The 144,179-nt window shown below is 39.1% G+C and overlaps 2 protein-coding genes across 2 annotated transcripts in view; both read right to left on the bottom strand.

The window, feature by feature from the left end:
- Positions 1-27,561: 27,561 nt before the first annotated feature.
- On the bottom strand, positions 27,562-118,226 carry LOC139741899 (chondroitin sulfate synthase 1-like). Its single transcript, XM_071652472.1, has 2 exons — positions 117,353-118,226; positions 27,562-29,160 (listed from the first exon to the last, which is right to left on the bottom strand). Exons 1-2 carry the CDS (start codon positions 118,118-118,120, stop codon positions 27,562-27,564), a joined length of 2,367 nt encoding a protein of 788 aa, XP_071508573.1. The 5' UTR covers positions 118,121-118,226.
- Positions 118,227-136,115: 17,889 nt separating this feature from the next.
- The window catches only part of LOC139741919 (uncharacterized), an 18,930-nt gene continuing 10,866 nt past the window's right edge, over positions 136,116-144,179 (bottom strand). The window contains exons 8-11 of the mRNA XM_071652491.1: positions 143,231-143,354; positions 142,479-142,577; positions 140,695-140,760; positions 136,116-140,065 (exon numbers count right to left, since the gene is read on the bottom strand). Of these exons, the coding sequence (XP_071508592.1) occupies positions 136,116-140,065; positions 140,695-140,760; positions 142,479-142,577; positions 143,231-143,354 (4,239 nt within the window). The remainder of the gene's footprint in view (positions 140,066-140,694; positions 140,761-142,478; positions 142,578-143,230; positions 143,355-144,179) is intronic.

Below are 144,179 nucleotides of genomic sequence, written 5' to 3'. Positions count from 1 at the left end.
ATTATGGAACAACATATGTATACAATAATTAGGAAAAACACTGTACAAATGCTTCGTGGGCGAGCGGAAAATAAATTCGATTATGGAAATTAGTGATTCACTGAAAAGCATAGCTTGTCGGACGTGGATCGCTAGTTAAATAATGAGTAAATGATATGCTATTCTATAACATTATACATGTAGTTATTTTGAGATACACCGGTCGGGAAAAAAATAGAATACCAATGCTAGTGCCCCGACACTGTTCACTGAACCACGTGTACCGGGAAAATATGACAAGGACAACACGTTCGTACACACATTCAACACACATCATGTTGTACATCATTCGTACACACATCATGTTGCACTATAGGCTGGAAATTTCAGCATTCAAACCCTTCTGGAACAACTGGCGTTTTGAGGTTACTATTCTCGTCTTTTGTATTTTCACGTAAATTTTTCAAACGATTAGCTGTATCATTAATCATTAATGATGATTAATGATTCCAGGTTTGCTTTTGAGTATTGCTCCTTTATTGCACTTCCCGATATACTTATTGTGTTTCGAAGTCAAGGTTTAGTCAAAGCTAAATATTTGATTCGTTGTCTGTTTGTGTTGTTTTCTCTGCTTCTTTTTGAAATTCACATTGCTCTCCTTGCTATCAAATGTCAGTCAGTTACAGAGTAGATAGTTGCAGTGCCACCAATAGAGCAAGAGCAAATCGTGTTTAGGTTGCTAAATCCTAACGTAAACCTCAACTCCACTTCAACGTAAACTTCTGACGTGTTCTGTCGAGATGAGTATGTGTTTACCTGTGTGTGTGTGTGTGTGTGTGTGTGTGTTTGTGTGTGTATTAATGTGTATGTGCTTTAAAGGGGCATTCCGGACGATTTTCATAATTTCACATCATGAAGTACATAAATCAACAGCTCCATGTATAGATTCGTGGAATTTATTGTGGTCCTTGAACAGAGAAACCAATAAATTGAAAATCTTAAACAAATTACACTGAACAGTGTTGATGACATCAGAGCCTCATATATTTCATAAATTAGCAGTGTAATTCCATTACAATACCACTTGCTCAACAAGTTCACCTGTGAAAAATCTATGCATGCCTTCTTCTTTTGTTCTGCTTCCTTGAGCACCAACTCATGCATTCTTATCATGCTTATGGTGAGGCTGGCATGTCATCATCCTTGTTCATTGCAATTTGTTATAAATTTTGAAAACATTCTCATTCCTTGTCCCAATCACTATAAATTCTGAAATTCTGTACTCAGTTTAACTGATTTATAGCTGTTCAAATGTAAAAGTCTGAAAATCATCCGGAGGTCCCCTTTAAGCAGATATATATTTTTTCGTGTATGCATGAATGCATAATGCATGTAAATGCAAGTGCATACTGTAGAGGACCTACATTTTAACATGGTGGGTGCATAGTATTATAATAGTACTTCATCTGCCTAACAATAAATCCTTGTACTTATCTTATTGTTCTCAATAACAAACAAAACAAAATAAAGCTTGAAAACACCTCTCATCATCTTTCATACCCAAGAAACATGTTTGATTAGGCCTACTTACTAATTACTACCAGTTATATCAACACTTTATCAATTTAGATTGGAATTTTTTAAGGTTAGTTTGTATATATCTATAATTATATTCATTCATTCATTCATTCATTCGTTCGTTCGTTCGTTCATTCATTCATTCATTCATTCATTCATTCACTCATTCATTCATCATTCATTCATTACATCTTGCCATAGAAATCTGTCATCAGCGGTCACAAAAAAAAAACCCGTCACTTAATGGTTTTCTCTAATGCATGTATGCTGTAACTTATGTCCAGCACATCAAACAATTTTTGTAGTTCAAATTACTCAGGAACAATGGCTTTACAAAGGAGGAAGATAATCGCTAGATAATGGACAAATGCAATTAGGCCTATTTCAAAGCATCAGTATTGGAGTAAACTGATGGCAGAGTAAAGTGCATTACACATGTGATGTTATCGTTGCTTTATCCAATTAGCACGGGGAATTAGCAGAGCTGACTGTTTGCGCGGGTGATGTTCGTTATTACCAAAGGTTCGATGTTCCTGAGATTCCTTATTCCAAAGAACTGTTATTTCGAACACGCAAACTTTTTGGATTAACGAACCTTCGGAATAGTGAACCTTCGGAAGAACGTTTTGTAGCTGTTTGCACTATCAATCTTCTTGGAAACATACAAGAGCTGTATAATGGCACACCCGTCAGATTTTAGTCTGATTGTATTGAGGCTTGCACCATTTTGTTCGTTTTATGTCATTCTCTATAATATACTGAAGCCAACCTGAGCATTTGAATGTACTTATTCGTGAACAAAGCAGAAATGATCAAATAGATATATTGCACGATTTGTTTCCATTGCACAACCCACAAGGTGATATCAATATTAATTTTATTTTCCAATCATATCAAGAAGTATCGTGACTACTTCTTTTTACTCCGTAAGTTTTGATGACGATTGTGGATGGTTTAGAAATCTACAAAGTGAATCGGATCTCGAACGAAAACACACAGACTGTAGACACGCCGTATATAAGCTGTTATACACCACATGTCATGTCAACATGGCAATATATGATGAGATGACATTTCTTTGTAACAGGCAATTCGTCATCGTGGTGTTTTCATTTGATGGTGTCAGAAATGAATACAAACAACCCACATGCGATCTGCAAGATGATACCAGTTCACCGTGAGAACCATGCTATGCACGCACAATTCTTATTTATTATTGGTTGTCATCATGACGGACGCGTTTGTGGATGACAAGTCACTCCCCGGTATAATGCACATAAATTACTACACCATTTGTCTCTCCCAGACCTCTTTTTCAAATGAAAGCTTTAGCATTAGATGTAAGTCGTCATCGAGAGCCAGTTGGAAATGTCTTTGCGAGCTTGTATAGGAACGTCTGTCTTAGAACAGTAATCATATACGAAATTTCAGCGTACCGATCACGTGATGTGAATGCATTCTCAGGTCCGGAGCATCTTGAATATAGCATCCAGTCAGTCATCGAAATGAAGTGCCTCGAAAGAATCGATTGTTTTTACCGGAATGAGAACCTTCGGGTCGGATAAGAGAGGATATCAGCGGCAACAAGAACCACAGAGGAAGAAAAGACCACTCAACCAACAGACCGATCTCTCTTGTCCCTCGAGAGAGTTTAGAGAGCTAGGAACGGAGTATTTGTTTTACAATTGAGTGAAGTACGCTCTCATGGTCAAGTATGAAGAGCATGACGAGAGATACTGTATATAATGTACTCTTAAATGAATCCCACAAGGATTGGAACAATCATCCCCCAGAATTCCCACTGATTCCCACTGATCAGTTACTAGCCATCCCCTTTAACGAATGTTTTCAAATGGCTGAGATATCCAAAAAAGTGATAATAAAAGGCGACAGGCCACGACTTTTATTATATGATCATTCTCTTTGTTTCACCTTGGGTTTTTTTTGATATCTCGGCCATTTCAAAACCGATTTTCATCAAATAAAATTTTGATTAGAATTGCATGCTCTTTGACATCTCTTAGAGTGGTTTCTGAATATCTTGCAAAACGTTAAAAGCTAAATCCTCACCTCAACCAGAACTGTATAGTCCCTTTAATTTACGAATAATTTTCCATTAGAATCAAAAGAAGCGAGTTGGGTACCAATACAAATCAGTTATGAATAATCATCTATATTTTACGTTTGCTCCTTTTGCTTGTCAGCAGTCGTGTTGTCATTGTTATTATCATGAACAATGCGAGTTTTCCTTATTCAGTGAAAGTAAAGAAAAACAAACACACAACTTTGACTCCAGAAGCCCTTAAAACGTGCATGCATACATTACTATTCAGTGTAATAAGACATTCTAAAGAGAGTGGGATGGAAAGAAAAGGGGCGGAGGCGGGGAGCAGACCCAAATGTAACGAACATGCATTTATACCACTCTAACTTGTGCTAATGGCGTCACAATTAATTTCCTGTAATTCACAGCATTACAATTTTCTCACTCCCTTTGATATAAGCATACCGCCTCCCCCCCCCCCCCCCCCCACCCCATCCCGTCCCGGACGGTCCATCGTACCAACGGTAATCAATAATCACGACAAAGGCGGGAATTCAATGACGTCTGTCCTTTGAACTAGAACGTTGATTCTCCTTCTCAAGACTTCACACCTTCACGCCGCGATGAAGCACGTCCAATCTAGTTTTTTGATTGACTGTGGTAATTGATTCTTGTGTCATGATAGCAGGTCTAATTTATTTTCTGTTCTGCAGCTTTTCACAGGCTCGGCGAGGAGAGTTTGGTTCGAGATCTTTAGCCAGCTGGTGATTTCTGCCTTCAAAAAAGAAAATGAAAGAGATAGGTACTTAAAAACTAAAAAGGAAATGATGATTACCTTCCGGTGAAATATATCGATATCATCGAACCTTCAAAGAAAGGATGGATGTAGTGATTTCTATAGGTACAGCGCGTGCAACACCAGTTCATTGTTCTCGAGGATAATATTATTCCCCGATTTGTTGTGTCACATACAATTAATAAACAAGCAAAGTGAATAGCTAGAATGTTATTACCAACAATCTAATAACAACACAAACACAACTCAGTGTAATTGTTATCATCCTACAAGAACAAGGCAGCACCAGATGGCTCATAGTGCAACATTATGCATAAAGTTCCGCTGTTTTCGATAATGTCACTCTTACCCGAATACACACTTCTGTAATAGTAATTCTGGCTCTTTGTAGACAAGAGCCACTGAAAAGCCTACTTAATGGTGTCGTGATCGTAAGGCAACAGCTGGGGGAAAATGGCGCCTGCCTTGAAGTAGAAATATGGTGTTTCACATCACTACTTTCACTCTACAAACGTAAGAATCTTGAAAAATACACATGGATGCAAGCACACAGAGTTTACATTCACACTTACAGGCAAACACACGCACACTTACACACACCTGGTAAGTCACCTACACACCAGACACATTAGTAATTGTGATTAAAAACAAATTTACACACACACACACACGCACACACACACGCACATACACACACAAACACACAAGCACATACTCTTACTTAGTACAATCTTCTTATAGACTGTCACATTAATTAGACCATGTATGCTAGATGGGTATCATCCAAGTTACGAAACACGAAGGACAGCAGACAGTCGATCTAGTAAGCAGAATCATGCCATTGATGGACGCACGACTCCAATCTTCGGATGTCATTACGTAAATTGCACTCATAATTCATTAAAGGAAACCATTAAATACAAATGTGGGCAAACTGCACAACACTGCTGGAAACTACGTCTACCTTCTTCATGTTCTCGTCCTCACATTATACTGTCTCAGATAATCTATAGAAGGCAGAAATATTGCAACAATGATAAATCGAGGAGCGCATGAAAACCTGTGGCGGATCCAGGAATTCCGTAAAGGGGAGGCGCCTTTACAAAATTAAAAGGGGGTGCACGCCATCCCCCATTTTATCTTGTTATTTCTTTTGTTTTAACAAAAGATAAAGAGGGGGCGCGCGCCCGGTGCGCCCCCTGGATCCGCCACTGTGTTGTAAGAACAAACTCAACAGGTAAGACACGCATGGGAGCGCAAAAACGATTAGCTATGATTTTAACATGACGAGAAAGGGAACAACCACATTGGGCGCCATCCGCTGTTCGGATGAGAGCGTGACGCCACAACCTTTCTGGATCGCGAACAATCGATTTGAGATACTCGGTTATCGACTGACATCGCTCGTGTGTGCCATCAAAATGATTACAACCGTGATATCCATTACCAAAGCGGTATACGTGCAGTTTTTTTTTAGTTTGTTATTCACATGACAACGAAGAAAAATGAGGCTTCCATTCTCCTTGAAATGACTATCACACATAATTATTATACGAGCATTGCCACTCAATACCATATATTATTGTGTATACACACACACACACACACACACACACACACACACACACACAGTCACACACAAGCACACGGACTCATCATCTATAGTATAGGTGATGGGTGTATGCATCATTATTTATCACGGTTACTCTTGATAACTGACGTAAATATGAACGTTTTTGATTAGTGCCTGACAGATAGAGTTGCATAGATTTGGACAAACTTTGTCAGGTGTATAATGCTGGCTATTAAGGGTTGGCCTATTTATCGCCCTGACGCATGCGTAGAGGCAAGTGACTGTGACAGTTGTTACAAGATCTGTGACGTTATCACGCTTTGATTCTCCTTGAAAGGCGTAAGCGGCGTGGCATCACGTGCGTGTGTAATTGGTTGATGGTATCCACGAATCATCCCGGGAATACAGCGCATCCAATTACCGATAGGAAGTAACAAGAATGTTTGCTCTATAAACAATTAAATAATCGCGGCTACGCAATCAATATGTCTCTCAGCATCCTCAACTGATAGAGTTTCTTTTCCCTTTCAAAGTAATCTGCTTTTTTTTCCTTCTATAGTTTCTTTGTAACCACATCCTTGACACTGCGGTGTCGTCCCTTATGAATGATACCAAGATTGGACTGTTGATGTCTCAATGGACTTAAGGTCGAGGAGAGGGGGTAACTTTGCTCCCCCTTGGGCCATGAACGATCGATACAATCTGGAGGTTGGAACGTTAAAGGCAGGCAACACTATCTAAAATGCTTATTGTTATTGATGCCCGGCTTTAGATCTGTTAGATATCTGATCTCTTTTTCAAGCGATGATGCCTCCGGGTTTACTTCCTTTCAATGCGAACAGTGATTTCCACAAGCATTTTATACCAGATGGATCTCGGCAAGAGAGTGAAATTTACTTTCGGTGTGCACTGATTTATTAGATAAGAACTGTCGTATAATGATCTCATGTCTTCTTGATGTATAGACGATCTTAGTGAAAGAAATACGAGGACAATTCGTGCTCCTTGTGTCTCTTCTTCGTGATTTCAAAGAACATGAACAAATCACTTAAAGATGAGTGGGATGAGCCGTCTGTGATTACAGCGAAAGAAAACTTTGAATTGGAGGCCGACCAAAATTGTGGCTATCTTTCTTGACACTGTTAAGGGAAATAGACTCGACAGCACGTAGTATTGTGGGCGACATTTTGGGAAGGAAGTTCGAAGGTCAGCCTACGCACTGATGCTCATTAAAACTGTGCAATGCCGTTACCATGACAACCAAGACTGAGACTGGTATTGTCATGAAGAGAGTCGCTCCGCGGGTGAAACCACACTCTGGAGGGACTTGAAAGCTTTATGCTTTTGTTTTGTTTTTTCTTTTATTCGCTGTCTCCCAAAGTAGGAGGTCTTTTGGGATGATGTTATCTCGACTAATTGACAATCAGTAGGACATTCTCTTTTTTATCGCGCATTTAAGGAAAAATCAATCTTGTCAGAAAAGGATAGAGATAGAAAGAAAATGAAGCATTGAAAGAAGAGCTCCGTAGGTAACTTTTTCATAGTTCGAAATTTTTTGTTTACAAAACGTATTGAGTGTATAACAGAAAAAGAAGTCAGTGTAACATTTCCCATTATTAGGAGAGCGGAGTAGCCCTAAGATGACGTCACAACCACATGTGCGATGACGACATTCTATTCGTTTAATACGAACCCTGGTACACAGATACTCCAGCTCTCCCGCTTTCGACGGGAGATCTCCCGCCGAAAGCCCATTTTTGCAAAACCTCCGGCCCTTTCTCCCGCTTGAGATCAGAAGGTGCTTGGGGTTGGAGTCTCTGGGTATACACGGTTATCACGAAATAATTATGAGCTGTTCTAACTTTTTCTCATGGATAAAAAGTCCTCCTGTGTCTTTATTTTGTTTCTTGGTTGTTTTTTGTGCATGCGTTGCCGCATCTATCAAATATATTCTTTTTGAAGGTGTATATACCTGTACAGTATTTACCCAAGGAACCTGACCATTCTTCGTCGACACATACCACGCAGAATCTGCGCATTGTGACTTTCACAGGGCCTCAGTATAAGGCATATTGCTCGAAAAACTTGTTTCGAACATGACTCTGTCATGTTTATAATCATATTGGCGACAGCAATAACTGCTACTTACTGCTATCTTGTCATATCTAGTAAAATCCTTAGAAAAAAATAAGTTAATTTCTGTCTGTAACGTTTGTAAAAATGTTTCGATCTGTGAAAGGTTTCAATGGAGGAGTTAACGAGAGCAATATACGCATGTAATTCAACGTGCGGGTTGTCCTCTCCTTTATAATTCATTCCCTTTGAAACTGAGTTATAAATGTATACACAGAATGCCCAGAGAGCTTCAAGGAGAATGATGAATGGTGGCTAGATGAGACGGTCTTATGATTTCATCGATCATACACACAATTTTCCAGTGGGCCTTCGGGCTTTTTTATTCCGAGAGCTGCGCTCGCCGTCAATGCGCCTTCCGCACACCTGCGCCTTGACCTTATAGAGGGTCTCACTAGAGGAAAGCTCTCACCTGTCAAAACTTGTCTCAGAATAAAGTCATGGACAGCCAAAGACCTCGACACTGTGATTGACTTGCGCTCTGTTATAATCAGTCATGGCAGAACATGTCAACATCTACCCTGGATCGCTCCGCCGGCTTATTCATCTCCATGGTTGCCCTTTTACCTGGCCTTGTTTCCCTAATTTACACTCCTTCAGTTCAGTATATCTTGCTATAGTATCGACGTCATGTTAGCTGAGAGTTACGTTAAGATGGACAATCTGATATAGTTATTCTCGTCGTTTGATCTGTAACCCTTTCTGTGTCAGGGACTTTGAACAGTGCAGGGGCGGATCCAGGAATTCCATAAAGAGGGGGCGCCTTTACAAAATTAAAGGGGGAGCGCATGCGTCCCCATTTTTCTTTTTATTTCTTTTGTTTTAACAAAAATTAAAGGGGGGGGGGGCGCCCGGTGCGCTCCCCCCGGATCCGACACTGCAGTGTGTACAAGACTATGGGGTATTCTGTGCCTATATTGTTACTCAAAACACAGAAAGGGCTAGATAAGATTTTTTTTCCTTGTCTACAAGCGTTTGTACGTACTGGACTCCAATCGACATAATTGATAAAGAATACCGGAGATTAGTAATAAAACAAAAATATCACATCCCCGGATATATACCAATGGTATAAACCATTGTATTAATGATTCGAATGCTTTGTTCTCTGGTTTTCGTTTTGAAAGAATTGTGTCAGTTGAACCACACTGTATAATCACCGTCTCGCAATACGCCTACGATCTCGTGGATAACATATTACTATACTGCATAGCCAAAACAACATCGAGGCTGGATTCACACTGTGGCCTAAATCGGATCCCTCCGAATGAGACGCCACCTGTAAGATTACCCCTCCCCCGTCGCTGCATCTGGTGAAAAAAAAATAGAGAAGAAGAAGAAAGAAAGAAAGAAAGAAAGAAAGAAAGAAAGAAAAGGAAGAGAGAGAAAGAGAGAGAGAGAGAGAGAGAGAGAGAGAGAGAGAGGCGGGGGGAGGCTCGTAAAATTGATTTTGCATCGGGTAAAACAGAGTAAACTGGGAAGCGCCCCAAGTGCTGTTGGAAGACGGCGGAAACAAACGCAGATTGCTTCTAAATTGGTTTAAATTAAACCTGAGCAGCTTCTTGCTCCGCATAAAACCCTCGCATGTCTTCCAGGCAAGGGGGTGCAAGTCTGGCCATGTGACGAGAGTGAGAAGAGCGGAGGAGAGAGAAAAAGTTAGTGAGAAATGGTTCAGATGCAGGAGAGAAAGACTACCTATACACACACACACACACACAATCCACATGCATGGTCTATATCTATGCATATTCTAAGACATGTGTTAAGCATTGCACGAAAAGATTGATACTTACACACGGTATATAATTATGCCTATTACCAGAATTAAAACGGACTGATCATATAACAGGAAATGAGCTACTACTAAGCTTACAGTTGCATCAGTTTTACTGTAGATGGTTGCTTCACAACATTTCATCTAACAGCTTGAATTTCTGTATTCTTTGCTTTTTGTTTTGTTTTGTTTTAATTTGTTTGTTTATTTGTTTCAAGTCTAAGTGGACTGAGGAAAGTATGAACTATCATTTCCTGGTACTCTATCTGTTTACGCACTTGTGGCTCAACAAATCATGTCCTGGGGAATTTGTTGCAAAAATGTTTATCTCGTCATCAGTTAGCACCTCCAAATGTTACTGCTTATCTTTAAATTGAAGTTTCGATGAAACTGATTGAAATCATCAAAATTAGAAAGAACTTTTACAAGAAAAGGTCAAAGTGGGAGAAACAGCAACTTCATCTTCTCGCTGCTAATTTATAAATCATTTATACATTTTACGAATGAGAAAAGGCAGAAATGAAGGGGGTCTTCCATCTTTACCCGAAACAATAACAGTCAATGAAATACCGGACGAACGGAAAAAACAGAAACACAACAAAAGCAAAACAGAGCAAAACAAAAACACATACGTAAAAAAATAACAAAAACAAAAACAAAAACTTCCTGGGACTTGACGTATCAGATTTCTTCCGGTATTTTTTTCTCTCAGTTGAAAGGTTACGAAGATAATAGCAACGAACCTTTTACACGCATTTCAATTCAACCAATCATTCGTCACTCCGTCATTACGCATTATGCTCTATCCCACCCCCCCCCCCCCCTTCCAGCCATTCATCCCTCGACACGAATGCGTAAACGCGCGGTGATCCACGTATGGATCGACGACAATGACAATGGACTTGTTCACGCTCATGGGACATGATACACGTGGGTGACCGAAGTGATAGAGAGAATACCTCTACACATGTCCACGCATTGAGCTGTGAAAAGTATGCTACAGATGTTGGGAGCATAGAATTTACAATTCCGATTCCCACATGATTTCGATTTCTTATGTTGGTTGCATTAAGTGACATCAAACATACAATACAGACTGTATATATACTAGTATAGATCTTACAGTTTCGGATATTATAGAGTAGGTGCGTACTATTTCGTCATAGTGTAAGTATTGCAATCACTGATTAAGATCCAAACAACGCACGGTTTAATTGTAAAGAGCATCAACTGACCAAAGTGTAGTGTCATATTCATTCATTGTCATGGAAACTGATTCTAAACAACCTCTCCTAGCCCGGTTTGTGATTATGAACACTATCTATTGTTGATAACCATGCTCGCACCTGGTTCCAACCCAAGCCATAACGAATTCGAAATACCGTGACATCGTCACTTCTGTACTCTATAATCCATCAACCGATGTCGGCCGATTCCAGTTAGGACCTATACAGAATAAAATAGTTACCATAGTAATTTCTTGATAAGTACTGAAAACAGCAATTTTGGGGTTTTTTTTGACCAAAGCAAACCAATTTTCGACCAAACTAAAATCAACTTTACAGAATACATACTATGTACTCACCTAGCAGGATCATCCTTGCTGCAACACGGGTACTGTTAAATCAGATTTCCAATTATATGGTTGCAACTCTTATTGATAAAAAGTAAGGATGTGATAAAGATGATGTGTGTGCACGTATGTGTTTGTGTATGTGTATATTATGGATGTGTGTACAGTGGCGTATCTAGGGAAAACGGCGCCCGGGGCAAGCTCGAAAATTGCGCCCCTAATTTCTGAAAAAGTGTTCAACCCCAACTCCATCCCGGTAGGGTCTTTAAAAAAAGTCCACACGATACGCTTTTTCAAGCACTTAAAAGGGGTCTATTTGAGGGTGATATAAATGTAATAAATTTGGATAAATTTTGGCGAGCGAGCGCAGCGAGCGAGCCGAAAATTTTTGTACGTCAGCTTACAAAACATGGAATACTTGTCATTTTTTGGTTATTAAATCTTATAATCCTAATCAAGATATAGTGACGGCCTTATAGATAACGATTTATACCAACAAACTGAGGACTTGAAAAAATACTCTAAATTAGTACGAGCGAGTGAGCCGAAATTTGTATATTTCTGTGTAGGAAACATTGCACTTATCTCATAGTTCGTTGTGCTTGTAAATCATACGATGCTGGCACACTGTCAAATGGTGGCTTGCCCTGTATATAAAACAACAGATCATGCGAAAATTGCGTGATGTTCGATGCATCGTAACTTGAAGTATATAGCAGTCCTATATTGAAGTATACTATAGTAGTCTCGAGCGGGAGAAATCTCTCTACTAACATCTCGGAAAAACAAACAAACAAACAAACAAACAAAACGCCGCAGTGGGGGAAAACGTAACGGGTTTAACAATTGCATGAGCACAAATATTAGTGTTTGTTACATACACCTTTTCTTCTGTTCTTACCGATCTTTTGCGCAGACGGCTCCGACGTTAAGATGATTGGAATGTTCACTAACCTTTTAATCTCATTCGAGGAGTCACATGGGCCCAAATTCAGAATTTTGTCGTTATTGTCGTTAGAGCTGCACTTGGAACTTCATTATCACATGATATACAATAAACTGGTAAAATGTCACTTTCATATACTATAAGATACTATAAGTTTTTTTTTTCCTTTTTATCATTGAGAGATAGATTACATATAAGGGACTTTGACTGGCACAAATTTTACCTGAAGATAATTTATTCTACTTGAGAAGTTGAGATGTAGAAAACAAGGCAAACGCCAAAAGATGTCTTGCTCCCATATTGCAAATTGCGATTACAGTGTTTTCAATTTAAGTTCATTGACCTTTTAACCAGTATTTGAACTTAATATGCATCTTGAAGTGATTTACCTGTGGTGTGCGTTTTGTGGTCCAAGCTCAAAGCTGAAGTGCAAAGTTGTTAGTTGTTGAGAGCACACAATTATATGGTGTAAAAATCAGGGGAATTTAACTGACCTTTTGACCTTTCACCTTGTCAGAATTCACCAATATTCAAACTTGACTGGCATCTTCAAGTGATGTATCTGTTTTGTGAATTTGGTGGTCATAGCTCAAAGGCACGGAAAGTTATTGACACTACACCACAATACTATGTGTACAGTGCTTTTAAGGTAAAAATCATTGACCACTTGACCTTTGACCTTGTTGGAATTCACCTAATATTCACACCTGATCAGCATCTTTAGGTGATGTACTTGTGGTATGAATTTAGTGGTCAGAGCTCAAAGCTATTGAAAGTTATTGACAGTAAACCACAATAACATGAGTACAGTGCTCATCGGGACAAGTTATTGACCTTTTGACCTTTGATATTGTCAGACTGCACCAATGCTCGATCTTGAATGGAACTTTTAGGTAATAATCATGTGGTGAGAGTTTGTTGGTCATATGCCAAAGCTGTGGAAAGTTAAAGAGAGTACATCAAATTGTTGACATTGACGATGATGATGCCGAAGATGAAAAAGAGACGTCTGTGTTTTACTTCCGCTACGCGGGCAAGACACAAAAGTGAGCCATATGGATGTGCAAACAACATTATTTATCATGCATCTCATCAACTTCTTCATGTTCTTCAGAAATAACCTTTTTTTTAAAATACATTGTATAAAAGGCGGTTTACTCATGATTCCAGATGAAAGGAAGGGGATCATTTGCTTCACGTTTTTCGTACACACAGTATACACTGGAGTTTCCACTGGAGAATATGGCATATATGGTGCAAGAACTGACTGGATGCAAAAACATTACACTCTCCAACTTCTTTCTTCCTTAGTATGTATTTCTTTTCTCTCTTTTTTTAAAAATATCGAACATGAATCATAACTCAGCATTTAACACGTTCAGTGAGATTACCTTGTCCATCAGCAGTCAGATTTCCAAAAGTAATTTCCTCTGCAGACAGACATAATAGAGGCACATCATGTGATTCTGGGAATGGATTTCCCTTGTATTTGTTAAAGAGACTAAAAAGACCAGAATTTTGGAATAACATACACTTATGCCAATTATTGTCAACTTTGGAGTATTATCCAAAGGGCTTGTTGGATCCATGTGAACACAGTACAAGTGTGTTTATTTGAGTTTGCTTTTGAGGAGCTCCCATTCAAGCTCTTTCGTGCAATGGTCTTGACCACTTTTAATTCCTCCGGTTATTTGGATTGATGTACATTGTATTTCTATATCTCTATCAATCTATTTCCAGGGGCGGATCCAGGAATTCTGTAAAGGGGAGGCACCTTTGCAAATTTAAGAGGGGGGGGGGGGGGGGGAGTGCACGCACCCCTTATTTTTTCTTTCTATTTCTATTGTTTTGATGAAAACTTAGAGGAGGCGCGCTGTGCCCGGTGCACCCCCCTCTGGATCCACCACTGATCTCTCTCTCTCTCTCTCTCTCTATCTATCTATCTATCTATCTATCTACCTACTATCTATCTATCTATCTATCTCTCTATCTCTCTATCTATCTATCTATCTCTCTATCTATCTATCTATCTATTTATTTATCTATCTATCTATCTATCTATCTACCTACTATCTATCTTTCTATCTATCTATCTATCTATCTATCTATCCATCTATCTTTCTATCTATCTATCTATCTATCTATCTATCTATCTATCTATCTATTTATCCATCTATTTATCTATCTATCTATCTATCCATCTATCTATCTATCTACCTGTATGTCTGTCTGTCTCTCTATTATATATACAGTATCAGGGTTCAACACTATTTTTTTTTTCTCTCAGGTGGCCCATTTTGGTGGCCTGAAAAAGAAATGCAATGTCCAGAGATTAAAGCAAACATAACAATCCATTTCTAATCTCATTTGCCTGATCGGGACACTAAGAAATATCCGTGTTGGAAATTTGCTGGCCTGACATCAATTTCTAATGGCCCTTGGCCATCGAGTAACCGCTAATGTTGAGCCCTGTATATATACACATACTTATATACACACATATACATGTATATGCATTAGTAATGGTTCGAGTGGAAGTGAATTGGGCGTTCATGAGGCAAGACCATCGCCTCAGCTAATTTCCACACATTATCGTCAGCCGATGTTACTGTCCTGTGAAAGTGTGTGCAACTTTAAACTATCCTGCATTTGTCTGATTGCTATGAAACCACAACTGTTCTATTCAACAATTTCCATAGGGGTCAAATTGATGTGGATTTTTATGTCAAAGCATGCACATGAACCTAATATTTCTTGCGAATCCATCTTTAGCCATGGCAAGTGACATGGTGTACTAGTATGTATTTCTGAATACACTTCAACATCAAAGGTATTGTTTACCACTGGGAACAGTGATATAAAAATGTTCGAGTTATCACATTTGATGCATATGTGTAGGACAGTTGTATCACAAAACATCCTACCATACGAGGGGCAACTGAAAAGTTTTGAGCCTAACACAGAGAGGATTAAGATATGAAGGCCAAATTTGGTCCATGAAGTCTTCATTATATCTTGATCCTACCAGCCAAATTTCTTGGTCATAACAATTTTTATCCTTATTTTACAGGTTCTTGAACTTTCTGTATCAGGTGATTCAGAAAAAATGGACAAAATCAAGAAAAAGAGGCCTGGAATGATCACAAAAGGTGTCTTGTTTCACCAGGAAAATGCTCCAGCGCATTCATCAGCGGTTGCAATGGCAACAATTCATGACTGTGGGTTCCAACTAGTTCTGCACCCACCGTATTCACCAGATCTAGCCCCATCAGACTTCCACCTCTTTCCAAACCTCAAAAAAGATTTGGCTGGACAACGCTTCACCACTGATGAGGTCATTGATGCTGTTGACTCCTACCTGGAGGACCAACCAAAGAACTTGTACTGCAGCAGCATAGAGGCATTACGTCACCGCTGGAGGAAGTGTGTGGACTCACAAGGGGACTATGTAGAAAAATAGAGCAATAAAGTACTTCTGCCTCTTACCATCTCTTGAAGGCTCAAAACTTTTCAGTCGCCCCTCGTATATATAAAAAATTTGCAATAAAGCCTGAAGTTTAAGGAGATATCACTATTTTTCTCAATAAACCATAACTGTAGATGGTTTATTCTAGAAGCAATTTTATTATAACTCTCGTTCACAATTTGTATACATGTATTAACAATACATAACATTGATTATACTGATAAACATTTTTACATTGGTTGTTTCTATCTCGAACTCATATTTTAGAACTATTTTGAAGCACTAAAGCTGGGTTTTTGTTTCATCTACAAATGGTAAATAATGCCCTTCAATGATAGGTTTCAATAATGTATAGGACCTGTAAGCGATTCTCTCTGAATCTCCCAGTGACTGTAATAGTGATTTGTGGATAGTCATTTATCATTATATACAATTTTGTTGTCAGAAATATGCACTGTCCATTAATATCATTGTCAGTGAAGGGGTACTAGTCACCTTGAAATTAACCCTATCCCCCATACACAATGTCCTGTTGACTTAATACTAATCAAACACCCTTGATGAGTAATGGTGTTGGGATACTGTACTGCAAGGGAATTCCATGCATCATGACAAATGATTTGTGTGGTGTCAATTTGGCATTGGCATATAATATTATTGGATATTAATTGCGCTTCAGTGTGCTTGTGTAATGAGAACAATGATACCTAACCATTACACGCTGGAATGCCATGATCATCTGTTCAGCACAATTGCATTTCAGGGAGGTCATCTTTCTCCAACTCCTCCCCGTCAGCCCCCCCCCCCCCCCTTCCCCCTGAAAAGTAGTGTATACATTAAATCTTTTTTTTTTAATTGGTAAAACTGTCCTCTGATACTTCTCAACTACCACCTCCTAACAACATTCTCCATTGTTCAAAGTTTGCAGAAGTCATCAATATTTTACTCCGTAGAATGCATGTTTGATCTAACACTATTTCTCCCACAAAAACTTGGGTTTCAAACCTGTCTTCAATACAAGGCAGTCAAAAGTACATCAATATTCGGTTTTTTTTTTCAATACAGTTGACTGAACACATACATATTACAACTCCCTATCAAAAGCCCTTGAAAACGAATGTAGAGATCATTTCCAGTGAAGAAATGGATACTTCAAGATGGCTGTATGATCAAGTTACCAAAATAATATCCTAAGACATCAGACCGAAAAAAAATACTCACATTGCATGAATGAATGTATGTCACTTTGCATCCCCCCCCCCCTGAGTTCATCCACATCAGCTTCTTTTTGACACCACATTATAACCCTGCCCCCTCCCACTCTAACACTACACCTTGAAGGCATTATTTACCAATTGCAAATGAAACAAAACCCAAGCTTTAGTGCTTCAAAATAGTTCTAAAATGTGAGTCAATTTAGGATAGAAGCAACCAATGTAAAAATGTCAATCAGTGTAATAAATGTTAAGTATTGTTAAATAAACAAAATATGAACAATAGTTAAAATAAAATTGTTTATAGAATAAACCATCTACAGTTTTGGTCTATTGAGAAAAATAATGATATCTACTTGTATTTTAGGCTTTACTGCATTTTTTTTTTTTTTTGTGTAAGATGTTTTGAGATACAACTGCCCAACACATATGCATCATATGTAATACCTTGAACATTTTTTAAACACTGCTCCCAATGGTAAACAGTATCTTAAAACAACTTTTGGATGTGGAAACTGTCTCAATTTTTGATGCTCTTGCACCCAAAAAGTACATGACAACACCCCGACAAGTGAAGACATCATGACAAGCGAGGACACCACACGGACAAAATGTATAGAACATATACACAGAATGGTACATTTATTCATATCTCAAATTATTAAGTATGGTCAGTATCATCAATGTCATCATCATTATGATCAGAGTGACAAAACTAAACATCATCAGCATACTCATCATCACCTTCACCAGATCATCATCATCATCATCATCATCATCATCATCATCATTACCATCACCATCATCATCATAGTTGATGCCATCAGCATCACGCTAAAAATATTTCTATACACAACAAAATATTATATAAAAATATCATCAGAGATCAACTTTTTTTTTGCAATTGACCACTTCAAGGTGCCATCTTAACGTAAGCTGTCTGCTGAGCTAAGCGACGTGTGTCAAAATAATATCAATTCCAACACCTTCGTTTCCATTTCACAGGGGATGACTACTATACATTTTCAGACCCTTACACATATAGGTAACGTATTTGAATATCTTGGAACCTTGTTTACAGGGGTTAGGGCTGACATTAAATGTGAAGAAAACCGAAAAACAAAGCTAGTGCATTACATGTAATCCAAAAATAAGTTTGGTTGACCAATAAAAATTGGTCAAATTCTGCATTGCAAACTGAATAGCCTGAACTGTTACCAGAAAATAAGAAGAAGAAGAGAAAAAAAAGGAGAGTGGTACTCAAAACATGAAATAGCAAATTTGAATGGGCGAATAATCAACACATAAAACATAACATAGAGTTTACACATCAAACACATTGTGCAAAAAAAAAAGCAAAACAAAACAAAACCCAGAAGTAATGAATTTCGTACAAAGACCAAAAATCCCAGATAGGAATACGGACATTAGAATTCTTGCTACATTCAATTATTCCATTGCTAACAACGGATGTCTAAGCATCAAGATATTGAAAGGAAGTATAGGAATGAAGCTGGCTCTATGTGAAAGCACATGCTGACACACTGTTGCACTGCCAGCCTGCATCAATCTAATTCACATAGATAGAAGATACTGAAATTAGCATCCAGACATGGTTACACATCTTTTCATATACCTCAAGATCCCTGTAAATCTTCACTTTTCTTATGTGTGTGCATGTGAACATCCTTTCCTTTTATTCTGACAACACGACATAATCTCTCCTTTTGCTGCCTAGAAACCGGGATTTGATTGTCTGGAGGGGATTTGTGTACCTTTGTAAAGTCTTTGAACAACAACAACAACAACAACAGCAGAAAAGGAAAAAAAAAAGAAGTCAGACAAGGGTGGGACACATCCAACGCAAATGACTGTAGACTTTCAGTTTTGGTATTTGCAGAAGGCCTGTCCAGAGTCCTTTAAGGGGCAAACCTTCCCCCGAGTTCAAAAGCAAACATGCCATTGACATGTCTCCTAGGACCGGGTGAACTGATGATTGTTTTTAATCTAAAAACCACACAGCGGATGCGCATTGGTTTGTCCAAGAAATGTGCATTCTCCCCGCTTTCTTCAGAAGAAAAAGAATAGAGAGAGAGAAAAAAAAAATGAAGGTAAGTTTATCAAGTCAACTTGCCCCCCTGGCCCCAGTGCTTTTCCTGTAAGATTGGCTGAATATGATTCAGCGTCATCTTTGGCAAGGAGGTTCAATCCACTCCTATAGTAATAATTTCTCTCAATTGAACCAAATCACACGGGACCCATCAACAATCTATCCTGGATAAGTCATTGACATTAAAGCTGAGAAAACTACAAAAGGAGTTAAATTGGCTTAAAAATTATAGATGAGAAAATATCAACAGTCTGCTAATGATTCTGATCATAACAAAACTTCTTGGTTCTAATGAACCACTTTACTACTGTGATTGAAATGAACTACTGTGATCAAAGCTATTTAACAAAAAAAAAACTCTGTTTATCTGATTGTCAGCTTTCATAGTTAACTTACGAGGCAGATTCTTCGTAAATAAAGTGGATCAGAACAAATGTCACAGTGAAAAAACAGAGTTTGGAGAATTTATAGACAAAGTTTATACATCAATCTTTAAATAGTTTATAAAGCATTCACTGTAATTGGTCACCTCTTAAGTAGATTAGGAAAACAATACCCACAATAAACAAGTAAAACAAATGCCATCAATTCTGGGATACTAAAAAACAATTGGGTCATTGTCAACTGTCAAGGCCTGTTTGAAGGATTGGGGTGAGTCCATTATTGTACATAATGCATGTACTCTATCCCAGCTATCTGTGTGGAGACATGATGAAGATGATGTATCTGTACTGCTTCATAGATTTGCTCATCTAACAGCCAAAGTACATTTTTTTCTTTGGAGAAAATTACTAAATAGCCCCAAAAAGTTTGTTTCTTCCCCCTTCCACTTTCACACAACTTTTGTCCACACTAAAGGTGTCTGCATGTCAAGTATTCACAAGGTAACTGCTTGTGGGACCACTGAAACATAAATGTATACTAAACTTTACAAGCATAAATTGACAATAGTCCCAGATACCTACAGCTGCGCTGGAACTGTTCTGTGGACAAGATTGTGAGCTCATGCTTATAATTTTGCCAACTGGCTGCTTTAGGTAAGTGTTGGGAATTCACTTCTTCAAGCTTTCACAACAAATTTTTGCCTATTTCTCTTCCACATGAATTTGCCAACAACGTGGTTATGCAGCTTTAACAAGTATGTGTCAGCCATGTTTTTTTTTTTTTTTCTTCTTCTTCTTCTTCTTTTTTTTTTTTGAACAGCCAATTTTGTCAAGCTTCTTCTTCCTGTTGCAACTTCCTTGATTCCTTTCAAAACCTCTCTCGGGAACTGGGAATGGTACTTTATGTCTCCTGAACACTCAGGAATTACAGAGTGCGAAATTGAGACTGAAAACCAAAAAGGTGATTTGCCCGATAGTTGTTCACGGGTCAGATATGGTCACATGGTTTCTTTATGTCCTTTTTTTTTCTGTGTTAGATTAGATAGGAACACTGAAATCTCGCAGGACAACTCGACTGCCCCTTCCCCCAACGCATCAAAGTGCATGAGGAAAGGATTCTACATAGGCAACAAAAGAATCAGTCTAGCTGCTGGCAGTGAATTTCAGTTGTACAATATTCAATGACAAGTGCAGTTTTGGTCAGTACCCCTACAAGAGGCATAGAGTGTTATGTCATCACATCCAACTGACAAGTTTCCTATTTCCCGATTCTCAACAGATAGCAACTGGGCACATCATCACCTCAGCTTGTCTAAATGACTCCTTAAAGAGATGATGCCAGATATATATGCCCCCTTGGAACATCCACATTCAATCTATTGGACGACACACTGGTGCTTCTCTACTGCACCTGTCAATCCTCCTTGATTAACCCATTGAGGATGGACTGAATTTGCTACAACACACATTTCTCATAGACACCTGCCCGAGTATACTCGGGACTCTCCCTCAATGGGTTAACTCCAACGGCACTCAATGACAGCCAATAATTGTACATCCCTCCTCTATTATGTAAGAGGAGGGGGTATGCTGACCCAAAGTGAATCACTTTATCCGGAAGCTATCCGGCCTTGTGGAATTGTGCCAGAGATAGGCTTACATAATGGACATGATTTATGGGTGCATTCACACACAAGAGCTATGTGGTGTTAGATTGTGATGCAAAATAATAGTTATTATTTGCCATCGCTCACAGAGGGAACAAAAAAACAAAAACAACAAAAACAAACAAACAAACAAACAAATTATGATGCGAGTGAAGCATCACAAATTATGAAACTGCACATTGCCTTGACAATGACCGCAGCGCGATACCAGGCATCCGAGTGCAAAGACCTACTGTGATGAGTTGCATTATGGGATTAAAAATGGGATTTCCTGTGCGGTTCACACACTGCACAGGACAAAATATCGCGAAGTTTTTTTTTTTTTTTTTTTTGCAAACCATGTATTTTGGGTGTGTGTGAATGGGCTTGTAAACGGATGAGGGGGAGAAAGTTCACATGGTCAAGAAGTCATGGAAAAAAGGAGAAGGGGGGGGGGGGAATTCGGACATCAGTCCAATAGCACTGAAAGCCGCTATCCCAGCTATTTCAAGAAGCTCGCATCCATTGCAATTTATCCCTCCTTTCACTGGCTATTGCGTAGTGATGAGATTTTTAAGGGATAGCTACACCAGGGAGGTGTCTCTCACACCTCCCTGGCTACACCTTACAGAAAGGAAAGAGTCATAAGTAAGTGTCCATCTCACTATTATAATAGCTCTGTCCCATCCTCCCAGTGACTTTAAACGTTTCGTGGGTGACTGTTACAACTGTAGCTGCACACTGGTCAATGCCACAAGGATGGCAAGGGGTTTTCTTCACGGGTCGAAACACATGGCCACTATATCCAGTAAAACCCATAGTACTTTTTTGTTAAGATCAATATTTGATTTTCATGCAAGTAGCTCAATGGCCCTGCAGTTTGAGCAATAGACAAGATCACTTTATATTCCTTTAAAAAAAATAATCAAACAAGGAAAATCCCACCAAGGTTTTTCTATACTCATCTTATACACAAGTCAAGCCACCATCTTTGCTCAAGCTCAGTAACAGATATCTTCATAATTCCCCTACATCAATGGCTCAGTACAAAAATAAATTTACAGAGCCACAATTCTCTTCATCTCTTTTATATCATCCATACAATAAAAGATACAACTTTAAAAAAGATCAATTCTTCAATGTGACAAGCATTTGTCACACATACATGCAAAGTAGCAACACGTACATGTATATTGCAAAAAAAAATAGATTCGACTTTTGTACAAATACATAAATCCTGCCATAATAAATAGGACTACAGGCACTAAATGCAAGTGGAAAAAAAATCTATCCTAGTTAATTAACGTGTATAGCTGCATTGATAACAGTCATTTAAAGCTTTGCCCCTTACTTAAAATGTATGACCATCAGCCTCGGCAGAGGCAAAATATCTCTTGGTCATACCCCAGCCAGCACTTTGCTCTCTTTATGCAAATTCAGTGTAGCGTAGGGGCTGAATGACTTACATCATACCATGTCTCCTTCCATCACACACACATACACACACACACACACTCACACACACACATAAAATGGCAGTTTTTAGCCACTAGATTTTGGATATTAGCCTGCGGAAATATGCACTGCTAATGAGCAAAGCACAAGTTCCCAATTCAACAAACATTCCCTACAACATGTACAATACTGAACTTCTTCTTGTGAGTCACATGCTACAATATATCTTTTAAACTTCATGGAAAAATAACAACAACATTGCAGCATGAGTTATATCTCTAGAAAACTGAAATAGACATATAATGAAGAAACATTCAGAAATACACACACAAATGCAAACCAAGGTCTTAAGCAATTTGCTTGGTATCCACTTAACATCTTGAAGTTTATATTGCTGGCTACGTCTAGAAAAATACTAACAATTTTCTAAGCGGGAAAATGTGAGATTCCTGTCTGAAACATAAACAAGTAAACAGTTACTACCTTAAACAATTTACAAAATTAAACTGGAAAATGAATGCTTTGGTAATTTCTGCTACTTTACCATATTTCTGGATCTTTTCATATTTGTTTTTCTGTGCAAGGTATCACTGTAGAATACCAAAGGGAAACTAGGTCCAACCAACCCACCTACGTTGTACCAGTATCTGACAAGAGTATGAGAGGAATGTGTTCATGTTGGAGAAACCACATGGGGTCACATTTTCATCCACCTTAATCACGGATCTAGCCTGCTGGGAGGTTTTCTGTCATGCAGCAAATGCCAAGTGTTCCAATAGAGTGTTGACAGTGCGCGGTTCCAACATGTCGGTACACTCCGCCCTAATCTTGGGCACTTTGGGTAATTGAAAACAGCCAGAAACTCTTCTCACAATAATGCCGGATGAGCATGCAACTAGGCCGACATCTTGCAGCACCATCGGCACTGGCACTGGTTGCTTACTTCCATTTAGAGCGGAGCAAATAAATTGGGCAAACAATGGCGACGAAATGTTCACACAGGCGACAAAATGTTCACGCAGGCGATCCACTAGGTATATTAACATCATTTTACAAAAGGTGACTATTAGCTTAAAAGCATCATTTGTGTTTTCAAAATTGTAGCATCTGAAATTAGAATTCTGCACAGTAGCATTCTGAGAGTGTTTAGTTTAATTTGTACTTTTTTTTTTTGGGGGGGGGGGGGGACTCCACTGCTAACACATGAACTGTAACAGGTTTCCATACTGAATTAATATCTGCAAGTGGATTCCATGCATATCTCATTAACTGGGAACGACATAGATACTGGTCATTTCTGAATACCGTATCTCTCCATGTATGATCATTTCAATCATTAGCCTTTCTGTCTGCATACAGGAATTAAAAAAAAAAAATCTGTATGTGCTGTAGCATTCTATAGTAACAAACTAAAGAAAACTAATACATGAAAAAAAAGTGTTCCTCATTCTATCAAAAAAAGAAAGAAAGAAAAAAGATAGAGTGGTCACATTATCATCCCATCAAACAGCTTTGGATGTCCATTGACCTAAGACATTTGATAATGTGTAACATCTGCCAAATTACAAGGCATGATTATGCTGTTAAATACAAATTTTCAAATTTTCTACAAAAAGCTCAACTTCCTTGGCTGAAGAGGCATTGCGGGCATTGTCATGGTACTGAAAGTTTTCATCTACACCATAACTTCTTCTACACAAGGAGATAAGTCTTCACATTTAAAAACATAAAACATAAAACATAAAACAACATAAGATCAAGCACAGAAAGTGCCTCTGTCAAAGAAATTTACCATTAATATAGAATGCTATGCACTAATTCTCTCATTCTACAATCCTCTTCCAAGTTCCAAAAAACACATTTGATTTGAAGTCATAACTGTTGACCGTACATGAATACCTCATTGACAAAATACATTCCAAAGTTAACAAGGGAAAAACCAAGCTTGGTCAACTTGCAAAGACTTGCAGTTAGCAATCATACATATTTAACTGGCATACACTGAAATGACAAGTGAAAGTAATGTTGCGAAACTATTACACTCACGAAGGAAAAGAACAAACAAACAATTTCTGGTAAGAGCACATATCACATATTGACTTGTTTAAACATTCTATCAACATTTACAAAGACAAAGATATAACATACTGGCTTTTTGGTAGTTTATTAGCAAGATTGATCATATTATACCCCTTCTTGAATCAGACACACATAACAGCCTGCTTCTTACACTGGAGCAGCTGTAAATGCACAGAAGGTTAGGTGCGCTCCCTCGTGCACAGAAGTACAACTAACGAGGGTGATCCTACCGCCTTGGTACGACTCATATTTGAAATACATTGTACATACGATGGCAGTTTGGTGAAGGGGCCACACACCTTCTTGATAACATCAATGACCATTGCAACAGACTGCACTGATTTCATTTAGCACACACAATAGAGTTACACAGGTATTTGGGGGTAATAATATTCAAATTCTTTTAAGGAGATGCCAGTGTCAAACTCCTGTCTAGTATACACTGCAGCCAAGTACGAGTCATTCAAGGTAATGTCTACCTCTCTAAAGTAGGATTTCCAAATAAATGTATCTCCCCCACAAAAGAAATAAATGCAATAAAAAACTTCAGAATTGAATGTCCTTAGATATTCATGAAACACTAATAACTACAACCCTTCATCAACAACATGGACCCTAAACATGCACAATAGTTAAAATTAATGGGTAATGTAATTTGTCCCCCTAACGCCTGCAAGTCAAACTGTCCACGTCACGCATCGATACCCATCTCCATGGAAATGAACGCTGATGCGTAACATGCCACTGAGAACTCCTGCATGTTTGCGGGGATTTTATTTAGCCTTTTCAAATTATCACTTTCATAAATAATTCAGACGCGAAAAGAGACAACATTCACATTGCAAAGATCTCATGCAGGACCACCACGGTACGAGGTTTGCATCACTGCTTGCAATCAGTGAAAGTAATGGTTTGGAAATTAATTACTCCCAAGCGGCTCACCCTATCAACACATTGCCTACTGGAAAAACAGAAAAGGCGCATCTCGATCAATGCCTACTTCTGCACTGAGCGATATAGCAAGCTTGGTTATTCTGGAACATCAAGAGCACCCACTTCACATTAAAAAGAAAAACAGGAACAGAAAATCAACTATGCAATGGCTTGGAACAAGTGCTACTTGGACCCAGACATGTATGGGAAGAGAAGTGAAAGCAAATACAGGGTGCAATTTTCTTTTGGGACCCATTTCAACAACTGCAATTATTAAGAATTGCGTTAATTGCAGTTAATGTAGTAGCAGCTGAAAGATAGAAAGGAAAAAAAGAAGGCTGTGGGTATTCAAACTGTTCTTGTGGTAAGTATGAATATTGCGACTGACATTTGAAAAACCCTAGAAACCCCACCCCTCAAAAAAAAAAAAATGTTTGACAGATGTATTCTTAGTCTTATTATTATCTGTAACTTCAACACCTGCAACTCCAATACCATTGGTAAAGTTCATGCCATGTGCCACTTTAAAAATGTCACATTAAGATACTAGAAAAAAAAATCTATGCTTTCCTTCAAAATGAAAAATGGCAAATTTCCAGGTTCTTAAAACTGACACAAACTTGCAATGAATGTTTTGAAACTATTAACAATTCATGGCACAATATGTTCGGTCAACATCACCCCCACCCCCCCCCCCCCCCCCCGAAAAAAAAAAAGTGTTTCATATACAGCTAAAATAAAACAATGATTGGCTGAAAGTGGTACTACCAGCCACTTCTTTTCTGACACTTAGGACAACTGCTCTATAATTTACTGATGTTTTGCTGAGATAGAGCGCAGTTGTGATTTAGTCGATGAGTTGTCAAATTATTTACAAATAAGTAAACCAACTGCACCAAGGATGTGCGAAATGTGTCTGCAATGAAACAACCAAAAAATTAATCACAATAAATCATAATTTTCTGCAGATATGGCAGTGAAAATGTCAGAGCATGATGAAAAATGAGGTCCAATCTTACTTTCCATACTATAACCAATCCCTCTCACAACCAGTGATGAATCAGAACTGAATTTCATGATGTTTATACTTGCACAAAAACACCAAGGCTCAGTTTAATCAGCAAGCCACTGAAAACTTATGAGTAGAGCGGATCCATTGCTGTAACACTTGGCTGCAGTGTATTGAGACTGATAACCCATGCTGACTGAATGAATGACAGGAGACATTGACAATAAAATTAACAAAATTCACCAATACAACATTGATTTTGACTGCTTAAAACATTACAAAAAAAAAGTAAAGAATACTATCAATGACTGCTCAAGCTGTCTACAACTGCTTAATAGTGGTCAACAAGAAATTTCATCACCTTGTTTTGCAGTTCATCATTTGTGAGAAAAACCACAGATTTCATTCTTTCTTTTCTCTAGTCAAGTTCATTCTGGAGATAAAGATGTTCTTTTGGATAAAATCTGTTCTGAACTGGTAAAGACATTTGATCCATCAAAAAAAAGAAAGAAAGATGTGCTTGGATACATACACACGTCGCTCCCTATTTGGCCATAAAACACGAGTTCGAGCACCAATTTGCACATTTCTTTTGACGAATAACTGCAAACTTCAAGCAACCCCTCATACACATCGCACTGATTGTGATGTCGATCAGCATTGCAGAAATGTGGGCTACCACAGTATCTCACAGTCTTTATAGAAGGTGATGTAAAACACACACATGTTTTGGTTTAGAATGTGCTAAGAGGATAGCTCCTACAAAGCAAATTGCGAAGCTCACATTGAGGTCCAATATGGCTAATTACTTGCTATCGCTGGGGGGGGGGGGGGGGGGAAGAGGATACAATCAACATGTTTCAGTTGATGCTATCTACCATTGTAGTCATCTTCATGGCTGTCTATCACTTTTCCGGACTTTGTATCCTGCGACATTTCTTGTAAAAGTCTCGCTAGCTGCATGTTGCTCCCATATGTACTGGAACGCGATCCTATGCACATTTGATATTGCTTGGCCTCTAGCCTTGGGTCACATATAACGGGGTGGTATATGTGCACGAGTCCAGCATCGGGCCCACGGAATATTGTCAGGTTGCTGCGCACAAACTTCTCATAGAGGTCCACATCCTCCATACCCCACCCCACGATGGCATTGTTCATCCCCCCAACCTCCTTTAGGTCACTGTGGTACAGGCACACCAGGCCAAAGCCAAAGTGGCGGAAGTAGCCGGCATCGTTGTTGATCACCAGCTGGCTGCCCTGCCGCGCTTCTGACCCGAACACAATGTCCGGGCTGTACTGGCTGAAGACCACTGGAAAGTAGACCATCTTGGTGCGGTAGGTGTTCATGCGGCACCGGTTGAGGAACCCCTGGGAGAGGTACATATCTACATCTACAAAGAACATGAGGGCCTCTGGGCCACACTGCGAGGCACCCAGCTCCAGGGCTAGACCACGGCTGAAATCCCCCTGAGCCTGGATGACCTTGAGCTCCTTGTGTGGATACATCTTTTGGTAGTCACTCAAGGTCTTGATGATGTCTGCCGAGGGGTCGTCTGTTGCCTTCTTGAACAGTATAACTAATAATTTGGCATTCTCATTGGTTTTTAAGCACACACGTTCATAGTTTCTCATGAAACGCTGGAAGATTTCTAGCCGTCCAGCCAATGGCATCACAAAATTGATGGTCTCCTTGATTCTCTGTGGACTCCTTCCAAGTTGTACAGCAGTGTCTGAATTTGTCTTGTGTCCAAACAGATTCAGCGAACTCTGGAAGCCTCCAGTGGCAGGCACATGATTCTCCTCACCATCATCCTCCTCCTGAAATTCTATCTTCCCAAAGGCCTGTTGGAGGTAGGCATGTCGCCTCACTGAAAGTGTCCTACTTGTTCCCCTGTGCTTTTTGTAGATCAACAGCAAGTCCAGGATGTAGTCAGCCCCGTGGTTCGGGGTGACTCGGGAGTAGCCGTAGAGGATTTCCTTGTACTCTATCGTCCTACCCACCTTCTGTGAGTTGGCATTGATCAGTGTCATCACCTGCATGACAATGTCCTTGAGACCGGTCCGAATGGACTGCGTCAGCCCCTGCCTTGGGCTGTCGTGACGACTCTGGTAAACATACCGCGAGAAAAACGTCCAGGGTATGACCTCTTTGTGGCTATCCGGTATGTATTTGTTGAGGCTTATCGGTGTGCCAAAGCGCTGAGCGTCCTGGTCCAGCGCTGTCACCGACTCCTCCCCATCCTCATGGAGCAGTTCCTTCAGCTCCTGGATCTCCCGATACTGCTTGGCGATCTTCATGTGCAGGTCATTGACCTTCACCGACTGGAGGTAGTTGTGGAGGCGATAAATGTAGGGCGTGCGCTTTACAGGGTGCATCGTGATGGCGTTGTGCACTTCCAGGCGCTGCAGATCACCAGTGAATGCAGTGTCCCCAACGCTGTAGTTGTTGTAGAACAGTGTCTGCATCTGCAAAGAGAAGAGAAAGGTAACATGATGATTAATTTCTTCATAGAGTGCATCAACATTAATGGCACAGGTGTACTGACAGTTACTGGGGATGGACCTATTGTATGTAACAATTGACTGTGGCAAATGTAAAATGTGTTGATATGTGGAAAAAACTAGTCATGGTCCCCCCCCCCCCTCCCCCCCTCCCCCCCCTCCCCCCCCCCCCACAACAAACTTTCTTGCACATAGAAGTTGTCAATTTTACTACATGAAACTTACTCACACCTCTGTAATCACTTCCTTGCAGTCATAACAATGCACACTATCCTACATTCCCAATCTTGCCCATCGTTCCATAATTCAACAAGTCTGAACAGGCCTGAAAAAAAGTCAAATCAGGTAAAAAAAGATATCAAAAAATCAAACAGAACAACAGATCCCCTCCCCCCCCCCCCAAAAAAAAAAAAAAGTGAATGAGAGTCACTTAAATAGCTATCGCTTGCACTGCCTTATCCGATAAAAATGAAACAAAACAAAACAAAAAAGCTGCAGCTTCCTTATTTCTTGTCCTGGATTGCCTAAATCCATACACAAGTCAGACTGTGAGACATTACAGGAGTTAGGTTACAAACTGTCTGTACTTATGACACTCTTCCACTATCCCAGGGGGTAGGGGCACGAGGAGGGCAAGATAGGTAGGGGGTGAGAGATTGGGGAGTTGGGGGGGGGGGGTGATGAGGGAATGTTCAGTTCATGGAAAAAGGTGGGCTGCCAGCCTTTAACTAATCAAAAACTGGCCTGCAAGACTCATGGCAAGAGAGAGTATGTTCTCTTTTTCCAGGAGGGAATCCTGTTCACAGGTTTCAGAAATGGTGAGAATTTATCCTTTTGATTTGGAAATTTCATCTTATACCCTCTCCCTCCCCCCCCCCCCCACACACCCAACATCCCTCTTCTAACAAATAAAGAAATGTATGGCAAGAATCTTCTTATAAGTCTTACTATATAGTGAAACCGACATTTTCCTTTATCTGAAATATTGCTAAATTGTTACATCGTATTTTCTTCTGATATTGTATACCACCTTGTCAAACTTCTGAAACAAACTAACAGCTTTGCACTCAGCTGACATACACTGCACAAAGACAAAACTTTTGAAATAATCTTTCTTCAAGAAAAGAAGAAAGAGAAAGTTTGCCGTCAGTGACACAGAAGGATGATAATGTCAGTACAAATTTTCAGTAGTAAACAGCTCTTATGGGTGGATGCTATGACGAAAATTTCTGATTTCCTTCAAAGTTTGGGAAAACTTCAGTCAGCCAATTCTACCCTTTTCTGAATGATGAAGTCAAGTTTCTGGAAGTTCTGGGCGAAGGAAAGCTCTGTCTCCTCTTCAGAACATCCGCTACCTTAGCTGTGCTCCTTAACCCATTGAGGACGGACTGATTTTGCTACAACACCCATTTGCAACAGACACCTGCCTGAGTATACTCGGGACTCGTAGTCAATGGGTTAAAGTACGTAATGAGTTTGAGAAAACTGGCATGATCAATTACTTTGAGCCCTGCATCCCACCAGTGGGCGAAAGTCTCCCGTTCCAGAAGACTGCAAAAATTCAGCCTTGAGCACTTCCTGCAAAGGAGGAGGAGTTCATCCCAGGACAAGGGCCTGTGATTGTCTTCACCAACATTTTTCTTGTGGTGCTATCATCAATGTACATTCTGAGGCAGTTTGACATGTGTGATGAATGGAAAGTGTGTACGTGTGTGTGTGTGTGTGTGTGGGGGGGGGGGGTGAAGGTCCTTCAGATGGCCCATACAATAAGCATAAAGGATTACGAAAGTCAGCTCGTGGACGAAATTTGAGTCTGTTTGTAACATAACGGCACATTCCCTTCACTGCCATACAACTACTCTGTATCACTGAGGTGTGCAGTTTAGCAAGCTCTATGTATGGCTTATGAAGAGTCTTCACAAGAGCGTCATTTCTTAGAGAGATCTCGCACTGTTTTTTGATCCCTTGTGGGATATGGCTGGAATTTGGAAATTTAGTTCTTTACCCTCAGTTAACCCCCCCCCCCCCCCAAAAAAAAAAAAGGGGGGGGGGGAATCAAGCTGGAACATTCATTTTTTTGGGGGAAAACTGAGATGTACATTGCGAGAATTTATAATCCCTTACATCCACACATAGGTAACATATTGTCATGCGCATGGCAGATTGTTGTTAGCGCACTGTTGTTAACCCTATGTGCACTCCCACACCCTAACGACAATCTGCCATGCGCACTCCCACACTGTAACGACAATCCGCCATGCGCACGACGATATATCATGTCAGAAAAATAAATTTTCAAAAACCTTCTATTTTGTGTACGGAGGTGTGTGTGTATGTGTGAACAGGCCTTCCAATTAAAAATCATACAGGCATCAACTCATAGGATTGGTTGCTGGAAACCAGCTGTTCAATAACTATCTTTTGAGTTTACCAAATTAGGGTTAGGTATCTGTTAAGGAAAACCCCCCTAAGGCAATTGTGCGCTAGTATTTTTTCTGAATGACAACCGCAGACATCAGCTCCCCCTTCCCTTCTCTACCCCCCCCCCCCCCCCCCCATCCCTCCCCCACCCCCTCTGGTGAAGAGGTCAATAGTCTAGCCATTCCATCTCAAGGTGTGAGGAAACAAAGAAGTCCATGTTCTCCCTTTTTGATGAGGAAAACAGACAGGAAACTCTAAAGTTATACCATGGTAATATGTATCACATATCCACTTGAACCCTCCTCGAACCCCCTAGACTCTGTTGTCGCTGTGTTGTTGTTATTTTTGTGAAAATTGTGAGGGTAGTTACAGTTGAGGAAATCACATGGCATTCCATGCATGAATTTGTCTAATGCGCTCATGTAACAACAACAACAACATCATCATCATCTTGTCATCATCATCATCATCATCATCATCATCTTGTCGTCGTCATCATCATCCACATCATCATCTTGTCGTCGTCATCATCATCATCATCATCTTGTCGTCATCATCGTCATCATCATCATCTTGTTGTCATCATCATCATCATTGTCATCATCTTGTCGTCATTGTCATCATCGTCCTCATCACAACCACAAGAAGTGCAACAGGCCTTCATGAGTGGAAAAAGAAAAATTATCACTTGTTTGGTCCAGGAATGCAAAGACACATCGCCTCAGTTTATCAAGCTCTAGCAATCTGAGAAACCATGGATACATGTAGCTACACATGTTGTACAGGGACCATTTATCCATGATTGTAGAAAGTGAAATTTGTAGTCAATCACAACAGGGAAAACTCCACAAAACAATTTTCCACGACTCAAAATATGCAATAACTGCCAGACAAGTTTTCCATGCATTTAAATAAATGATAAATGAATATGAACATTAATCTTCCAAGGCAGGAATCACTTTCAATATGTCCTACAGGAGGTCAGCAGCAAAAGGTAGGCTTCTGATGGCATTGACTTATGACTATGAAAGTGGTTAGAGGATAACATTCTATAGTCACTTACAACAATTGCGAAATACTTTCACATTAAACGATTAGATGATAAATGAATTCTTCACCTTGTACCTGTCAAGAGTTTATAAATCTTCCATGAATCCTGACTTTTTCCTTTCTGTGCCAGGGACTTTGGACAGTGTGTACAATGCTATGGGGCTTACTGTGCCAATCAGCACTCAAAGCACTTAAAGGGTTAACTTGAGGAAACACCGACAATAGATCCATTATACAACACACTACTAGTTGTGTTGATTTATTAGTTGATTTATCATATACAGACAGAACTAAACTAAACAGTACATGGTTCATGAGTGCTATGGTAGGACATCTTTCACTGAATGTGAGATCTTGTTATACTGCACAGATACCATTCCTTTTATTTTTAATACCACACATATTCTATGAATGGCTATCATGGTCCAGGACAAGGCCTACAATGTACATTACAAAAACAACAATTTTTTGGGGCAAGGTAGATGGGGTGGGGTGGGGGGGGGGGGGGGTGGGGGTAATATACAGTTACTAACATTACAGTGCACTATCCAAACTGTCAAATGGCATTTGCATGCCAGACAAGAAATGCTGTAAACTGACCAATCAGGTGGCTAAAATCTTTTCAGGTATTGTATAGTGTATTCTACTGCAGCACTTCCCTCTTCTAATATAGCTGCCACATTTATTGCTAAATTTTGAGTGAAAAAAAGAGGACAAAAGCCTTCTTTTGAGGATGTAAGGAAATGAGGAAAAAGGTTAGGGGGGGAGGGGGAGATCCTTTCACATACTTGTACATGAAGTACTGCCTAAATTGGAAAGTGCCAAATGATGGCCACCTTGCACAGTGAGAATTCTTGCCCTTTAAAAGATCCATAAATAGAGGTGATTCCTGACAAAGACCTTCAAAGGCCAAAGTCAAACCGCTATTCTGAGTAATGGATTTGATATACAATATAGGCCATAACGGACTCATGGTCACTAATGGACAGGGTGAGAAGATAGAAAAATGTACCATTATCTCGTTTTGAAAACTTATTGCTAATGGATGTACCACACACAAGGAGTCCATAAGGTCTGAAAGTACACATGAAATCTGTTCTATGGCAAAATAATGATACGCTATACTCATATAGTCCTACATATGGACAAGAAAGAAGACATACAGCCTGGACATGAGAAACCTTGAAATATAAATCATAGCTCCTCCAGAATGCTAACTCATTGTCACAACAACACATCACAGTCATGGAGACACATAATTCAATCTCATTGCAACTGAAAGACATGTCACACACTGACACAGAAAATGACGAGAAAAGGAAAAAGAAAAGGTTTTTCTTTGCTGGATCTGCATGTAAGTTAATAATTGCTTCTGTGAAGAAGAATAAAAAGCATAACATCTGCAAGAAAAAGATTTGGATGATAGATGATGATAAAACTCACAAAGTGAAAATCTGAATGAAGAAAACGGAACAGTTGAGACAAAAAAAAAAACAACAACAACCAAACACACCTATGATTCCTATATAGCTTGTGTATAGCAGTTGACTCGAGGAACAGAAAAAAATCTTATAATTGATGTCATATTGATATTGATGAGATATCCAACATTATTCCAATTCTCAGTCCACTAGAACAAAATAGGGACTGTTTTTCTCATTAGATGTACATGCAGATTTGAAGCTCTAATTTTCTTGATTGTGCCTTGAAAATCATAAATGAAAGCCTTCCTGTTTTTGACTTTGGGACCTTGGAATGAGGTGCAGCAACACACGACATGGAAACATTAATGATACTTCCAAATATGTCCTAAAAAAGACAAAAAAACACTTTTCTAAAAATGAAAAGGATGTGTCACAACTCCCAACTTCCACCCTCAATAGTGTCTTTGACGCAGCTATACATTAACCTTTTGCAGCAGGCGCATCCACGCCAAACATGAGTTATTCAGTATGACACCACCTCCTCTTCTAAAAAAAGGGAAAAAAGAAGAAACTTTGAAAAAAGAAAAAATCTAATAAAAAACCCAAAACAGTCCAAATAGACATTTTTGATGAAGTAGCGATGCTTAGATGTATCACTGTCATCTCTGAAAACCACAGACATCTTTTCCTGTCAAGAATATTCCCTATGATCAACTGATCCATTTCATCAAACACACGTGAAGAATCACTGTAATTAATCTGACTGAACAGGTGCACCCATAACCTGTAACTCATCACACGCAGGTCTACCTCAATTACTCCGATGTCATAATCTTTACCCTGTGCCAAGTTTGAATAAATATTATCATACTTTGTTTCCATCGGCTTACAAGGATTATAAATTTTCAAAGATGTGATCTTTACCAAAGAAAAACATTCCATACATTGATTATTGAGAGCATTAGAATCATTCATAGGAACAACTTTTGTTTTATTCTTTTATTTTCTTAAAGGGACTGTACAGTACTGGTTGAGGTGAGGATTCAGCATGTAACATTTTGCGAGATATTTAGAAACCACTCTATGAAATGTTAAAGAGCATACAATTCTAAGGGGAATCAAAAATTTATTTGATCAAAATCGGTTTTGAAATGACTGAGGTATCTAAAAGCAAGGTAAAACAAAGAGATCCTAATAAAAGTCATGGCCTGCCAATTCTATTAGGATCGCTTTTTTTGATATCTCAGCCATTTCAAGGCCTATTTTCATCAAATAAACTTCGAATCCTTCTTGAAATTACATGCTCTTTCATATTTCATAAAAGGTTTCTCATTATCTCACCAAAAAAATGTTATAAACCTGAATCCTCACCACAACCAGTACTGTACAATCCCTTTTAAACTTTGTTTGAGGCATTTCAACATCTTTCTCCACTGCAAGGTTTCACATGGTCATATTTCTACACAATATCAGAGACATGTGCATCACGTAGAACCATTCAATTAATATTTTGATCCTTTAAACGTCTAGAACCACTGCCTGACAATGCCCTTAAGTGCTGATAGGTCTTAATCATGTAGTAGGCTCCGTCGTCACACGATTGCTGGGAGCGTGCAGGAACCAACCTCGTCCCCTGCCAGCCTCAGAGTCAGACGCCCTGACCTGCCCAAGACACACACACATACACACACTCATCACAACCACAAGAAGTGCAACAGGCCTTCATGAGTGGAAAAAGAAAAATTATCACTTGTTTGGTCCAGGAATGCAAAGACACATCGCCTCAGTTTATCAAGCTCTAGCAATCTGAGAAACCATGGATACATGTAGCTACACATGTTGTACAGGGACCATTTATCCATGATTGTAGAAAGTGAAATTTGTAGTCAATCACAACAGGGAAAACTCCACAAAACAATTTTCCACGACTCAAAATATGCAATAACTGCCAGACAAGTTTTCCATGCATTTAAATAAATGATAAATGAATATGAACATTAATCTTCCAAGGCAGGAATCACTTTCAATATGTCCTACAGGAGGTCAGCAGCAAAAGGTAGGCTTCTGATGGCATTGACTTATGACTATGAAAGTGGTTAGAGGATAACATTCTATAGTCACTTACAACAATTGCGAAATACTTTCACATTAAACGATTAGATGATAAATGAATTCTTCACCTTGTACCTGTCAAGAGTTTATAAATCTTCCATGAATTCTGACTTTTTCCTTTCTGTGCCAGGGACTTTGGACAGTGTGTACAATGCTATGGGGCTTACTGTGCCAATCAGCACTCAAAGCACTTAAAGGGTTAACTTGAGGAAACACCGACAATAGATCCATTATACAACACACTACTAGTTGTGTTGATTTATTAGTTGATTTATCATATACAGACAGAACTAAACTAAACAGTACATGGTTCATGAGTGCTATGGTAGGACATCTTTCACTGAATGTGAGATCTTGTTATACTGCACAGATACCATTCCTTTTATTTTTAATACCACACATATTCTATGAATGGCTATCATGGTCCAGGACAAGGCCTACAATGTACATTACAAAAACAACAATTTTTTGGGGCAAGGTAGATGGGGTGGGGTGGGGGGGGGGGGGGGTGGGGGTAATATACAGTTACTAACATTACAGTGCACTATCCAAACTGTCAAATGGCATTTGCATGCCAGACAAGAAATGCTGTAAACTGACCAATCAGGTGGCTAAAATCTTTTCAGGTATTGTATAGTGTATTCTACTGCAGCACTTCCCTCTTCTAATATAGCTGCCACATTTATTGCTAAATTTTGAGTGAAAAAAAGAGGACAAAAGCCTTCTTTTGAGGATGTAAGGAAATGAGGAAAAAGGTTAGGGGGGGGGGGGGAGATCCTTTCACATACTTGTACATGAAGTACTGCCTAAATTGGAAAGTGCCAAATGATGGCCACCTTGCACAGTGAGAATTCTTGCCCTTTAAAAGATCCATAAATAGAGGTGATTCCTGACAAAGACCTTCAAAGGCCAAAGTCAAACCGCTATTCTGAGTAATGGATTTGATATACAATATAGGCCATAACGGACTCATGGTCACTAATGGACAGGGTGAGAAGATAGAAAAATGTACCATTATCTCGTTTTGAAAACTTATTGCTAATGGATGTACCACACACAAGGAGTCCATAAGGTCTGAAAGTACACATGAAATCTGTTCTATGGCAAAATAATGATACGCTATACTCATATAGTCCTACATATGGACAAGAAAGAAGACATACAGCCTGGACATGAGAAACCTTGAAATATAAATCATAGCTCCTCCAGAATGCTAACTCATTGTCACAACAACACATCACAGTCATGGAGACACATAATTCAATCTCATTGCAACTGAAAGACATGTCACACACTGACACAGAAAATGACGAGAAAAGGAAAAAGAAAAGGTTTTTCTTTGCTGGATCTGCATGTAAGTTAATAATTGCTTCTGTGAAGAAGAATAAAAAGCATAACATCTGCAAGAAAAAGATTTGGATGATAGATGATGATAAAACTCACAAAGTGAAAATCTGAATGAAGAAAACGGAACAGTTGAGACAAAAAAAAAAACAACAACAACCAAACACACCTATGATTCCTATATAGCTTGTGTATAGCAGTTGACTCGAGGAACAGAAAAAAATCTTATAATTGATGTCATATTGATATTGATGAGATATCCAACATTATTCCAATTCTCAGTCCACTAGAACAAAATAGGGACTGTTTTTCTCATTAGATGTACATGCAGATTTGAAGCTCTAATTTTCTTGATTGTGCCTTGAAAATCATAAATGAAAGCCTTCCTGTTTTTGACTTTGGGACCTTGGAATGAGGTGCAGCAACACACGACATGGAAACATTAATGATACTTCCAAATATGTCCTAAAAAAGACAAAAAAACACTTTTCTAAAAATGAAAAGGATGTGTCACAACTCCCAACTTCCACCCTCAATAGTGTCTTTGACGCAGCTATACATTAACCTTTTGCAGCAGGCGCATCCACGCCAAACATGAGTTATTCAGTATGACACCACCTCCTCTTCTAAAAAAAGGGAAAAAAGAAGAAACTTTGAAAAAAGAAAAAATCTAATAAAAAACCCAAAACAGTCCAAATAGACATTTTTGATGAAGTAGCGATGCTTAGATGTATCACTGTCATCTCTGAAAACCACAGACATCTTTTCCTGTCAAGAATATTCCCTATGATCAACTGATCCATTTCATCAAACACACGTGAAGAATCACTGTAATTAATCTGACTGAACAGGTGCACCCATAACCTGTAACTCATCACACGCAGGTCTACCTCAATTACTCCGATGTCATAATCTTTACCCTGTGCCAAGTTTGAATAAATATTATCATACTTTGTTTCCATCGGCTTACAAGGATTATAAATTTTCAAAGATGTGATCTTTACCAAAGAAAAACATTCCATACATTGATTATTGAGAGCATTAGAATCATTCATAGGAACAACTTTTGTTTTATTCTTTTATTTTCTTAAAGGGACTGTACAGTACTGGTTGAGGTGAGGATTCAGCATGTAACATTTTGCGAGATATTTAGAAACCACTCTATGAAATGTTAAAGAGCATACAATTCTAAGGGGAATCAAAAATTTATTTGATCAAAATCGGTTTTGAAATGACTGAGGTATCTAAAAGCAAGGTAAAACAAAGAGATCCTAATAAAAGTCATGGCCTGCCAATTCTATTAGGATCGCTTTTTTTGATATCTCAGCCATTTCAAGGCCTATTTTCATCAAATAAACTTCGAATCCTTCTTGAAATTACATGCTCTTTCATATTTCATAAAAGGTTTCTCATTATCTCACCAAAAAAATGTTATAAACCTGAATCCTCACCACAACCAGTACTGTACAATCCCTTTTAAACTTTGTTTGAGGCATTTCAACATCTTTCTCCACTGCAAGGTTTCACATGGTCATATTTCTACACAATATCAGAGACATGTGCATCACGTAGAACCATTCAATTAATATTTTGATCCTTTAAACGTCTAGAACCACTGCCTGACAATGCCCTTAAGTGCTGATAGGTCTTAATCATGTAGTAGGCTCCGTCGTCACACGATTGCTGGGAGCGTGCAGGAACCAACCTCGTCCCCTGCCAGCCTCAGAGTCAGACGCCCTGACCTGCCCAAGACACACACACATACACACACACACACACGCAGCTCGCAGCTATACCGTACCCACGTACACACGCACGCTTGCTAGAAATTAGATTTGCCAGCGAGCAACTCTGACCTCATTGCAACTTTGGCAGGCAATAACGAGAAAGAGAAGACTGATGTCATATTTATGGCTCTCTCCCCCTTTCTTTCTATCTCTCTCACTCCCCTGTCTGGCTACAATCCAGAAAAGTGCATGTCTAGCCAACGGTCATGCACGAGATTGGCTCGTGTTTTTATTTATTCATTTCTTTTTTCAATTACGCAATAAAACAGTGCTCATGTACTACTTGCAGTGGATCCTGTAAAGACCACACACAGACTGTCGTTTCGTCACCAAGAAAGTAACTTTTAATACTATCATTAGTTCCATACAGTGGACTAACGTGATTAACTAAATCCTCGGGACCGACAGTTTTCCTTTGTTATATCAATATTTCGTTATAAACCAAACACATAAATAATAAAAAACATAGAGCAGGAAATCTTGTTGCATGAAATTTTACTTTGTTGCAACCGGAATTTCGTTCTAACTGGAATTTCGTTATAACCGTTTTCGTAATAATGGGAGTGCACTGTATTTGTGTTACAGTGTTATTCACCAAAGCATCATCATCCATGTAGTTTCTTTAGAAATCCTTTCTTCTGTGGTTCTCGTCCAACTATAAAATACACAAATTACTCTACTTTATCCCTTCATTAATGTCATATTTAACCCATGCTCTAAAGTAGCAACACCTATCGAGGAATTTTAAACTAGAAATGTCGCTATGGCGACTGTTATGCCTCCGCCATAATGCATGATTCTCCTAATAGGTCTAGATAGTACATGTGGACAATGTGTGATTACATTTTCACAAAACTGGCAAAATATTGAAATGACAAGTTTGTCACAAATGTGTTGAATGTTCACCTTCCTTGACCTTGGTTTAATTGGATGAATAGGAGAGCATGTATTTGGGGATTTAAGGACTTTAACTTGACTTTGACCCATTCATACATTTATGCATTGAGTAATTTTCATGGTACTGGTATGGAGAAAAAGTGCAATTTCTGTACTGAATAGTAAATTGTTACCATGTTCATCTGGCCTTTGACCCTAAAATTCATACGATAATCACTTTCAGGTAGAACATGCATAGATATGCAGTAAGTTTCACAATAAATTGAGCCACTTCCGAGATATGGAGGAAAAAGTTAGTTCAGCACTTTCACTTGATCTTTGACCTTTTGACCTTTGAGGCAATAAAAAAGAAAAAGAAAAAAAAACTCTCCAGAGAATTTCTGTTAGGTTACACACGCATACACCAAGTGTAAAAAAAAAAATACTAATCCTGCTGGCATTGCATGAACATGAGGGAAATAGTAAAATTTTGAAGTGTTGCACTTGACCTTTGACCCCTGACCTTTGACCCCATGAACCCTACATTCTCTAGATAATCACTGCCAGTCAGTACATGTATATATACCATGTTCCATGAAGATACCTTGAACAATTTTCCAATTTACAGAGAAAAAAAAGAAGTTTTAATACTTTTACTCGACCTTTTGACCTCTGACCTTTGACCTCATGACCCAAACTTTCACCAGAGAATCTAAATTGGGTAATACATGCATACACTAAGTTTCAAGAAACAGGCATTGCATAGATATGGTGGAAATAGTGAAATTTTATGTATTTGACCTTGACCTTTTGACCTTTGACCTTGAGCACGTGCACCCAAAAGTTGATAGGCACAACTTCACCCCCTAATACACATACATGCCAAGTTTCATCAGGATACCTCAACAGCTTTTGATAGTTACCTTGTCCACAAAATTCATTACGGACGGACGGAAAGACGGACGGACGGACGGAAGGACGGACGGACGGACGGAAGGACGGACGGACGGACGGACGGACGGACGGACGGACGGACAACCCGAAAACATAATGCCTCCGGCACCACTTCGTGGCGGAGGCATAAAAAAAGGTTGTAAACCGAGAATATGCCTTTGAATCTGCATGAATATTTGACTACTATAGTAGTCATTTGGGAGCTTCTGTTTTGCCATCTTTCATGTTAAAAAAAAAGAATCTCTAAAAAATCCATTATTCTGTCACCTTCTTGATAACTTTTCCCTTAACAAGTTTACATTCCTCGATAGAACAAGAACCCTTCTTGCCTTCCAGGCCAGTTTTGGCCCGTATCTATCATTGTGCACTGAATTGATGCTCTGACAGTCAGTCTAACCCTGCTCAAAGGCTGAAAATCAGATCAAAGAATCACAACCCATAATATTAAATACACTTATACTCATTGTCTAACAACAGCTTCTTTTTTTTTTCTTTCTTTCAGGCAACAACTTCACCGAAAATAGTTGGTGCGGAAATGGTTGGTGCGAAATTTGGCTCTAGCCTTCGCTTTCAGCTGTTCCATACATAGCCTAACGAGGGCAGCACATGCTCTCAGCAGCACCACAGGGTAGACAAGAAATGCAAGAGTATTGAGGCAAGGCTAACTCCTCCTCCTCTTCCCATCCCAACAAACAACAAAAACAGTAAAAGAGAGAGAGGGGAAAAAAGGAGAGATCTCCTCCTGGGTTGATCATCAGAGCTTTAAAGTCATTGTGAAGCAAATTCACACAAAATTTGTCGTAATGGAACTTTATTACCGAAATTCGATTGGCAGATGAGGTGCAAAAACAACATAGATGCACAGGAATGCCAATCTCTGCCTCTGACTTGAGTGGATAAGCAAATAAACACACACGACTTTACACAAAAAGGAATGCAAACAGAAAGAAAGAAAAAAAGAACAGCATTAAAGTTAACCTTGTGACATTGAACTCGGTCGGCAAAGTGACTCTGAGTGACATCATTCTTGCCTGGCAGTTATTAATCAAGGAAGGGGCACAAGACGGGTAAACATTTTGAAAGAGGAGTAAAATCTAACAGGTATGCTTCCTGTGAGTGGGGAAGATTGGCACAAAAAGAAAAAAAAAAAGGAATGAAACAGATTTTTACAAACAAATGAAAAAAAAAAACTATGTAAAGATGATGAACACATGACTTCAATTCAACAACTCTGAGCAGGTAGCCTTTGTCACAGACCTTCTTGCTGTGAAATAGTTGCATGTGAAGTGATTATACCACGTTCAAGATTGACCCAGTCAAGCCACCGGCCTGAGTGCACTGAAGACCTGTCCCAATTCCAGAATTTTCACATTTGAGTTACTGAATTCAGCTACCAGTGATTGGTGGCAAAAATATACGGATCAGTAGAGCTCTATTCAAAGAAACTGATGCATCTTCACAGGAGCGAGTTCATGATGTCATACCCTCACAATTTCAGAAAACTTTGGAAAAATTGTTATTTTTAGCAAATACAAGTGAAAGCACACTGCAAAAAATGCGGTGTTAAAAGTGTAACACCAACCGGGTGTCAAACTGTGGGTGTTAAATTTGGTGTTAAATTGACACAATTTGACACCCTTCGGTGTTAATTTAACACCAACATTCTCTCATTCATTGGGTGTTAGATTCTCGGTGTTAAAATGACACCCAAGTGGTGTTACAGTTTTGTCATGAAAAGGGGGTTTTCACTAATAACACCGTATCGGTGTTAGTTGTCCACCAGAGAAAGTCACGTGTTCGCAGTCCGATGATCTCATTGGTTACACATGCCAATGCCTGAAATTTGTTGCTGTGGCGCGGAGTCGTCAACGTCTGTCATCGCGATAGTCAGGTTTTCGATGTCGTCTGGGGCTAAAAATGACATTGAATCTATGATGGTGACTTTGCTAAGTCTGTCAGCGGGGATAAGTATCTTTTAAGGTAATTATTTCCTGTACCAGTTATTTTCTATCATAAACGATGTGCATGATTTTCGTGGATTTCATCGCATATTATAGACAACTTTGTCTTTGCACGCACATAATACTATAGTATACTATGTAGCGCAGTATACTAAGTACATGTAGCCTATAGTGTTTGCCATACATAATAGGCCATAACACCAACGCGCTGCAGTGGTGCATTGAGTCCGAATTTCGCTGAGGGTTCCTTTGTCCAATAATTGCATTTTAAAAATATCATCAAATTTTAAATATAAAAGGTTCCGTGGCATTTTGTATTGTTATTGATGTAGTTTTCTTACCTCTGAGGCTCTGGTGCGGATCTTTGTTAGCGCGCAAATCATTACCCGCTACTGACGTGCACGAAGACGAAGTTCGAACAATGTTTGTGTGTACATGTTCGTAGGTTTGTACATGTTCGTAGGTATACTGGTAGGCCCCTAGGCCTACTATATTTTTTGTAGGGCCTACTGTAACTGTTCTAGGTCCAAACTGTTAGGTTTAATTTAGTACTAGGTACTAGTAGCAAATATCGCTCTAAAAAGAGCGTAAATACCCGATTAAAGGGGCTGGGTGGGGGGTTCTCCCGACCCGATTTTTGTTTATCACAACAGGTTACGTGATGTTTTCAGTAGCTACACGTAGGAACGTAGGGGCCTATATAGGACGCTAGTGTTTGCGCGTGGATGTTACGTTAGAATCTACTAACTAGTTTCTAATATGAGTACTACTATTTATGAGTTTGCTAACCGCTTACAAATTTACATTATATAAGAATATGCTCTTATAAAGTTGATGACGTCACATGCATGTAAAACCGGTATTTCCTCTAGACTCTAGACTCTAGATCTAATTGTAAGGTGCGAGTTCAAGGGTAGCGAGAGACAGAATCACAGCCCATATTAATAACTGGCAGTTGTTCTCTGTCTGAGAACTGATCCTAAATTTCACAAATGAGTCAAAATGGAATACATGAAGCATCATCGCTTTTTTCATGATTCAGGTGAGGGAATATACGTCTACTTTGATGGTAGTATTTGTTGAAATAATCTCTTGAAAAAAAAAATCCATTCTGGAATATGCCTCTTCCCCATACTTATGTTATTGCCACACTTAATGATATTGGCAATAGTGCACTTGAGAATCTTGAAAATGACAGAATTGCAAAAATACCTTTTATTATATATCTAAAAAACCTTGAAAATGAGAGTAGATCAATTGCAAAATGGCATTTGATTTTTCCATTTCTCCTCAAATAATATTTGCATAAATGTACACTGCATAAAGATGATGAATACCTGGAAGAAGGATATTATTGCCCCCCCCCCCCCCCTTTGGTGGCTAATTAAAACGAACTTGAAATTATGAGCATATCTCAAGTAGGTATATATAATAGAATCACCGACTGAATTCATCTGAAGCCACCTGAACAAAACCCTTTGTTTTCTGCAGTTCTGATCAAATCTTTCATGCACACAAGATAAATCTGTTTCATGCACTTGTATACAGTAAATACACTAGTGCAGTTATGTGGATGTTCAGTACTTTGAATCCTAAGCCAGTGCATCACACCTTGCGCACCAGTTTGACAGTTTGCGGACTTGTAGCCACTTGATAATTATGTATGTTCATGGTCCTTACACTTGCAGGTTGAACAGTACTTCTCACTCCTTCTCCCAGGCAACGATGCCAAGCTTTTTTGAGCAGTGGCCAGTTTTTGGTGGAAGGTCTTGTCAAGCTAGCAAGAGGAAAGCCTTCAGAAACCACAGTCAAGCTGTTGAGTTTGCTGGGAGAACACATGCGGAAAACTGATGTGGATTCATGAGACTTGGAGCAATCATCAAATAGTGTACCACCAGACCTGGTAGCAGTCAGGGTATGCACAATACTAAAGGTTTTGAAAGCCCCTTTTTTATGTTCCAGATGTCTATCCATCCAATATCGTTTCTTGTGTATCATGCCGCAAGTTGAAAACAATCATCTGTGAATGAAACTTGGTAAGGCTATGTAAATCCAGGGGGCGTTCCACAAAACTTGTCATTGGTGACAACTGTTATAAGTAGCTGAAATCTTTGCATCTGACAATACATTTTATCAAAAGTTTCCCTGGAATCGATGAGGGTCATGAGGTCAATAATCAAGGGTCAGGAGCCCTTCATTATGCAAAAAAAAAAAAATGCAGGAAATATCTTGTGACTTTGATTTTTCAAAGGCAGATGAATGGATTTCACCAAACTCAATTGTAATATAAAAGTTCACAGTCACAAATTTTGTAATTTTGTTATTTTGGAGATGCTGATGAAATAAAGAAGAGGGTTTTTTTCTTGTTTTTTTTAAAGAAGTCACAACAACCCATGGGTTCATCCTACATGAAGGATCATATGTTTTACTTAATGCTCCCTGATTATGCAGTGCAATTCACTGATAATTTCTGTTGATACCTGGATACTTTGTTAATGAGTCGTAGAATATATTGTATATAGCATGCATTTCTTACAACACAGCATAGAATGTAAGTAACCTGCAAATCCTTCTTGTACTCTATCTGCTTCCACCTGTGAACCAGGGCGCAAGGATTGTGCAAGATTGCTGTGGCTTTGGCTATAGACTACAATTGTACCTTATCCGATTTCAAAAGGTAAGTCTACATGACTATAAGGTTTGTTCAAATATGACGCGACAAACCCCCTGACATTTTTAGTGTTCAGATATGGTGCGCCGAACCACGCCACTTTCATTACGTTAATGAATGCACATGACTAAAAAAAAAAAAAATAAGATAAAGATAAACTCATGACATTGTATCTTCACTTACTTTTGAGCTTGATTGCACCATAACTTCTTGCCACTGTGTGGCAAAATATATTCCTCTTGCCTCAGTGTTTTTGTTTTGTTTTGTTGCATTTTGATCTGTTTATTTGTTTGTTTTTTACCATCTCATATCGCATTGATTTGTGCACTAAAATGTTGCCGGAGTTTGACTCATCATATCTGAACAAGCCTTTATGAGTCATTTTGGACAGGCAATTAGAACTCACAGTACTTTGGTATTCTGAAAATGAAATTGATTTTTACGAGTTTAATTGATTTTGCATTTTCTACTTTCTATGATCTGTTTTTGTATTAGAAAAGAAATTAGAGGTCAAGGGAAATTTTCTGATTTTTTTTTTTTTGTGTTGTTGGACTATGTAATTTATTAAGATCACTTGCTTTTCAATGTTTCACAGGTTAACTTTTTTTGGGGGGATGTTGTGAATATTTTTGCGCACTGTCAGGGTTATGTCCTGATGTCGACGAGAACTTTACTCGTGAATGCTTCAAAGTCGATCCTTGAACTTTAAAGATTGTCTTCCCCATATGTAGGCTAAAATTTTGAAGTTGCTTTTTGATCAGTCACGAATAAGAGAAAAGTGATAACTTTCAAAGCTTCTTTAAGAAAAAATAGGTATAAGTGAGTTTTAATTGTGAAATTATAGTGATCTTTAAGTAAAATGGAATAAGATCCATTTATTATCCTCTGCCAAGAAGTGGTGCCTGAATTGTTATGGTTTGAGTAGTCCATCCCTCCGTGTGTGTGATAGCTTGAAATCTGTTAAAATAATCATAAATGTGACTACATGTAAAATGTGTTAAGCCTATGTATGACTGAGTCTATCAAATTGCATTATGGAATCGAAATAAAGGTCACAGTCAAATTTGTCTAGTTTTTATTTGTAATAGATTCATACAATGTCTGTTTGTTTTTCATTGTTTCCTTACATTTTCAGCCTGATGCTAGTTTTGATCACCACTTGAAGAGGGAAAGCAGAAGAAGATGCAGCTCTTGATGCAGCTTGCTTGCTTGAAGATCAGAAGATGCAGCTTGCTTGACAGAGGACGTCAGAAGGATAACATACATGTGTACCAATATTACTTCATTGTTGACCACTTGGTACTACCCTGCCCTGGTGATATCATTCAGAGTGCCTTCGACACATTGTTCAAAGCACATTAAATATGTGTTTTGTCTACGGTATGCAAAACCTCTCATCAACCTTTGGACATTTGGAATTACCCCGAGTTCGTGAACCGAGATCTAAACTTTAAAATAGATAATGAAGTGATGCATTCTTTAGGAGTTCCCACTGAAACTGCTTTTTTTTCACTGTTTGCCATACGAACATGGACTGAGTGATGGACAAACAATAAATTGCGCCCAGGGGGCCTGTGTACGGACATAATTTGATTCGTTCAATGGTTTTAGAAGACACTTGAAGAATCATCATTGTGACAATGAAACTGTGAAGATACTCCAAGTCCAGTTCTATGGAGGAACCGAGATAGAGACTGATGATATACAGTTGATGAAGCAGTACTCTCCATTAGTCGATGACAGTTTTTGATGAGGAGGTGATTACCTTTAGTCCAGGGGACATTGAACAACGACCTTGTAATTTTTACATGTCCTAGTTTACATGTGTCAGTATGGAGTAATGCATTACCATGGTAACATCAAATTTTCATAAAGATTACAAATACAGAATGTGGATCAAGATACTCAGTTTTAAATCAATTCTGTTGAAATTCGATTGTCCAGAAATCTGTTGCCATGGCAATTGCAGTTTTTAAACAAATCATACAAAATTGTGTGGATCACGCTGCTTACTTAGTTTCTTTTCTTTTAGCATTTAAATTTGAATTTGATACATATGGTCACTATGATAATATGTTATCGTGCAAGACACTTTGTGGGGGTCATAAATCCGTTTCCATGGCAACAGCATCTTCATACAAATCATCCACAAGTACGATGTGGATTCAGCTAACTTCCTCAGATTTTGAGCATTTGACTTTAAATTTGGCACATGTGACCACTGTATTATGTACCTGTGGAAATTTTATTTTTCGTCATTGTCAATTAATAGTATGTTGTCAAGTTAATGGTATTTTGTAATGAGAATCGTATAAACTACAAGTGGATTGAGCTTACTCTCTCAATTTTTAGCAATAACCTTGAGATATGACCCCTATATATTGTGACAAGATAAATTCTAGATGTGCAAAACACTTTCTCGTCAATGTTAAACAATGCGTTGCCATGCTAACTTATTTTTTTATTTTTAATACAAAGCAATCGAAGTTATTGTGATTGACTCATAACTCCCTCATGTTTTAGGCATTTGACTTGAAATTTGGCACGTGACCACTGTAGTGCGCTAATGTGCAAATGTCATCTTTTGTATCGGTCAAAGAAAGTGTTATCATGGCAGTGACATTTTCAAATATAAAAACTTACACAACAGTTGATTATGCAATCTCCCTCAGTTTCTGAGCATCTGGCCTGAAATATTGCACAAAGTGCTAATGTAATGGCAACCATCTTTTAAAATAAAAATTAAACAAAAAATACTGTGAATTGGGTGAGCTCCCTCAGTTTTCTAGCATTTGACTTGAGGTTTCACTCATGTAACCAGTGTAATCTTAAAATGAGTCGCACACTGATCTCACTGTTGAGTAATCTTGCTATGGTAACAACTTTTGTTACATTGTACTTTTTTTTTCAACAAAAGGCATACAAGAATATCATAAATTGAGCTAACTCTCTAAGTTTTAGGTGGGGGTATCAATTACATCCAGTTCGAGTTGAAAATATTGGCCCAAGAAGGCCTTATGTGTGTCATTTGAATATTTAAATGATCCGAATTTCACATGCTTGTATCGTCACTTGCAATAGCATTGATCAAAACAAAGAGTATAATTTTTTTTATGTTAACATTTTACAACCAGACTGGATGATCTATGTTGAATATTTGAATTATACAGCTGAGTAGGCAATTCAATTTGAATGATAGAGCCAAGAAGATATAATACTAGTATCAATTTCGTTTGAAAATTCAACTTGATAGTGCCAAGAAGGCCAAAGGTATTCAGAGTGAGTATTTAAATTTGACATTTTAGCCTACAATAGCCATAATGTATCTCATTTGCATAGATAATCAAAGAACCAACTGACAGGGTCAAAGGTATTCCATTTTGATACTTATATTGTAGAGATGAGGCTTTCATTACATGTAATAGAATTATTGTGTTTTGTTGTGACAGACAGAATTTATTAAATATTTTGATCAACCTAGTAGCACGTGACCGTCTTTCACCTACTTACATTACTGTGTTATTTTGTGCGATTGAATGTGGAGAGTGTGAAATGATGTCGAGGTATCGACACTTCAAATTGTTAATAAGTTGGCATCACTTGGAATTTATTTCTCACTCTGAAGCGTTGAATCAACACTTCTGTGGTGTCAAATAAACACCAAATAATGCAAACTTATAACACTTTGAAGTGTTAGAATAACACCATGACAGGTGTTGGGGTATAGATTCTAACAACAAATAGTGTTGAAGTTACACCGTCATTGGTGTTAAAGGGTGTCAAAAGAACACCAAAGTGGTGTCAACTTATCAATAATCTAAGCAACACCAAAGCTGGTGTTGGTATATTTTAACACCACGGGTGTTGAACTTACACCATAACTGGTGTTGGGATGTCAAATGAACACCATTATGGTGTCAACTTCTTAACACTCTCTTAAGTGTTGAAAAAACACCGAGGCTGGTGTTGGTATATTTTTACACCCTTTAACACCCATGGGTGTTGGATATTTTAACACCAGAGACGGTGTTACTTCAACACCAGGTGGTGTGGTCCTTTATTGAAGTTCGGCCGGTGTTAGATTCAACACCAGTGGTGTTAAATCTAACACCACTGTTTTTGCAGTGCATGTTCTCATACCAAGATATATCATATATTTGTTCTTTTTCATTTTGGATGATATTAAATCAAGTTTCATATTTACACAGCTGTAATATGAGATTTTTGTCACTTCTGTATATGAAATGAATAAGAAATTGTGAGAGCATGACATTGTCAACTTGCTCATTTGAATATTCAAAAGGACTGGACAAGAAATGTTTTCTCAAAAAATATGAAATTTCAAAATGTCAGATCTTCCTTATTTCTTATCCGATTTTTGTCATTTATTGTATCGTTCTGTAGGGAATATTTTTCTCTTTCTTTTTTGACGTCTATTCGTTTTTGGGGTGGATTTTTTTCTTTAATAACGGACCATTACATAATCAAGCTTGGCTTTCAGCATGCTTCATTCGCTAAATTTTGTCGTAGCTGATAAAAGTAAGAGTGCCTTTGAAGGAGGCTACTGGGTCGGAAGCTGGCGTGTCAAAGAGAGTTCGGAGAGCGTCGTCGATGCATCAATGAAGATGACACATTCTAGGGACAGTGATGACTGGAATGGGGACAACTGCTCACGCACTAACTGTACACTGGTGCACTGCAGTGGTTTTATTCTTCTGGGCCGACAACACACGGATGCAAATCTCATGTCATATTTCATACAACTTTCAAAGACTGACTTGCATTCTCAGTGCTGTCAAATGAAAGCAGACACTTCAGGTTTTTAAATATATATGTTATCCTTCTTGAGGAACAGACAATAAATGTGTTAGTATTCAACAACTTTCCTCTGGCTCTTCAAAGTGGTCCTTTTGATTATATATTTTTTTTTTGATTATTCCTGGTCAAATGTAATCAATGACTATAAAGCATACAACAACAAAAAAAAAAGCACAAAACAAAAACAAAAACGAAAACAACCACAGAACAAAAATGGATTTCTAACCAGAATGAAATAAAGCACAACATTCTGTCGTCTTCAGAGCATTTGTTGTAGAACTAGAATAGTTTCTCCACTGGGGAAACTGCAGTTGTCCAGTCTAGAGTAGTTCCATCATGACATACATTGTTTCCCAGCTGTGCCATACACAATGTGATCCAACTTACACTGAATGAAAGAAAAAAACCAAACAAAACAATTGTGGACAGTGCCTACAAGCTTTTGTGTACACTGAATTTATTTGTATCTCCACCTCTTGGATTCTTCCAATGGCAGTGAAGCGTGAGTAAAAATTGAGGCAAACAGGCTCACCCATATTGACGCTCATTCATCCGATATTAAAAAAAATGCCAGAAGCTGGTAGAAAAAAAAAACAGGCAGATCTGTCAGATGACTTTTATGAAATGGATTGCTCGCAAGGGTCTACAAGAACGAGACTAACCTCATCCCTGGAGTCAAGTGGAGAAAACCAGATTGCAAGTTTTTAACAAGGGTGTAAAAGAGGAGAAGATGATTAGGGGAGACAGGACTAGATAACCATTTGATGGGCTGACCTTCTCCCATTCCTCTTCTCAGGGAGGCGGGCAGCAATATGTGCCATGGTCAGTTTATTGCTGGGCCAGGAAAAATAAACTCTGCGGTCCTGGCTAAGAGCTTATTATGGTGCAGTGCTAGAGTCTGGTGTACAGGGAAGACCACTCAGTGCCTACCAAATAGCAAGGAGCATCAGGCAAATAACCATGTCTGGTGTCCATTCACCCAGGCTGCCTGACAGATTTGTACAATTACAGGGTCAAAACGGGATTCACTCAAAGTTTAAAACGGGTCTTGATGTGATGGCCATCACGACAGCAGAGTAGTCCGTGAAAATCTGTGCAAAATCACACAAAATGACTTGACATTGCTAAAGCCTTCACTAATTAATACACATTATCATCAACACTATCGTATTATCATCTTTACTACTTATTTGAAATTCCTCCTTTAAATCGCGTCAACTTGCTAATTTAGACCCCTGAGTCACAAGACTATGCCAATACTTTCCACATATACTAAATCCACTTTGCTTACATTGTACAAAAGGATACTTTTTTGGGAGAAGACCTTTTTTTTCTATAGTTCAATGTACACAAGTACCCAAATAAGCCACACTCACACAGAGGAGTTATGGCCAGAGTTTACTTTAAAAAAAAAATCAAGTGGGATTGATTTTCTGAAAAAGAAATGAAAACAGCGAAATACAATAATGCTGTGTTGTATGTGAATGTTTCGAAGATATGTCACATATGTGACTACAGAGGAAATGTCCATGAGTCCATAGGATGCCATGTTGGTGGATGTATTTCCAAAAAAAGTACATTTACACATAGACTATTTTGACTGAAGAAAGGCATACATAGGAAGTACATGAAGGACAACATGTATCAGGAAACTTAACCAAGACCACTAACCTTGAGCAATCAGCCATACATGTATCTATACAAATCAATAACTATGAATGCCCTAATACATTGCTCCATGTGAATATAGAGATGCCATGGACTGCTTTTGATAAATCAACATTCACCATTTTTACCAGTTCATGTGGTTGCAGCCCACATTTACTGTATACTACCACAATTTTGCCAACTATGAGCATTTTCAGACCTACCAAGTTATTGTATAGGCTTCTTTAGTACAGTTGTACATACTGATATAAGACCATTCAAACACATCCATGTAAATATGATAATCGTGTGGCAGCAATCAGACTTCCTGCACTGTCATATTTAATGGACAGCGCATGAATATGTGGGCCTACTACAAGTTTTTCCCTTGTGCAGTACGAACTTTGTGCAGGCTTTACACATTGTGTTTGTATGTTGCATGGGATTCACCCAGTAGCATTGGAACGAAGTTCTGCGTATTTATCTTAAATTCCGATGTAGGAGCATTCAGACACCAATATACATTGTACGAATATATGACAACGATACGAATTGATGCTATTCATATGATGTATAGATTCACACGCCATATCATTCATATACGGCCGTTCAGACACATAAAAATATTCCATATATCCACATATATGAAAGCTTTCTATTCTGAAAGGGGGTATGTCATGATCAGCAAGATACAACTCCATGAAATTCATGAAGTTTCTCTGGACACCCCCCCCCAAAAAAAACAAACAAACAAACAAACAAAAACAAAACAAAGCAGGTGTAGAGGTACTATCCCACCCTAAAATGTGAAATTGTGATAATATCTTTTACTGCTTATCATGGGTGGTCACTGCAAGCCTGGTCTCTCCTAGCCTTTCTCTCTATAGCCCTTTTTACACTTGTGTTTCTTAACCCCGTACTTTCTCTGACCCAGGACTATCGTTAGTCCCATACCAATTTTTTTCAGCTTTTTACACTCGCCAATAAGTCCCGTACTAAGCTCTTGTCCAGGGCTAAGGAGAAAATTGACCTTTTTACACTCATATTTCTTAGTCCGGTACTTTCCAAACCACATAAATATTCATGATTACGCTGTGCACTGTACACGTGCACGCACCCACCGGCAGCACTTGATTATCTCGTTTCTGATTGGTCAGTGGGGGTCGGACTTCGTCTCCGTCGCTTAGCCCAGGATTATTTTTTTCATTCTGTTTACACTCGCTTGCTTGGCACCGCAATTGTGGGGTCAGAACCCTGCTATTTTGCAGGGCCAGATAGTACAGGGCTATCAGTGGGGCTAGCCCACTTTGGCAAAAAACAAGTGTAAACAGAAAGTGGGCTAAGGAAAGTCCAGTACCAACGGTGGGGCTAAGCCCCCCCCCCCCCCCCCCCCCCCCCCCTCCTTAGCCCCACCGTTGGTACGGGACTAAGCAAAAATTTGCAAGTGTAAAAAGCCCTTATGTCTCTCTGGGCATCCAAGGGTTAATGGCTCATAATGGAGGGGGGGGGGGGGTGGGGGGGAGTGGGTCATAAATAAAGGATGACTTTTGAGGTGGTGTTGCCTAAACATGCCCTGAACTTGGGATCCAGAATGACAGACTGAGTCGTAAATCAAATGATATTGGCAAGCCCACTCAAAGGAAGTCCAATGGTTTTGACAGAAAGCAACCATCTTGATGGGTTGTTGATTGAGAAAAGGGATAGGCAGGCTACTTTTTGTCAGAGCGTATGTGTGTGTGTGTGTGTGTGGGGTGGGGGTGGGAGAGGAACTATTTCATCCAATAGGGTTAACTTTAAAAGTTGGATAAAGGCTACATTTTTAGAGATGCCACTTGATGTGAAATAAAATTACAGTCTGTGATAATGACTTCTTTGTCCACCTTCATGTTCCAAAAAGAATGGAACACTATCGAAAGCCAAAGTGGCAATGTGAGAATATACAACAGCATGACTATCAAATGGCAGTCAATGTCACTGGAACAAGTTATCGAAGAGAGCTGGAATGCATTTGAAATTTAAGAATATAAAAGAACAGCTCAAAGCAAATTTTGGTGAAATCACACTTGCTAATGAAATATAATGGTATGCATTACGTAATGTTTTGAACCTTGAAGAGAGCTTTCTCAGTATTCAAAGCATCACATTGTACTTTACTAATCGCATAGTGCCTGTACATTTTAATTGGATATGTCTCTTATTTCACGCTACTAAAGCGAAACAATACAAAAATGCCATGATGGCAGTTATGACAGTAACATTGCAATATTTTCCTTTTAACGATGTACCTAGGCATGCAAGAAATATTCAAATGCATGATTTTATTTTTCCTGCATAAACAGAGTTCTTCTCAAGTTGCAAAGTTACTTTTCAGCCGTCAAAATGAAAAAAAAAAAAATATTACGCCTACACTTAAAGGAACAAGTGACATTGACATGTGGTAGAATGTCAGAATTATAACTTTTTTTACTTTAAACACTACCTTGAACCATTGAAAATATAACATCCCATCAATTTCTAAATGTAAGTCTATGCCAAAATAAACAAATTTCTCTGTAAGGCCTCCTCCAACGATCTGCAAAGATCGGCTTCTGCCTTCAACTAGCACACTGAAGAGTAATGCTGCACACGAGGGTGCATGTACATGATGATGAAACAGCTAATAGAAATTTCCAAAATTTGATTACCATTAATTTATGTAAACATTTTGCCAGAAGAAAACTATCTAATTGGGTTCCCGGAAAGTTCAGACACATCTGACCTACATGTGTATGTATGTGATGTAATTTTCATCCAACAACTCCACATGGGATAAACTGAAGTCAATTGGTATACCATACACACAGTAAACGTGTATTTCTAATTCATACAAATACATACTTTGATATAACATCAACGTCACAGAAAATTCAGCATCTTTTTCCTCTGCATTGCCGTTACATCATTGCGCACTGCATAATTTTCATATTACATTCACAATGTGATCTATATGTACACTTGTACACTGTCTTTGTGAAGGTAGAGTAAATTCTATGAAGTTGCATGTACATGATCATGTAGTTACAAAATGTGTTTACTGTTCATATCTTTGAAAAGATTAATTTAAATGTGGGCACCTAAGGACAAGTGTATAAAAAGCAGACAGAGTGAAAGAGAAGAAAAAATAACTTTTTCCTACATTTCAATTTTTTTGTTTCGAAATTTCATGACTGTATTATTCCGATTCCTTTACACAGGATAAATGTCCCTCTGGCGAAATCGTCCCCCTCATGTTTTCTAATTCTTCGACTGTTACACTGAATCACTTTGGTACTGATAAACTGTGCATTGGATACACCTTTAGAACAATGACAGTTATGCATGAACGCGGAGCAAACGCTACTCTCAAAAAGAGAAAATCTTGCCTTGGCCCAGGAAGATGACACCTCAAACAAAACGATGAGTTTGCAGAGAACAGCAAATAATGCACACAATAAATCACATATAGATCAATGCTAACACAAACACAGATAGCACACACTACACAACAAAAATCAATTTTCTGTCAACTCCACAGATTACCAGCTGTCTCTAATGGGATGCTGTGTGAGAATTATGATCTCGATGAATAAACACCAACGCTCTTCCTAATGCACTCTATACTCCTGAAGATGAGGAGTATCAGGCAAAAGAAGTGTAGCCTCTGCATGCACTGCTGCTTCTGTGCAGTAGCTGGGCACTGTTTGGAGACTTTGAAGGACACCATGGCAATGAACTTTTCCTTTCAATGGTTTCATTTTTGGTTCTACTTCACCTTATCTTGTCATTGTTGTTGTTTTCTCTGAGCTGATGGGCAAGGTGGGGGGGGGGGGGGTGTTAGGAGGGACTTCGAGATCGATTGGACTCATTTTGGGCCTGGCAGAGAGAGAGAGAGAGAGAGAGAGAGAGGAGTGCAAGATAGCGAGGATGGGTTGAGGCTGAGGGTTGAGGACACAAGAAACACCTGCTCATCTATCCAAATAGCTGGGAGAAAATTGCATTACACTAGTCACACTATAGTTATGTTCAGACGGCAGGCCCTAACCTCGAGGTTAGGTAACCTCGAGGTTTAGCTCTTGCCCCCTAACTACGACGTGTGTCCACACGACGAATCTTAACCTCGAGGTTACGAAACCTCGAGGTTAAGCTTCTGCCCCCGTAACTACGAGTGGGTCCCACTCGATGTTAAAACCACAAAACCGGAAGTTTCAGCCCACACTGCTAACAAGGCGTCTATTTATTCATTTCATTTCATTTCATTTCATTTATTTCATTTCCAACAACATTTTCATACACAAAATAACACAACATCAATACAATGTCGTAACAAAGAAAAATACGTGAAGTTAACAATACTATGCATGAAAAAAAGCAAGAGAATATTGAATTAAAACTAAAGTTGCAGGAAATGGAGGAGACATGCTAAAAAGCTAAGCTTGTATTTTGCAGTCTCCTCGTGGACAAAAAGACTAAATAACATCAAAAGGCCATTAGCTAGACAATAAACGGTGCACAACACATACAGTCCTATACAAATAAATAAACAAACAAACAGACGGACAAACAAACACAAGCAACATCTCTTGTAAAGAGAAAGATAGAGAGAGAAAAACAAAGCACAGTGAAGGAAAAAGAGGAAAGAGGAAATTATTTTGAAAGAAGAAACAGAAAGAGACAAGAGGACAGGAAAAAGGCGAGAAAGGAGAAGAGACGAAGGGTCTATACCAGCACACGCGAGGCACATGGTGCGATGGATCACCGAGCTATGTGTACATAATGTAGGAAAGTAATAGATAAAAGAACAGAATGAGTTTAACGAATAAAAAAGGTGGCTCAAAATTAAGGGTAACTAAAATATAACTCATTCAACTATATAGGAATTTATGAACAACTTCTCCAGTTTAGTCCAACCCTGTCGGACTCGCTTACAGGTACTTTTTTCTCTGTCATGGTATGCAGAGATAGCACTGCACTGATGACTTTATGCCTTTATGAAGATATTTGAAGAATATAGAATACAATAGCGAGTTCGATGTGTTCAGTTTCAGAGATCAAGCGCATGGGAAGAAAAGATGATGTTGTTGTGTCGTGCGTCATAGGTTTTTCACGTGTAGTGTATTTGTGGTGTACGTTTGGGAGGTTGACCCGGAAGCAGAGGGAAATTGTGGGGGCTGGAGTTTACGGCGAGGTCACTCTTAACTTCGAGTTCGTTGTTTTTTGTGTCCACACGGTGCTTAACTACGAGTGGGGACCCCCCGCGGCTCGTGGTTAGAGCGCTAACCATAAGATTTCTCGTGGCTCAAAACATCGAGCAAACCTCGAGGTTTGCTAACTACGAGTGCGTCTTCACGGTCCCTAACTACAAGCTCTAACCTCGAAGTTTCCTAACTTCGAGGTTAAGGGCTCCCGTCTGAACGTAACTTATGATTTCATTACATTGCTGTCCCCTTCTTCCATCAATCAAGCTCTATTTCTCCTAACACACTTTTTTTTTCATATTTTGCTAGCTTTTTTTTTTTGGGGGGGGGGGGATCCAGTTTTTGTTTTTCCTTCTTTGTTATTGCAACACATTAATTTCTCCCTACCTTTATATTACCAAGCAAGTGCTCAGATGCAGGAATCTTACTCAATTCTGTAGCTGGTGTCCAGCTTGCTAAGCGATGAAGGATTTAGAGTATTAATTCACAGATTTACATTTCAGAAAACTGAGAAGTGTAGATAGGAAGAACGGAATTCAAAATAATGTTTCATCCAATGGGAGAAGTGACCTTCTTGTACAAAATCCAAGCAGGGCTGGCCAGGAGAATCATCAAGCACTGCAGCAACTGAGTGGGAAATATGTAGATCCTATGTATGAGTTTCTTCTGCTGGTGCTCTACCCTTCAGCATACTTTGCTCACAATTACTTATGGAAACAGCAAGAGGGACTCCATCTTTATTTGTATACTAAATAAGGGGGCATTCAATGCTCCATCTGCACAGACAGAATCAGTGTTGTGAAACGCTGATCCAAGATGGGGGGGGGGGGGGGGCGGAGTAGTGTTTATGCTCAATTTTCTCGAGATTAAGAAAGAGAGCTGATTTCACGAACATGTGCTGCGCATTGGTTCTACAAGCCCCTATTGTAGAGAGTTGCTCGGCGTACGTGATTTTGTGTCTAGGCTTCCCACGTAAACATGATTTAGACAGAATCGGCAAAGGGTGATTCATGTTTATTTCCCCCCAGTAAACATGATTAGAGAGAAACGCTGCTTATGGTGTGCTCTGAATCGTCTTTTTGAATTGGCATTCAATATCAAAGTGAGTTGGAACGAATCAGCGCTTTGCACAAATCACGTTTCAAAATGCTGCTTATGGTCCAAAAAAGTTAAGGATAGAAGCAACCTGATGTGTGAAGTACCCCCTATTCAGATGCATGTCACTTAATACCAAAACTCGATAATGAAACGACGTATAAAGAATCATCGTATAGCCGACAGACCGTTCAGACACTAATTTCGACCGTTCTGGGAAACGTCGTATAGATGTGAAGTTTCCCACTGCGCATGCTGTTATAGTCATGAGTGACAGCTGTGGGATCACCTTTCGTGCGCGCTGCCATTAAGCCCAGCCCAGTTATACCATTCTATGGTCGCCATACATTCAGACGCACACTGAATGCTGATTCGTTATCGAGTTCTAGTTCGAAACGATGCTCTGACCGTTGCTTCTCTATACGTGGTTTCATTATACGTCCTTTCATTAGTCAGCGTTCAGACGTGTAAATTCATCGTATAGCTATACCGTTTTGGTATAGCTATACTGTTCTAGTATAATTTTTTTTTGCGTCTGAATGCCCTGGTATACTAGCTGGGTAGGATTCAGTGAAAAAGTCCATAAACACCAACAACAACATGATTTATTCCTTGCAGACCAAGACAGCAAAAGAAGAGATCCCAGCTGCTGCACTTATCTCTCCCTTTATCTTTCTGTCTTGTCTGCAGAGGTCAAATCTGGTATCAAAAGGTCAGTCTCAGGAACCAGTTCAGTTTGGGTGGTTCTTTTTTTTTTTCTTTTTGGTTTTGTTCTGTTTTTCTGCAGGGAGGGGGGGGGGATGAGAGGGAGACTAGTGTAAGCTAGTACCCATTGCGTGCAGCAGAACATAATAGCTTATTGCAGTGTGAGGAAGCTCAGGTGTGGTACCAAAAGTTGTAGTTTTCCCAAACTGTATTTCCCTTTCCCACTTGAGCTTGATTTCCGCTATCTTCCACACACTACTTCCTGTCATTTCATGTGGACCAAAACTTTTAACCTAGGGGGAAAAAAAAAATCATGCAAGGTCGTCAGGTGTTTTGCTTCTGAATATTCTATCAATTAAAACTATGATCTCAGCATGCTGACAGAGCTGCCATCGTAACAAGCCCTGAGGAACACACAACTGGACTTCTGACAGGAAAACACCCATTGGCTACATCTAGCCAAGGGCACGTTAATAGCATCAGTTCTCTGATGTCAACTACCAGTGGCACATGTCAATTACAACATGTACATTGCACAGAATGTGAATTGAATTTTACTCTCGAAACAGAAAAAGAAAATTGATCTTGAAAGTGGAAATAAACAGTGGCTCTTCAGTCATCTTTGGCCTAAAACGAACACTAGCTATTGAAAAAACAAAACAAAATCTTGTACAATGCACACCACAGTTGGAAGCAATATACCTAGTGTATGTATGTGTTGAACGTTATGTGTTGAATGTTATGTAATTCAAAAGCTGCCCACCATGGCGGAAGTCAAAGGTCAGAGTTTTGATGCAAGTTGTCTGCACTGGTGAGGCATTATGGGTAAAGCTGACACAGGGAGAGTCTCCCAGCAGGAGTGATATAACCTGTATTTATAAACCACACTGTACAATCACTAGGATGTGTTTACATGGCATTTTTCTTGATGCGTTTACATGGCATTTTTCTTGATGCGCTCATCATTCCTCTACTACAATGTTGCTCTATGCACTGCAAAATGTAATTTTGATGATGGTGAGGAAAGAAAAGAGTAAAAACAGTGAAACTGTGAACATGATTCATTGGTTAAGAAACGATATGTCGATGCTACACTCAATGAAAGAATGCATGGCTGCAAATTCCACTTACACAAAATGTTACTTACTTAGACACCAGAATGACTGACTTTTTATTTCATAATTCAAAAGAAAATGGACCAAGCATTCATGAGGGCGCAGTAGGCGTTTTTACATCAGCCCGATAAAAATCCAAGCTCGAGATATTTTTCGCGATTGCGAATTAGCGCGCTATTTCATTTCTTATTCACATCAGCCCGAAGAGAATTAGCCCGAATTTTTTTCGAGCTAATTCGACAGCTGAGTATGTGCAAACAACATCAGTAATGGGTCACACATGCTAGGCATGATGGGATGCATCCCGCTAATTTCTCGAGTCGTTTTCACATTATCAAATAGTGCGCTACTATCCCGCCATTTCAGAAATTTCCCGAGTTGGACTCGAGAAATTTTCTCGATCAGAGCGATACAATTAGCGCGATAATTTGTGCTCACATTATCAAATAGCGCGCTATTTCGCTATCGGGATAATTTCCCAAGTCAGAAAATAGCGCGCTATTTCGTAACATCGGGCTGATGTGAAAACCCCTATTGACATAGTCCCACAGTGGTTTCATATAGGAATTTTGAAATGTATTTGTGGCAATTGCCACCTTTGTGATTTGATAAATTTATCTGATGTTTATGCATCTGCCACATTCCAAATGTCAAAACATAATTGGTTCTTTAAGGTATGTCAGGGCCCCGTCTTATAAAGCCTTCAAATCAATAGCAAGTCCCCAAATCAATCGCAACTTGCATTGAAGCTCACATGAAACTTGTGATTGATTTCTATCACAAGTCTTTATAAGACAGGCCCCAGATATGGTCAAAATGTTGATCTCAGTTTATTTCTTGACTCAGGATATGAATGAATGTGAATACACGTTGAACCACTATTGAACCTGTATACTAGAGAGTGCATGCAGAGTATACACCCATGATCTACTTTGCTTGTCAGTTAAATGGCTTTACATCGTCGATCTTCATAATGAAAATGTTTGGGATCATTGCGCTATCTAACAGCGTCCTCTTGATTCTCAGTCTATGTGCCTTTAACTTAACCAATACAGTTGAACCTCTCGTATCCGGACAAGTCGGGACCGGGGCTCATCCGGATAATGGATTTGGCCGGATACGGGAGACTCAATGCTTTATACATGTACATGTACTGATGTAGCCCATTGTAGTGCCACATGTAGTAATGTGTATACTGCAACCTTTTCATTGTTACATTTGGGGATGTTTGATGGGGATGTTGAAATGTCTGAAGGTAAGCAATTTGGAAGGAAATTTGATGTAATGTATATCAATCATGTTGGAAGTAATATGTAATTCATGTGTGTTTGGGTAGGAGTTCTCAATGAGTTGGGAATCCCCCTTTCCTCCCGTAATTATTAAAAAAAAAAAAAAAAATCACGGCGAGATTGCGTCCGTATAATAGAGAGATCCGGATAAAGGGAGGCTGGATAAGAGAGGTTTAACTGTATCTTTAAAAAAAAGGTGTGGGGGGGTGGATAGAAGAGTAGGGAATTTTGTGCTAAATTTGGTGATTCAGACCCTGGAGGGGACTGATAGGTCAGACTGAGATATCTGGCACTGTTTGAAGTAAAGGTTTTTCCTGAATGATAACTCTGCTGTTTCAATTCCCTGTGCTCCGAAACAGCATATCACAGACAGGTACTGTTATCTAACAACCACAAGGTTATAAAGTTATCTTTACAGGTCCTCTCCACTATTCTCCACAACTTTGACTACTAATTCATTTTCAACTGGGCTATCTCAGCAGTTCTTTACATTGATACTAAAAAGTGCAGTTTCTGTTGGAAAGATATGGATTTCCTCTCCTAGTTATATAATGCAATACCCTGCTGAGTCAAAGCAACAATCTGAAAAGGATATGAGCAGGTACATTATAATCAAGGAGCTTCAAGCTCCATGATATAATCAGCATGCGACCCTTTGATTTGCACTTGGCATCTCAAACCAATAATTCAGCGAAGCAGAGGCTGGTTACATCATACGAAAGCTATACTTATAAATTCTTCTGCCCCAAGAACATGTCAATGACATATTCCAACAATCTTACATCTGCCCTACACAAACTACAATGTATTAAAGTACTTTACATGACGGTGAGCGACGAAAACCCAGGCAGTATTGGCAACACAGTTTCAAATTTGTTTTCAAATGCACATACTCTGGAGTTGTGGGCAGGTATCTTTGCAATTTGTGCAATGCTCAAGTTGGACCCAGCTAATTCTCTGTGGCTTAGGAGAGGGATCAAGGAAAGGGAATAAGCAGAGAATGGCAATGCATTGTGATGAAAGTAGTACACCTGTGACCTAGAACGAACGCTGACGTCCAACCGTATATGACATCTGTTGAAGCGATCACATGAATCCACCCTACAGCGATAAGATGTTGGCACAAATTCCATCAGAACCGGAGCAATGTGCATCATGCATACAGAACATTTCATGTTCATGTGCTTTTCTTTTTTTTTTGTGTGTGATTCATGTCTCCCCTTTAGCTTGAACGTGTAAGACCCTCTGTTCTCTGGAGAACGAAAAGATTTCAGGAAATTGCAAATTACCACAGTCACACCATGATATGGCATTCTCTGCTCAGGCAAGGATGTTTCACACTGACATCAGCAAATATATTTTGTTTTTAGCCACATACCAGGGTCAAAGGTCACACAAAGTTAAAGACAGTGAGTATTGGAGATCATACTTGAAGTATGAATGGTCCTACGATATGTGGAAAAGCCTCACAGGGTTACTTTGTATGTGCAGTGAAGGCAAAACTGAAAATTATCTGACTGAAAAAAAATACAAGAAGATACCCCTCCCCACCCCTCGAGGAAAAAATGGAAGTGGTTAAATTTCATTGTAAGACATTTCAGGATGCAAAGAGAAAGAGTCTGATGAATACTGCCAGTAGAAAATTGTAGTACATTGTAGAATACTTTAAAACGGGATAAAACTGTATCACTTTTAATCAACAGGAGGCTGCTCATGTTTACACCCAAAGAATATTATCAAATTCACTAGTCAACAGATAATCATATCATCAAGATACAGTTGTATCTGTCCACAATAATTTGCTCCTTTCACACGAAAGGTAGTACTGACAAAATGATGACTGATGTACTGTACACAATGTGAATGGCGACGAACAACAATGGCATCAAAATACATCACCCAGATAGCATCTAGAGAGATTGATGTCACTGAGTGCTTGTTCAGTTGAAACTACTGTGGAGTTGATGGTATCTGATAAATAATTTGTTCCATTTCAGAGCACAACGGAGAGGGAAAATTGCAAAGGCCATTGGACATTTACAAGCATCCTTTCAACATAACAAAAGAAAGAAATGAAAGGAAGACCACATTACAAAACCAGGTCATCCTCTGGTAAAATATGAAAAGGATGATGTGCTAAGCCTCATCAAATTGATCCTTTCAAGCTGTGCTCAGTGCAATGAATGGGACCAGAAATAACAAAAACAAAAACAGAATGTGAAACTAAATAGCAATAACAATGAAGGGATTACCAGATTGAGCTGAAAATAGGCATATTCTATCAACACATTCTCTCCCTGACAAATACCAAATTTCAAAGCAGTAGCATTCTTCTTTTAAAAGGGGAAGAGGGTGCCCAGGGTTTTAAGAAATGAAAATGGGCCATTAAGATGTACCTTATCACACTATTCCACAAAAAGTGTTTTATAAATGCTGATAAAAACACAATTTCCTATCTGTTTCATGATCCCACACTTTAGAAAATGTAATTGTAAAGACAACTTGCTCTTTCAGAAAATATGAAGAACTATAGATTGACAAGGTTGACCTTTTTCATCTACATTGTATTTTCAGTCCTCATGTAAAATCAAGGTCTGTGACTTTTTGTTGGTTTTGTGATGCAAAGTCACAATTATACTGACAAGAGACAATACCTAATAGGTGTGTCCTCATCAGTGTGAAGTTGAAACTAGTGGGATATTTTGCGGTCTGGGAAAATAGTCCGATATTGCGAATGTGTGTCTTCATCAGTTTGAAACAGCCCGCTTGAGGAAATTAGCCCGAAATTTGACGTACATGTATGCGCATTGCATCACTCTTTAGTTCGAACAGGGAGGTGGATTCCACCTCCCTGGTTCGAAAGTGGATTTCCCTGTGCAAATCTCCCGTATCACCGTATGCACGATACACAACAGACTGGTACGGACATGTGTTTCGGTACAGTAGATACCAGAATAACTAGTACTTCAGTAACAAGCTTGATCGACTCATGCTCGTCGCGTCGATCTCGATCATGTACACAATACATATGATGAGCTTTCAGGTCTATTTTCTACCGTTCTGTTGGTACATTAGTGTGCAAATCGTATCAACATTGACAGTTTACGGAACACCGTATCCGTGATAAGTAGACGGGGCCATCGCCGGGAAGCAAAATGAAGGGTACAGTTCGTAGAATTGTAATCTTTTTGCTTGCATCAGGCAGTGCTCTCCCGTAATGTATGGTGGGATCGAGAAATTTTCGGGCAGATGGAGACGCGAACAAATTAGCACGCTATTAATTTTCCCGATCAAATAGTGCGCTATTTGCGTCTTCACCACACAATTAGCGCGCAATTTTGACATTGGGCTAGTTTCGTAACCGCAACATAGCATGCTATTTCGAAACTTTGGGCTGATGAAGACAGGCCTAATGATCACCATTTTCTGTTTCTCTGTTGGCTTCCCAGAATAAAGTCATGCTTATCAGTTGACAGGGGATTTCTTTTTTTCTTTTTTTCTTTTTTTTTTTTTGGGGGGGGGGGGGGTCATTACCAAGTGCATGGGGGGGGGGGGGTAAAACCAATCACACTTGTATACTACATTTAGTCACTCACGGGAATTGCGTGCCAAAGCAAACAGTTTTATAACACTTGTTGGCTATCTTTTGGATGCGTATACTGTAAAGGTGGATATTTTCGTGTGACTGATTTTTTCGCACTTGGCCGAGTTAGACGAGTTTTGCCTGTTTTTAATCCCGCGGAATCGAGACATCAACTACTGGATCATATGGCATGCAAAAATATTCACGTGCTTTTATTTTTGTGCTAACTTCTGGTTGCGCGAAATGCGCGAAAATTTCAACATCGCGAAAAATTTCCACTTTTACAGTAATGTTCATTCTGATTCGAAACAGACTGACGTTTGGGCCAGAATCCACATCCTGCTGGACTATTTGAATACGTCTAAACTTGAATACTTATTTTCAGCTACCAGACTTACATTGGTTTGATTTGGACCTCAAGTCGTACTGTGTGGAGAGAGGTTATTTTTTTTGTCTCTTTGTTTTTGTTTTTTTTATAAGAGTACTATGTGAGAACAATGGTCCAAAGTGAGCATTACTTTGGCTGTCTTTCGAGCTGCATACCGCACATGAGCAGAGGATCAGAAGTGGGTGGTCACTCTTAGGTCAACGAAATTGTGATCTTGTGACAGCCATGTATTTGTAAACTAGAGAGTTTTTGTCTTGTCTGAAGGCATGCATAAACCAATTGACTTACACCATGGTTACAGCTCCACTATCAATGAGGTCTTCTGTCCATTTTTACATAGCAGAGCTCGTTCAGACCACAAAGTTTCAAAAGACCTTCTTTTTTTCACGTCTGAAAACCCCCTAATGCCTAAATACGGTGTGTGGGCGACACAGAGGTGTAATCTTCTGCACATCCCAGCAGATTTTTGTTGACGTAGATTGCCTCTTCTTGCAGATTAGGGCCAAGCCTTACCACCTGAGTACACAGGCATATACGACACATGCACAGCTGTACATGAAACGCACAAGTGTGCATCTGTGTAAAAATGGGCCACCTTCATAGACTGGTCCTTTATGACACAATTTGTGGTTTGTTTGAAATTGGTTTCAGATTTATACTACCCATGATATAGAGAAAATCAGAATGCAAAAAAAGGGTTGAATATCATGCAGCTGTAATACCTCATGACAGAATATCCATCTTACAATTCTGGTTACATTTTGGTTGATCATGGTTGATATGAAAATTTAATACACTTGTATGCCACACAATTTCCTGCACAACACCAAAGCATTTTTAACTATCAATATATCGAGATATAAAAGAAAACTTCAATCTGGAACCTGTCAATACAAGTGGAAAACAGGACATAAAAAGTTTCACATGATTTATATTTAGAAACATTTGAATACATTGATGAGTAAGATCTCAGTCTTACAGCGATTTTTGTCCCAATTCATATCAATATTTGATTTTGTTATCATTTCTTGGAATAATGTTACAAAATATGAGTTAGCCAGAAATTCTGAAGCAGTAAACAGTTAGCATCAGAACTTCAGCTTCATAAGAATTAAAAATATAGGCTACTCTTTTAAAGAAGCAGACGAAATGAATGGACAAGAACAAACAAGCAAAATGTCTGTCACCATACAGTATTTACTGAGTATATTGACTAACAATGCAATCAATGTCCTTACAGTCCTTACTAGTGAACGATTGATAGAACTTAGACATCAACCAATATACATGATGCATAAGAAAGTATATTTCCATCACCAGCACACATACATTTGTGAGGGTAAGTATAAAATGTTACTGTAACAGTAAGAGATGTAGGTATGAGTTTCTCTAATTTGTCTCCTTCTGAATAATATCATTCTTTCAGTAACAGATGTAATAAGGGCATGCATGCTAAGAACATACATCATCACATCAACACAAACAAAGCAAACTAAAATATCGTGACAGATTTAGGGAGCCCTCTATATTGCCAGCAAAGTGAGTTACAATAGACCATGGAGGTGTTGCTATCAAATTTCAGAGTGATCCAAGTGATATGGGCTAGAGATGTTTACCGCATACTCCAGAGATTTCTTGAGAGTAGTTTTGAGTGTTTGCCTCTTTCTTCAAATAGTGGGGGGATGAAATCAAGCCATATTGGATGCATATTTCATAAACTTGTCCACCAGGCAAATCCACATCTCCATCGTCATTTCTTGCGTGGGGAAAAGATCTAAGAAGCGGTTATATCTTCTTCCTTTCCATCTCACCTGGATCTCCTTCGGTGCTCGTCAAGGGGCCATTTCAAAAGACCCCTTCACACACAAATGTGCAAAAAAAAAATCAATTCTATTCGCCCCTGTTCACACATGGCCAAAAATCCACTCATCCAGTGATGAGCAAAGCACTTTAAATCTCTGAACTGTGCATGCCCGGAAATGGAATTCACCCCCATATTTTTCGATTGTCTACACCTATGCATTGCCTCAGGCATTAAGTTTTATCTGTTTCCAACATGCACTAAAAAAAAGACATCATTGAGGGTTTCAAATTGATAGAAAACAATAACAAAACCAAGAGCTTATACGAACATTTTACTGTCCATTGCTCACGGCAAACAGATTACTGTGCATCAAATAAATGAGGATTCATTACATCTTGAAGGTAACAGGTTCGTTGTTTTTGCGATAATAATACAAAATAGTTTTTCCACCAGTACTGGTACTATCATTCAGTAGAAAGTGTGGCAGCTTTTTCCGCCTGGCAATTTCAGACAAAATCTATTGGGTCTCAAAATGGCACGAGCTGACCTACATTTCCCCCACGATAACATCATTAATTACACATCTAGATTGCAGCTATGATAGTGTCACTCAACTATTTCACAAATACTCTCTGCTCCCAGAGTCATAGAATGCAGACAAAGCAAAGCAAAGCAAAACAAAAACAAGAAAAGGATCTACTTCTGTATGTCTGTTGTTTTGCTTATAATGTTTTTTTCAAGTTGGATGATATATTGACATTCACAAATACTTCAACTCAAATGTCCAAAAATCCTTAAACATCTTATGGGTACTTAAAAACTTATTTAGGATCGAGGCACTATCTCCTTTGCATCAAATTGTTCTAAAGATTAAAAAAATTAGCAATTGATTTACTGTGACCAGTATCACTGCCCTGCAAAAGTATGAAAAACCTAAAACTTCTGTTACTCTAACATTTCCTGTATGATTTCATTGAATCTTTGACTGATCGCTTTACTCTCCTTTATTGCAGTCAATCTACTCAATGTGAAAATGAGGTAGAAGTTCAGTACACAAATAATGAATGTTTATGAGTGCAATGGACAGAATATTTCATGAGGTGAAAGATGAAATGTTCTATTCAACGAGGCTGCGCCTCGTTGAATGCAGCAAAGATTTCATCTTTCACCAAATGAAATATTCTGTCCGTTGCACGAATGAAAAACATTTATCATTTGTTTTATAAAACGTTTACAATAAATAGATCCTTGTCATTTGATGTTCTATCAATTTAGAAACAAGAGAGAATCTGAGATCGATAGAGTGCTCGCCGAGCGCTTTACGCTAGCGTGCTGTTGCATACACACACTGCAAACACAAGCATTTTACATGTGTAGTGTGCCAGGCTCTCGGCGTGCATGCAATGGAGCAAATTGTATGGATCCCAAATTGTACGGTAAATGTGAGTCATATTTTGCACGGATGATGACGTCATAGTGAAATGGACTAAATGATCAATGTCAAACAACCAATCAAATGACAAGGATCTATTTAGGCATTATATAATCTGAAATGATACAACACTCTCTCAAAAGCACAGACAAATACATGTAGTTTTCTTGAAAAGCATTACTATGATTTTCCACGAGGACATTAGCTGTGCCATCATAGTTATAAATACTACCACAATCCTTTCGCTGATTTAGTCAGGATTTCCTCTAGAAGTGAAAAACACACATCTTTCTCAAGGGGTACAGCTCTCACACTCAACCCTTCCTTAAAGGACAAGTTCACCTTCATAAACATAAGGATTGAGAAAATGCAACAATATTAGTAGAACACATCAGTGAAAGTTTGAGGAAAATTGGACAATCGATGCAAAAGTTATGAATTTTTTACATTTTTGTGTTGGAACCGCTGGATGAGGAGACTACTACAGCTTGTGAGTCATATGCGTACAACAGTATAAAGAAAATGTAAAAGAAAATTCAACATATTTTCACTTTTTTCGCATAATAAAAGAGCACTTGACTTGCCTCTTTCTAAAGGCAGGGGGGATAATATTACCCATAACATTTGTCGGTAACGAGTCAGGGGAATGTGTACTTTTTTCAAAAGATGGAATTTTGTGAAATTCTCTTTATATTTTCCTTATATTGTTGTACGCATGTGACATCTAAGTTATTCACACACTGCAGTAGTCTTCTCATTCAGCGGGTACTGCACAAAAACTTCAAAAATTCATAACTTTTGAACGGATTGTCTGATTTTCCTCAAACTTTCAATGGTGTGTTCTACCAATATTGCTACATTCTCTCAATCCTTATGTTTATGAAGGTGAACTTGTCCTTTAAAGGCATCGATTTTCCATTTGCAGATAAAACAAACAGCTTTAGTGCTTCAAAATAGTTCTAAAATACCGTATGAGTTACGGATAGAAACAACCAATGTAACAATGTTAATCAGTATAATCAGTGTTAAGTATCGTTAAATATACAAAATGTGAACAATAGTTATAATAAAATTGTTTCTAGAATAAACCATGTACAGTCATGGTTTCTTGAGAAAAATAGTAATATCTCCTAGTATTTTAGGCTTTATTGTGAAATTTTTATATGGTAGGATGTTTTGTGATACAACTGATGTACACATTTGTATGCATCAAGTGTGATAACTCGAACATTTTTTAAATCACTGCTCCCAATGATAAACAGTACCTTTAAAGTTATTCTGAAATAATAACATCAGGATGTTTTCATTGCTAGCATTTGAAATTGTTTAAATGACACATTCATCCCCTCCAGTTTGAAAATGAAATTACTGTAGGTCCAAATATATGAAAAAGATTGCAATCTGATCTGTTTCTGGTTTATTCAGCCTTCCGCTCCAGTGCGACATTTTGTGTTCTTTGCGACATTTCCTACTGACCTATAACCTTTTCTGTGTTACTTCCTTTCATATTCATAACTTCCAATTCCTTTTAAAAGTTTTACAACATACACAATTGTACGCCTACCAGTAATCCTTCTGCACAGCTGTCAAACGTGATCAATCACAATTTTTTGTTGTGAAATGACTTTCCCCTCATTCAGATGCAAGCAAGTTTATACCAAAACTCGATAAAGAAACGACGTATAAGGAATCATTGTATAGCTGACAGACCGTTCAGACACTAATCTTGACCGTTCTGGAAAATGTCGTACAGATGTGCAGTTCCCCACTACACATGCTGTTATGGTCATGAGTGATAGCTATGGGGTCACCTTTCATGCACGCTGCCATTAAGCCCCACCCAGTTACACCATTGTATGGTCGCTACACGTTCAGACGCACAATGGACACCATGGAATGCTGATTCGAGTTCTAGTTTGAAATGGTGCTCTGACCATTTGTTTCGTTATACATCGTTTCATTAGTCAGTGTTCAGACCCATAAATTCATCGTATACAATTTGTAGCTATACCGTTTTGGTAGAGCTATACTATTCTGGTATAAATTCTTTGCATCCGAACACCCTGATATACAATTGCAGGCCTACTCGTAATCCTTCCGCACAGCTGTCAAGCGCGATCAATCACAATTTTATATTGTGAAGCGACTTTATTTCAATCAGATCTCATTTCTTCATGTCATCGAACACCATAAAATGGAAATAACACTCACAGTTGGGGAGGGGAAGAGGTGCATTCACATTCATGGCGAAATACCGCAGAATTTTGTGCAGTAATTTGTATTAATGTGAATGTAAATACACTACAAAATATAAGATGAAATACAGGGAATAATTTTCCAACTCAAATTTGATTAGCAGTTTCAGGTAATGAACAATATTTCAAATGGTATCCTGTACACTTCTATGGAAGAAAACTGCTATACAAAAGTTACTTTGTGTAGCAGTAATGTAAAAATGCATTGCAAATTGCAATGCGATACCAGGGAGATTATTCTCTGAAATATCATGGTATTTAGAGTGGTATAAAGTCAAACTTAGATTAGAAGATTAGTATGTGAGTCCTGTCAACAAACACCAATGATTATAGAGCGGTGTATTTTTCATGTGACTTCACATACTTCCTGGCTTTTCCACAGAGGATATTATTGATGTTTAATATTCGATATTTATTTATTTCTGCAATTTCATGACAAACGTAATATACATATACATTTTTCTTTTGTACAAATCATGGAATTTTTGAAGAATTAATAATCTTGATGAATACAAAATATAGACAATTATTTAATACAAATATAATGCGCATGCGCAGTGCTAATCTTGGCGAGGTAGTTTTGGACCAGAAATTACATGGAGAATGAGAATGATACCATTGTTATCAGTAACAACTGCCACATTTCTATGACAAATTTGCTCTCAGCCAATCAGATGCAATGATTTCAGCAGCTTTCATATAACAACTATTGTAACTTGTTATTGATTAGGCCTACAAGTTTTATGAAACAGGCCCTGGTGAAGGACCACAGTATCTGCTACCATAGAATTTTATAAATGAGAATGGTGACATGGTAGCCACTGCTCTGGTTTACTTAATTCAAAGGAGAATGCACCTGTGGATTATTTGCTTTGCTTTTTTTATGACATAATCAAGTCAGGTGTGGGCAACCCCTACTCTTCCCCCATCTCCCTTTTCGGCTACATTCGTTTACATTCAGTCACTGCAAAATGAACAACATTTACTACGAGGGCCTCCTACCTGTAGGTCACATGTTGGAATGTGACCTTGAGACACCAGGGACACTAGCAAACAGTGCCGCTAATATACCAGGCATTCCACATCACTTAGATCTAAATGCTGTCATGACATATGCAATATTGTTTTGTCAAAAGAATGTTGCCTACAAAATAACCCCCCCCCCCATAAAAGCCTCATTCACATGTACAAAATGACGGGATAACGACCGCGATCTATTACCCTTTTCATAAACTCATCCTCAAATTGTCCGCCTAAGAATTATGCTGACATTTCAATAAAAAATGCGTTCACAATCTCTGAAAATTATCCGCATTATTTTTACGAGCGCCCGTCCTGAAAAAGGTGGATAATCGTCATGGTGACTGCACACGGCAATTATCTGCATAATTTGGGTTTGCGTTCACAAACTCCAAATCTGGTCCCGATGCTGCTATTATGCGGATAATAGAAGGGTCGAAAAAAACCCCGGATAATACTTCCCCCGCTCCGATTTCACGACCAAATGATGCAGATATTATCCGCATAATTGAGTTTATGAAAGGGGTATATATCTCATGATTTTTTGCAAGCATTCACATGGAAAAAAAAATATGGTGGGACAACAATCTCAATCCAAATCTCAAGATTTTTGCAAGTGTTCACACAAGAGAGAAATATTCCACTGATTGGCACACAACTGCCAACTGCCACAGTACTACAATCTGTAGCTACTTTGACGACAAGTCTGATCTCGTCAAGTCAATCTAATCTCGTTAAGTTGAGCCAAATCAGGTCAAATAAAGTCCCATCAAGTCATTGGAAATCTCATCAAGTGAAATCAAGTCATATCAACTTGATTAAAATCAAATATCAGCTCATATCAAACTGAGCTATCGATGCCAATATAAGCATCAATTCTCCCAGACGGACGCTGGCTGGCTATGGAGGAAACGGGCCAGTGTTACCTTGGACCTACAAAGGGTCCTCGAAAGTTCAGTAACCTCCCGGATGAATTAATCACAGGTTTCCCCTGCTGGAGGTGACAGGTTACAAAAATCAACCATTTACAGGAGGGGGCAGAAAAAAAAAATTAAAATTCCCAGTCGGTGAAACCATCAACACCGAAATGCAGGCTACCTGAAACGAAGAATGGGTGCCCTGTAGGGAAAGGGTGTTGACTCTTCACAGAGGCAAGTGTTGACTTAACACTCATGTTGCAAGCTGTATTATCGTTTAACTTCAATGATATCCCAGCATCTGGTCCGAGTGGGATTTATTACTAGACAAATATGCACAGAACTCCAGGATATTTTTTTTTCTTCTGCCCCCAATGACAAATCATTCAGATGGTGAGTGCTCTTTAAAAAGGGAATTTAGCTCAATAATATCACATGTACACGTATTTAATGTATCAATATGCAGTGAATGCAGTCCAAGGAGTAGACCCTACACATCAGTAAAATTTGAGGGGAATTGAACTGTTCACTCAAAACTTTATCAATCTTTTAGGTTTTGGTTAAATCCTTAAGTGCTGTCATTGCCGATGTTGAGAGAAAAAGAATTGTCACTTTTTATGAAAAGAACACATTCCATTCACTTTCACTGAATTTTCTCATAAGAATCAATGCTACAATTTGTATAATGCTGTGAATGTCAGTATATAACATATGAATGCCCTGAACCTCGTTTTATTCTTTAAATAATTTCTTGGGTAATGAGGGGTGCATTTATGTTGAATTTTTTTGTTCCTGTTCATGCAAAGTAGACACATAATGCTGAACAGCTTGTTACAACAGGGGTTTTGTAGTTTTTCAACAATACACAATGCATGACTGCAAAATTGGCTCTTCTTCGAGCGGGAAAAAGAAAATAGAATGTGAACAGTACCCAAGTGAAATGTGTTCAAAACACAGATTCCACCTTTGCAAATTGAGAATAAACACACTGAAGATGTGAGTCAAAGCTTTTTGTGTCTTTTTACATAATGCATAGCATATATAGTTCACACAAGCCAAGGTACTGTGAAATTAATCAATAAAGATAAAATTACAGTACACATGCAATCACACACAAACACACTAAAATGTTCTATGACACAACAACTACGGGAAATTTTATACCAAATCTTGCTTATTGATCACAAAAAGGCACATCCTGATACCGGATATGCAGAAGTTATCAAAGAAAATGTGAGGTCATCCCCCGAGGGCCAACTCCAGGAATTGATGACAGGCATGTTACCACTAATTGGCAGTTCTTCCTTCTGAAGGAGAAGAGATGGGGGGGGGGGGGGTGGAGATGGGGGGGGGGGGTGGAGATGGAGGGGGGGGAGAAGCATCTACAGGAAAACAACAAAAAATGAGGTTATGTTGCATCAAATTCTTCACCTGTAGCCACTGAAAATATGTCCTGCAATATATTTAAGTTAAATTGGAGAAATTTTGGGTTAACTATAGGCCTATGTGATATAATATGACATCATCATCTCAAAACTTGCAACATAGTTTGGACATAACATCTTGAAGTTCCCCGTTTTTTGTTGTTCAAACACAATTATGCCCCAGCTCAAATCTGTATAAATTATTATTTTGAAGTCATTCAGCCATGTATAATGTTTTGCTTATATTTTTATAGCAGAATTGAGCTTTTTTCATTGTTTTGTACATGATCAATGGTAAATTTTGAGGTGATGACATCATCAGCTCATCATTGCATAATCATATCCACTGCTTGAGAAGCATTTAGCAAAACTTAGCAAGCAAATCTTCAAATTTCATCGCTTCATAACTTTTTATGTTGCAGCTTTGATACATACAGGTTTTGAGATGGTGTCTCATTGTTGTTTTCCTTCAAAGGAAACTGTCTTTTTTTTTTGTTTCATATGACTGATGCTCCTTATCTAATCTTTGTATGAAAGCCATGGACCATTGGTAAACACTATGAAAATTAGATACCTTGGAACTAAGAGGCTTTACTGCCTGACCCTGTTTTTGTTCCGAGTTCAACAACTCCAAAACCCCTCACACACTGTATGAGAGCCTTCAGTATGCAGAACCTTTCTCATACACTTGTGTAGTCGAGTGCTGATGTGCTTTAAATTGATGCAGGAAAGTTCAGTTCAAGAAAATCAACCCGGCAATAGGGCACAAAATAAAAGAGCGACACAATCTCCTCTCGCAGACGTACCCTGATAGAAGACATTAAAGAGGACATAAAATTGGGGAGAGCTGGGGAGAGAGTCTCGCGTATCCTTCCTTTGATCTCCATGGTACCGCAAGCACAATTTTCCCACCCTGAAGGAAGCTAACTCGCAGTGGCAATGCACTTTTCAAAAGAAGGAGAAGAAAGAAAAAGAGAAACCCCGTCTCCGAAGCATCTCAACTCTGCTCGCTAAAATTAGGCATTCCCTCCTCCCGATATGAGACGTCGTGTACGAGTTTATAATAGGCTCTAGGTGCTGGTGTAAGATCATGGGAGTAACAAGGAGTGCGGGCAAGACAAATATACGTAAAGGGCATGAGATGAGCGCAATCTTACCATGATTTTGCCATCAGCATAATGACATGCTTGAAGCAGGGTACACATCTGGTTCATTATCAAGTATCACTTGGATAAAAATATTTATTTAAAACCTAAATTTCATTATGATTCACTGATGACAGCAACCCTCATTTTTTTTTAAAACTTATCTGTCCCTGGAAAATTTAGTCAATATGTTAATAGGGCTCAGCATCAGAATGCGTGCAGCATTCTGCTTGCTTCACTTCAAGTCGCCCAAGCCTGGTAGAAAGCAGACTTGGGGCTCCTCAAAACCCTTTTGTCACTGTTATTCAAGATATCACACTTGATCGTAATACATTTTAATTTCATGCTACAGGGCATAATGGGACTGTTTTGTGAAAACTCACAAAACTTCCCCAATTTTTATCCAATTTTGATCGAATTTTTCAAATGAAGCTGTCACAAATTTTGTGAGAAGTCAAGATATATGAAAGTAAAATGCATGCAAAAGTGTTTGTCTACACACAATGCATTGAATACCAGTGGTGATTTGGCAAAGTGTCATGCTGAAAATGTTTCTGGTTACACAGTATACAGTATATCTGTCAGGCTAAATCATGCTTATAAAATGTCAATGTGGAACTGCCTAATGTTGTCAGATATGAGATTCATCCTTGACAATCAAGATAAACTATGTCTACCTTTAAGGATGTGGATATAGTGCAAGTTCAATATCTGCTGAAGCACACATCATAGGGGTTTATACCAGCATAAACAGAGTAGCCACTCATAAGGTGAAGTCATTATACTGCATTATGAATAGGAAGTGGCTATTCTAGTCCTAATTCCTACTCAATTAACAGGAATGCCCAATTAACTGGTGCCCTATTGCGTGCAGACTACTGCATTCTGTTCAAAAACACTATTAATGTAACTTGCCAGGAACTGCAGCGCATTTCAGCTGTCTAAAATGACGGCTATTTAAGATTCACACAAACTCATGTTCAGAAGACTAGAACACTCTTGTAGATTGGGTCAATTTTCCTCGGGAAGTTGCATGAGTCACTGAATTTCCTACAGATTACAAAGAATTCAGACCTCAGAGGGGAGACCCGTTTTGAGTTCACAACATAGTTTACTGTCTATGCGATGTTTTTGTGAGTTCATCAACACTACCAAAAATAGCAAACTTGCAAAAACATCGCCTTCCCAAACACAAATGCATTGCATATTCTCTCTTTAAAGGTAGGAGAAAAGTTAACGTTACTCTTGAAAAGGAATCATACTTCTTTTTTAATTCCTTCAATATGGCTCTGGATTGCCAATTTCACAACTCACAAAGTTAAAGTGCAGAGTTCTCATGCATTCTGCTTAACAGAATTAATGCAATCATGAGGAACTGTGACACATTTATCAGTCTGAAATGGAGGCTAGTAAAACCGATGAACACATCTGCTAAAATTGTGAATTCTGGGTGACCAGAATGCTCTGCTGGTAGACCATGTTGCTGTACTTCCTTAGAAGTTTCATGAGTCACTGAATATCCTAAGCATTACGAAGAATTCCGCGGGGGGGGGGGGGGGGGGGGGGGGGGATCTGTTATACATGACAATGGTGGAATCAGAGAAATGGATCAGAAGTTTTGGCAAAATCATTAGAGAATAGAGAGAACTATGACAAGTTGAATGCCAAGAAGTGGTCTACCACAGTTTATACTACCGGTGGCAGACTTGGAAATCTCATTTAGCCAGGGTCATCTCTTCTGAGTATGCAATTCTCTTTTCCGCAGGGCCCTACTATTATCATTAGTATAAAACCAAAAATTTTTGCGTGCATGAAACTTTCACGGATTTTGCGAGGAGCCAAGATTTGCAAAAGTAAAATTGTATATACATGCGAAGTTCTTGTTCACACAATGCACTGAATGCCAGTGGCAATTCATTTGAAAGTTTTATGCCGTGAACAGGGCCATCGGCTCCAATTTGCAAAAGTTTCATGCCACTAATGTTGCTGGTTCTATTTACATGTACCTTAGCATTGCCAGGCACCAAGTTTACACACAGCTTGCCGACAAGGATGGGTGGCATGTTATCTCAGTTCGGTACCAGGCAGGGGTTCAAACTTAGAACCTTCCAATTGAACGCTCACAGCCTCACCCACTACATGTACACCACATCCCGCGCTTCCACTTTATAACCCCATTCACACACACCTGAAATCAACAGTCTTTGAAATTGACTTTGTAATGCAATGTGAAAACCATTCATTCTTGCATATGGACACAAAAACATGTTAACTCTCACATTATGCATTGCAATGCAGTATAACTTTAATCAGTCTCACTTGTATTTCTCTCTCTTATTTTTTTTTTTTTTTACAACACTTGCAATAATTTGCCTTGCACAGTGTACGTGAATGGTAAGAACAGCGAGAAACCATCATTAAAAAAAAAAAAAAAAATCTGATAAACTTGCCACCACAGGTCCCCAAACTCGGATGCCTGGGGTGACGTTCTAGTCACTGTTACGTGTTAGGGCATGGAGGCAGTCTGACAATTCAAAGCACTTCATTTGCAGCTAAATTCTTATCATTTTTCTTTTCATTCCAGCTTCAATTTTCATTTTACACTTCCACGATAATTTGCCCTCCACAGCATGCATGAACAGCCGCAAATTGAATTAATTTCTGCATCGCGAAGCAAAAACTGGTAACTCCTACGAGTGAATGCAATTTTTTATGCATTAGAAAGGTATCATTCTCGTGTCTGTGGGATGACGCTCATGTGACATGCACTCCGCATTTTGTTGACAAAAGTGCTCCATCAAAGTCGCCTACATGGCTCTAAAGCCTTAGATCACTCAATGACAACCAAGTAGGTCATCTGCACTTGTGCTCTGGGCACCTTCGTCAGGCCAATGAGCACCCAATTAGAAGCAGCTAGTATAGACGACCACTGTGTGACCTCCTTTTCCTGAACAGATCTTTCTTCATCTGCATTCTACCCTGCCAAAACCATATCCTCCACACCTCGCCTTCCTTGAAAAACATTTGCCTGGTTATTGGATATATCCTGTGCAGTGGACGACTACCACAACAACCTTCAACACTTCTTTCCTATTTTGGAAATACTATTCTCTTTTTTCTTCCTTTTTTTTTGGACAACAAATTTTGTGTAGTATATTTATTATTATTCAGTCAAGGTTAGAGGATGAACAGATGTGCTTTAAAAATCTAAATAGCACAAAAGGACCTTTCTGCGCTCACACAATTAGGATGTTTCACACATAAGAGGTTTCAGGATAGTCTTAATTATGTGCTACAGTAAATCAAGCCAATAACAGTGATGGGTGTGTCCATTGTTTGGAAATTATATTGCTTACCAGCACTGTATCAATAGGCTTTTCATCCCCCTTCCTTTTAAACACAGAGGAAAAAGCAGAAACAGAATATCGAACAAAACAAACAGGGATCAAGACACAGATGAAAGAGGCACAAAATATGGCAAGATACATGAAGCATCTTTGCACAAAATAGCCAGCGATGCATTCTGTCTTGGGAGTTTCCTCTTTTTCTTACTGCATCAAGCAGGCCAGATGTCTATACGTCTACCACTATTAACCTCAGGAGCCACGAAATATAACCTGCCCTCAGGCCATCGTCCAACTTGTGTTGCAGACAGATATTACACTTATAGTTTGGGGAAGAAAAAAAAAAGAAAAGTCCCACCAAAACCACAATCCACAGGTTCTATGGGCATGACTCAGATCTGAAGTCACTTTCAGACAAATTTACTTGCAAAAACTGGAAATGAAGAGAAGATGACCTCACACAGATGTTCACCAATAATATTTTCCCCTGGCAACTGGGACCCAATAGGAGGCTGGTGTAAATATCAGCAGTGAGTAAGATAACTGCAGCTTCAGAAAAAAAAAAGTTTTAATATTATTCTAATACGAATTGCTGTGGATTTCATTCTTTCTAAAGTTGCTGTAGAAAATGAATGTGTGTCGTATATCATGTTGTCATTAGACAGAAAACAGACAGAATAGTGAGTATCATGGACTGTATTAAAAATAGTGCCCTTTATCTTCAGTCATCAGACGTTTTTTGATGATCACATATGAATGCCAACGCTGCAGTTTGACCATATTTCATATCTCTTTCAGTATGGGCATTTGGATTCACTGTCACCATGGCAACAAACTGCTGACTTTACACTCTATGACATGGAAATCCTACAACTTGATATCTTAGTGAGTAACAACACTAAGTAAGAGAAGCTTTCATTGATGTACAATTACAATTTACTTATACAGTAAATTACAGTACCAGTCACCACTAAGTATTACACGTTTACACGTTTCGGGTCCGCTCACCCGTTTCGCGTGAGCGAATCGAGTGGAAGTGAACTTTACACGATTCGCTCGCACAGGCCCGCCCGCAGAGGGAAATGTGTAGCGTTCAGAACGTCACGATTCAGTGCCGATGTCCGAGCGAGGGATACGCGTATTTTTCTTCTACACGTTTCGGGCGTGTTGCATGCGTGTGCACATTGTGCGCGCTGATCGAATCCAGACAGCGCTGTGTTGAGCAGACGACGTTCGAGCATGGATGGATAGCAGCAGCATGCTCCGGCACACCGCAAAGATACTAATGTAGCTCGTTAGATACTACAATGTAGTTCGTTAGATATACCACTAATCAGGGAGGTGGAAAGAGACTATATCGTCCTGCTGCCATGTGCCGGAAAATTCTTCGTGCACAATATACAAAGTTATACACTAGTACAGCATGCACAGCTGCCTAAACAGCACTATCATCGTCGACTCGCGATGGTCGTCAAATTTGTACTCATGGGCGCAGTCAATGGAATCGGGCAAGCAAAAATTTCGAAGCCACCTTTTTCCCCACAGCCAACATTTTCCTCGAACATTGAACCCATGAAATCACGCATACGCAAACCTAAAACTAGGAAACGCTGGCTGTCTAACGTTAGCGATGTCACGATTTCAACAACTGTCAGACACTTACTCAATTCAGGAAGGTGCAAAAGTCCATTTATATTCCAATACACAACGTGTGTCTCGCCAAATAACTGGTGGTAGTGTGTGGTGAACAAAGCCGAGTACTAGTATTTCGGCAGTAAAAGTAGCAGCAGCAGAAGAAAATGTCTACCACTTGCTGCTCGCATTATTACACTGCCAGCAGGTCAGTGGTAACTAGTAACTTGGCACGCTTCACATGAAAGTTCCCACGATGCCAAGGTGCCAGACTGGGGAATGGGGAGGGGTGGAGAGAGAGAGAGACCTATCACCAGAAGAAACCGCGCGTACTGGCGCATTCTCGGAGGTCATGAACAGTCTGGGGTCTTGGAGATGAACAGAGAAGGAATGTTTAATTAAATATAGCTCAAGTCGAAGACCCAGGATTACAAACGTTGATTCTTTTTTCCCTTTCATTTAACATGCCTTCACGTTTAGAAATGGTTGAACTCCTTAAAAAAACTCTCCTGCGATTTTTGTTAATGTAGCCGTTTAAAACGTCAAACTTATCATGAAAGTGTTACTACGTGTAATACAATAGTTAATACTATACCTATTGCTTTAATCATAATTTAATTATCTGTAAAACACAAATTTGACTACCAATGACAATAGAAAATACTTGCATTTGTTTTGTGCGGAGATTTTTTTGTCTTTATCCTGACTAGTTTATATGAAATTTCTAATGTTTTTACGGCAGCGTCAACAGCCTAAAATAAATTACTGAGAGATTTATAAATTATGAAATTTTTGGCAACCATCCATTTGAACTTCAGGCATGAAAAGCTCCTGATATTCAGCAAAAACAACTCAAGAGATCAGAGACAAAGTTCCTTCAAATTTTGAGGAAGTAGCACGCAGATTTGCTGGGCGTGGTAGGGTCCATGCTTTGAGATCGTCACAATCGTGTTGTCACCAGGGAGGTGGAGTGTCTCTCTTCCATCTCCCTGTTGTCACGGAGTATCTGGAAATTCTCACAAACTCCAGGATCACCCCTCCCTGCCAACTCCCTGTTGCTCCCCAACGTGCGTCGTGAATGCATGGCGTCTCTTGTCACCGTCAGTACCCGAGGCTGCTTTGTATTTGTCTTGGAATATTCATTTCTTGTCATGACATGAGTGTAGTAATCTTTTTGCATGGCTATGTAAAAATTGTGATACAACGTGTACTCAACTCGTCTTTGTGATTTTTTTTCTTTCAGTCCAAAAGGAAGACAAAATAGTATCATGACGTTTGCAATTGTTCGAAAGGTCTGCTTTTGATAACTCACAGACTACTCAGTAATCACCCTTGTTTTCCCGCTCCCAGGCCCTCCAATTTTATTGAGCAATCCACACGCGCGCGCAAATTCCTTTGCCATGTGGTTTTGTCAGCCAGCTGTCGGAATGTGCTTTGAAGTTACATTTCAGCATGGCCTGGCTGGCATGAATGGGTGTCGAGTTTCAATCAATACCTACTGTTGTTTTATTCTTGTATTTGAACATGTCGTTTCACCTGACAACACACGGAGATCGGGAAGGTGTAGGGCTAGGGAAGAGGTTTTTGTTGTGTGTTGCAACCTAATCCGGGCAATTAACCCCAGGGAGCAATTAACCCCCCCCCCCCCCCTCCCCCGCTAAATACTGGTTAATGGTAAGGTTAGAGTAAAGATTAGGGTTAGGTTTAGGGTAAGGAGTTTGGGTTATGGTTAGGATTAGGGCCAGGGGAAGGGTCCGGGGTAATTGCCCAGGAAGAAAAGAGGGACGCGCTTTTGTTCTTGGTCAAATTGATTTTCCTAGGTGATGCTGTGGAGCTATAAAGGAATAAAAAAAAGCAATTATGATGTCTGGCGTACTTCCGGGACGTCTTATTTTTCTTGCACTCTGAAATTTCCGAATGTTTGGCGTTATCAATGTCGTTAATTGTTGTATAGTTACCCTCTTTCGCATTATAAACTTAAAGTCCATAGAACGTTCATACGCATTAAGATCACACTCGAAAAGCTATACTGGTGTATAGTTTGAACACAGCAAAATGAAATAACGAATATCCCGCAGATTTTCCAGAATTATGTTTCATGTGGGTCCATTCATATTTTCTTTTTCTTTTTTTTCCACACCCGATCGGGCCACCAAAATGATTGATTTTTATTTTTTGGTGGCCCCCCCCCCCAAAAAAAAAGAAAAAAGAAAAGAAGAAGAACCATCGGTCCTACTAAACATAGAAAAATAAATATCAAGTATTACTGAATGATACAGGTACCCACGTCTAAAATAAATGAATAGAAAATTTAATCATCTTATACCGTTATTCTGAATTCTAAGATTTCGCAAATATGACACATAATTTTTTATAGGCTTATAGATTTAAAAGTTGATGCCACGGTCAAAATCTAGGTTTGAAATGAGAAAGTGGGAGCATTTGCAGACATTGTAAACATCCGACATTTGTTTTAGCATCGAATATACAAGAGCCAAAAATTACCGTTATTTATTTTTGATGGAAATTTAAGCAATCATCCAGCATTTGCTTTACAAGTATTTGAACACCTTCCGCGGAGCCGAATGTTACCGTTAATCATTTTCAAATGTAAAACCAAGCAACCGACATTCATTCTAGCATGTTACGGACCTGAATATCATCCTTATTCATTTCCGAACGTGAAAGCAAACATCCGCTCTTTATTTTATCATCTAACTGAGCCGATTGATACCGTTAATCATTTCCAAATGTAAAAGCAACAATTTGTTACTTATTTTAGCATCGTACGGAGCAGAATATTACCGTTATTCATCTCCAAATTCAAAAGCAAACACCCGACATTTATTTTATGATCGTAAGGAGCCGAATGTTACTGCTGTCCACTTCCGAAAGTGAAATGAATCATCTGACACATTTCAGCATCGTACGGAGCCGAATGTGTTATACATGTACTGTTTTTCACATTCAAACGTTAAGGCAGACATCCGACATTTACTTTACCATCAAACGCATCTGAATGTTATTGTTATTCATTTCGAAATGTGAAATAGCAAATGTCTGATGTTTATTTCAGCATCTTAATTATTGAGCAGAATGTTACTGCTATTCACTTCCGAACGTTCAAGCAATCATCTGACCTTTATTTTGGCATCTTCCGAAGCCGAATGTTATTGAGCACTATTTACTTTCGAACGTAAAAACGAACATTCGGCATTTATTTCATCATCGTACGGAGCTGAATATCATTATTATTAGCATTTCCGAACGTCAAAGGGATCATTCGACATTATATTTTAGCATCTTCCGGAGCTGAATGTTATTGCTATTTACTTTCGAACATAAAAGCAAACATCAGACATTTACTAGTATTTTTCATCGGACGGAGTTGAATACTATTGTTATTCATTCCCGAACGTCAAAGCAAACATTAACTTCACCATCAAACGCAGTTAAATGTTACTGTTATTCATTTCGAAATTTAAAAGCAAACATCCGACAGTTATTTAACATCGCATGGAGCAAAATATAACTGTTATTCATTTCCGAACGTAAAAACAATCTTGTGACATTCTTTCAGCATCTTCTGAAGCCGAATGTTATTGCTATTTACTTTCGAAAGTAAGGCAAACATCCGACATTTTTCTCATCGTTGTACGAAGTTGATTATTATTGTTCAATTTCCGAACGCCAAAGGGATAATTCGACATTTTACTTTAGCATCTTCCGGAGCTGAATATTATTTTTATTTACTTTCGAACGTAAAAGTAAACTTCCGGCATTTATTTTATCACCGTACGGAGTTGAATATCATTATCATTTATATCTGACCGTCAAAGCAAACATTCGACATTTATTTCAGCATCATCCGGAGCCGTATTTTATCCTTATTCATTTCCGAATGCAAAATCAAATATCTGACATTGATTTCAGCACCGTACGGAGCTGAATCTTACCATTATTCATTTCCAAAAGTATAAGCAAACATCCGACATTTATTTTTGTATTATACGGAGTCGAATATTACCGTTATTCATTTCCAAAATTAAGAGCAAACATCTAACATTTATTCTAGCAGCTTAAGGAGCCGATAGTTACCGCTGTTCATTTTCAAAACTATAAGGCAAACATCCGGGTTTTTTTGGTGGCCCGGCGGGAAATGTCCTGTGATGTGTAAACGATTAAGTGTACACAACGTGATAAGAATGGTGCATGGATCACTAAATAAACCATTTGAACTTGTGTTACGTAATGACGAAAACCGCGTCTCTCGTTAATCGTTTCGTTTCGATTGGTCGAGTCCATCCTTTCGCTGGAAGACATTTTGCAAAATCGTTGGCCCGTTTTATCCTGAAAATGTCAATGACATGTTTCTGAACATAGACATGAAAATATATGTTAAATTCTTGATTGTGAATGAAATATGAACATTATAATTTGATGTTGTTTTGTACGCATTGATGTATCGTCACATCAACAAGATTGTTTTTTTTTTTCTGATCATGTCCTGACATTAATTCGCTATACACAAGTAGCACATCCTTTATTTTTGCATTTCATGTGTTCCAATTTAGATATCGTACCATTATAATCGCATGTGGTGGTTGTAGTATACGTACTGCTCATGCCGGTTATGTAACAACGTCACGAGCATCATTTCTGACAGTCTTCAGTGCTTTATAAAGAGACCACTAGTTTTATCAGGGTCCTCCCTGGTTTTATCATTAAAGAGGAAAACGTGAATGAGCCCAATTAACTCGGTCTTCTAGCTCGTGTTTCGCTCCTCGGCATCAACTATACGAAAATCGGCATGAGGGACAAAAAAAAAAAAAAAAAAACCAAGAAAATATTCTCATATTGGAAGGCAACACGGTCGACGATTGGAGTTGGTGATAAAAGACAGCGTACTAGCAGTCGTAAAGGTGTGACTGTCAAAGAAAGACGATCCTTTCAGAAGGACAGCTAATTGAGTGAGCGGCTAGTGTCTGTCCCGCACAATAGCACCCAAGCGGAACAGAGTGGACCCGCCTCTGATCTTGGAGATCAGTGCCAACCGAAGGCACTGGGATTAATTAAACACAGCTTTACACGGAGGTTTGGTATATAATGCTGATGATTTTCCCGCTGAAAAGAAAATGTGTCAGGTGCCAGTTTCTTCTCTTTGTCTCCCTCTACAAATTTTCTTTCAAGAAAATGTGTCAGGTCAGGTTGCACTGACAGAGTGTCTTACGTAAGAAATACACTTCATTTGTGAATTCGGATAGTCTTGCCTAGATCTAAAAACTGCCCGAGTACTTTTTTCACTTCGTTAACATAACCATGACATCGTATGATGATTCAAAACCTGATTTTGAATGTCATGATTTTGTATTTCTTTCTGTTGCTTTGAAATACAAACAGCAATTAGTCGATCAATGTTTCTGAGGTCGGGAATTGTAACTAAGACGGGCAGGCTTAAACTCCTTGTGCAATTTCATGAAATATTATTCTTGTACACTATCTTTGAATGGGCAGTTGAAATTAAGACATGTTGACACAATATTACACGTGCCTGCATACATCACATACAAATTGTACACCTGTCTGCATACAAACATACATGCATATATCAATGTATATACATGTACTCATATTGTTTAACGCTAGATAGTAATTATCCTCGTTTCGTCATGAGCATGAAATAGTTCAAAGATACACTGACTCATTTTGCGTCCAGTCATTTTATTTTGGTTTGCTTTTTACTTGTACAACCAATCAAATTACCCCCATCGCCGTGCGCATTTACGTCGATGCAAACTGACAATCAGATGCAGCAAACATGTAATGACCAAGTTCCCGTTCACTATACCAATTCAGTCCAAGGAATTTTCTTATATTGAATTAAAAATGTAATAATATGCAGAGCTGAATTTCATGCGCCTTCTTGCAGTTAGTGAGCGTAAGGATTACCAAGGTCAAGCAGATTGCGTACCTTCTGTCACATGGTGGTTTTTTGATTGGTGATGAGTTTCATATACAGTGTATGTTCCAGAGCGAGTACTTTTCCGAGGAACGGAAAATTTGTATTCCAAAGAAATACATAACTAGGCAAAATACTATTCTGAAAATGAATGCGTTACTTAATACTATATAGTACTAAAATATGAAGGTGCTGTTTAAACTTGCCAAGTTTGTTAAAGTAATACTACAGAAGTTAAGCTCATATTTTTCATAAAGTTTATACCCTTTTTATCTCAAAAGAAATAAAGTTAAAAGTTAAAAGGATATATGATGCAGAAGTAATCAACTGTTACGGTAATTGTATAAGGGACTGTGATTTTATCGGTGGCGTTTATGATTTCGTAACCTTCCCCATTATTGAAAAAAAAAATCATCATACATTATGAAATGGCGTGACAGTTTTTTGTTTTTTTGTCGTTGTCAGAATTCCCTACCAATATCACTTGATGCCACGACAGTTTTCAGATTTCACTTCATCATTTGAACTGTTGTTCTAATATTTGTAGTGCACATTATTTTCTTTGAAAGAGGTGCTTCATAAGAAATCACCTTTGATTTATGATTTTATACAAATGTGCAAGAACTTTCATCACTCGCCTATTTTTTTTTCTTTTTATTAGCTTACTGTCATAATATTTTCACGATGGTATTTCTTCTGTCTTTACATAGCAAGATTGTATTTTTTTTTTCATCCAGGGTCAAAGAAAAAAGTGACAGGAAGGAAATGAAAAAGAAAGTATGAAACACCTGCTTAGCAGGCGCTTTTAATAATACAGCACAATAGTGAATGCAATAGTAGAGTTCTAAATAATTTAATAGTGGGAAAATGAGCAAAGAAAATGGGATTTCATCGAGTTCTAAAATAGAAATTAAGTTAGCATTACAGACTAGACTTGAACAAACTTATTGTCTACAAATTAATTTGGGTGAGTTTCTACACCCAGAGACAGGACTTCAAAGACATGAATTTTGGGAGCACTACACCCGAGTGAACAGACGAAAAGAAAAGAAAAAAAAATGAAGGTCTCTAGACCACCCTGTCCTGCGCGGGCGCACGAGCGAGCGGGCGTCATGTCAGCCACTGCCCTACAACCCTGCGCCTGGCGCGCGCCTGCCATGCCATGCCCGCCTCTATATACATTGTACACTTACAGGCCCATCTATGATCTAGGCTACTCGTACTCGCCATCGTCAACGTCATCATATCGGTCACTCGAAATAAATTGCATCACCATCAGAGCTCGTACATCAATACCACCACACTCATTATCATTACTATCATTACAGCCAATCTTATCCACCGCAACTTAAAATCATTCCCATCAGAGTCACTGTCACAAAACACATCAGCAAACGATTCAGACATCGCAGACCCGACGACTAGCTAACGTTAGATCTTACAAAAATGAAATGGAGGTGGAAAACTATGATGGATACACGATCGATAATGGCATTTTACCGCAGAAAAAAATACACAGAACATCTTGCACCGGAAAACAAAATGGAATTGGAAAACCACGATGAGGAAAACCAGGGTGAAAACATGAAGCTTGAAGACGAACGACGAAGACACTTTACGGTAAGAATACTACCGGTACAGCTTATAATCAACAACGTTGCAACATCGTTCAATCAAACACTCGATCAAAAACTCACCTCCATAATTGTTGCTAACGAGGTAATCACTTAACAAAAAATGAGCAAAACACTCTCAGAAGTACGATTGTACTCTGAAAATAAAGGGATATAATGATACGAAAGCAAAAGAGAGAAAAATGAGAGAAAATGGACTGGAAACCTGAGAATTTACGCCACTCTGAGCTAACGTAATGTGGCACAGCACAGAAAACCGTTACTGTATACATATATACACGGCATACGATCGGATTGCCGGTGTACTCGCCACACACATACTGTACTGGTACACCGAGTCGAAGAGCGCGCGCGGACATATCGTGTAAGTACTACACGTTTCGACGATTACACGCTTCGCGCAGGCTTCCGAACTTGCGTGTAATTCGCACGACTACACGTTTCCCCGCGAGCGCACTGACTCGGAACACCTTTTGAAACGTGTGATCGTGCCAAATACACGATACTGGCGTCTGTGTGGGTACACGTTCGAATCGTGTAAACGTGTAATACTTAGTGGTGACTGGTACTGTAGTACCAATGTTCCAGTTTTTCCACAACCTGGTACACACAGTAATTCACATTAACACATCACTATGGAAAAAGTGCAATGTATTGTTATTGACTTATTTACAATATTAGCTTGTAAATATGGTGACAATACAGCCGCTTTTACAACAAAATTTATGGGTAACATGTCAGCTTCTGCTAAATCAAATGACTGTGACAGCTAAAGAGGTACATTTATCTTGTTGTACTTCTTTTGTTTTGTTTTTGTCGTTTTTTTTTCGGGGGGGGGGGGGGGGCAGGGGAGTAGTAAATTTTAATAACAACAACAGGATGAACTCCCAATGAATATACAACGCATATGCCACTATTCAAGACGGATTCCCTTTAATACAGATCTAAACATAGTCTTGTCTCGGGGTGAGATACATTTTTTCCCTTTTATGAGCATTACACTGCCGCTGTGTATGCACCAAAACAAAACATAATTGCTCACTATCTTCTTCAGGAAATGGCTACACGGGAAGCTTTGCTCCAGGAAATTGGGCTACTGTGTAAACGTTCCTGAAATGTACAGTGTAGAAGTCTACTGTTATGTGGAAGGAACCCCATGCTGGGTTCGATACAAAAAAGGAAAAAAAGCGAGAAGGAAAAAAAAATCAGCGGTCTGGCTGTTTCTCTCCATTAGCAGACTGAAATATCAGAAAATGAAATGCAAAAATGGTGTTCACAGGGTTCATATGAGTTGGCCTCTTGACTGTGACACACAGTACAAGTAACCACATATACACAAACATGTATGCATTGTTTACGTGAGTTTATGAAACTACCTGTAGCTAGTGAACAATACAAGTACACAAGATATGCAGTACGAAGAGTTTACTGCCATTTCTAAAATGATACAATTTGTCTTATTATTAACAATATCTTTACATGGCTTTGGACCCATCTATGCTTGATTACCACCAAGCCTTTTTTCTGTGGTAACAAATTAATCCCCCCCCCCCCCCCCAAAAAAAGAGGAAATCTAAGAAAGAAGCGTTCTTTTGGTTCCTGATTTTCATTGAAATGGGCAGTTTTGAGATAAGAGCAACCTGCAAGCTCAAAAAGAGACAGATAAGAAAACAAAAACATGACGTTTCCAGATACACACTGCCAGCTCTAACAATCAGATGGCTGTCAATACAGGCTTATAGAAACAAGGTTTGCAGCTGACTGCAAGTCGCAGTGGGAAGGAACGTAAGCAAGCATAGGAGGGTAAGGAAATTACGACTTGATGATGTACTCTGGAGTCAATTCAAGCTCGGACGACCAGATAAACATTATGGCAACATCAATACTGGCCGAACTTTATTGAAGAGATTCCAGGAATGAGTCAAGGACCTTGGCGGCTCACAGCAAGCAATAAAGCAGTTATGATTTTCTTTTTATATATCTAACTCTCTTTCTACTATTTCTCTCCGTGTATCTCTTTCTCTCTCACACATACATACATACACACCCACACACACACACACACACACACACACACATGACAGCATATGTGATGGAAATATCAATTGGCAGAAGGTATCACTTTCAAGGTGGGTGTTGTTCCATGAAAAAGAAAGTGACAAGGATCTGTAGTACATCTTTTTTGTAACGTTCCCTTCCACAAATTTTACAATAAATGAAAAATGCATAGTCCAGAATAATCATGTCCACAATGCAGCATTTTGCTTCACTCAAATGGACTGATACAATGCACACTAAACATGTACAACAAGGCTTACGGTCTTGTAGATTTTATGATTCAATCACTATAATCATGCCAAGGCTTGCAGGTGTATTATTTACCATTTGCAGATGAAACAAAAACACAGCTTCAGTGCTTCAAAATAGTTCTAAAATGCGATTTAGGGATAGAAACAACCAGTGTACAAAAAATTAGTCAATATAATCAATATCAAGTACTGTTAAATATATGCAAAATGTGAACAATAGTTACAATAAAATTGTTTCTAGACTCAATTAAACTGTCTTCAGTTATGGTTTAGTGAGAGAAATAGTGATATCTCTTTACATTTTAGGCTTTGTTGCAACATTTTTATATGGTAGGATGTTTTGTGATACAACTGACCTACACAAATGCATCAAATATAAACTTAACACTTTTTAAAATCACTGCTCCCAATGGTAAACAGTACCTTTAAAGTGAGATATTTTCGCGGCATGAAATTTACGTGAATTGCCACTGGCATTCAGTACAATAACTGTAGAAAAGAACTTTCATGTGCATCATAATCTTGCAAATCTTTGCTAGACACTCATGCATAAATTGTAAAGTGAGCACATAGTCTTGTAAACTACAGACACTTGTAGCTGACTAAAAGTAGTAGACATTTAAAAAACAAATCTGTGTTCACCTTTCATTGAAAACAGAGCAGGTAAGATGATGTCATTTGAATGACGCAACATTTTCTGGACATCTACCAGAACATGGTTAGACTACGACATAGTCACAACAACAGGAAGGTGGACAGAGATTTTTCTCACTTCCACAACAATCACACCAGACTCGTGCTCTGATGCATGGTCTATTCTTTAGTGCAAAATGCGTCAATGGCATGTTTGCCCAACCATTGTCGTAGGACGACAACCACAGGAAATCCGCCGGCACATTCAATGCATACTGTAAAACCGGAAACATTCTCTGCATGAAACTTGCGTGAATTGGAGCCGACGGCCTTTAACGCGGCATGGAAAAATTATGAGTACACTACATGTACATTGTGTAGACAAAAAAAACACACTTTCATGCGCACTCTACTTTTGCAAATCTTGACTCCTCGCAAAATTCTCAAAAGTTTCATGCACTATCTTGGAAAGGTTCATGAATGCAAATATTTCTGGTTTTACAGTAGTTGCATGACACCAAAATCATAACCCTCCTCCAAACCAAAGTAATGGAATCAGAGACTTAGAATTTTCACAATAATCATACCTAATAATCCCTTGGAGAATGTGTCAAAAATCATCTTAGCTCCATAGAAATTGAAACTTGACAGATATCGAACATGTTTTATGTTATTTGTACATTTGCCTTGCTACCAGTTTCAGCTAAACATATTCTTAAAACAATTAGATACAGTTTAAAGGGACTGTACAGTACTGGTTGAGGTAGGGATTCATGTTTTGAACATTCCTAAGTGAGATAATGAAAAGCCTCTTATGAAATATGAAAGCGCATGTAATTTTGAGAAGGATTCAACGTTTATTTGATGAAAATTGGTTTTCAAATGGCTGAGATATCCAAAAAAGTGCTAATAATAAAAGGCGACATGCCCCAACTTTATTAGTATCTCTTTGTTTCACCTTGTATTTGGATATCTCAGCCATTTCAAAACCGATTTTCATCGAATAAACTTTTGATACCCATAGAACCGCATACTCTTTGACATCTCATACAGTGGTTTCTGAATATCTCACCTCGACCAGAACTGTACACACCCTTTAAAAACTAAAAATGCCATCATATGAAAAAATCACATAGAAATTCTCAAATAGGGTCCTAATTAGAAATCTGTTTTGTAATCTGTGTATAGAAAATATGACATCTCACAGCACATGCAGAGCGAAATGCAATACAATTGTACCTGGGAATCAATGACAGGAGAGAGAAATAACCTGAATGTATAGACAGAGCAAGAAAGGAAGAAAAGAAGAACAATTATGCAATGGAGAGAATGAAATAACCCTTAATCATGAGAGTCCGTTTACACAGGATTAAGTATCAAATCCTTACAGCCCAGACATCTTCCGGTTTGACCACATGGTGGGTGTTAATATTGTGTCAGCAAACAAGATCGGCAGTGCAGCAAGGTTCCTGGAGCTGAACCTGTTGTACTCTCTCTGACATGTTGTAAAAGATGTCTCCACTGATACAGATTACAAGAGGGTACAGGTATAATTTTGTCTCCTACTGATAATCCTGTACCTTTTGCCAACTGGCAGCATTCGTACACAGGAAACGGTTGCCCATTTTTATCCTGCACTGATGATATCAGAAAGTACAGGGACAATTCTGTTCCCTGCTGATAAACCTGCACCTTCTGCCGACTGGCAGGCATTTGTACACAGGAAACGGTTGCCCGATATTATCCTGCACTGATACAGATTACAAGAGGGTACAGGTATAATTCTGTCTCCCATTGATAATCCTGTACATTCTGCGGACTGGCAGGCATTTGTACAAAGGAAACGGTTGCCTGGTATAATCGGTTACTCGGTATTATCGGTTGCACTCAGCCTCCAGTCTGCTTCCACTCCTCGCCCTACCTCTCCTTGAGATGCTTGGTAGAGTACATGTTATTGCACTCAACTTTTCACAGGTCTACACACACCAATGCCTTCCCCCCCAGTCCGATACAGTGCATGAAAACAAACATTAACACAAAGGCAACTAATGTTTCTGGGCACGCTCCGCTTGCAAGAAAAGCCAGTGACACCGCAAGCCCCAATTAATGCAGTCAATGAACTCCCCAAGCATGCTAGACATACCGCCAGCAGAGGAAATAATTTGGTCAACGTGAAAATGATGAACCGTTATCCACCACTTCCAGACAGGGAAAGAAGAGAGAGAGAGAGAGAGAGAGAGAGAGGGAACATACTGAACACAAAAAGCGTCACTGTGTTTTATAAATGGCCAGCACTCCATATCTTTTGAATCCTTTGTTCAAGCTATCGATGATAACATCGCAACATTGTTCTTGAGATAATAAAGGTGTCAATTCTAAGATTTAAAAAAAAAATAGTTTATGCTTTGTTTTCTTGGCAAGGTTGATTGATTATCTAATCTATATCAGGGACTGTGCAAACATGGAATTGTATCAGCAAATTGACTCTTGGTCTGATTATTGACCTGTTGTTTGCACCTACGTGCTCCAGCATGAGTCAGGGGGAGTTTGGTGCACCGACAGCCTTGCAAATACAACGTACCATCTTCTACGCGTACATTTGAAACATGTTGCCCAAGGGAAAAAAATTTCCACAGCGAAAGAAGAGCAACAGATGTGGATTAATGTCCATCAAAGCAATGTAAATTTGAACAAAAAAGAAAGACTTCTGTACTTTTTCCTTGTCTGCTCATCAGGCAGTAATACCAGATTATGACCATGACAATTGTTTGGGATCCATTAGTCTGATATTGTTCAATATTGTAATTCTCCTCATTCCTTTACTGCATTAAAAAAAAAATCACTGTTTTTCATTACTTTGTCTTTAGAATGTTTGCCTGATTGGAAAATTGAAATAACATACTTTCTTTCCTCTAAGATGAAAGAGCTGATTCCACTACAAAATTCGAGATGAAAACTTTGTCAACAAAAATGTAGATTTCTTCAGATTTGATGTCGACGCCAAGGTCAGAAGATTTGGCCAGCCATCTCAAGATTCTAAGGGATGTCATATCAGAATATCTTTTACTGGTCTTATGATATTATCATTTTCGTAACATGTGTCTGTATTCAATCAAACCTGTGCTGGTCCATCTCCCTAAATGTCACTAGCTTTATTCAAACTTGTTTCCCCCCCCCCCTCCTCTCTCTCTTTTATATTAAAGGGTAAATTTGCCAGTGAAAAGATTGCACATTCCACTGTGAACAGTCATACACTGCACAAGTGCATATAAAAGATGATGTGGGTACTACTGTACTTCAAAAACTTCATTTCAATCACAAGAAAATTACCAGAAACCAAGATGAACGGTAAATTGGTTGAAAAACAATCATCCTCCCAGCTCCTTGCCAGTTTCCCTTACAGCTGCTAGGGCGGGACTTGGTATCAAACTTGGCGTGACACTGCTTCTCTGCATGCACCCGGCATGACTCACAAACAACTTTGAATATTTCTCATTTCATCCTTTGATTTTTTTTTCTTCTTCCTGATGATATTGTTTTGCTGTTGACAAGTCACCACAAGAACTCTGGGAAAACCTCTGCCTTGGCTGTCATAGGGAATGTTAGCTATCTTTCAGCCTCAGGATTGCATTTCATATAATATGACATAAAAATTCCCCCACTCGAGTAGTGGTCAAATGGTACACATACCTGATCAAATGAAATATTGATCGAGGCATAGAACTGAATTTGTCAGATGTCAAACTTACTGAACACCGACTGATTTGCTGACATAGGAGAAAGGTTCAGAAGGCTTTGGAATTTTTTGTGTTTGTGATATTCTGTGTCATCTACCCTATCCATGCCTCAAGAAAAGGGTTGGAGAGAGTGAAGGATCCTCTTTACTCAACATGGGAACTTTCATCGAGACATTGTATATCACTGTGCACTGTAGAATGTATACATGTAGGACCTACATCTTCCAGAATTTGATGGCAATAAGATACTTAGGACAGCAACAATAGAAAAAACTTCCAGCATTCATGGGGCATATCACCACAAACACTTCCCTGATGGCCACAGAGTGATACTGTAGATTCTTCTTTCATCAAGTAGCATTAAACATGATCATATTGATTTCTATTCTTCCACTGCATTTGACGTACTAAAAACTTTACTAATTCTTCTAAATTGGGTTTAATCATCTTTTGAATTAGACTTTGTACTACAGCTACGTCTATACAGGATTTCAACTCGATCTGCAGAGGCTGCAAAGGAAATGATTGACACAAAAAACATAAACAATTTTTTCATGTCATCATGGTAAGGCATCATTTAAAAAAAATATATATCTCCCATTTGCCCGATTAGTATTTGAGCAAAGGCTCAATACTGTCAACATGCAAATACCCATTCACCATTTACTAAGCAGTGAACTTTATAGTTGCCCTCGGTTGCAAGTGGGCAAAGCAGCTAGATTGTATAGTATGCAAGGCAAGTGGGTTTGGGATCGTAACCATGTTTGCTAGCAAGTGATTGATCATGGTTCAATGCTCATCTCAACATTTCTTCCGGTTGTGGAACTCACGACAATGGAACCAAACAAGGGTCATTTTACCACAAGGTGTTATTCCTGTCCTAGCATATTGGTATGACAAGATTTCTCCTTTGTTTATCCAGAGCTGTCTTCACTCTACGAAATCAGTTTACGATTGTAGATTATGAGAGGATATAACGTGCTACAAAGTCTCCCGCATCACCAACTTCTGGTGAAAGTTGGCCGAGCCCAGATTTGTATGACTATTACTCTCTGAAGGAAACCTTACACGGATGGTTGCTACCATTGTGCTGAGGGTGATCCTACGAATCTCCCATTCTCAAAAGGGATTTCACTTCAGTCTAGAAGTACAAAAGCTTTAGGCCTATATTTAGATACTATAGGCTACTAGTACAGGTTGGACGTGTACACAGCATCTACTGACAATGTACACAGGAACTGCTACTGACAATCTACACTGTACTCTAAAACCTGAACATGTGACTAATACTATAGGGCCAGTGGTGCAATGTGTGTAAACTTGTGTACCCCACTCTTTCAGTGTTCACTGCCCTGTGATTATGTGATGGTATGTTCAGCTTTTGTGAACAAAACTAAACAAAGTTAAAAGAGTGCTATCCATTCTACATGAACCAGTTAAACCAGACCCCATTTTATACATGTACACTCATTTTAAATACACATAGGTCAACCTATCACGTAACACTGATTTCCACATGGTAAATGACAGAAGTAACCTAACTGTACACAAGAGAGAAATTTTGCACAATATAGGCCCTATCGTGTTCATTCAGGAGTTATGGTTTAAAATTCAGTGTCATATGAAATGGTTTTTCACATATTTGTGCAAATATCATGAAATTGACAGCGAAATTTATTGAATGTTAACAGTCTTAATGCTCTTGAAAAACACTTTCTACCCAAAAAATAACATGTGCATGTGTAGTTAAACTGTTTAGAAAAATTTGATAATAATGCATATTTTCTCATGCATTCCACTTCCAGATAAAGTAATAACATAGGGCTTACATGAAACATTTATCTTGCCATTGAAACATTGACAGACAAAGGCAACATCCGAGAGAAATATCAGTTTTAATAAGATTTGTGTAATCTAATAGATCTGCATAGCATGCTGCAGTATAAAATGTGACTACAAGCATTACGACACAGTTTTCAGCAACACCACACAGCTATAGTGTTATGTATCTCCTGCGAACTGCACAAGCCAGTCCCACGTGAACCTCCCTCCCACGTGAAATTCCTCCTTTCTCACGCACAGAGCACAGTGGCTGCATAGCCTCATACATAGAGGTGATGCAGGAACCAGACTGATGCTCTTGAACTCGTCATGAACTTGTAGTGAACTCCTCCCTGCCCCACTTTGTGTGCTGTTGGCCCTGGGATGGGCTGGGTCGCAGACACTCCCAGATGGGACTCCCCTCACTCCACGCCTCACAGAGCCCCCACCCTTCTCTAACCGCCCTCCCCTCCTACACCCCCATCCCCCTAATGGCTGCCCCATCGATGATCCTCCTGTACCCCATTAGCCTACATTAAACACCCCTACCTGCTGGTAGTTTGCACCTTGGAAAGTTCCACTGCGGATAATTGGCCGCATGCTGATGAATTCCGTATGTTCATTCACAATCTTACACCTTTTCCCCCTCAGGCTAAATGGACGGCATTATATTGCTGTGTCTTATTTTCGAAAGAGGACTACATAAACCCACAAACCGCTCTTATATGCCTGAGGAAACGCGCTAGACAGGGTAAACCTTGTATTTCCACACACTGGACCATAATAATCCTTGACGCGAATGTTTACAATTTGTATCTCTGTGGGTTGCACCGTGAATGGCTTGAAGTGGTGAAACCAGAGTAGGTAGAACTGTATGAGGAAGTCATCAACAGTTTGTATGTTTCTGCTATGGCGGTATGTGACCTCGGCCAGTGTGTCCACTCTGGTGCTGAGCTCAGCTTGGCTGCAGCAACCTCAACCCTCTCATTAGTTCAAACTAGTGGGCTATGTTACGATTTGGGAAAATAGGTCGTTATTTACATTACAAATAATATGTGTGCATCTTCATCAACTCAAAAACATAACTGATGGCTGATGGAGATGGAACCCAAATAGCATGTTTTAAATTCACAAATCAGTGCACTATTTCATGAGCAAGACCAAAATTTTGGAGAAATTTTCCCAATTAAATAAATAGAGTGCTATTTGCATCTTCGTTGCACAAATAGAGTGTAATTGAATATCGTGCTAATTTCCTAACCACAAAATAGCATGCTATTTTTAAACTTTAGTCTGATGGACACAGGCCTATTTTTCCCTCTTGGGTGCACAAAAATCTTTGCATGTCTATTTTTCACAGGAATGCATTTAAACAATAACTCTTAGTCTGTAAATTCAGGATACATCTATAAACAGAAAATGAGCCATCATTCATACAATAGGTCGAATAACAAAGATATTCATAGAATGGTTCATTTAGCGTTAAGCCTATGTACTTTGTGGGAGGGACAAAATCATAGTCTAATTTGAATAGATTGATTGAAATTAACGCATTAGTTCTATGTAAATATTTGTCCTTTTCTATCACATTCTTATTCTGTTCTAGGTTTCTGTGTTTGACCTTACTCTTTGTATTGTTTACAGAATGGAATGTATGGGTGTTACAGTCTCCTGCATGATTGATGTTGTATGTCAAGTCTTGTTTCGCAGTTTGAAGAAAATAAAAGGAACATACAATAAAGTTTGTTAAATTAAATTGTTGTTAAATCTGTTGCTGATATAAAACTTCACTTTACGAGACTTTTGTGATACCACACGCAACGCAATTAATGCAGCGAGCTTGGGAGCTAGACTACTTGACGATGACGAGAGTCTCTGCAAACGAAATTTTGGAGCTGAAGACTAGCAGTTGGTCTTTTTACTGTCCCAGTTTGAAGCCACAAGGCGCAAGACAGAAGGGGGGGGGGGGTTGGAGGAGAAAGGGAAAGAAACTGTGATCTCCGCTGACAGGAAAGTCTCAAGTTCTGAGCTCTCTGTGCTGTTTCATTACTTTCTCAAGACTTGCCTTTGGCAGCCGCCGAACTCTGCTTGGTGTGTGAGGAGGTGAGAAGGCAGGAGTGATATCATTTGCACTCCTCTTGGAGCAACACATCTTGACCTTCACTTTGTTGATATAACAAATACACGTCTAACTGGTAAATGCTCAAAGTCAAGGAAATGCTCACAAAGGCTGCTGTGAACATTCTGAGAGAAAAAAAAAATGGTCTACTGTAGGGACAGCTCTTCTTTCGCTTTTTACAAAGTGCATAAAATGATGTCCTGCAGCATACAGCAGAGTGATTCCAGCTTTACTGCCAGACTGGGAATGTTGACACTTTGCCATTTTTTTTTCCCATCTCCATATCTTTCCCCATCCTTCCCTTCCATCAACATATCTTCCTGTGTGGTATCAGACACAACAGTTATCCAGCGAAGCCACCACACTTCTGAAAAAATCTCTCTACTGTGTGCGTGTGTTGTTGTGGTGGCGAGGTTTGTCCAACATGTTGGACTTGGAGGGGAAATTGGAGAGTAGGGAAAAACTGTTACTCATGTTTTCCTGCAAAATGTGCTGAGATTCAATTGCCGTGCAATTATCTGTCTCTTGTCTTATAATTAAAAGGCCACACTTAGTTAGACAAAGGGCGATTATCCTGATTTCCAGAGAGAGAAAGCCAGGGAGTCCAAAAGCAATCTGAACTTTGACATGGCTCAAAATGGCTGATGTTTGTGAGTACAACTGTAGCCTTCATTGACAAATTAGCAGCTTGAGCATTGACAGAAATGGGCTAATTATCTATCTAAATGATGACTCAATCTCATATACTAAATACGCACATCACTCAATCCACCACCAGAATATGACAAATTAATGAGACCGACAGTTGTAATAACTACAGCCATAGGATGTGTTTCAGACTCAGAGTGCTTCATACATGTATTGTACATGATGCATACACAGTATAGACTATAGGGCTTTTTACACTTGTAAATTTTTGCTTAGTCCCATACCAACGGTGGGGCTAAGGGGGGGGGGGGGGGCCTTAGCCCCACCGTTGGTACGGGACTATCCTTAGCCCACTTTCTGTTTACACTCGTTTTTGCCAAAGTGGGCTAGCCCCACCGATAGTCCGGTACTATCTGGCCCTGCAAAAAAGCAGGGTTAGCACCGCAATTGCGGTGCCGAGCAAGTGAGTGTAAACAGAACGAAAAAATAGTCCTGGGCTAAGCAACGGAGACGAAGTCCGACCCTCACTGACCAATCAGAAACGAGGTAATCAAGTGCTGCCGGTGCGTGCATGTACGTGTACAGTACACAGCGTAATCATGAATATTTATGTGGTTTGGAAAGTCCGGGGCTAAGAAATACGAGTGTAAAAAGGTCAGTTTTCTCCTTAGCCCCGGACAAGAGATAGTACGGGACTAATTGGCCAGTGTAAAAAGCTGAAAAAATTGGTACGGGACTAACGATAGTCCTGGGTCAGAGAAAGTCTGGGGTTAAGAAATACAAGTGTAGAAAGCCCTTATGTGTACAACTGCCGCTACAATCTGACGCAATAAATAGCACTGAGTTTACAACGATCAATTTGGATCAAGCATGACAAAAGCTCAACAAAATCTACAGTCATTCCGTAATTTTGCATTGACAAGTAGTTTCTCATTTTGAAGACGACAAGACAGAACAACAAGCCACTGACTACGAACTCCCGCTGACACTCTGAAATACAGCATGCCAGAAACTTTTAACAAAGAATAAATCCACATACAAGGTTCTACTCAAATGGTGAGACGCACATTTCTCGCCTCGTAAAGCAAACAGCAATCAATCCACACAATGTCACGGACCCTGCAAAAATTTCCACAGCAGTTATCTACATTAATTATACAACCTATATATTAGTATAAACGCTGGACTATTATACGCCATATATTTAGCGAACCTAAATTTCTGTGAATTGGGACTTCCTGAGGATTTCGCAAGTGGTTAAAGTCACTATCATAGAGTACTGTAGAAATGATACCTGAACATCACATTCATAACAAGATCAGAGTCAATGTTTTCGCGAGTCTTTTAAAATTCACGAATAGTAACTAACTCGTGAAATTCGCGAAAATAAAAAACCTCGTGAAATATTTGGTGTATGCAGTATGTCCATCTCCCACAAAGTGCAATATGGACATCACGTCATTTACTCAACCAAATATTTGCAGCAAAGTCCAGGAATCGGAGAATGGATTAGGGAATCATCACAAAGTAATGATGGGGGTAATCATGTGGACAAATGGATTTCCCTCCTCTCTCTCCCTTCATGTCGTCACCTTCAAAAAAAAACTAAAACGTTGCAATGACCAACAATATCATACGTCAATGTCAGTACTCATATTTGATAATAAATGGAAAGAATAGTCTCCCCAGCTGTCACGCTCGAGCAAATTGTGCAGACCATTTTGATAAAATGTAAAGATCGTAGCGTAACTGGGACTGAATGAATGAAAAAGTAAATATTGAAGCCAAGTCAGCCACATTTTTCCAATAACAATGAAAATGAACTGAACTGGAAATGAGCACAACTGGTGATAGTCAAGTCAAATTATTACCCTTTTCTGGACTTTGTGCAGTGGAAAATCTGCCACTTGTGGCATACTTGCACGCACAAAAGTGTAGACTATGTATTTAACAATGCCTTTTTTTTCCGGAGATTCATGTATTCACTCCAGTAATTTTCTGCTCGAAATTTAAAATACAATGAACAATTGTCATTTCATCTACCACATCCTCCCCCCAGATTGGGTTCAAACAAAGCATGTTCCCAGTGCTAGAGCCAACTGACAACTTTAATACAGGCTAATGACACACACAGGTATCGGAAATAGTAATTACTGTTTTGTCAGACAGGTGCTAATGCCTGTGCACAATGTATGCCGCAGCCCCGACCATGCCAACCCGCTCGACTTGTGCCAGTGTCGGTGTAAAAGATTTTGCCTGAATTGTGTGTGAAGCTAGCAATGGTTCAAGGCTGCTACAGTGATGCACTTTTAACAGACATTTCTGTGAAGAGCTGGCATAACAAGTTTGAACAAAGCAACTGATCAGTCTAAAGATACCCGTAAGTCACCGGGGATTTGAATTCAATGGTTCCTGCTCAAAAAATCTGAGCATGGTCTACATTCTATAGTCTCCCATCATGTAAAAATTATGTGTATATTTCTATCATGAAGCTACAAGTGTTTGACAAAATAGGCATTGAAAATAAATGCTTATTTCCTTTAAAAAGTGAAAGTCTGAGTGACCATATTTTCCCTACCCAATATCAACCACAGACAGTAGGGACAAAATAAACCATTATTTTATTTGAGCATGATGACACAAATTTCATGTTATAGGGCCTACACTGTTGTCATCGCATAATTCTGGAAAATTCTGTATTCTGGAGTGTTATTCCATGAATTTGGACATCATTATATAGCTTAATGCAGCAAAGTATAACAATTTCTGAAATTGGGTTACCACCATGTTTTTAATAATAGTATCTCTTTAATGTCCTTCAGGTCTTTGAGAGGTAACCTGACTGAAAGTGTAACAGCACCCTGTGAGAGGACTGGTGATGCTTTGAGTGTGTACAGTGCGAAGCATAATTTCCCCATTTACTAATTAGTTAAAAGGATGTTGACCATTCAGCTGAATACTACATCTACATGCATGGTAATGAAGCATCACACGAGGTGTGCAATGTGGATAAGTGTGACAAGTGGGCAAATTATCTCCTACGTAATGTGGGTTCGCAGATGAATCTAGTTTCGGATCGTGCTGCAGTGTTTTCTAGATGCGTAACAAATTGCGTATGTTTTTTGTTGTCCTCTCAGTGACAAGAATAGATTGCCAAAGTCTAAGTCAGTCTGATTATGCCATTAGCACTTATAAAGCAGTTTGCAGCATTTTCAAAATTTAGGAGCTCTTCCATCTGTTAGGTCTGCTGTACACATCTAGGCCGAAGTTAGTAAATGCAGCATATGCAAGATATAAAGCAAAGGTCGCCAGTAACGGTGTCCATGGATGCATCTTTGTAAATTGTGTATCATGTTTAGTGTTAGTATTTTGATCAAAAGTGTGCAGTGCAAGACATCATTTTGCATTGGGCCTGCTTGTGCTAAGGAGATGACTTACAATATGTGTACTTAACAGATTTCTGCACATCAAGTCAGGAATTACAAGAAGCAACCACTATTGCCATAACAACCACTGTAATCCCACGTGAACAAAGGGGAAAAAATGGATTATCAATCTGTATTTTGCAATGTTGTTGCTTTTTGCGAAGTCATCTCTGACAGTGTCATGATAATGGTTTACAACATGATGCCACCAGGGAACCGGACAGCTTTGTTTGCAAGCATAAAAAACCCTGACAGTCTCCACAGTGCACACAGTCCAGTAGGAAAATAATAAAAGTTGTGAATGATTTATCATTGAGGGTGAATATTTTTGAAGAAAGTGAGTCACAAAGTATGGGATGCTTACAGTAGGGCACTATACAGGGCTTTTTACACTTGTAAAATTTTGCTTAGCCCCGGACCAACGGTGGGGCTAAGGGGGGGCCTTAGCCCCACCGTTGGTACGGGACTATCCTTAGCCCACTTTCTGTTTACACTCGTTTTTGCCAAAGTGGGCTAGCCCCACCGATAGTACGGTACTATCTGGCCCTGCAAAATAGCAGGGGTTAGCACCGCAATTGCGGTGCCAAGCAAGTGAGTGTAAACAGAACGAAAAAATAATCCGGGGCTAAGCGACGGAGACGAAGTGCGACCCTCACTGACCAATCAGAAACGAGGTAATCAAGTGCTGCCGGTGCGTGCGTGTACGTGTACAGTACACAGCGTAATTATGAATATTCATGTGGTTTGGAAAGTCTGGGGCTAAGAAATACGAGTGTAAAAAGGTCAGTTTTCTCCTTAGCCCCGGACAAGAGATAGTACGGGACTAATTGGCGAGTGTAAAAAGCTGAAAAAATTGGTACGGGACTAACGATAGTCCTGGGTCAGAGAAAGTTCGGGGTTAAGAAACACAAGTGTAAAAAGCCCTTACCAGTACAGGATGTATTTGGCCTTTGAATGGCCTTCAGTGGCCTGGCCAATGCTAGTTGAATCTTTCCTGTTGAAAGAAAAATTAAGGTATTCCCTTCGAGCCGAAAGAGAGAATGCATAGGGCACCTGGTGTGGTTTCAGCAGTGGGGAAGGACTGCTCTAAGAAGTCATATGTTCAACTATCTCATCTTGAATAGCCTAGGTACAATGTACATTGTACTCTACTTCTCCAAAATGAGTCACACCTGATCTGAAAGCCCAGTTAAAGGTGCAGTTTACCTTTGGGAGCAGTGATTTGAAAAATATTCAAGATATCGCCTCTCATGCATATGTGTAGATCTGTTGTACCACAAAACACCGTCCCATATAAAATTTTGCGATAAAGCCTAAAATATAAGGAGATGTTAGTATTTTTCTCAATAAACCGTAACTGTAGACAGTTTAGCCTGGAAACATTTTTATTTAACTATTGTTCATATTTTGTATATACTAACAATACTTCACATCGATTTTACTGATTCCAATTTTCACAGTGGTTATTTCTATCCCTAACTCACAGTTTAGAACTACTTCAAAGCACTAATGCTGGGTTTTGTTTCATTAATTGCTGCAGTTGCAGCTATCACTATTCAAAGAACATGGAGATGAAACAAACCAGCAGCAGCTCTCAAGTACACAAGCCAAGTTTCATGCTTGCCCTCTTTTGTCACACACGAAAAAAACAAAACAAAACCAACAACCACCCATGGAACTGAAACAGTAAACAAGAATACTTCAACTGCATATTTTTTTTCAAATGTTGCGCTCTGCCGACCAAGTGTGAAAAATAGAAAGCAAAAATATTATATAGACACTGGTCTTGAAATACAGCTTTACCTGCAGAAATGCTGATTCATAGTAAGATAAAAGATCCAGTGTGAAAAATCAACAGTATGAAAGTTTGTTTTCCCTTCACAGTATTTGCACATCTGGCCAATGAGTGTGATATAAAGATTCACCGAGTGCTTCTATAAAAACAACTGCTACATGTGCTGTACATTATCTTTATGAAGTTCCCTGATCTTGACCACTAAACCAAAGACTGACCTTTAAAGGGATCATATAGTTTTGGTCGAGACCTAACGTCAGGTTTCTAAAATTCTTTTTGGTGAGATAATCAGATAATGGGTAACCTCTTACGAAATATGAAATAACATGTATGTGTAATTCCAAGAAGGATTCAATGTTTATTTGATGAAAATTGGTCTGTCATTTGCTGAATGTCTCACAAATGGCAGAACATTTTAGCCCAAGATCATGTAGGCTTGTACCGTAGTCACCGAATGGTATTTGAAAAAAAATCCAGACAATTGTATTTGTTTCTTTTGAACAATGCTAACTTAACTTGAAGGTAGAAGATAATTATACAATCTGCCAGCATGAAGTTTGCATGTAATCTGCCAGCATGAAGTTTGCATGTGAAGTAAAAGGACAGTGCCCTCCTTGTAATTAATGTAGTATAGCACGTAGATTTCTTACCAAAACAACCGTTTAAAAATATGCACGTCCCATGCAACAGTTATGGCTATTCCTCTTTCCACCTGACACTGGTGTGTGTGGGCATAAACTGCCCAGTGGATGGACCCCAATCTTGAAATAGACAGGAACAACTGCCTGGCCAAGTTTTTCCCCCCTTTCGTGCTTCGACAAAAAAACAAATGCCATAGCCAATTTCACCTGGTCTTATGTGTATCTATGCGGGCATATGCCCTGTGCCATTATCTGCGATGAAGGCTGAAGCAAACAGCTAAAGTGAGCCAATCAAGGAAGTTTGGTAATTCATACTTGGTTAGCCGTCTATCTATATAGCTGTGGGGTGGGTACAGCAGGAAAAAACTCACATCCAAATCACTCCCGAGTTTAGATACTCATCGTTTCGTCACACGCACAGCTTCTCACACTTCTGCCATTTTCTAATATCTTTAGCTCAACCACAACAGTGCATGCATATATCCTTGACCACAATCATCATAATATACAAGGCCCATTCACACTTACATGTGTATGCACAGTGAAATCTCACGGTACCGTACTATTACACTGTATTTGAATTACTGCGGAATATCACACAGTATTTTGTAAATCTGAATGCACAGTGTTATATACACAACAAAATAACATGGTATAAGGGCAGTAACTAAAATTTCGTGCAAAATATATATATGCATAGTGAGCTTTGAGTATGAAACACGTCATGGAACACCATCCAGCATAGATACACAGTACACATCTCATCTTCTCCCAGGAAATAATTTTCCAACTTGGGCAAAAAAAGAAAAACAAAACAACACAACACAGGAAGACACAATCACATTCCATCACAAAACGATTGGAAAGATGTAGTGCAATCTTCTTTGTTAGCATGGTGATATTTGTTTTCTACTAGTTGTAGTTCTTAAATCTTTGTATGCTAGACTGTATACCCTGCATTTGAACATCATCTTGTGTGTACCGCTTGGCATAGCAAAGTTCAACAATTTGTGAGATTCAAGCCATCACAATGTTACACAGTTTCAGCCCTTACTGTGCTTTGTTCGCCAACTGGCTAGCATGGTGTAGTGCTTTCTTCGTTGATTGGCACCAATGTCTGGAATCTGATTGTGGATTAATACAGATTAGCACATCCAGTTAATCCTTTTTGTGTCACCATGGCTTTCCAGGTGAACTGAGGCACATTACTACACCTGAGAGGGCTTGCTATTACATCACTCTGTCAAGTTTGGTTGGATTATTGAATTTAAGCAGAGTGCTTGGGCGCCTATTTAAGTAAGCTGTCCAGCAGGTGGGCTTGTACACATAGCACCCTGACTACAAGCCCATGAGCTGTAATTAGCTAAAGATATAAATGGTAAATAGTAGGCTTATACATACAGGGCCTACACATGCACTGCAAGCATCAATGTTCAACAAGCATGGATGTCAGTATATGGGACAACTATTTATATTGTACAATCTGAATCGCTATTGTTTCTTTTATTTTGTTTTGTTATGAAATATTGATATCAGCTCAGGATTACCAATTCATAAAAACTCAAGATTTCTTGTCTAACCAAGACAAAATATACGTAGAAAATAATGTGAAATGAAATCAGCGCTTTGCCATTTTCTACATTTACTTTCAGATTTCCTATAGCTGTACTCATGGGCTTTTATACAATACAATAACCCAAGGCTTGTACTGATATTGGTAGTTTGGCTTACGACAAAGTAACTGTGGGCCAACCCGGCAAGCTCCTTAGACCACATAGGCTAAGTAAACATATCAGTATGGTCGACTCTGGCACTATAGCAACATGTGTTTATTCAGCCCTTTCACCACACAGGGAAATAAAGGTGTGGACCACGGGAAGAAAAGAAGAGATGCTTTTGTTGACCCATATATGCACTGTACAAATGTACACTGAGTTGAATTTTGGCTTGTCCACTGGCTCTTATGGGCTTCCCAATATACAACTGTATGAATGTCATGGTACTTGCTATACCGTACTTGACTGAATACGAGCACAAAGAATTCCGTTCACAAATTTTACTTCTTGCTCAAGTAAATGCTATAAGAAATTCAGAGACAATAGGCTCTAGCTTCCCAGCATTTTGTCACATTATCCATGTGTGTTGCTTGAAAATATTGCACAAATCTGTAGGAAAACATCACATACAATGTATGATTACTCCAAAAAGTCTAGATTCTTATTTTGCAAAGTTCATGAAAATATCATATTACATTTGTGTAAGTACTGTCTAGACAGGAAAACTTTGTTCCGACTGACATCATGACAACTTAATTTCTCTGACAAAATATTTTGTCAGCAACAAAACAATAAAATACTGTATTCCCCTTAGTAATTTGAGACATGAAACCAGCATCAACTCTCAAGATGACACGAAATAATTCTGTGCAACAAATTCAAAGCCATGTTCGTTTGTTTTTCTGTGAGACCCATCTGCCTCAGCAAGACAACTAGAGGTGATCATATCAAGAAGTTACGTTTATATTGTACTGTAAGATGAAAACATTCTATTATCTTTTAGAGGAAATTTATTTACACATGAACATGCCTGTGGATCTTTTTGAAAACTTGACACGGAACTCACTCAAGTGATTGTGAGTCACATCATCTGCATAATCCAGCAAAGTGCATAGTGGACAGCGCGCGGGCATATCTGCTCAAATTAGCGTTGGCATGGCATGACTGGCTGCGAGCTGAGCCCATGGGTTTCATGTCTCCCAGGGCTTGTACAGGGGGTGTACACAAGGTCACAAATACAAGGAGTGCATGGAAAGGTTGATGTCTGGGGGTCAAAGAGGGTCACACTTGTACTGTCAATACACATGAACTGAGTGGAAAGAGGGACCTGCTGTATAAAGAGGGAATCGCAGATGTTCCTCTCATATGATGTCGCTGCGGAAGTGTCACGCACAAATACATCACAGAGCATAACTCGGTTCGTTCGTGTATCTATATGTCGAAAAAAAAGACAAGTTTGGCATGTGCCTCGTAAGGCGCGTCCATGAAGCCTGCTCAACTCTGGCACATAGCCGCAACTACTTTTACCAGCATTCTGTCAATGATTTACTAAGTTGTTGGCATAAGAAAGAGAGATCAATAGGAAAGAGAGTTGTAAAAAGATATTATTAGCATAACTCCATGCTACTTTACATGTGTAGTTGCTATCTTCAAGTAACCATACACTTTTGTTTTAAAATCACAAAAATGAAAAGCCTTTGTGTTCTTGATAGAATGCGATTTGAACACATTTGAACAAAGTTGTACAGGCCCACTAACAAACCATATACCGGTATACGTAGGGCCTATATATACGCATTAACTGCACATCATGCAATCCAACCATGCTAAAGGAAAATAGTTCTAGTAAATAAAGCTCCATCTGCTTTAACTCCGCTCATCAAAAATTTGTTTTTTCTCAAAATTTTAATCTCCATCATATTTTTATGACAACTCCCGAGTCTCAATCACTCTATTGGATGCTATTTGAATGCAAACTACAGTTTGTATAATGCCAATGTTTCATATTGCATACAAAGCACCGCTACACATGAGATACAATGTAGCAATCCCTTTTGTATGTCTGGGAATTTATATCATATTTCAGCTCTTTTCCACAGGAACCCTGCAAGACTCCAAAAGGCCTACCATACATGTTGTATATCACATCCTCTTCATGACAGTTTTAAACTGATGAAAGCTGGTCATCCAAGAGCACTCCATCAAGCTGGCCAAAGTCAATGTGTTGACATCCCCTTGTGCACTTCCCCAATATGGATCTGGTTTCATTTCCTCCTCCTCCTGGTCACAGAGCCTACCGGATGCCTTCAGAGTGCCGCTGCCATGGCAACGAGGAAGAGGCAGGAACATGCCACCTTTTCTGTTGGCTGGTAAAATGCAGGCTATTTTTTGAGCAAGTTTGCTCTCTGCTCTTGGGATGTGATACCTATGTTGCCATTCTTAATTACCATTTACAGCCATGTGAGACATGCAAAATGAAAGATGGTATGGTTCTTAATTAAAGTTTCTGTGAAAATGTAAACTAGCAACACCATCTGCTGAAATGCATGAACTGATTTGTTCTCTGACAGAATCCATATCATCACAGAATGATGTACTGTACAATGCACTCTCAAGAGTTTTTCAAAATATGTGCTTCTGTGTATATGGTGTGCCTATACTTGTAAAGCATGTACTGTTGATAGTATTATTCCTAACATTAATGATTTCATCTAGAATTACTTAAACACGATATTTTCCTTCTTTCCCTTGGAGGATTATGACAGATCTGCTGTGATAGCTTTCTTCACATTTCCCAAAAATGCTTTATACTTGTATAAAGAAACATCCAGTAACAGACATCTCTATCTGATGGTTGCAAATGATGGTCAGCAGTGTAAGTAGAGTACCAAAGTAGAGAGATCTAGATACATGGTTGTAAATAGATTGTTTTTATCCTTTAATTCTGATATCAAGCTGCACATAGTTTTATGAGAAATGTGACAATATAAACATTACTGACAAAGGAACACTGATTTTAACTCTCTGAGGATGAACTGATTTTGATATACATTGTAGCATGTATTTCCCATTGACATCTGCTCGCGTATCCTCAGGACTCATCCTCAGCAGGTTGAGTTAGCACCATAGAAAAGAGTGAACCTGTTTTCATCCTCCTCCTTTCACTGGTGACTAATTGCAGAATGAAAAGGTTAACTTTTGTGAGACAACGACATTCGGAGAGGGTTATGTAATCACCTTATGTAACTGATGACCTTTCCTTAATCAGCAACACAAAGGATTTTTTTTTTCCTGATCAGTTTTGATGACCCTTGCATTTCAGCCACTTACGGTGCGTTGTAGTTCAGTTGCTTATAAATTTAGGGGTGACTACACGAGGTATTTAAAGAGAGTTTGAGCTGAAGGACATCCGTCATTGAAATATGACCAATCTCTATGAATGATCAAGTGAATCTTGAATGAGATCCTGCATTACAGCATCATCTCCTATTCACATCTCTAGAGGATAGTGCGGCAATCAGCTTCATTTGTCAACCAATTCAAATAGTTTTCTTTATGATGTCCTCAATGCAACATATACAAAGTAGGTCTAAATCTTTCTTAAAGTAAAAAGGAAATCAAGTTCCCAAGGATGTACTTCTGCACATGTCCATGTAGTGTTGACTTGAATCCATTCTTCTTACAGTTTGGCTGGTGTTTGAAATAATCTGCTGTCAGGTCCCCCCCCCCCCCCCCACACACACACACTATATTAAGATGTAGGCCTACATGTAGTGGACAATTCAGCCCGGACAGCTTTGAACTTGTTTAATGCGTGTATAATGTACATTCAGGGAGGTGGTAAGACACCTCCCTGGTACATTGTACATATTGTTATGCAAGAACTTCTGTTCTTTGTTTTCGAATCCCTGCACACATGTAATATCTGTACCTTGTTTATGTTTAAACAGATGATACCATGATTAGAAAAAAGAAAGGAAAATGAGGGGAAGTCACAAGGAAATGCAGCAGCTGGAAATGTACAAACAGTGAGCTGATTTAGTTTTGATTATCTATTGATTTCCTGACTGTAAAGGACTCCCTGCTTACTGATGTACTGTATCATTTTTGAGCTGTATTTTGTATTCACTCCCATGATAGAATGTTTACAGTAAATGCTCTATCATTAATAGTCAATCTGATTCTGGTCTTGTTATTACATGTATTTACCCACAATGAAGTGTACTGTCACAGACAAACAGAAGAATGCACAAAATTGTGTTCATTTGACCTTTATACTTTGTAACACAGCATCATGTTGAGCCATCATCATGCTTGTCAGTTTTCTGTAACCGACTAACAAAGAATGGTTATTAAATACAGAATTACAATAATAGTCTCACACCTGAAACCAGCTATCAAAAAGGGGATTAAAGAATAACAGTCTCACACCAAACAAACTCTCTAGCAATCCTCCATGATGATGGTAAAATTGATATCAAACACAAACAAAGCAGTTACAGAGATTCTGGGAGTCACTACATTTAAATACCTTTTTATTTCAAGTCACCTACACAATCTCTCATGACATCAGTCATTGATACACAAACTAACTTGTAATTTTGATTGTGGAGAATAAACTCATCACAAACTGTTCACCCAGCAGTGTGTGTATGGTCACCTATGAAAGTCTGCAGACCTGCAATTGTAAATAATGAAAATGGTTGTCATCCCTACAAGTACTAACTGGTGATAGATGGACTGTCTGATAATGCAACTGTGTGCAAGTTGACCTCTGATGTGTTTATGCATCATATCCATGCTGTTTTTGTATGTGTGCAGGTGTTTTATTTACTCAATGATGAGCAATGGCCAACATCCTGAACATCCTTTGCTACTGAACAGCCTTGCAATATACAGTACTTTCACTATGGCACTACACCAGGAACCCTCCATTGAATCTGCAAAATACACGGCAAGCCTCATCCAAAGACTTTCAACCCCTCAGCTCCTCAGGGGCCAAAGATCAAAACTTTTCCCACTAATGGGGGGCTGGAAACGTGTCGAATACAGTACTACAATTGTAGATGTGTTCAGTGCATAACTTTGGTCTGTGTGGAGTGAAGAGGCTGGAATTTGAATATCAAAGAGGATCTTCTCTTTTTTGGAATCTGGCGCAAGACTGGCCCATTGTCAATAGGCCCTTGCTGTGCATCACTGACTTAGGCAATTGAGCACAGCCAAACCCAAGAGAAAGAAAGAGAGAGATAGAACAGGGGAGATCTCCTTGTGCGATTCAAGCAAGTGTGAAGAATGACAGTTACACGTCTTCACAAAAACTTGCCAGCCTCTCAGCCTCCACCTTGTCTCCGTGGATCCAACTCAAATGCTATGAAATGAATGGGACAAGCCTTGTAAAAACAAAATGGGACGCTGAAAACGAAAACCCACAACCAACTGGCAATGGTATGTGATGGATCTATACATAATGTATGACACAATTTCCAGCCGGGCCAACCAACCGGGTAGTAGGGCAAGATTTCAAAGAAAAGCACTTGTAAAGTAAACTGAACAGAAGTGAACAAAGTGTGAATGGAATTCTTCAATGCAGCATGATACAAAAGCAGCTACAATTGTAGCTGACATTGCACTGTGAAGAAGCTTTATCCAACATAAATGTGTAGCAACCTTTTGTAGATGCCTTGCAAACAGGGTAAAAACATAATCAACTCACATTTTTACAACCAAAATTCTGCTCATAGTGAAGACAGATATACTGCAGAGGGAGAGAAGCCACTTGTTTTTGTTTTTCATCACAGATGTCATTGATGATTGCATTAAATTTGGAGTCATATTTTGATTTAGTTTCTAAAAGTTTATTCTTAAGATCTTTTCACCACACATGTTTCAGCAGAAAAGGTACTGCTTTTAAGTTGGATATATTACAGAACAGTTATTGCATACAATTCTAGGTCACAGACATCAAAGGTACTCTCATATGTGTTGCCATGGAAACGTACAAGTAAAAACATGTCTGCAAATCAACACAATTTGAATGTCCTATGTTTTGTACACATTCTAAATGCTTGAGCTACATAGCATGACATTAAAAATGAAGATGTTTTAATGATTAAATCTCTTTGAGACTTGTTTAGTGATAGGCCTACAAGTGTATACTGTACTGTATATTTGTATCAAGTTGACCAGCAGTTTTTGTTTGTGCTCCCTTATCAAATCAAGAAAAACCCTGCATAATCATGTAAAAGAGATCAGCAAGTATTTTTACAGTCCTTACAATGAATTCCACAAACTGTATTTGACATGTAAATATTTCAGGGAAAACAGCTGTACTAATGTGGAAGGATGAGGAGATTATGGAAAAGATGGATGTTTTACAAAATTACTTGATTATACCCAAAAAGATAACAAGGTGTATATAAAAACACAAAATCATATGTGTGTGGAATATAGGTTGTATGTACAGTGCACTACATTATACAAATGATGCACAGGATAGAGTGTGTTAGTGTAGGCGTGGTGCACTCGAGGGTATTTACAATTGTGAAACATGCACGAGGCGAAGCCGAGTGTATGTTGCACTACATTGTAAATACCCGAGAGTGAGCTACGCCTCCACTAACGCCACGAAATAATCCTGTACATCATTTGTTTTATAAAATGGGTTGAAAATTCGAAAACTAACATCATTTTTCAGCATTTTTCACGTACCTTTGTGGGTCAAGACGTCCGAAGATGTTCGTCCCAAACATTTACGCACGTTGCACTCGCGGAAGTCCCGCACATACAGTATAAGTATAATGGGGGGTTGGGTTTCCGGACACTTAAGTTCCCGCATGAAAACTTACTTATTTTACATAGAATATGCACCCTTTACCTTAAAGACTTGATATAGACTCCTCATATAGGCCTACTAGACAACATACTCTGAAAACGGCGTGAGAATTAACCTGCTAAATCGTTGGATTTGCTCTTCAAAGTGACTCCATGTACGCGTCCGGTCCCATAACGCTTGATCTACTGTACTGTACAAAGTGTATGTATAGTAGAGTATACATACGTACGCCACACATGTTATGCACAAGGGAAGACAGGCCGGCCAGCCGGCAGCCCGAACTAGAAGTTGTTTACAGGATTGACAGCGCGTATGCATGCAATTCATCAAAGGAGCCGCCGCGCGCACAGACGATCGGCAATCTACCATAGGATTACAGGCAGTGCAATTGTACTGAAGTAAAGGAAGGAGGTGTGTCTCATTTCAGCGCTTCCTATTGGCTACATTCTTGAACCCATTTTATAATAAAGTTTCTACAATATTTGAAGAATGCTGTCATGTTAAAGCACCTTCCTTGCAAGCACATGTGTCATGCCAATATTACCAGTTTGCATTTTCCATGACTTAAAAAAGAAAAATGTTGAAAACATGAAAAGAATGTTCAATGATTAATTGACAATAAAGCACTCAAAACCACATTTCTCACTGTTTGCTAACTTGGCAGAGAGGATTTTTTTTTTTTTTTTTTTTTTATACCCACATGCATTCTATGAACATACTCTTTACAGCAGCTGTAGAAAAATACTGAGCATGTCACATTTTTAGGATTTTTTTTTCTTTTTTTAAATATTGAGGCCTACATGTACTATTCCTAAATCCTACATGATACAAATTGCATGAATGGTAAACAAGTAGGCATCATGACAAAGTACTTCCTTCCAAATCACTCTCTTTTGGGCCTTGTTGTAACAGAGCTTCAAGTTTTCAGGCCTAACAAAATATTTAATGGAAAATTACTCTCTAAATGTAATCCAGAAAACATGAGTATTTTGAGACGATGACAGAACTGGATTGGGCATGTACAGCTGTAGGTCCCTACACTTTGTACTTTGGATGAATGCTCAAAATATCACTCGTGTAGCACTTCACTGGACATGGAAAGGAGAAATGGGGGACGTCCCAAGACCACCTGGAGAAGAAAAATGGAGGGATAATTTAATACCAAAGACCCTAACTCATTAGTCATTCATTGGGATCCATCCAGAGACTTGCCCAGGAAAGCCAGAAGTGGAGGATGTTCGTTGCTGCCTACATGCCAGTAGATTAGAGACATACTGGGCAGTAAGTAAAGAGGTAATAATTTGATATGAAAATGACTTTTAACCTTCAAAAAAAAATACCTGCTTACTACCATGAAGTAACTTCAAAGATGCTTTGGTATGGGAAGAGATGAATTTGATAAATGTAGTAGTTTGTATCTAGAAGACATTGGCAAACATCCTCAATCTTGAAGCAAAAACACTCCTTGGCAGCACAATTTCTCATCATCCAGAACCCAGCCCGAGTCCTCCGATCTCAAGTCTCGAAATAGGCCGACATGTACACACTGTACAGTGTGCGCAGTGAATCACTCAGAGGAACATGGATGCACGAGTCCAAGGAGACATTGCCCATTGTTACATAATTCCCATGACAGACATTGCCCCTGAGATGAATGGACACTGCTATTGACTGAAGCAACACATACAAATTGTACAGTTGTATGACACACTAAGTGGGGAGTCTGGTATTGTCTGGTATTATATATGGGTACTCTGACGCAGACTGGTGACCCATTACACGCTGACCTTGAGTGGAATTGATCTCATTGTAATGTCAAATCTTCACATCATACTCCTGAGCAGGGAATACACGAAAATCAATGCCCAGACTGTTCAACATGAATCCCTTCATGTTCCCGTCACAAAATGATTACAATGGTGCATAGTGCCGAGTCTTCAAAAAAAAATGTTTTTATCCTTGCATGTTAGGACCAAAGTTGACCTTTTCGACACAGATGAAAGACTGGTGATGTGATAAGGAACCTGTTTCATATGATGTAGCAGTTTGATATAAACTGAATTTCTAAGGGCTCGTGATTACTCTTTATGAATCTAACGAAGTATCATAGTCACAGGCCTATATGACATGTAATTCTACCACACAATAGTTTGTCTTCAAATAGGAAAGGAGGAGCCCATACACACTTTATCTATAAGTATAAATACAGTACATTACTAAATTTTCACATTAAAATGCCATGCTGAAGTTTTATGGAGAGAACCTTTTAACTTTTGATATTGCATTATTGAAAAAAAAAAGTCTGCATTCATGACAGCAAATTGATCATAAATTGTGCACAAATTGGAGAAGTAATATGGTTGAAAAGACTTGTAAATCTTTGCCATTGATACTTCACGCTTCATGAATCTTTGGCTATTCCGGCTATTGTATAGTGACACCTGTGTTGTACGCTGTAACTCAATGGATGTCTAACAATGTAAATAATGCCTCCAGCACTTTTTCAGGCGGAGGCATCTAGAATTCATGACAACAAACTGATCATAAATTGTGCAAAAAATTGGAGAAGTAATGGTAGAAAAGACTTGAAAACCTTCAACATTGATGCTTCACATTTTATGAATCTCTGGCTAATATATTTTATAGTGACACCAATGTGTCACAACAACACTTCACCCCGACACTTCACAACGAAACTACAAGAGTCCAAATCTTCACGACACTTCATCACATCACTTCATCCAACATTCAAACATTATGTTCACGTCACATCACTTTAGATACACATTGGTGTATTTACATACTATGCTCAACTGTGATTCTTCAAGGAATGTTTTGATGAATTGATCATTAAATCAGGACAGGCCTGAATTATTGATTCAAGCAAACGAGTTGGACAGTGTTTCATTATATTCTTGATGACTGGTTGTGTGCCGGTGATGCAACAGTGCGTTTACATGAATGAACCCCTTCCAATGTAGTGAAGCTACAGAACATTTGAGGAAAATGTCAGACACACAAAGAAAATTACTGTAGGAACTGTTTATGTTAAAGTTCAGTGTTAGACAAACTGGGGATTTTTATCCTGCACTTGTTCCCTATTAATTGGCAACTCAATGCGACAAATTTGTTAAACATCTCTCCTTTCGGATTGAGATATGGAAATTAACCAATTTTCACTTAATTCTCAAAATAATGGGGAACAGACAGAACTTATCAAATAAAGAGGTAAAAAGAAAAGGTAAAATGTATCACTCTTCAGCTCTTATCATATACCAAGAACAGGCCTGAAGATGTTTGAAGGGAAAATGAAAATTTGTCAACTCTTGTGACAAATTGAAAAACTAAACAGAGAGCTGCTCAACAACTGCAGTGTATAACAACTGTATGTCACAAAGAGTTGCCAATTTGTTGTGCACTCAAAACTTCAACAGTTTACAACTTCCTTTGAGTATCTGATTTTTTTAAAATCAAGTTTCCCTGTTCTACTTCTGTGATATTTCTATTTTCTTACAGGGCAACATAACATCAGGATGTAGAATGTTCTAAATTGCATTTTGATATTATATGTCATGAAACATTCTTGTCTTGAGAGAATCAGTATTTTCAACTTGGACCTACCTCATAAGACCATGTGCAGTCAATGCCGACAAACTTCTTGATGCATCTCCCAACTTCGACATCCTCATGAGTACTCCACAGATTCTTCAAGCAATAGCTGACATGAGGAATCATCTTTCTAAGTGTTGCACGACTGTACACCATTCCTGTCCCTCCCATGCAGAAATTGTCATCATATTCCAAATGTAATAGCCCTAATTCCTCCACCTTCCCCCTTCCGGCTTGCCCTATGAAATAGGTATGGCTGCTGTTCAATGATCGCAAAAATTCCTCCATGCGGTCACCCCTTATGTACACATCATCATCTGCTCTCATAAACCACTCATACTTGTCAATGTAATTGTCATGCATATATTTTAACATCATGAAAGATTTCTTCTGAGGTGGATATGCATCAGTTACACCCGGTAAACTTATGACTGGCAAGTTCCACTCCGGCGGAATGCTAGACGCGCTGCTGGAAAAGAATGCAACTTGTCCCGGAATAGTTTGGGCCCAAGTCCTATTTACAGCCACAGCACGAGTCTCTAGATACTTGGCAGCAGTCATAACACCCACCATAAGCAGATTTTTGGACGGGTGATTTGGTTCCGGTGTGGAGAGAAAAGGGTCATCCCGCTGAGAGTGCTGAGAGTTGCACGACTTCCCCCCACCGAGCGAGGCGGGCACCCATATCATCCGCAGCCATGTCGCCAGGGCAAAGCCGACAAGCAAGCTACCGACAACGTTGGCTAAGTTGCGGAACTTCGAAGTTCTGCTGGCCCCCATTGAAACAAACTGCACTGGACTGGTTGCGGCGAAATTCCTCGACACTAGCTGATGTCAAGAACGATCGAGCATGCGATGGCACTTTCGTCGATGTCACCTTGCGAAAATCACCATTATTCCCCGATGAAGTAAATTGTTCGCAATTTGAAACACTTGCAACAACTTCATGGCATCCACTGCACTGACTGCACTGTAGGCGAACTCACAAACTGTAATAGCATCGTTTTAGTCGCCCCATGTTGCTTACGTCACCAAACTCACTTTCGACGACGAGTGTACTGTACTGGGAAGAGACTAGCTATGCACACCCTACGTTTATTACTGCTGCTGCGCTGCCGCGTGTCGATCTGTCTTGCGTTTACTCGTGCGTTTGTGTGTGTGTGTTTGTGAGTGTATCGAAGAGACAGGGTAACATGTGCGAATGCCTAGCCTTGAGACCAACGAGCAGGCTGTGTACAGTATTTGCAAGCACTCTCGGTTGGACTCGCACATTCAGTAGTACAATCGAATGCTCCTTATTAGAAAAAAAAAATATTAATGTCCCGTGGAGACTCAAATGAAGACACGATGGAAAGGAGAAAGGAGTTTAATCTCCACATTAAAACATGAAATATTTTATGCTAATATCAAACCTTTATCATATTTCGGATAAAAAAAAATTGATCCTTTAGTCATGGCTCGACACTAACTTTTTTGTTTGGTGGCCCGATGGGGCCACAAAAATCCTAAATTTCAAATTTTTGGTGGCCCGAGAGAAAAATGTGGTGTCCCGAAAAAAACCCAATAAAAAACCTTGAAAGTCCTTTTTTTTAATGAGTCAAATATTTAAGTTTTATGATAGTAAGAATTAGAAGTTGGACATATCTACTCATAAATAAACTTCAACAAACTTGCAACACTCACTCTCAGGCACTCATGCAGTCCTTTTCATCTATCCTTTAAACAAATTTAACTGCTAATTTCCGGCGCAAAAAGTTACGAATTCATTGACATACTTTTCAAAAAATTTTGGTGGCCCGAGGCGGGCCACCAAATTTGCCCCCCTTTTTTTGAAATTTGGTGGCCCGACTTTCATTTTTGGTGGCCCCGGGCCACCGGGCCACCGTTAGTGTCGAGCCCTGCTTTAGTAATCGGTTGAAAGAGCTTCACGTATTTAATTTTCAACTATTTTTAACGGAGACCTCCGGATGATTTTCAGACGTTTGAACATATGAACAGCTATAAATTGGTCATGTCTGGGTACAGAGTTTCAGAATTTATAATGATTGGGATGAGGAAATTTATAACAAATCACGATGAACAAGGATGATGACATGCAGCCTCACTGACATGACAGCCTCACGACAAGAATGAGCCACTTGTAGGGGCTCAAGGAAGCAGAACAAAAGAAGAAAGCATGCATAAATTCTCTACAGATGAACTTGTTAACGTGATATTGTAATGGTATTACATTGCTACATGTCTGAAATATGTGAGGCTCTATGTCATCATCCCTGTTCAGTGTAAGTTGTTATAGGTTTGTTTGTTTTTAAAGAATATTGAGTTCTCTGCTCAAGGAACTCAGTAAATTCCATGAAACTATACATGGAGCTGTTGATTTATGGACTCCAAACCACTAATGTGAAATTATGAAAATCGTCTGGAATGCCCTTTAAGAACGTTGGCCTGCTTGACAATCCATTGTTTTATGACGAAATTCTCCACATATACTTTATTACTAGTAGTGCCTTGTGACATCAGCGACAAGCAATTCATCGCATGTGGTGGAGCTGCTTCCTTAAGTCGCTCTTTGAAATATTTCTAACAAAGCAATTATGACATAACAAAGCAATCATTACATAACAAAGCAATTCTAACATGAGCGCTGCTTTGCATGTCACTGGGCTCCGTGAAATGTATCAATTTCTAACAAGGAATGCAATTGTGACGTCGCAAAGGAATTCTGACACCGCGCGCTGCTTTGCAGGTCACTGGACTCCGTGAAATGTATCAATTTCTAACAAGGAATGCAATTGTGACGTCACAAAGGAATTCTGACATCGCGCGCTGCTTCGTATGTCACTGGACTCTGTGAAATGTATCAATTTCTAACAAGGAATGCAATTGTGACATCACAAAGCAATTCTGACATTGCGCCCTGCTTCGTATGTCACTGCACTCTGTGAAATGTATCAATTTCTAACAAGGAATGCAATTGTGACATCACAAAGCAATTCTGACATCGCGCGCTGCTTCGTATTTAGTTACGTCATCAGTTTCCAGCTACGCGGCGCCTCGTCCGAGCAGAGCACGCGCTTTAGTGCGCGTATGCAAACCTCTAGTACGCGCAGCTTGAACTCCCAGTTCGACCCTATATGCCAAATGAAAAATCCTCGAAAAATCCGTGGTAAGGTTTCTGGAAATCAGCTGGGGGGCGTTTCATGAAGGAATTTGTCGGATAAAATGTCCAACAAGTCAATTATATCCGACAAGTTCAGAGAAATCAGCCAATCAGACTAAAAAATTTCTCAAAACTTGTCGATTATAATTGACTTGTCAGATATCTTATCCGACAAGTTCCTTCATGAAACGCCATGTCATTAGGAAGCTTTAGATTTCCAACGCGGACGTTTGAGACGGCGATTGCGTTGGCCGTTCTCTCTCTCCCTGCGTTGTGTTAAAAAGTAGCTTTAGAATACGCGTAGACTCAACCAATAATAAGTAATTAGCTCCCTGCGTCATGAATTGACCTGACGCAAAAATAGCCGAGAACGCGTAGTGAAAACTTAGACGACGCGAGATATAAATAGATCGATTTTGATAAGGGATTTTGCGCTTGCGTAGAAGAGTTCCCTATTTCTTTTTTCTGCAAATTTCATTCAAATTAGGTCACAACTTTCGAGTCATTACACTGTACTAGTATGCAAACAGACAAATCAACCTTGGCGGAGGAAAAAAGCAATCGTGACATCACAAAGCCATTCTGACATCGCGCCCTATACTTCGTACGGTCACTCTGGGATCCTTCCAAAACATCGCATCCACTACACAAATTCTCGCCTCACATTGTCCCCTTCTATTCTCTCTCTCTCTCTCTCTCTCTTGTTCCCAAATATAAAGCAGATATAGTCTGCCCAATTTTGACTTTCTGGTTAAAGAAATAGTTTTAGTTGAGATGGGACTTCAGGTTTCCAACTTTTTGTTCACTGCGAAAAGTCCTTGAAGGTGACCTAAATCTGTCTTCGTGTATATTCCACTTCCAACTCTAATAGCTCCCTCTCTTGCTCTCATGTGCATTGTATATAGACTGTCTTCCCTTTTGCACCGACACCGCTCTATTACACTCCTCATCTCCTCCACCTCATCTTCCTCATCTCGTCTCTGCAGTCTTGCGCCATGCTCGCTGTAAGATCGTAATTAGGGCCTATATAATTCCCAAATTCTTCTGTTGCGGTTTTCTTAATTTCGTATTTAGTTCTGTTCAGCATCATAATCGGACCCAATTGTCCTGTTTACTCACCCTCCATACTTCTTCTTTTTCTGTCTCCTCATCCTCACCCATCTTCTCTTGTCGTTTTTGCGTCTTTGTTCGACTCTATTTTTTAGTCTCATCATTTAAAAGTCTATAGGCCTTTAGAGACATACATAATGATGACGTCATGCGATAGCGTTCTGCATTTATTCTGCTGCGAAACAGAAAATCCATTAATTTTTTTTAGTCTGTCCCTTCATAGCATCAGTCCGAAAGCACGCACGTGCTATGAGAGAACCTTGAAATTGTGGCGCGCAAGCCAGAAAGGGGTCTATAGGTGGCGCAATTTACATTGGATCAAGTCTCATGACGAAAATGTGTGTGCAGACGGCACAGACGAGCGAGCTTCATGTGTAGCCTGTGAGTGATGTGTATGCCCTGGGGAGACCAAAATACGTTTAGTTTGTGAATTGAAGGAATACTGTAATATTAGTAGAACACATCAGCGAAGTTTGTGGGGAATCGTGCAATCCTTTGAAAACCTATGAATTTGTAAAGTTTCGGTGCCGCCATGACAAGACTTCCAACATTTTGGGATATCACTCATCGACAACAATACGGGAAAACATAAAGAAAATTCAAATATTTTCACTTTCTAGGGTGATGCAAGAGCACTTGACTTGTCTCTTTCAGAAAGCAGGTGGTCAGTAACTGGTAGAGGGAATGTGTATTTTCCTTTACCCCTCTCCACCCCCCCCCCCAAAAAAAATGAATGAAAATGCATTTTGTGAAATTCTCCTAACGACTTCTTTATATCATTATCCTCCAGTGGCGTCACGCACAGTAGTCGTTTTCTCATCCAGAGATGGCGGCATCGAAACTATATAAAAATCACAAGTTTTGAACGGATAGTCCGATTTCCTCCTATTTGGCTATACCGTGTGTTCTACTAATATTGCTCCATTCACTGCATCCACGTGCATATTAAAGTTTCCTTTTCCTTTTGGTATAGATAAGCATTGTTAGACAGCTCTACAGAAATTTGATAAAATGTGATTTTCTTTCCAAGATGATCCATAACTTTGTCGGCAAAAAAAAAAAAAAAATCATATGCAAAAACAAAGCGGCTGATGAAAACACCTGCTTATCTGTAAATCTGATTTTATCAGGGGTTTTGATTTTCATTCTCCTATAGCCAATGATGAAAGGTATACACCTTACACATCTGAAGTGTGATTGCTTTTACAAAAATCTTCCTTGGCAGGACGTGTGAGAGAAAGCGAATTGGACGCCGCTATTTACAATCATATGGACGCCAGTTTAATATCGTTTACATTCTTCGTGAATTCATACAGATTAAAGGAGAATGAAAAGCAAAATGTGGACGGGGGAATGCAGCAAGATTAGTAGAACACATAAGTGAAGTTTGAGGAAAATTCGACGATCCGTTTAAAAATTATGAATCTTTAAAGTTGCGATGCCGCCATCGCTGGATGAGAAGAGTTTTAACATTTCATGACGTAACGTATACATACAAAGAAATACTAAAAGATAAAAACACACACACAAAACAAAACACAACACAGAATTGCATAGTAAAACACAGATTTGAAGAGAGCTTGCCATAGCCTTGATAAGGAATTCCCTGGCTATTCATTATATGTTTAAATGATATGGGATACTCTTTCAACATTCTGATCCAAACCACATTAGGCCAGATTATATGTTTGTGTTTTGCCTTAGTGGAAGAGCAACCATAAACTTTAATTGTCTGCTTGATCACTTGTATTCCCCTTCTTTCTTGTGTTATTTTACCCCCTCTCTAGAGATTCATATAACATGTGCCTGCAGAATAACTTTAAGATCCTTCACGAGAACTACCCGTTCACCGGCCCCGTAGCATGTATAATTATACTTTTGTTTTGTTTTAATCCTATAGATGCATATACAGTCTTGTGCAAGCTGTCTATAAGCTGCTTCACTGAAATTATGATATATTGTGTACTATGTTTTTGATATATATATTTTTTCTCTTTTTTTGAGAATTAAGATCACCCCTAATTTCAGTCTGACTCTACTTTTGTTGTTGTTCTGTCGTGAGGATGTCATTCTTCTTTTCCCACGACTCTTCGGTTGTACGGAAAGTAATTACACACTAAAACCTTGTCATTTTGGTTCAATGATTTTCATAGAATAACACTATTTCTCTTCTTTGTCATCCCTTTTCATACCTCTGTCATCCTCACATTATAATCGTTCTCACATTTCCAACATCATTATATCGTCGATTGTAAAACTCATAACACCACTCTTTGAACGTGCATCAATAAAGTAATTGCAGATACGCAGCTGAATTGGCACAGGTGTGTATTTTCATACAAAAATATCGTCGTCGACGTTATCTATTTACAAGTGTACAACAAACGCATACCGACCAGTTACATAAATATAAAACGGGAAAATTTCTTTCGTATGTACATTCAGTGAACATAACGGTAGAAAATAGGTACAATTTGGTTATCAATTCATTTAAAAACCTCTTATGTGTCAGTAACTGCGTTTTGTACATATTGCACCGTGGAACAGAATAACATCTGCTTTCTCAGTCAGTTTGATAATCGCACAAGAAAAATATGAGTACATGCAAAACACATGGAATCTTTCGACCACAGAACAAAAATCAACGGATACACTATATATCATAGGACGTTTTGCCCACTGGCAACACAAAGTACGAAAAAAAAACCCAACAACCCAAAAACATTACTTTCATGAGAAAGTACAATGCATTTAGTTCACACTGTGACAATTTGCTAACCGAGTTGTGGGATGTCTGTATAACACTGATTAAATAATTAACAGTAAAGGCAACTGAAAAGATGAAGAAGAAGAAAAAAGTCCAAGACATCACGACGTCGATTTGCACTCAAATACCAACCATTTCGTTTTATATCAAGTCAAGCAAAATGTTAAACTGACCATTCCAAATACTCCTATTATAATTCTTACATTCTTCTTGTGCCCTAAATGAAGTATGTAATATCGACGTAAACTATCCAGTCACAAAGTTGAGAAGGATATTATCATCAGGTTTAAAAGGCTCAACCTTAATCCATAGTTTGCAGCACCGGGAAGGGTGTTTTATTTATGTTCAAGAGATATCAACGGTACACTTCTTGAGACGGGGAGGTGAGGTATGACACGAAGGAACTTGAAGGAAAGGTATATGGAAACAACAAAGGAATAATCTTTTAAATGAAACGGTGAAACAAAACCTACAACCTACCGGTCACAGCCTTTTTTCTACTATCCTATATTGATAAAACTTTTAACTTATTTCACTGTCATCATTTGAAAGATTTTTTTTTTTGATAACATATCGAATAGGGGGCCTACAGGCACATTCTTTGATTAATATCTTGGCAGTATTTTGATTTTTTCCATGTTGCTGGGTAAGAATCACTTGAAACTTATGGACGTTTTAGGAATAAATATCTTTTATTATTGTTATTATTTTTAAGGTGGAGGCTTTATGAAATAGCGGCTCTCACGCTGTGCAATATGTTTTTATTCTGTACTACGCCCTAGTCTTGGTGTAACTTGACTGCACAAGCACGTTCTGACTTCTGCTATGTATACCTCTACCTATACATAGCAGATTTTGAAGGTTGTATGGCAAAAATACCCCGTTTCCAATAAGCTTACATCGGTGGGCAAAGATTCGAAGCGGATTTCACAAGTTGTGAGGCTTCCTCGTCGAAGCATTGTAATCTTTTACAGCAGCTAAGTCTGATCAATGCCATTATAAGCGTTAGTATGTGTATGGTAAGTCACTGCAAGAAATCGCAGCAGAAATCGCCTATCAGGGTGTATAAGTAGCTTGAGGCGATGACCTATAAGCAAGCAGACACATCTAAATATTCGATGGAAGTGTAGCTGGTCTATTACAGCTTACACGATTTGGTAGGATTTTCTTATTCTTTTTTTTTTTTTGGGGGGGGGGAGGGGGCTTGTCCTAAGGTTTGTCAGGAAGCCAGAGGGCATTCAAAAAAACATGATAAGAACCTGTATAACACGCATTCTTCAATGATAAAATCCTTTCGTTACAGATGCGACTATATGGAAATTGAAAGGATTCGCTTATGAAGGTTAGCACATTGAATGAGCCAGGGGCGGATCCAGGATTTTCGTAAAGGGGAGGCGCCTTTACAAAATTAAAGGGCGTGCAAGAGCCCCCCCCCCCCCCCAATTTTATCTCTTTCTTTCTTTTGTTTTAACAAAAATAAAGAGGGAGCGCGCGCCCGGTGCGCCCCCTCTGGATCCGCCACTGGAATGAGACGTGTGCTATTCGCAACGTCATCGAGATGTTACTAGATCAATGCAGTATTTTGTAGTACATATACCTTGCTCAAAGTTCATAAGAAATGAGGTTCGATCCCATACGAAAAAAGACACCCTATAAACCTCTATCCACCAGTATACTTTCAAGAGAAAATTAAGTACCGTAGTGACTTGAATGACTATAGGAGATATGGAAACCAAAAGTGTAGGAGGAAACTTTACATGACTAATTGTCATCTTCTCAGTTCCAAACCTATATGTAACTCATACAGGGCACAATGCACATGAATTTGTTATTGTTTACAATGTAAAGGTTATGGATTGCTTCTGAATTGATTTATCAAAGCCTATATAGATATTAATAATGAATGCAGTTTCCTTCTATTTGAGGGTCAAACAGCATTCCTAGAAGACCACCTACTCTCTAAAAAAAATCGAGTGAAAATATTCACTCTTGAAGGAGTGAACACACAAAAAAAGTGAGATTAGAGTGAAATTGGAGTGAATTTTGAGTGAAAATGTTCATTTTCACTCGTTTTGGAGTGACCTCAGGGATCACTCGAAGATTTTGGAGTGATCTCTGAGGTCACTACAAAAAGAGTGAAAATGAACATTTTCACTCAAAATTCACTCCAATTTCACTCTAAATTCACTCTTTTTTGTATTCACTCCTTCAAGAGCGAATATTTTCACTCGATTTTTTTTTTAGAGAGTAAGGCCAAAAGGAAGGGGGGGGGGGGAAAGATACTTCATTCCTCTGAAAACTCCACAAAAGTTTTCTCCATAGTGAGTGTATATTTTGTTACGTTCTCTGTATGGAGCGGAATGAAATCGCTGTCTCGAAAGCATTTCATCGCATCGGAATTATCCCACACAAGTCACTCGCAACACACAAAAAGATTGCTCATTCATGACGATCTATGCACGTGATAGGTGAACGGAGCTTCGCCAAAAACTCCGTAAACAAAAGCACGTTATCATCTTTAAGCAACCAAACTCAGTAATAATCTTACTTGATTTTTGTCCATGAAACACCTGCTTATATACACAGAAAACAACATTAGATACACATCACACATCTTGATTGAAGTATAATGCCACGCATGCCGACATCAATGGTAAACATGATGCATATTAGCGGGTTATGTTTGAAATGTCTGCATGGCAGAATGCATACCGTGGTATGGATGATGCAAAAACGAGTAATCATCACGGGAGAAAACGGCTAACTTACAAATCTGGACATACAACTTGGAAAAAAGGAAAGAAAAAAATCGTGATAGCTGTTCCGTCGAGAGCGTTATACGAAGCATACATTCATATTCACCATTCATCAACCAAACTCGATATTAGCATGTCAAACTATACTTGCAATGGATGCTTATATAGGAGGTACGGGCTTTTCTCGACACATTATCATTACTGTGTGTTGATTTTCAAATACAGTACTTATTAAGTATTGATGGTATCCGTTTATATGCACGATACAACGCACATGCACACAAGATTACTATCGATGAAAATGATTGTGATCGAATTTGTATATCACACCTGCCTTGTAAGACATGTGTGTATCACCATATATGACTTGTAGAAGTGTATCATCAAGCATGTCTACATTATGTTCTGTAATTCTATACTTCTGGGGACTTCTTTATGCAGGTTGTCTGCTGATTGTTCCACTTCGGTACAACGTCGAATTTGGTGTGAGGAAAAATACTTTCGCTTCGGAGTATTTGCACATGTAGACACCGCAATGTTTTGGTGCGTTTTTGAGTGGGTAAGTTTGTGTTAGTTTGGACGGGAAGTTTTTCGCAAATCGACAGATTTTTATTTTTCTCCTCTAACTTCTTGTTAATGAACTTGACAAGCAGGATCTCTTACAGTGGGAACACGAAAATGTTCTGTAATTATTGTTAATCATTCTCAATAACCGCTTTGTCGGCAGCATTCCTGACTTGTGGAACAAATCGCTTTATATCTAAATCCTTTGATCAAATTCAAGGGCGTAAAAAGGTTTTTTACACTTGAGTTTGCCAGTTATGTTGTATTTATATCAATCAATAGTCTAACGGCAGAGTGAAACATTTGTTAGAATTTGTCTAAAAGAAAAAAAAATGTCACACATGTAGACCAACATAAATTATTCTAAGCATATTTGGATATTGAGCCCTTCAGAACTGTAACTTCTTCTCCCGTTGCCATGGTAAGGAATTACAAAACAACATATTCTTAATCACAGTAAACTAAAATGCAAGAAAAATGACTACATTTATAGATGTGGAATTGTTCAATTGCAATGGAAGTCCTAGCTATTCTCCGATGTCCTTTCCCGTTGCCATGGTGACGAATTACATATTTTAAAAAAATGATATATTTCTCAATGAATATACAGTATTATAGTGACAAAAGTGACTAGATTTAAAGAGTTATCAGTTACTACTCTCTTTCTGCTGTATTTTTTCCCCAGGTGCACGAACTACTTGAGTGACATGCGTTACCTTGAAACAATTGATGTCTATATCACAGATTAGCAATCTACAATGAGAAGCATCGTGAACTATCCATGGAACCGAGCAGAGTTGGCAAGTGACATGTTTAGTTTTCAATGTCAACCTTAGGAGCAGTGTAGCCACTGCACATACAAAATACTGGCTAAGAAGAAGAACAAGATGATTGAGATATTTAATGCTAACTGAATAACGTAAAATCTTGTGCATTTTTTTCTTTTTTACTTAGATTACGACGATGTTAAAAAAATTATTTATAGGTCGCATAGCAAAGACGCACTGAAGGTGAACAATATGTTCTTAGAAAGTCTTGACATAATCCCATTCCGTGCATCTTTCCACGGTTACTAGTATGACACAGAATACTGAACGTTCGCCAGACGCGAACTCAATAAATAAATAAATAAATAAATAAAAAAAGCGAAATGCTTTCATCTTAACAGCATATGTGGCAGAACAGCATTTCAACTACTAATACGCGCGACAGCATGCCACGCGGAGTAAATACAAATTTGCCTCGAGAAGGAAGTGGGCAGAGGTGACTCCAAAATAGTATGACTCCGGAATAGTACTACTCACTGAGTGGCACAGCTCCTCAGTGATTATAACTTTTGGAGGCACCGAGAGATGCTTTGTGCCATTTCATGAACCGTACGAAGCAGCGCGCGATATCAGAATTGCGTTCTGATGTCACAACGCTTTATTACATTTCACATACACTGAAGTTATCGTAAGAAGCACCGCGCGATGTCAGAATTGCTTTGTGATGTCACAATCGCAATCATTTCACAAATAGCGCACTATTTTGAACGTGTCGTCATAAACAGTGACGTCATTTTTCACGAAGTATACCATGGAATGTCAACCAGGCTAACAATGTGAAATAGTTGAAAATCTATATAATCACGTCAAGCTCTTTCAACCAATCACTAGAGGATTAGCTTTTGATCCACAATATAATAATATACATGAATGTTTCGTCAGAGTAAAGACCTGTTCAGTTGAAGCCATTTGTAGAGACGGGCGAAACTTTAGTGGAGATGGTGATAACGATGCGAGTAAAGGTAATGTAACTACAGCTGCATATAAAAATATAAACATTAGTATAGTGTGACTTACTGTTATTGTGGAATACAATCAATTATCGCTCATTGTAACAATCACTTTTCTCAATGTTTTATCATAATCAGAGTACATGTTGTATGTCCGAAACTTCGCTTCGCAACATCTGCTTTAAAAAAAATAAAATAGGGCCTACACGGTAAATTACATCATAAACTGCATGGTGGTCGTTACTTATGACTTATGGACATTTCCCTTCCAAGGAGCTGCTAAATTCTTGCATCCCATAAGTGCCGGTGTTGAATACCTGGGTATTTTCACGTAAGCCTGTTACGAATACTCTTCAGTACCTACACAATTTAGTAACAACAAGACCTGTTCTGTGGTATAGCGCAAAGGGAACAACATATACACGACAAACCTCCACATCCTCGTAAGCTCAAGACACAGAAATCGACATTTTGTCCAGAACAAAAGGAGACACATCACAGAATAAAACTTCCAGAATAACGCAATTACGGTGGTGATCACCTTCTGGGAATTACAAGGGGATACTTTGAGACCCAACTGATAGATGTACCGAGGGCCTCGGAGGGAAGCTAGCTATAACTTCAATAGTTTGTATATAGTACTTGTGGGGGGGGGGGGGGGGGGGGAGGGAACCAAATCTAAAACAAAACTTTTACTCCGTCGGATTTCTCGGACTCTGATCGCACTCATATGTCGTCGGTACGGGTTGCTAATACAACAGCGAGCTTTAGATTTGCAACGCGAACGCTAAAACGACGATAATGGAGGGGATTGGTGTTTCCATTGTCAACCCGTGAAGCTGCGTCGTCACAGCGTTAGCGTCGCAGTTCTAAAGGTCGCTATTATGTCATCATCCTGCGGTAGTTACAGAATCTATCGTTAAATTCACAAACCTCACTTGAATGCCCGTTACTTATACTTATAAACACGTGTCTACACTTAAATTCTTTTTGAATTCCTGATTTTGTCACGCCAAACAGCGTATGATCGTTAAGCCCTGGCATGAAATTTCGCGCTAAAAATCAAATTTTGGTTTGTAACATTATTCCATCATTTTGATAGCTCTTTCGTGTGATGTAATACATCATCGATTTGTGATTTTCTAGGGAGCAGGCCTTAAGGCTTTTTTGCCGGGCAGGCGACGGAATATTCAAATGATTTGAATTTTGTTAATCCTAGTGAATATCAATGATGAGACACCCTTTTATATTGATTTCAATTGTCTGCCGAGACATGCACGGGTGTGCACCCCCTTTATTTATTTATTATTTTTTTGAAAATAAAAGAAATATAAGGAAAAAGTGAAAAAGTTTAAATTGGAAAAAGTTTTATTTTTGCACAAGAAAATTGCACAGAAGCCTTTTTTTTTTGGGGGGGGGGGGGGAGTGAGATTTTTTGTTTGTTTGTTTGTTTTCTGCTGGTCAGCAGTTTAAACGTGGAAGTGGCACCAGAAATATTTTTGTGCCCCCCCCCCCCCCCCCTTACAGAATTCCTGGATCCGCCACTGCATCAAACTTTGAAAACGTACCTTAATATGAACATACTGTCTCAAGTTCACGAGTTTAATGTTAAAACAAAGAGAAAGTGTTAAAACACTCATTACGTTCACACTAGTAACCTGCCGTATTCCAAGCTGTATCCACGAACACCTGCTTATGTTAGCGGCAGTAATCCCTCCAGTATGAACCAAATTTAACTCCCTTCCTTGAAAAAAAAAATCCACACAAAAGATAAAACCCAAATCATAACAGTAAAATATTTCATTTCAAGCAGTAATTGATCATTCAAATTTTAGGAAGTTACTTTACCTTTGGGTCTATTCCCAAGTTAACACAAGAGTATTGCTATGACAAAGTTATGTATAGTTTGATCAATTTCTGTCAAATTAGCTTTAGACAAGAAGAAGAGAGAAGAGAGAAGATCTTTTAAAATGTGATGCCAATTGAGAATCACAATTTTAGGAATTATGAGGCTTTGAATATTCTGTGACTGAAATGTACAATCACATTTGAACAATAACTGGCTCAAATGAAAGAGAATATTGTCCTCAACCTTACAAAACACCAACAATGAATAACAAACTTGTACTAAAAGGATACAGCATGAAACAACGGAAGTACAATGTATCTCGTTTCTGGGATTGCACACTTTGAGCTCCGAGAGCATCTGCCATTTTGCATATTGCACTTACGTACTATATGGCTTTCTTTAAATTCACTACCAAGGCTTTTACAAATGAACACTTGTCTGAAGTGAAATTAAATCTCATTCAATTTCATTGTCAAAAACATACAGGTATTACTGTACTAATCTGTATGGGTGACTTACAAGCCCCAATTATGATTTGCCATTTGTTCATTTAAGAGTGACAAAAAGTATTAACTTTCTATGATGAAAAAAATCAGGCTTTTTTCCACCATGCTCACCAGATGGTAAAAAATTAGAATTGTGTATACAGTGTATTTTGAAACTCCACTCTGAAACCTACTTATTTCAAAGACAACATAACACAAACCAAACTGTTTCTGGTGTAATCTTTTGTAGTCATTTTAAATTTGTAATCGAATATACAAAATATTGATACAACAAAGTAATTATAGTGGATGTGAATAATTTGCTACTCCACTGTATGTTAGGACTTCCTCTAAATGTCAATGTCATTAATAGGACTATAAATTGTTTTGATATTCTTTTTACTTGTCATCTATTCAAGCTACAACTGTCTCCTGCCAATTATTTTATTTTCATCACAAGTCCACTCAATTCTCAGCTCATGATCAGCATGTGTGTGTGTTCCAATATAATTCAAGGTGATGTACAAAATTTCCTTCCAATCTGAATATTTTGCCGCATTCGCCCGCAAAGTCTGAAGCAATTTTGACATGTCCAGCAAATGCATGAATGACTTTGATTGCAATGTGGTCTTGATTCAATCTACCAAAATGTCATCAATACAGTACAGTATATTCTACTTCAGTCAGCTGTAGATGTGTATTCTGTAATCCCTTGCTGCACGCATTCTATGATTTGAACATCACGGCTGTCAACAGAGAATCTATTTTAAAAGAATGTTCATAAGTTTATAACAAGGTGATTTTGCAGGCCATACATTTCTTCACTTTTGTACCCTAATACATGTATAGTGAAAAAACCCTCTTGATTTAACAAGCTAATTGTAATGATATTCAGGTCTGTGGTATAAACAAGGTTCTCCTTTACAAAAAAAAAAAAAAAAAAAAAATGGGCAGGGGAAGAGAAAATGAGATTTCTGATACTTGTAATCAAAGCACAACATGCTCTCTCATATCATGATTAGCAATACAGCCCTAAGAGATAGGCATATGCTAAATCATTAACCCTCTATCCACCTGAAACTCTGAATTCTTTTCATATCTAAACCACAGTCAAAATTTACTAAGAAAGAAAAAAACCAGCAACATACAAACAAACACTCAAGTGAAATTTGCACAGGTACACTATTCCAAAAACATAAGCAGCACCAATTAATTAATCAATTAAGCAACAACTTTGATTATCACTAGATCTTGTAATGCTATGGAGTAGTGTCACTACAGATATTGTTTCTGGGTGGGATGGTGGTCAGTGGGGACAGGTCTACAAGGGCCATGCACGAAATAACTTGTTTGACCCAAAATGCCACGGGCAGACCAGATCCTCTTCTCTCCCATGCTATTGTGTGGCTGTATGAAACTACAGACAATGTGACACCATACATGAGAGATGCATATGGTTGTGCCATATTACCTTTAATATTGACAGAAAAACAAGATGGCATTCTTTACAGCACACAGACATGATGTGTCTGACAAAAAAAAAAGAAAAGAAAAAAGGATAGGAAATATACAGTCGACCTCGATCACAATGACTTGGCAAAAAAAAGTGGCAGAAAAAACAAAAAAATACCAAAAATATGCCAAAATCAACACTTTCAAATACAGTAGTCCAGATCTTCCCTTAGCTCCAAAGGCAACAAACAAGAACTCATGCAGAAGTTCAATTTTGCATGATTTTGTGAACATATTTCAGGAAAATGCTGTGTAGCCTGCACAAATCACTTTAAAAGGTCATTAATTCTGTAAATGGCAAAACTATTCTAAAAAATTCCTGCACTAGCAGATATTTCAAATACAGTTAAGAGTTTGAAATGCTTATGCATGGGTAGAATCAAATATGTGAACATCTACATCAACATGAGGATTCTTTTTTTAAAGGCATTTTGGCATACAGCCACTTGAAGATTTTTAATTCCACAATATTTCAAAAGGGCATACACATCTATAAGACCATGCAAACATTTCACAGTTACTAGATTCATTGGTTTCATGATCAACTCCTCGAGAGAACCACATGCTCTTCATTTCTTTGAACAACAGCAACAACAACAAAATCATATAAAATTCTTGTCAGAAAGGCGCCAGTATCATGGCACCAGGGAAACTCTGCCAGGGCATAAGCTGACAAAGTCTTTGTAGCATGCGGTCTAATTCTTTTAACATGACATCATGCCTCGAAGTGTATGTGTTGTATAACAATGCTTATTTGGAATGACTGTATCATCTCATTTAAGTGCTGCTTGCCTATACTAGGGCCTGATATCAGCAGCGGCCCAGAGGCCCTGTCCACCAAAAATTTCTTATCAGACCACCAGCTCGCCTTTACTAGGGCTCGATATCAGTAAGCGGTCCAGTGGCCTTGGGCCACCAAAAAATTGATGTCAGGCCACCAAATTTTCAAAAAGTTTATCTTTTGGTGACCCGATTGGGCAAGTAGGATCGGAAATGGATTGGTTAAGGTTACTTTTATTTGAAATAGAGATATTAGTGGCTCGAACCAGAGAAAAAGTTTGTGTTGAGCCCTGTCTATACTATAATGAACAACAACATAATTGGATGCACCTCTCAGAAGCTCCTGCATGATCCATGTTCATACCTACTAAATGCTCGGCACATTCTTGTACTGGCTTTTCATATTAACTTGGACCTTTCAGTAAAAAAAGGGGGAGGGTATATGACACCATGATTCATTCTTGATCAACTTTTAGATGAAAACATATGTGCTGAGACCGGGAGAGCTTCGAGAAGACAGAAAAAAAAAAATCAGAAGAGTGAATAAATCCCTCCACAATGTTTGGCTTGACCTCACAGGTAACACCATTACTGGCTAAATACTCTAATCCAAAACATCTGTAATTATATGCATTCATATTGAAAATGCTCTCTGTACACCACAATTTTCTGTGTTACACAAATCTCACTGTGCCCAATTGTGCAGTACCCCTGTCAATATGGTTAAACAAATGTGAAGGACCCTGGCGCGAGGCTGAATGCTCTGAAAATTCACATTTCTCATTGTATCAGGTTGACTGAAACATAAAAAGACTTCAAACCCAAATGAAACAGTTAATCATTAACCTCTTTAAGTTACCCAGTGATGTCTCACATTAAAGGGGAACACAGAAAGGCCAGAAACGGGTCATGGCAACTGAAAACTTAAAGTGTGCACTGGTTAGGACAACAGATGTGCCTACCCACGTATCTACCCTATCAAAAAGGAGGAAAATATATTTGCATGTATGTGGGCACCATTATTACAACTGAAATTACTGCCACGTTCAGACTACCATTTCTATTAGACAGCATGGATATAACACTGCTTGTGGCATGCAACCTAGTGATGTTCCTGTGAAGATTGACTTGGACACTTTCAAAAGACAAAAATCCAAGCAGAACATGTCTAAAATAACAGAAATTTATCAAAATGTTATAAAAACAAGCAATTCTCTTTCTCTCCAACAGAGGTACATATTTATGAAAAATCTTCTACGGTATACAATGTAGCAACAAATGGCTGATGCAAATATAATCTTTGTGAAGGAGAGGTTTATAACATTTGTTGTACCAATGGCAGCTAATGCAACAGGTGCATTGAAGTCATTACTAGAGTTCAAATTTTCTTTTGATAGAGCCCCCCCCCCCCCTCCCCCCCAGTGCAAGATCTATTTATGAACAGTAACTAAGTTCAAGATGGCCAAGTTCTATACCATAAAGACAGCATAAGTCATGATACCAGTGCTGACAGTACTATCACTCTTGTTCAGCCACATAAATCTGCTAACAAATGATACTGTGCAGGATCAACAATTGTGTTGTTATTTAACTCAATCCAATTTTGTTCTTTCTGCTTATAGAGCTGTTAAACTGGTCACTGGAATAGTAATATATACAGTTCCTGTAACTGGAATAGACTCTCAATGAAGATCAAACATAATTATAATGGGCAAAGAGGAACATCAGAACTTTTCAATAACAAACTCAACATTCGAATCTTTCTCTATAAGGTCAATGTTTGTTACAATATACAGCGATGGCTAAGTAATAATTGTGAACAACTGTGAAGACTCATCCTTGTCACTGTATCGAACATGATGCAAAACATTGAAATGAACTGTAACTGAAGTACTTTAATAACAAAGTACATAATATATATGTGATACACATGTGTAGTGTTAATATTCGACAAAATATTGTACAAACACAAACTAGAAACAAATGGAAGGAGATAAACTCCAAATTCCTCACTGTTAGTAAAAAAAAGTTTGCCTGGGCCGAAATTGAGGTGAGTGACCCCTAAAGTTGGGTCTGAAATGGCCACGCCTGCCACCACGCCCGGCACCACGCCCGGCACCGCGCCCAGTACCTCGCCCCCTATGCCGAAACTCCTGATTGGAGCGATGGTGATGATCAAAGCGCCGTGGAGGCTGGTTATCGTCATAGTTTTGCTCAGACTGAAACTGGTCAGGCCTGTATTTCTCTTGGTATGTGAGGCGTTCTCGGTTCAGAGTCTGAATGGACATGTTACTCGCAGGTATCTTCCCATGCCCATAGTCCATCTGGATAAACTGTGGCTCCTCTTGGTCCCTGCTTGGGCTCCTATTGTATCGATTTGCATTGTAGGGCCTGGGATGGTTGCTGTGAAAAGGACGCCTCTCCTGAAATTGTTCGTTCATGTCACCTTCATCACCTCCTCCTACTCCTCTGGACCGGCCAACAACTGGTATTGTGATGAGGTTTTGCTGCTCTGGAATCTTGTGGATTGCATCATGGGAGACTGACATATCCATATTTCTGATTGGGGAGGGTGGTTCAGAAATGGGAGCTGGCTCCGATCGCTTGAGAATTGATTTCAGAGGTTTAATGTTTGAATGTGGGAAAGGTGGGACTGGCTCTGGAGCCAGATTGACATGCATCTTTGGAGCGAGAGTTGTGGGTGAGACCAGGGTTGGTATGCGGTTGACTGTCATAGGGTCCTGCTGATGCTGTGGCATTGGGCTTGTGACGTTGGATGGTTGGGATTGTAAAACAGGTCTTGGGGGTTGTAAAACAGGATGTGGAGGTTGCAAAACATGACTTGTTGGTTGCAAAACAGGATTTGGAGGTTGCAAAACAGGACTTGGGGGTTGTAAAACAGGATGTGGAGGTTGCAAAACATGACTTGTTGGTTGCAAAAGAGGATTTGGAGGTTGCAAAACAGGACTTGTGGGTTGCAAAATAGGATTTGGAGGTTGCAAAACAGGACTAGTTGGTTGCAGAACAGGATTTGGAGGTTGCAAAACAGGACTTGTTGGTTGCAAAACAGGATTTGGAGGCTGCAGAACAGGACTTGTTGGTTGAGGAGGTAATGACTGCTGAGGTGAAATGGGGGGTAGTGATTCCGAAGAATCCTGACTGGGCATTCTTTTGGCACTGACTGGAGGAGGACCCGGGGGTGGGCCTGGAGCTCGGATGCCTGACCCTGAGAGCTGTCTGGCCGTTGGTGGTGGGGGGCCAGGTGGCGGCCCAGGGAAACGCCCTCGGACTCTTGGTGACTGTCCGAGGACTGGCACCGGCTGTGGTCCACTTGGGGGTTCATATGAATGTTGGCCTACTACACTGATTCTCTGCCCTTCTACGGGCTTACCACTGATGATTGAACGAATTGGTTGGGCAGCAGGAGGGGGCCTTGGGGATGGAGTTGACAGCTGATTAACTACAGGTACAGGCTCCACTTTAAAATTATGCGATTGGCTACTTCCACTGCCGATAGTCATTATTGGCTGTGACTCACTGGACAATTCATCACTACTTACAGAAGTATTTGACAACTGTCTTGTATAGGGTACTGTTTTGATGGGCGAGGGGGTACATGTGGTTCTTTGCTGTATCGGCTCCGGTTGTGGGGGTGGCTCTTTTGCAGCTGGAGGTGGAGGAGGGGGCAGCATAGCTGCAAAAGGAAGTGGTGTCACCATCTGTGCGTCAACTGGCAGAGGTGTAGCAGCCTGTGGGGGTGGAGGAGGTGGTGGAGGAGGAGGTGGCGGTGGTGATGGTGATGATGTGCCTGATTCCAGATCTGCTTTCACTAATCTTACTGGGCTTCGGCTGATGGGTATCCACGGGGCTGATGAGACCTTTGGCACAACTCTCGTACTTGACCCACCTGGTTTTCCATGTGGCTCAGAATGCTTAATGGAAACCATTGCAGTTTGGGCATTTGACGGCATAAAAGGTGATTTAGCAGATGCTAAAGCAATTGGTGACACACTGGTCCCTAAAAACATCTCATCGTCCTCCTCAGGTATGTCTCCATCCTCTCTCTCCTCCTCCTCCTCTTCCTCTTCTTCTTCTTGATTTCCAGCCAGCTGTGTCATTAGGTGTCCAATGCCAAATGCTTGGTTAGCTTTCTGAAGTTTCTCCTGAACCTCCGGGTCCACATCCATCTCGTCCTCCTCCTCAGGTTCATCCTGCCTGTCAACTTCAACTCTCCTGCGACCAAAGGCATTGGTTGAAGTAACACGCTTCCCTGGAGTCTTATCATCCACTAAAATTCTTGGCAGTGCCTTCTTTACTGGTGGGGGAGGTGGCGGGGGCGATTCCACATCCCTTTCACTGTCAGATTCCATAGCAATCCCTGGTGCTGGTGCAACAGTACCAAGGTTGCTAAAGAAATTGGACAATCTGGGAGGTTCTCCTGGGACGTTCCTACTGCTTATCAGCTTGGTGAGAAACTGCATTGGGTTGGCTGCAAGAGATGGGGCAGCATTCTGCAGAAAATTGGAGCCCATGATTCTGGGTTCTTCTGGAGGCATGTCTACTGGCAACACTGGTGGTACTGCCGAAGGAAGTGGAGGTGGCTCTGATGGGGTAGGTGTCAATGATGCCATGCCTCCTGCTGGTTCAACTCCCGTATGTGACTCTTCCTGTGGCGAGTTCTCATCCCGTAATGGTGTTCCTGAGCGTATCACTTCTTCATCTTGTGGCTGGCCAAATTTGAACTCAGATGCAGGCGGTTTCTGTGTATTCCTGTAATCAAACCCATCACCCAAGGGCTCATATGCATTTTGTGTTGAGTCTGCACCACCATATGTATTCGAATATGTTGTGGGTTGGGGTTGCAATACATTTGTGGTGGGTGTGGGGTTGTAGGGCGCAGAGTATAAAGGGTTGTACATTGATGATGTTTCTGTAGTTTCGTACGATGAAACTGTTGGAGAGGAATATGACGTAGAGCTTCCAGCAGAAGTAACAGGAGGGGTGTATGCAGGGGATGCCACAGGATTGTAGTTTGTAGACTCTGTTTGGCTATATGATGGATTTGCAGACGATGCGTATGTTGCTGAGTTTCCAGTGTTGTAAGTAGAAGCAGTCACTGGATTATATGTGGATGGTGAAGATGGGTCATAATTAGTTGCTGTTCCGGGATTATATTGGCTGGGAGCTGCTGGATTATATGTTGTTGATACTGCAGGTGTGTATGCGGTCGACACTGATGAGCCCGTTGTAGGATACACTGGTGCCACAGCTGGTGCAGTTGGAGTATATGGTGGCACAGCTGTGGACTCTGTTGGGGTGTATGCTGGTGGAACAGATGACACTGTTGGGGTATATTGTGGTGTCACGTCAGGTGCCGTAGGTGCATAAGTAGTAACGCTTGGTGCACCTGTAGGAGCAAATACTGATGAAACGGTAGAAGCAGCAGACACAAAAGTGGTCGACTCCGCTGGTGCAGATGGCATGTATGCATCCGTCACCCCAGGGTTGTACTGCGTTGCTGGCGGTGTGTAAGCACTTGTTGTTGAGCTGTATCCGGTCGAATCTGCACTGTTGAAGGTTGTGGTTGATGTAGGATTGTAAACAGCTGAGGCCACAGGAGTGTAGGTCATCCCAGCAGTAGGGTCGTAGGCACCTGTAGTCGGAGGCTGGTAGGATGTGGAGACCTGAGGGGTGTAGCCTGGGGTCATACTTGGCGTGTACACCTGCTGACTGGCTTGAGGTGCCTGACTTGTCACAACATTTTGACCTTGGGAGGCAGGTTGGAAGTCAAAGGAGCTACTGTAAGGAGTCTGAACAGGTACATTTGGAGACAGGGAAGGTATCTTTTCCCCAACAGACGTGGGAGCTGTAGCAAAAGTGGGACTGCTGGCTATGACTGATATCTTCTGACCAGGGGCTGCCCTATCTGCCACGGCATGCCTTTTGGTTGCTTTCGACATGGCTCCTGCAAAAATACGAAAAAACAAACAAAGCCAATGAAAGTGCTCAATATGTCTGCCATTTTCAGAATATCTATATCAACAGAAAAACTAACCCCATGTCACTCAAGAATATGCTCCCCTTTTGTACAAAGAATAGAGGTTGGTTTTTTCTTTCAGAATCTGAATACATTCACTGGAAATCTTCTGCATTGCTGTACCCATCATAAAGGAGCTCCTAGTTTTATTATCAAGGGGAAAGATCTATTTTTTACCTACCTCTGCAATATGTCACTTTATGATAAGAATCTAATTTTCAAGGGTTCTAAAGGGGACACACAAACTTTCAACAACTGTTCCTGTGAATATCACGTCATATATGTTACATACATAAGTACATACATGCAGTTTACATAAATTAACAGTTAACATCACATAGTCAATGACAAATTTTGCTTCAACTGACCAAGACATTTTCCCTTTCTAAAGTTAGGATATTAAAATAAAAATAAAAATGCATGGCATTGATCAGCTTTCTTTAAAATAGAACATGGATCAAGCCCATTGAATTCGAAACAAGAAATCAATTGAAAAATAATGCCTCCGGCAACACTTTGTGGTAGAGGCATAAAAATAGTCACTTGGCTGGACTTACTTGAATTCAAAGAAGTTTTCTTCCCCAGAGCCTGTGAATGCCTCGTTGACTTTGTTGGAACAGCAGCTGGAAAATTGATACAGGTCACATATCAAATCAATGACTACAAACACTGTCATAAAAGGATGTCTTGCCTCAAGTTTAGGAACAGAAAAAGCAAAGCAAAGCAAAGCAAAGCAAAAAATAAATCAAATGAAAAAAAAAAATTAATCAATAAGTAAAAATTAATAATAAGTAATTAAAAACAAATCTTAACTAAGTAATTTCAAAGCATGGGCCAGTATCCTCCTTGCAAATTGGCATCTAAACAAAAACTTGCACCAGCTAAAGTATGAAGGCTGAGCTAAAGCTTTTTATAGACATATCAATGCGGGTTACAAACACAAATGATGCTACTTAGAGTACAGCACGTCATCTCTCTTGGTGCAAAATGATTTTAACAGGGTCAAGCAACATTCACTTTGCACATAGGAAAGACTGTGACCACATGTTGTCTATATTTAAGTTCTGAAAGCCATTCCATTTACAATGCCCCCTCCTCCCGAAACAACGTTGGGCTTATGTCAAGAGTAAATTTGCCCATGATGAGGTTTAGGATTGCTCTGTACGAAATCTCTATCTTGGTTGCCAACTTCTGCAGATGAAGAAACATACTTTGCAGGAAATTATTATTGTTATTTTCTTTTTTGTTAAAAAAATCAGAAAACTACACATGACAAATCACAAAAATTAATATCTTTACAAAAAAAAAAAGGTTTAAATTTTGAAGATATATTGTCTTAATTCAGTTGAAGAAAAAATACCAGCTGGCAGCTCTGGGGGCATTTCATGAAGCGTTTTGTCGGATATTTTTTTCTGACAAATTTCCTCTCAGCCAATCAGATGCAAGGATTACATTAGCTTATAAGAGTTTGTCAGACAAAAATATTTTACAAATCACTTCATGAAATGTCCCCTAGTTTATGAGTATGTCTTAACCCTAAAAAGGCCGGGGGGGGGGTTGAATCAACCCCCCCTCGACATTTTTCGCGACTACTCCGCCGCGCGAAATTTTTTGACCGCGCCGTTCGCTGACTTTTTACTTTCAAGTCTTGCGCATCTTTTGACACCATTTTCGCGTAAATCGCGCATACCATTACGACGCTGCGCGACCTTTTATACATGCCTGTCAGACCGAAAATGGCTCAAAAATGTGATTTTGTGTATAAAGTCTATGCAAATGGAGTTTTCTCTTCTTATTCATAAAGATATGATTATTTTCACTTTCAGAGGCTGAAACTAATTAATTTTAGCATAACTATGCTTGAAATAGGTTCTGTCATAAATTTTGAGAAATAAAAAAGATGAAACAAATGGTCGAAAAAACAAAGAAATACTTAAGAAATTCATAAAACAATAAAATACATAAGAAATTGATTTTGATACCAGATTTTTTTTTCATGTACATTGTTAGGAATGCTACAAAGAATGTTATCACCAAAAATTAGGATTCTAGGAGCTTTAATTTCTGATTTAGAGCAAAAAGTATTATTTTACGCATATATTAACATAATTAATCATTATGATGAAAATTTCCATTTTTTTTTTAATAGTTTGGTAGATTACGCAACAGGTAATGTATGTGCCAATTTTCATGGTGATTGCGCGAGCGACGGCCGAGATCTCGGGGGGGGGGTTGAATCAACCCCTCCCCGGCCACAGAACACCCAAAAAAGCCCGGCCTGGTTAGGGTTAAAACAGCAATTTCTCTGAAGTTGATTCTCAGCTAAAGATTTTCTTTTTACCAATGATTTTCCCTTGTCCCCCAGCCTCCTCTTCTTCAGAGAGCTCCATGTCCTCTAGTTCTCTGTTGACACCGTCAGCTTCCTGTGGTGGGGTGGCCCCTGAGAAACCAAGACGCCAAGAGAGATTAACAAACGTTTCGAAGAGTAGAATGCAGGGCATTAACAGATGATATTCTAAACACAATGGTCTTTTGAGCTAAGGCCCCATACTTTAAACAGCCAAGTGCCTAATTTCCCATACTTGCCTGTCGGTAGTTTCACTTGCCCGGGGCAAGCAAACAAGTGGGTTTGGAGCACCCTGCAATGTTTGTTTGTTTGTTTTTGTTTTTGTTTTTGAGGAGGGAATGAAATTAAAAAGCAGTCAGCAAGCACATCTTTTTTTAAATGATGACCAATAGAGGTGAAAGACTGCCAGGCCTTAAAAAACAAAAACAAAAGCAAAAACAAACAAACACACACAAACATGTTCAACACTTCTGAATAAAACAAAGTTGTGAAGAAATGCAAACTTGTCAGAAATATTGTACAAGTCATTCATTGCAGCAAGTCATCAAAACAGCGATAAAACTGCTCTTCATTATAACTACTTGCAATTATTGCTTCTAGTTCTGATTAATCATTAACAACCTTACAAGAAGGCTTATGCTGATGTACTCTTAAGGCTTCAAGGAAGTAACACAAGATGAATCAATCTTTTAGTGCTTTCATATTGCACTGGGATATTGATATTCCAGCTAAAACTTCTTCCATACCTGGAGAGGGGGCATCAGAAGAGGGCGATGGAAGTGGACTCAAATCCATCTCTGGGAGGACCTTCTTGTAGTCGTCGAGCCTTTTCTTGAGGCTTGTTACTCGCGTGCCAAAGTTCTTGTAAGCCTGTGATGGAAAATGAAAGGAATTGCACAGAAATTTAAAAGCTGAGAGAGTTTGTGAAAACAATTAAACAGTAGGATACATGTAGGTGACATACTTGTACATGCTTGCATGAATAAACACATTGCACTATCAGAAAATCTTTGCAGATTTAGCATTTGACAGCAGATCCACTTGAAAAAACAAATCCCAGTCCTAGGAGATTATACAGCACAGTGAGCAAGAAATCTGCATGTTATTACGCATCTATACTGTCAACAAGAGTGCTCTACAATACATATTGATAATCTGAAAATTATGTATGCAATGGAAACAAGTGTTAAGAGACAATTCTAACTGCAGTATGCAGTCAGCTGACCACTACATACAACCTAAAGGTATGGCCCATTTAGGTACAGTCCATCAATCATGGACTTTGAGGACTTCCCTTGGAGCCCTTTGCATGACAAATATAAATTTAAATCAATTCCTATCCTTTTCACAAAATTACATTCCCATCACATATTCCAAGCAGTAACTCGTGGTTAAAATAATATATATATATATTTTTTTTCTTCTTTATTTCCCAGTTAAATTTCAATAACTAATGAACTGGACTTCTGTGCTTACAGTGTCATTTCAACAATAAAAGTGAGTTTTTATATCTTTCATTCTAGCCAAATTATATGACCGTAAACCATATTTCAACTTGAACTTATGGGAGATTTGTTTGTTTGTTGTTGTTGTTTTCCTTTCACCTGTTGATGAGATTGGTAGTGAAAGCATGGACAGAACGATGGCCAGCCGGCCAAACAGACAACCCCAAAACATAATGCCCCCCAGCACTCT

This window comes from Diadema antillarum, unplaced genomic scaffold, assembly GCF_040938485.1.
Source record: "Diadema antillarum isolate AM-2024a unplaced genomic scaffold, OU_Dant_1.0 seq00000962_RagTag, whole genome shotgun sequence".
In the NCBI taxonomy this organism is placed as follows: Eukaryota; Metazoa; Echinodermata; class Echinoidea; order Diadematoida; family Diadematidae; genus Diadema; species Diadema antillarum.
The sequence above is the reverse complement of the archived record's forward strand: the minus strand, read 5'-3'. Positions and strand labels throughout refer to the sequence as shown.

Excerpts from the sequence above, each read along its gene's own strand:
- LOC139741899 (XM_071652472.1), bottom strand. The coding sequence starts at position 118,120 with ATGGGGGCCAGCAGAACTTCGAAGTTCCGCAACTTAGCCAACGTTGTC. Across the intron at positions 29,161-117,352 it reads ACTGCACATGGTCTTATGAG|ATGCAGACACTGTTCTACAA; the intron begins GTAGGTCCAAGT and ends TTCTCTTTGCAG.